This window comes from Dermacentor albipictus, chromosome 6 (assembly GCF_038994185.2).
Source record: "Dermacentor albipictus isolate Rhodes 1998 colony chromosome 6, USDA_Dalb.pri_finalv2, whole genome shotgun sequence".
Taxonomy (NCBI): domain Eukaryota; kingdom Metazoa; phylum Arthropoda; class Arachnida; order Ixodida; family Ixodidae; genus Dermacentor; species Dermacentor albipictus.
The window spans coordinates 70,335,311-70,479,489 of NC_091826.1; the positions used below are offsets into that span (position 1 = coordinate 70,335,311).

The 144,179-nt window shown below is 47.1% G+C and overlaps 4 protein-coding genes across 7 annotated transcripts in view; 2 read left to right on the forward strand and 2 right to left on the reverse strand.

Moving 5' to 3' along the window:
- Positions 1 to 4,872, forward strand: part of Mtpalpha (monolysocardiolipin acyltransferase Mtpalpha) — a 20,559-nt gene extending 15,687 nt beyond the window's left edge. For both annotated transcript variants that reach the window (XM_065442531.2, XM_065442532.2), the window contains 5 exons: positions 589 to 798; positions 1,863 to 2,058; positions 3,402 to 3,513; positions 3,637 to 3,727; positions 4,394 to 4,872. In XM_065442531.2, coding sequence (XP_065298603.1) covers positions 589 to 798; positions 1,863 to 2,058; positions 3,402 to 3,513; positions 3,637 to 3,727; positions 4,394 to 4,603 — 819 coding nt within the window. In that variant the 3' untranslated portion in view covers positions 4,604 to 4,872. The remainder of the gene's footprint in view (positions 1 to 588; positions 799 to 1,862; positions 2,059 to 3,401; positions 3,514 to 3,636; positions 3,728 to 4,393) is intronic.
- LOC135910486 (probable ATP-dependent RNA helicase DHX34) overlaps positions 1 to 35,964 on the reverse strand; it is a 40,698-nt gene extending 4,734 nt beyond the window's left edge. Inside the window, exons 1-18 of one of the 2 annotated variants that reach the window (XM_065442529.2) lie at positions 35,496 to 35,964; positions 35,005 to 35,096; positions 32,570 to 33,339; positions 30,314 to 30,595; positions 26,357 to 26,561; positions 25,359 to 25,573; positions 23,018 to 23,212; positions 21,639 to 21,827; positions 19,822 to 20,049; positions 19,180 to 19,326; positions 17,198 to 17,343; positions 15,039 to 15,149; positions 12,117 to 12,238; positions 11,272 to 11,433; positions 8,270 to 8,378; positions 6,922 to 7,064; positions 5,864 to 6,022; positions 1,961 to 2,097 (exon numbers count right to left, since the gene is read on the reverse strand). In XM_065442529.2, the coding sequence (XP_065298601.2) occupies positions 2,090 to 2,097; positions 5,864 to 6,022; positions 6,922 to 7,064; positions 8,270 to 8,378; positions 11,272 to 11,433; positions 12,117 to 12,238; positions 15,039 to 15,149; positions 17,198 to 17,343; positions 19,180 to 19,326; positions 19,822 to 20,049; positions 21,639 to 21,827; positions 23,018 to 23,212; positions 25,359 to 25,573; positions 26,357 to 26,561; positions 30,314 to 30,595; positions 32,570 to 33,339; positions 35,005 to 35,096; positions 35,496 to 35,878 (3,666 nt within the window). In that variant the 5' untranslated portion in view covers positions 35,879 to 35,964 and the 3' untranslated portion in view covers positions 1,961 to 2,089. Of the gene's footprint in view, positions 1 to 1,960; positions 2,098 to 5,863; positions 6,023 to 6,921; positions 7,065 to 8,269; positions 8,379 to 11,271; positions 11,434 to 12,116; positions 12,239 to 15,038; positions 15,150 to 17,197; positions 17,344 to 19,179; positions 19,327 to 19,821; positions 20,050 to 21,638; positions 21,828 to 23,017; positions 23,213 to 25,358; positions 25,574 to 26,356; positions 26,562 to 30,313; positions 30,596 to 32,569; positions 33,340 to 35,004; positions 35,097 to 35,495 lie in introns of those variants that run through there. The other variant, XM_065442528.2, reaches the window with a different exon arrangement.
- A 5,632-nt stretch (positions 35,965 to 41,596) lies between these two features.
- On the reverse strand, positions 41,597 to 106,639 carry LOC135910485 (sodium-dependent proline transporter-like). Of its 2 annotated transcripts, XM_065442523.2 has the most exons (17): positions 106,295 to 106,639; positions 91,560 to 91,625; positions 77,413 to 77,508; positions 66,499 to 66,685; positions 65,189 to 65,320; positions 64,389 to 64,564; positions 62,927 to 63,105; positions 61,567 to 61,699; positions 59,867 to 60,001; positions 58,708 to 58,811; positions 56,980 to 57,104; positions 56,386 to 56,498; positions 53,991 to 54,119; positions 52,694 to 52,793; positions 47,664 to 47,764; positions 45,836 to 45,994; positions 41,597 to 44,328 (listed from the first exon to the last, which is right to left on the reverse strand). In XM_065442523.2, exons 1-17 carry the CDS (start codon positions 106,313 to 106,315, stop codon positions 44,197 to 44,199), a joined length of 2,088 nt encoding a protein of 695 aa, XP_065298595.2. In that variant the 5' UTR covers positions 106,316 to 106,639; the 3' UTR covers positions 41,597 to 44,196. The 2 variants fall into 2 exon arrangements, with proteins under 2 accessions (XP_065298595.2, XP_065298597.2); XM_065442525.2 differs by lacking the exon at positions 91,560 to 91,625 and having other exon boundaries at positions 106,295 to 106,635.
- Positions 69,796 to 73,944, forward strand: LOC135910484 (neprilysin-2-like). Its single transcript, XM_065442522.2, has 4 exons — positions 69,796 to 70,016; positions 70,604 to 70,937; positions 71,606 to 73,062; positions 73,433 to 73,944. The coding sequence occupies exons 1-4, from the start codon at positions 69,883 to 69,885 to the stop codon at positions 73,878 to 73,880; spliced, it is 2,373 nt and encodes a 790-aa protein (XP_065298594.2). The 5' UTR covers positions 69,796 to 69,882; the 3' UTR covers positions 73,881 to 73,944.
- Positions 106,640 to 144,179: the final 37,540 nt, after the last annotated feature.

The window sequence follows — 144,179 nt, forward strand, 5'->3', positions numbered from 1 at the left end:
GAATATTGGACCTGCTCGGTGTTGAATGCTCGCAACGCATGCTGCTTCAATAGCTTTCGCTTGGGATTGACTGCCAGGTGGCTGGCGGAGAGGTTGAAGAGACTTCGCGCACTGGCTCCAAGACAACCGGAAGTAGACGACACGATCTCCCATCATGACGCAGAGCCATTGCAGGCGAAGCTTAGCCCCGATCACTCGGCGAACGAGTTGAGGCAAAAATGCATGGCTACGGAGGAGGGTAACTTGTAATAGTCCGTAGCCCTCTTAATGTGAGACGCTTCAAGCAAATTGTGCGAATAATTTACTGTAGCTGTACCCCACGTGTCTACAAAATTTGTCTGAACCATCTCAGGGACTCTTTAACAGATTGCAGCTTAGTAAATTGCAGTTTGTTTTTATACGCAGCCACCGTTCGATTGGCTGCTTTTATTCCACTTTTGTAAATACGAAATGTTTATCGCAAGAAGCTTTTAGTGCTGTGTGCAGGTGTTTAGCAAATTGGAACAGGATCTGGTGAAAACGAGTCATGCAGAAAAGCATGCCAGCTTGCGTCGTCGCCATTCACCGTTTGGTTTCAACGTCATCCAGGTGGTGGGCATGCACTACTTCTCCCCCGTCGACAAGATGCAGCTCCTGGAGGTCATCACCCACGAGAAGACGTCGCAGGACACTGCAGCCACTGCCGTCGCCGTGGGGCTCAAACAGGGCAAGGTGGTGATCACGGTCAAGGATGCACCGGGCTTCTACACGACGCGTATCCTGGCGGCAATGTTGGCTGAAGCCATCAGGCTTCTGCAGGTGGGAACACTATTGTGAACCGTTCACCACTTTCCGGTTTCAAAAAAAAACAGACTGCTGCATGTACGGTTAAAACTCTGTATAACGAACACGGATATATGATGAAGTAAGTCTAAAATTTGGTTGGCCATGATTTTTATTTTTCAGTGAATATTCTACTGCTATAACGAAACCAAAAAAGGCGAGGTCCCAGGTAGTATCAGTTACAGTGAAGTGAATATTTATCTGCTCAGCAGCTCAAGATATGTGAAATACTCGGCAAGACCAGTTGAAATGGCACATTTAGATGTGCAAGTGCATTTTGGCTTGCAGCAAGCCACACATCGTCACATTGATTACATAGTTACATACCAACCTAGCTGCCTACATGTCGTCAAAGCTGACAGGAGAACCTTTGCTGGCCCCATCACAGACATCACACTCTGCACTTAGTCAGCTTTGCCGCAATACAGCTGTGTTATGCGGTAAAGTGTACAAACGCCGTAAAGGTGGTTTTGGTTTTGTATTGATTGCACCGCACAGGCCAATTTTCATGGCAATATTCCAGAAAAAAGAATAAAGATGCACATTAGAATCGGCTACGTACTGTAATTGGACATTCTAGGCTACGGTTATTGCTTGAAGATCTTGATAGGGCAGGCCAAAGACGTCCGTAACACATTCACTGACCCCTAAGCTCTGCCGAGACATATGCTACCACTAAAGGGTTCACTATTGGGGTCACTGTAGAGGTCAGATGCATGTGTGCTGACTGGTCAATTTCAGGATTGAAATAATGAAGGTTTGGCGCCTTAAAAATGCATGGGTGCCGCCCAGGACTTCCGGTGCGGATCGACTTAACCGAGGTTTACTATATAACTACCTAACAAATATATTTTGGAGTTCAATGCAACTTTATTATAACTAGGTTCGACTATTCACTGTCATCAGTGCCGCAATGGCGACAGCACAGAAGTAAGATGGTGGTAGACCTTGCAAACACATCCATTCAAACAATTCTGTTTGACGTCTCTGGCACTTCACCTCGCTCTTCAGAAGTGCATGTTTGTGTGAAACGCATGCAGGAGGGAGTCACGGTCAAGGAGCTGGACTCTGTGACCAAGAAGTTTGGCTTCCCAGTTGGTGCGGCTACGCTGGTCGACGAAGTGGGCATCGACGTGGCCGAGCACATTGCCGAGTACCTGAGCAAAGAGTTTGGCACCCGATTCCAAGGTGGCAACCCGCAGATCCTCAAGGACATGGTTGCAGCGGGATTCCTGGGTTAGTCTCCGAGAGTGTGTCCAGTGCTTTTTCATCCATCTGCGGAGGGATGGGAGGAGATTGAGGGTGTGAGGAGTACTGCTGGCAAAGGTGCACAGGAGGAACCATTTTGTTGGGGACTGTGTTCAAAACAGGCACATCAGCACAGACTTTTCTAAAAATAATTTATTTTTAGAGATAACTCTCGCACCTATTTCTGCGGAAGGTTCAAGTGTGGTTCAACTCACTGGTTGCATGCCATGAATGGGTTTTCGAAGAGCTGCAGCTCTAACATTAAGTATAAACCCCATGCAAGTGATCTTGCGTGTGATAGTGACAAGCGAAGCGAAGGCTGTCGAATTCGCTCATCGCCTACAATTCGTACTTCACACAAACAATTACATTTAGCGACGTCTCCTCAGTTTTGCCGGTATTAGGGCAGTAAATACATGCCGAAACTGGTGTGACGTGTGCTTCATTAATTTAAGTTGACGTGTCTTACTGTAAAGAGCAGCATAATATGTTTCTGAAGGTCTTGCAGTAGGTTCTTATCCTTGCACGTATCAAAATTTAGTCATTTGCTTGTTCCATGTGACAATCGGTAGTAGTAGACTGATGTACATCTAGTTCTGGCTTCGCGCCATTGGCTAGTCGTTTGTAGCACTTCCAGGACTGAGCGACATAAACGAGCAATCAGTTTGCGCGGTGGCCCGTTTCGTTGCTCATCGCCATCGCACACAAAATCGTTTTCATGGGGTTTGGGCTTTACGTGGCTTATGCTGGCGACTATTGGCCATTGTGCTTTACATTGTGTGCCACTTTTTTTTTTTTTTACCCATACTTATGAGTCTTGTGCCTTGTGTTGTATTGTCTGCAGTTTTGGTTCAATATCGAGGCCTTGATAAAGCACAGCCATCCTATTGAGAGAATCGCTCGCCTGTGCATTGGGCATGCCAAACTTCTTGCATAGAACTAAACAGCTAAACGTGTGCCTGCTGATGTACACTCACGAACAAATAATAAATCAAGGACACAATCTCGCACTGCTATTTATCTGGTTACCAAAGATGGTATCAACCTCACACTAAGTGTACAAGCCGAAATCATGCTTCTATTAAACATATTGGTAAAAGCAGGAATGAAGGAACACATTCTAGTTAGCATTAACTTGTTCATATTTATTGCCCACAATAGTTCTTTGTTTATAGGGAAATGTAGCCTGGAAGGTATCATTGCAGTTATACTGCAGATGATTTCATAACAAATAACATGAAACACAAGTGTATGAAATCTAGACCACAAGGGGTTTACCGTACTGTAGCCTCAGTTTCGTATTTTAACTGGTTGCTGCTGCTGCCCTGCAGGACGCAAGTCGGGCAAGGGCTGCTACATCTACAAGCCTGGTGTCAAGGATCGGCCTATCAACGCTGAGGCAGAAAGCATGCTCAAGAAGTACTCCCTGCCAAAGAAGCTCGAGTAAGAACATGCTGCTGTACCCATTATCTCTGCACTCCCTGTAGATTTGTGGCATCTCTCCATTTTTCCATTTTACAAGCTAATGCTAGCACTGATTTACGAATCTTTGCCTTTCCGCTGCAGCAACACAGTGGAGGAGCTCCAGTTTCGGCTAGCAAGTCGGTTCATCAACGAAGCTGTCCTCTGCCTGCAGGAAGGTGTTCTAGCCAATCCAGTAAGTCTGTGTGTTTGGCAACCATGGTAAAATATTGAAGCTACGGTGTAGTTATGCCAACTGCTGCTGAAATTTCAAAGCTCAGATGCCAGAATTCAAACTTTATGCACAGATGCCTTTAATGAGCATACAATGTAGTATTCCTGTACAACATTGCATAGGTCTGGTTAGTGATAATTTAATGGGATGTGTTGACTGCAGACAAAACAACATGAAGAAAGACACATCTCATTGCCTAGCTGCTGTTGCTGTTTATCTTCTGTATGTTGATTTGTCTGCTCGCAACGTCTTCCATTATGATGAGCATATAACAGACTCCCTTCAAGGTTATCTAGTACAAACTTAGTGGTTCAAATGCTAACCTGCGAAAGCAGATCAGTGGGGGCATCAAAAAATGTAGTATCGACATAAGGGGCCCTAACGTCTGGCCTTTGCTGTAGGACCTCGCTTCAGTGGGGGCGAAATGCAGATTTGCTTAGATATATGTGCACATTAAAATACCTCAGGTGTTCAAAATTAATCTGGAGCACTTCACTATGATGCATCACTTAACCCCTGTGTTGCTTTTGGATCTTGAACCCTGTGAATCAAACAAACATGGTGTTACTGAACAACAATCACTTCTGAAACTAATGTCACTCCTGTCTGTTCTTTCCTGCCGTACAGGTTGAAGGCGACATTGGCGCTGTGTTTGGCCTGGGCTTTCCACCATTCTTGGGTGGCCCATTCCACTTCATCGACACGTACGGCGCAGACAGGCTCGTCCAGTGGATGGACAAGTTCACGCAAACATTTGGACCAGAGTTTCAGCCTTGTCAACTTCTAAGGGACCACGCCAACGACACTGCCAAGAAGTTCCACGCAAGGAACAAGTAGACGTTCACCTCATCACCTAGCACCGCCGTCAGACGGTCACCGCTACTACTAGTTTTGATTGTGTACTTGGTGATTTGCTTAGAGGACTGCCGCATGGGATGTAAATATGAATTGTAGGGGAAGCATGTCTTTTTATGTTGACGTTTTGAGAATGACTGTTTCTCTTCTGTCATGTTGTGTCCTTTTATACGGGGCGCCTGGCCAATAAAAACACACACACACATCAACTGTTAACGAAAGTCTGATGTGCTGCTTACTTTTTCTTTCAAGTTTGTGTATCTACAAGAACTGTACACAATGGCTTCACACCATGGATGCCAGCTAGTCCAAGTTTAAACAGTTTAGCAAAACAGCAACGCTGCAATGTAGAGAGGCAGAAAATAGCTTTGTTTCACATTCAACGAGCACCACAAAACTTCACAAGAAGCCTCCTTAGTGATGATCCGTAGGTCAATACAGTAGAATCTTTCATTCGAACTCCAAGGGAACTGGAAATTTATTACAACAAAACGGAGTTCGGACTAAGGAGAGCCCCTTCAAATACAGCGCCTGATAAATTGTACGGTACAGCACACAAAACCAAAACCGTCATTACACATTGAAAGTCTTTCCTCTATCAAATCGTCCTGAAAGAAGCCTATGTTCCATATAAAGTGCAAGTCCAAGGCTAATCCTATGCACATAGCCAAGAAAGTGGACAGGAGGGTAGCCATTGCAGTAGCTTTAATGGTAAAGCACTGCCACGCGCTGCCTGTTGTGATCTCCCAATTAGCGAGGCAGTCGCATCCCCCTTCATTCCGATTGCAACGTGTCGCACGAGACAGATTGTCTGTGCCAGCCAATATATCGCGAAATGAAAACACGTACAGAGCTGCGCTAAAATTGCACATTAGGGAGTATCGTAAACGTCGGTGAATTTTTTTCATACAACTATAGTCAGCATACTCAGACTTCTGAAATTACTCACATTACAGGGCAACCTCATTTGAAAACTGCAGGGCCAGTATAACATAAGGATTCCTCTTACTTGATTCTATTCCTTTCCTATCACCAGCCTCTCATGGCTGGCTAATCCCCATGATAACGTAGGTGGAGCACTGTTCAGACTACTTATGAAGCATGGAAAGAAAAAGTATTTAAATAGAATTGTTACATTTTCTCGGCTCAGGTTGCTGAAGTACTTACGATCTCATGCTTCCCAAGCCTTTACTCAGCTAAAGATTTTTTTTTTTACCAGAAAACTCGCGAGTTACATCATACCTTGCGACGTAGACTGGTGTGTCTTTCTGTGCTGGAATATCTCTGGCAGCGTCAGCCGCAGCTCCCTGTTGCACTCCTTGCAGAAGTAGGCCTTTTTCAAAGGATCATTCTGCTCCTCGCCTGCTACCTCCTCTTCCGCCTGGGGGCAGCTTTCAGCATCTTGTAAGGCAAAGAGACACACTTCAGGTGTCTAATTTTGGTGGCTCTGAGCAGTCATAACAACAAAAATTAAAGTACTGGCAAATTTTAATGCAAAGTGCTAAGAACTTCCCTGCTTTTAGGAACTTAAGAACTCCTGTGGATGTATTCTGGAAAAATATTTTTATTCAAATTTCTATAGTATGTGGCACTTTAGGATCAGCTGAAGGGCCACTAAATTAGTCTTGCATCAGTATGTTCTCCCTTCTCATGGAAAAGGCTTAGTTCCTAGCAGAGAAAATAAATGCCAAAGTTCCCTCTATAGGGATTCCTTTTTGTGACGAAACTTCAGCCCTAGTAGATAAATGCCAACGTTGTAGATTTCAAAGTAGTATTTATTAATACATGGTCCATTTTGGCACTGAAAAAATTATCTGAACTTTTTCTTTAAAATACAATGCAGTATTTCTTCACAAATAAGCAGCTAAATAGAGCTGAGTAGATTCTGTAAAAATCTGCGCATACTGTGCTTTATTATTACTGACCAACTCGGCTGTCCTTAGCGACCAGCTGCCAATGTCATCTAGTATCATTCACCTCACTGCTCATTTACGACTGTCTCATGTGCTGCGGCACAGCACAGTGCATGGCAACGTTTCTAAAGAGCCTCTTTACTGTCAGCAACAAGACAAAGCTCTTTAAGAAAAGGGGGTGGGAGTTTTGAGCATCACAAGTATGGGAAAGTGTTTCAAGACATGGGCAGAAGGTGGACTGAGTCGGCGCTGAGTGCAACGGAGACAGGATAATTCCAGAACATTGCCTCAGTTTTGGTCTTCTGCTGCCGATAAAGTTTATCTAGATTGCTGGGAAACTAAGCTGCTCGGATAACTTCTGCATGGCCGAGAGTCAGCTGGTCATACCTTTGGTGATTAGGTTATCCTTGTCACAAGAGTCCAAGTGAAGAACAGCATCCATAACTGCGAACGGAAGCTCCGTGTCGCATAGGGGGCACTTGCATGTTTTGTTCATGAGCGCCTCCTCAGGCATGCTGATTTCTTCAAGGCTGTCATAAAGGGTAGTCAAACAGGATCAAAGTGGTTCAACAATGCTGGTCATGCTATAAACTTCAGAACATGTGTGACAGCCATACACAATCTGTGTTATGTATGACCACTGAGCATGAACTACAGGGTTTGGAGTGGTATCAATATCAAAGTTTCATTTTAAGGCTTTGCAAACTCCTTGCAATCACAGACATTGCGCAAGCTGCCAAACACATTGTTCATGAATGCTTTTCTGAAGTGGTTGTTGGCACCTATCTAGCATTAACAAGCGTGATCTGCAGGACATTTGTGGCATTGAGTGTTCTCTTCATCGTTCGCTTTCATTTTTAACTCTTCTTTCGCATTTTGCTTCTGCACAAAGCACTTCAGCATGGTATGGCTCCTGAAGACCATGTTTGGCTATGTTTGCTTTGGTGGTTGCTATGGCGACCGCTGGTATTACGCAACTATGATGCATGCTATCCGATGCTTACCCTTTCAGATGTCGCTGTAAAAAATGTTATTGCAATTATAATGCAAACTAGAACCGTAGTGTTCCTGTGATGCGCTGTCCCGAAGACGTGCATGCGGTAGACCAACAGCATTTGCACATATAAGACTGTGCAGGCATGCATCATAGTACCAGTAGGTTGAGCACTCGGACCAATCTGCGCACTCATATCATTTCCCATTAATTTGGTCCCTCTTCTTGGCAGACGTTCACCCTCTCCTGTCTGTACGCGTCTACATTCTCTATGACCCTGAGGTATGGGCTTTCCTGCACAGCTCACTCGTTGTATTGGTTGGGCTTGCCATGTACAAATGAGTCAAAGGAGGAAAACTACAAATCTCACGTTATATTTGTAGCATGGTCCCAAATATGATGCAAATTGCTGTGTTAAGCTAGCTAACTTCCTGAAAAAAAATACTGCTCTGAAAGGCTGTCTTTCCAGCGCAAGTGAGTCGTATGGTGGCTGAGTGTGTGATGTATCGATGGGTCAAAGAGGGAAAAAGAAAATAATAATCTCATTACATTTGTAGCATGGTTCCTAATAAAATGTGGAGTACTTTGTTAAGGTGGCGATTTCACAAAAAGAAAACAAATTGCCCCTTTATATTCTTGCTAATATCGTATATTCCCCAAAACACTTAAAACTCAGCTCAGCAGTGCACAGGGGTTTGACAACAATCAGCGCAACCAAAAAAATAGTAGCATGAATCGTACCACCCAAAGGTGAAGTAGCTGCTGATGAAAACTCCTCCTTTTCTCGGATTCACTTTAAAGCGATCTTCAGACAGGTGGTCCTCATTTTCTTGTGCTAGTGCACGGAATGCTGCAACGAAGAAGGCTGCTTTCAAGCTACTGTGGCTGGTGCAGATTGACAGTGCTAGCATACGCACAGGCAGTACGCACTACGAAGAGACTGAAGTGACTTACCTGGCTGCGATTTAAATTGAAAACGCCGACCTTTCTCACTGCGTACCAGAGACACTGCATTTTAACTAAATTAAATCAAATTATGGGGCTTAATGATTAAGAAACTGCGTCATGTGTTAGGAGATGCCGTTGAAGAGGGGGGAGCTCCAGGTTCATTTAGATTTATTTATTTATTTATTTATTTGTGTGGTTTAATGGTGCGAAGGCCAGTTGCGGCCAATGAGTGCCAAGCAAGTAGAATTATACTGACCACCTAGGATTCTTCGACGTGCACCTTAATCTAAGTAGATGAGTGCCCTTCACTTTCCCTGCACCCATTGGAATGCTGATGCCATGGCCAAAAATTTAACTCGTGACCTGGTGCTCGATAGCATCTGTACTTGAACGAACATTTCATTTTGATGAGCCTTCAGAGAACCCACAGCATACAACTATGCCCAGTTTCAAAAGATAAGCAGGAACGCTTTTCTAGAATAATAATGCTTGGCAATACCTTTGTGAGAGAGAAAACATGGTGTGGTGCCTTACTGCTAGGTGTGTTTGAGTAGCAAAATCTTACAGGTTTTGCTACTCTGTGAGTGGGACTTCACTTGAAGGCCATTCATTTGTAGCCAACACACTTGAGCCTTAGCAGTAAGCTAGACCACCACTTTGTTGTCGATGTAATTTTAAAATGTTTAACCAGCATGCGAGACAAGCAAAGCAGAAGCATTTGTGACAAGAAATGGCGTTAGAGCACATGCACTTTGATCTACTGTCACACAACAGGGCTGATTTTGTACACATTCAAGATATGCTGTAATAGACAAAAGTCCGTTGCCAGAAACAGTTCAGTCGTACCTTAACTTATATGATGAAGTCGCATTCGAAGCAAACTTTTGTTTGTTATATCCAATATTCTTCAGAGCATAATTGTTGTTATATCTGATTTTCGTCTGAAAAACTGGCACCAACTTATCTGCTAAGGGCTTTGCAACAGAATTAAAAATGTAAACTATGACAAAACAAAAACAAAACAAATTGGTGGTCTCAGTAGCTGAAGCTCATATTCTTTTGTGTCTAATGATTTTAACGTAAAATGGAGCACACTTAAGGTTCCTTTTGCAGGTGTTGCAGCTTTTTACCAGATATTTAGCTACGTGCAAACAAAAATTTGCTTTGCTATAACTGATAGTGTGTCAGGTCCTCCATTTTCGGATGTCTCACAGCAATAGAATACGCATTTAAGTAGAGCATGGCCAACTAAGCTTTATATTGCTTCATTAAAGATGATAATTCATTAATATTTCTTTTCATTTATTCATACTGTTAGCACCAGTAGGGCTATTACAAGGTTGGAAAGGAAAAAAATAACATTCTAAAACAAGGCAATCCCATTACACAAACAGCAAGGCACGAACAACATGACTAGAAAGATAAATAATCACGGGAGAATCAAATCACTTCATACTAACACAAAGAAAACAAGGATACCATGACACTATCAATGCCCTAGAACACCACAACATTTAGATTTTTCAAAAATGAGTTTACACATTGAGACACATTATATTCATTTTTGTTATATTGAGGTTGAAGTGTAATTGTTATTCAGTTGAACCCACTTATAAGTATACTGGTTTTGACAAATACCAATATATTGGATATATCAATGAGCAGTCAAACGTTTGTATGTGCTCCATAGAAAAATAAACTGCTTATTACTATTCTCCCACGCCCCATTTTCTGTTATAACAACTAAATTTGGCTAAAAATAAAAAAAGGGCGTTCCTCAGCCACAACCACCTTTGTCACACACCCTGCACGGCACGCCTTTGTCGAAATGCCACTTTGTCACACTCTCCTCTGTGCTGTGAACGCTGCACATCACACCTTTGTGGCATCGCATTACTGGCCTCATGTACTCTCTCTCCCATCTCCCTTTCACCTCTCGCTGACGTCAGAGGGGTGGAAGGGAGACGGGAGAGGAGCTGTGAAGGTGTTGTGTGGGTTGCATGACACAGAGGCAGATGTGGTGAAGTGGCAAGTTTTTTTTTCTTTTCTTTCTTTTCCTGAATTTCAGGCTCCTGCTCTCTTTGGCACAGACATCCAGTAGCCAGATTTAATTATTATAGCCAGTAATGCAGTGCAGGAACGTTGTAGTAAGCAGTTTATTGTACAAGAGAATACAGACAGAAGTTCACAGTGCCAAGGCTGCTCATTGTAACAACTGAGTATTTCTAAACCCAGTAATGCTATAAGTGGGTTCCACTGTACTTCTTTCTGTCTAATTGAAATGTTTAAGTGTTTGTCCCTTCTGCTTTTTTTCACACAACATGGTTATAAGAATTAGGTATCGGTTATAATAATGGGATTTTCTTGGCACTTGAGTATTACCATAAGTGGGTTGACTGTATGAGGTATTGTATTTTTCAGCGGTCTGTAGTACATCAAAACAAACTTTCATGAGAACGCTTCGTCCTTTGGTAAGGCGCCGGTGCAGATCAGTGGGGTCAGAATTAACCGAAGCGGCCTGCTCTCGACTTCGAACAAAATGAGTCTTCCTTTCACAGCGATGTATGGTTTCTCACCTAGACTTTTCATTGAATTCAAATTAAGCTAAAAGTCGTTAACCGAGGTCAAATTGATAGGCGTCGACTTATATGCTTCTTTGGGCTTCCTTTTTTCTATACATATATTTTTGTTGCTACAGCTGAAATCTGTATGCTTCAAAATAATCGTCCTGAAGTACAGCTACAGGTCCTTTCACGATGTGTGGGGCTTGTCTGCCGTTCGTCTGGCTTCCCTACCTTGAGCACCAGCGTAGAGATGCTTCACGTCGGCAGGCAGCAGACGCTTCACCGTGTAGGCTATCTCCGTCTTCAGCACGGCGTCATATCTCTTTCGCAACCGCTTCTGCAGGTGCCTCACCTTTGAGCTGGGCTCTTTTTTTTCCTCGGAAGACAATGTTTCTGCAAGTGAAGAAGTGACAACTGGGGACAATTTTCTCGCATGCATTAAAATATATCATGAACTCGTATGTCGTACGAGAAAGCGAACCAACGGATAAGTTTGCAGGCTTACAGCAAAAGCTTGACGAGATTATGATACACTGGTTACGATACACATCTTAGTTTTCGATGGTACTTTGTCACAATGAGGCTCAACTGTACCTCCACAAGCAACATAAAAGAAAACACCCAAATTGCTTTCAGGGGGGCCTAGTGGCTACACAAACATGCCCCCCAGGAAAGTATTCAATGATACTAATTGTTCAACAGAAAAGCTACTCGTAAAGTATTAACATGCGAGATTCCAACAGAACTGAAAGTCAAGTGAATTGGTAATGACTCAGTGTTTAACTATAATGTGCACAAATGACGCAGGATGTATGCAGATTTAACAAACAAGTGACGACTTGCAACTCGCCAAATAACATGAGTTGAGAGTCAGCTCTTGTTTGTTAACTCTGCTATTGTCTTGTGTCTTTCGCGCGCCGTTACAGCAAAACAATTTCGGATTCGAATCCATGAATCACAAGTAATCATGGCTTAAACTCGCAAATTCGCTGTCCCCTCTCGCACTGCTCACAACTTCACAGCTAATGCGGCACAAGCTCCTGCAACATGGTACACAGGATTTAAATTGACTGTACCTTCGAGCATGTAGGCAACCAGTCTCTCATAAAGGCTTCGTGCAGCGAGGACCTTAAGCAGAAGTTGCAGAGCTTCATCCGGATCAGGAAAGGTAACTTCAACAAATTCGTCAAACACCAACCTTGCAATGATGAAAAAAGGTAAACAGCAGGCACACAGGTTACAATGCCATCAACTTACAAAATCGGCAGAGAAATGCATTTGTTGTAAAAACAAGTGCATTATCAAAAATTTATCTTTTAGAGGAGAAGTTGGGCATACTTGAAGTTTCCCAAGTCAAATACATGAGGAATGCGGAAATGTTTGATTTCTCACATTCTTCCTGAAAGCATACCTCATTCTTGTGCAGCCCTTAAAGACATTTTCTTTTGTGTAAATTCATATTGCATTTGCATACACTTTTCAGTACACTAACTGTTTCATGCAGTACATATTGCTGCATAGGCCGTATAAGATGCAATAAACTGTATGCAACTGTTGAATAAAATTCTAGCTTTTATAAAACATTTGTAAAGGCAAGTTTTCAATTTCCAGGTTCCTTCTGGGGAAAACAATTTTTAGTACAGTAGTATCTCGTTGATATGACAATATGATCCCATGACGTATGACTTTCCTGTGCCAATTTTTGCAATTGAAACCACAAGAAAGATCCAATACAGTTACATTTTTTTACCAGTTCATAGGTACATGGAAAGCGCAATATTTCGCCACCAACATTCACTACATGACCAATCTGCATTAGTATGAGATGTTTTCCAGCTACTGGACCCCCGTAAACAAGAAAAAGGCACGAGATGTTCACGGTTAAGAACAGTAGCCATCAGCCGCAACAGCTTTCCCACAATGCTCGCCCACCCATCACGCAGGGAAATGACCTTGTACACTCAGTTTCCTATTCAGGTATCAGCAAATCTCCTCTTGGGTTACTGCACACAACATACACAGCTATCGCCACCAATGCTACCGCAATAAGCATCTTCACCTATCTGCTTCACAGTGTGTGGGGCATAGTGTCAATGAAAGCATACTGCACACATTTAACAGGCGATGACCCAAATGCACCGCCGTTCCCTGATGCAGGCGGCACGAAGTGAGTGTCACGATTCGCGCTGGTGGCATCGCAGGCAGCACATTCTGGCGTTGCCCAACAGTTCCGATTTCGTATCGCTTTTCCTTTGCCACCCTAAAACACTATGCAATAGGAAAACAATAACACGTGTCTCGAGACTTCCTGCTAAAATGTCCCACTTCCAGGAGCTGCTGACCCAGGCCAAATTTAAGAAGTGCGAACTTAAGTTTACGGAAGCTGCGAAAATGACAATGCGCATCTCTGGCTGCTCGTGCTTGGCGCGAGTCAGTGTCTCGTGCTGCAACTATTCATGCAAAGCTTTGCATTACGTAGATTTCAACTGCAGTTGAGTCTGTCAATTTCTTTCAATGAGTGTGGATCGTACCTTTTCCCACTTAGTACATTTTTCATCACATTTTTTTTCCAATATGTATGAAGGAGGATTTACTGTACTATGCCCCGGACGGGCAAATACGAATTATGAGCGCTGTCAAGAAAGTAAGTTCTGATCAAATCTTAAGTGAGGCACAAGCATCAGAAAAAAATAATGTTTAGATTGTTGTTTTCCAGATGTTTACCATCCTTGCATAAGGAATTTGTCATGGCAAAGCACCAAGACAAGCACAGTGCTGACTTGCAACTCCTTAAAAGCCCACAGGCACCACCTAACAGCAGCATCATACGAAAAGAAACAGTAAAGGACACTACATCAACTACTCCACCCCCCACCACGACACACACACACACACACAGGCGCATGCATGCACCTGATAATATCAGGACAGGATACTAACGTCGCCAAATGCAGATAATAAGCTTCAGCTCCATGTGTGAGTGCAAGAACTACTCTTTGTTCTAAATACCCATCTGTCAAAACTGCTCTTTCCAAGATGAGTCCACATATGACCGATGTAACGTGAGCAACGCAGACTGTGCTTGCCTGCTGTCACTCATTAATGTTGAACTGAAAGAAACTATACGGCAAGCAAATGAAAAAAAATAAAATAAGTCAGCGATTCAGAGTTTCATCACTTTTTCCCAGCTTTAGGATATCAGCCGCTTCCTGCATCATGAGACTGCCACAACTTCTGCCAAGGCACCGTTTTGTCAGCGACACTTCGATCTAGGCAGAGGAGACTGGCTTCATTCCCTGGCAATTGTTTAGCATGACACTGACATACAAAACTTAGTGCTGTGCTACGACAAATAAAAAAAAATGGATAATTCAGACCTGAAAAAACAAGTCTATGCATCACTCCATCTGACAAAACACTGTTTTTCTGATGTTTGCACCTTATTTCAAAATTAACTGCAGCTTACTTTCCTGGCGCTCCTTCTAGGATTCCATTCTATGCAACACGAAGGATTCAGCTGCAAAAGTCTGTAAAGATGCAGCAATTTTATGTGAGCAAGAAAATAAAAAGCACACATGCACTAAAAACAAAGTAAAACTGCAAAGAACAATAAAAGCACACACCCACCTGAAAATTACAAGCTTTTTATCTATCATCTGCTATTTCCGTGCCTATTAAAGGTATGGAAAATTTTGCATGTTTTTTAATACTTTCTTCCAGAACCACAAAGCTAACAGATATCTCACCTACGAGAGTAAGGACTTGTCTACCCCTCCAAGTGAACTGCAGGGTTGGGTCTTCAAAGAGAACTAACTTATGCGGGTTCCTTAGTGAAGTGACTGCATTAGGTGCATGAGAAGTAAGAATTGTCCTGCAATTTTTTTTATATGTAAAACTGTAATAAAAGAGCACGATTTGCACCAAGAACTCGGGAATAAACCTTATCAACAAAAGTGCAATGCCGCCTGCATCTCCTCTTAAAGCTACTTAACACGTACCTTGACATTGTCATGCTGGAATCTATGGCAGAAGAGACCAACAACAACATCTGGACACACTGCACCCTTAAGCAGTTCAGCAAGTAGGGCTTGGTTGTTTCCAGTAAAGACCTACGAGTTAAGAGCCAGAAAATTGAAAAATTTAGCACACTAGGATGCACGGCAGATGGAAAAAAAAAAAAGGTCACAGGCCTGCGCAGCTCCAGAGGAGCTCCATTTTCGGCACCAGGCACTACAGGGCCTTTGCGGCAAAGTCTCTTAGCGTCGTTTTCACGAGAACAATATTAACTGTCTGACCGGCATCGATGGTGACCTGCGGCTTGTCCTTCTCTCTGCACAGCGGTCTGCTGAGCCCCATATTTCCTGATTGCAGCCGCGCGTAGCTCTACGATTCGCTTCTTCAGCAGCGGTTTGTGCCTTGCGAGGAGGCGCCACAACATGTACCGAAGAGTAAACACAGGTACTAAGACTATGTGGCGCGCATGTCACATCCCTTGGCCCGTGGCATGGTATGTTGCTGCTGATGGTGGTGATGATAATGATGGTATCCCCTTCGAAACAGGTTGGTGACAAATAGTCAGCTAGCCCGCTTCAGTTTACCAGGTCCAGCTACGTGCAACTTGTAACTGCTATATGCAACTGCTACATGTTGAGACACCTGTTAGAATATAACAGAACTGCAATGCAAAGTTTGTACGTATCAATGCCATGCCACATCGCATGTCAAATGGCACAGTGCAATGCTAATGATGATGATGATGATAACTTAATGGCATTCCCTTTGAAACAGGACGGTGACACACAGTCACCCAGCCTGCTTGAATTAATCAGGTAGGCCATACACGTTTTTCATTACATCAATATTTATACATCTCCATAACCTTTTTCTTTTTCAAGACTTCCATATCTACCTTGTGCTGATACCTATGCAACTGCTACATGGCGTGCCAGTTGGTGTAATAATATGCAACTGCAATGCAAAGGGCGCACATACAGATGCTATGCGGCATGCATGTCACATTGCAAGGCAGGTAGTACGGTACAATGCTAATGATGAGGATGATTTATAGGCATCCCTTTTGAAACGTGGCTATGACATAGTCGCCTAGCCAGCTTGATTAGACAAGTGGCCCGATACAATGCTAATGATAATGATGATCATTATTATTTATTGGCATCGCCTTTGAAATGCTGCGGTGACATGGTCACCTAGCCAGCTTGATTCAATCAGGTACACAATATATATTTTTTCTAGAATTTTTGTATACATCTCCGTAAACTTCATTTTCTTCCTCAAACATTCTTTAACAGCCTTATACCGCTACCTGTGCACCTGTTACATGGGGTCCTACCTGGTGCAATAGTATGCAACTGCAATGCAAAATGTGCATGTATCGATGCTACATGGTGCGCACGTCACATTGCATGTCTCCTTGCGTGCTAGGACGTGTTTATAGAGCATTTTTCGACTGCATGCCAGCAAGCGCTGGATTGGCTCAGTGGTGGAGTAGCTGACTCCCATTCAGGAGGCCTGGGTTCAATCCCAGTGAGAACTGTTCTTTTTTTTTTTTCTCATTCCGGGTGAGAGCTGTGAGAGGTGAGAACCCTCATTCCAAGTTCAACACACCAAAGTCACGCCATGCTCACGCACAACTTTCTGCAACAATGGAAGGAAAGCAAAGCAGGCGAAGCACCTGCATGATAGCACCTCTGAAAATATTCCCGACTTACTGACTTCGTTACATGTATTGAGGTTTAATTGCATCTGCGTAATACATTTCTTGCCTACTATATTGTATTTTCTTGGCCTCATGAAAAACATACGAGGTGCTACTGTATGTACAAAGCCCACAATTCTATGCCAATCATGCCATAAGCTCACTGCACCTCTTATAATTTTTTTTTTCTCTGACGCATTCATCTCCAAGATGTCTTCTCATGCTATGGAAGGCATTTTGGTGCACCAAATATAACATCATGATAACATTTTGAAAACCAGCACACATACACAAAAAAGCGCGCAGAAAAAAGAAAGAAGGAAAGAGAGAAAAGAAAAAATACAGTGAAAGGCTGAGCGAGACTGAAGTGTAGGAGAGGACGGTGAAGAACGCTTCAGGCTTCTTGAACAGTGGCAAAGCTTGGGGCACTCGTCAACTTACATGAACGCTACTACTTGGTGCTTTGCACTGACGGGCAGGTTACTCCTGAAGTTGGGGACTACCAAGACATCCATGTCGTCCAGGCGCAGCACCTCCGCATGCAGTGCAAGGACGCTGTTGGGATGGAGGACCACAAACCCTTTGCCCTGCACGCATCATAGTGGCCTTGCTTCAGCAAACTTGATGAAGTAGAAGAAGAAGAAGATGATGATGATGATGATTCAAACAATTTTAACGTGCCAAAGCAACACCGGGATTATGAGAAACAGCATAGTGGAGGACTTCAGATTAATGTTGACTACTTGGGGTTCTTTAACGTACACCCAAAACGTCGGGCATAAGGGTTTCTGCTTTCTGGCTCCATTGAAATGCGGCTGTGGCAAAGAATCGAACCGAAAGCCTTGTACTCGGAACGTCATAGCCACTTCGGCAGGTAGAAAACTTCAAGAATGCGGTGACAAAGCAGAAAATGAAACTGCAAGTTGATGCTAAAAAGAATTTAGTCTTGTTTCCCTTGATTATTCTTTCTCATTGCATTGTCCAGGTATTGACTTTGGTAACCTTGATGCCTTGAGGACAGCACACAAACGTTTGTCGACTGGTTGCCTGCTGCCCAGATCACAACCCTCCTTCATTTGCTCAACAGCTAGGAAGAGAAAATTAAAATTAAATTATGGGGTTTAACGTGCCAAAACCTCTCTCTGATAATGAAGCACGCCGTAGTGGAGTACTCCGGAAATGTCGACCACCTGGGGTGCTTTAACGTGCACCTAAATCTAAGTACATGGGTGTTTTTGCATTTTGCCCCCATCAATATGCAGCCACCACAACCGGGATTCGATCCCGCGACCTCTTGCTCAGCAGCCCAACATTATAGCCACTGAGCAACCACGGCGGGTCAGTAAGAGAACATCAGAATCAACTGCAGTAAGCCCTCGTTAAAGCGAAGTCACCGGGACAAGAACAACACTTCGTTATCAGCAGTGTTTCCTTAAAACCTGACGGGCACTATAGATTTATAGAAGGACAAGGAACATACTCCAGCAGCCCAGGAGCTTGTATGTGTACACCAAAGCAGATCCACTCTCGAAGGTAAGGACATGACAAAAAAGAAAACCTGCTGATGTCCCTGAGCAGGTGGCTCGTCTGTCGGTGATCACTGTGTCTTATAGTTAGACCCAAGGAGCTGCAGCCATGTGTCGGCGCGACTACTGCAGCACTCTTTCCCTCTCCAGGAGGATACGGAGGAATGCAAAGAGTGACGATGCAGGCCCCAGTGTGTGGATTTCTGGCTTCCCTCTTTGTACTGATCGTATTCCGGCACCACCGCACATTGAATATTTCTGTCTATAGCATATGCACTATGCTTGGGAACCCGGAAAACTTCAAGTAGAGTGATATTTCTGATGAAGTGATTTCGTTATGACAAAGGCTTACCGTAAAATGTTCCTACAAAGACGTCGCCCTTGGGTACCCCAGATAAAAGATCACCACTGCGCACTGCACTTCGAGTAGGCAGAGGCAAAATCCAGCATATGCTAGTATGCGGGCTTTAAACAAAGGGCGAGCAACATGCCAGGAGAGCTAGTGCGTTTTCTGATAGGCCAGCCAGAGAACATTAACGAGTTTCTTTGCCTCCGCAGCTGGGCTATGCGATTGCATCTGAGTGCGTTTGACATGCTTGATGTGCCAATTAAATGCGAGTGCTGCTGACCTGATATTAAAAACCCACTGTTGTTTATTTGCAGCACACTTTCTTTTCTTTCTTTCAGCGTTTATGTACGTTACCAACAGTTTCAATTCTTTCATTTGCTAAATGCGTAAATACACAAATACAAATAACTGATTAATTAATCGACTGAAAGGTTACAATAATTTGGTTTAACTTTCTTAATCAGTGTCCAGCTTTATCAAATGTATACCCACATGTGCTGCAGGAGAAGCTGTATAAATTAAGAGAAAAGAAAAGGGCTTCAACTCACCTTGGTGTGGAAAAGTTGGTCCGAGTCTCGTTTGTACGAATTGTGGTCATCCGAGATGGCAATCTGAGGGTACACGCCAGAGCACAAGATCAGTTTCATCAGGCTTAGGTCGTGGAAGCCGAAACTGCGGCTGCGACGAAGGAACTCCTGTGAGAGTAGAGAAGAATACGTTGACACACTGTCTGCGATAAAATTTTGCAAGAAATTGTGTCCAGCACAATGACGAGGACATGTAGGTATACGGGAATGGTAATTGCAAGAATATTGTATTATAGTATAAGGAAAGTTTACTCGTTATCTGACATTACTTAGCAAACGTAAAAAACATAATCAATTCTGGTGTTTCGCATGTCAAAGCCACAAGCTAATCATGAGGCACGCTGTAGTGGGGGACTATGGATTAGTGTTGACACCCTTCGGTTATTTAATGTGCACCTAAATCTAAGTACATGAGTGTTTTTGTATTTCGTCCCATCGCAATGGGGCCAATAGAAAGCAGAAAAGGATAAGCAGGAAATGCATGATAAGAACATACAAAAAGAGGTGCAGTCATGTGGCGCAATCAATTACAATTAAAAAGGACAGGAACAATACCTCATGTGAACAAAGCATAATTTGTGATAGGAGCATTGCTGCATATACCTGAACTAAGGTAGGATCCTGCTGCAGCCTGAACTCAACATCCTTGATGTCGACTTGCTCGTCTTCCTCGTCCTCGTCGCCCCAGTGCCCGACACGGAGCACGCGCTTCTTTCGTGGCGCCTTCTGCAGCTGCCGCCGCAGATCCCTCAGCTGCCTCATCTCGCCATGGCGCTGGATTCGGGCAACACTGTCCACGACCTCAACTTCACTCTCCATCAGGCCCACCTCCTGGGAGTCACGTCATCAAGAGTAAGGAACCACAATAAAAATCAAATCATGGGGCTTAACATTTCAAAGTAGCACACGCACCTTGAAAGACACCACAGCAAGGGACTCTCAATTAAATTTTATAATTGGGGTTTTCTAAGGTGCAACTGAATCTATTAGATACATCGGTGCTTTTGCATTCTGCACCCATTGGAATGTGACCACTGCGAGTGGGAGTTGAACTCACAACTTCATTTTCAGCAGCTGAACGCCACAGTGACCGAGCAACAAAGGCAGACAAGAACAGTGATGAGTTTATTAGTATGCTAGTGCAAACAAGATTGAAACTACTGACACACTGTCGGCGAGGCATAGTCCTTATGGAGAAGTGCAGAGCTATACAGAAAGAAAGGGCTAGTACAAACAGCGGTGACACTGAAACGCTTGGCGCTGCAAGTGAAGAAACATACAGACAATGACGGTTCTGGCCTCTCCCTCATTTTTAGTCATGAAGGTAATTCACAGAAAAGTTGCGAGGAAGTTGCGAGGAAGTTGCGAGGAAGTTGCAAGCCAGATTGGTCTAGTGAACTGTTCAGGACCATCTGTTCAGGATTGCCAAGTTCTTGAGAGATGGGTACAAGCCAGCACCACCCCCCCAGCAACTGGCCGTCAAAGTTTACCTCGACATCGGACAACTGACCCGTCTTGGATGGTGACAGGCGAGGTGACAACTCTTCTGAACCACTTTACAAGGGAAGAGTAGGAAATACCCAGAAATGTCACCACCAATGCATTTATTAATATGAATGCTAATATATGAATATATAATATAATAATATGAATGCAACTATGCCAACATGGCCAGTAGAAAGCTCTGTTTATTGCAGTGTTGAAGCACCACTTATAAAAGCTTCCTGACATGGTGGCTCACGGCAGTGGAACAAGCGCATACAAGAACAGGAGTTCCTGGCTTCTTTATCCCCTAAGGAGGCTGCAGTGAGCATTCTGAAGCTTCAGGTGAAGCACCACGAAGAGCCTGTCGGCAGCAACGTCAGGGGACTGGGTTATAATGAAAAAGCCCACCTGCCAAGAATATCTTTTGGTGACCATCACAATAAAGATAACTTTTCAAACTGATTTGTGAACTGAAACTGATAAACTCGACTGAAAAGTGATCATTACTAAAAGAGAAACAGTCTTTCACAAACTGATAAAAAAAGTGTCTTGGCAAATTTGGCACATGATAATAAGGCTACAACTTGGTGCATATTTGGTACGATAAGCATCTACTGCATATCCTGCCGTATCGCCGCAGTCTTAATAAGCAAAAGGCCAGTCTGAAGGAGCATTCACCGAGAGACATCTGAGAGCACACACCACCTAAAGCTTTTTCAAAGGCAGTCCATTTCCTGAGACAACATTCAAGCAGCATGGACTTGACTGTTCTCTGCATTAAGGTTGTTGTGAAGAAATTATTACAGTTATGCTTCCCTCAGTGCCAGAGTCAGTATGTTATTTTAAAATGTTCATTCTTATGAATGACCAATGCGATGTGCATTCAGTCAGTGGTAATTCACTGGAGCTGCTGTATATAAACCATTCAGCCTTACCTGAAGCAGCTGCTTGAACTGGCTTCGCAGCTTGGTCATCTCGTAAAAACGCTGCTCTTCCAGGCCCAGACGGCGACACCATTTTCTTGTGTCTTCGCCATAGCTCGACTTGGCTGAAAGCCATTCGTGGTACGCATTCAGCAGCGTAAATGGGTCACCGTGGTCAGAGTCCACGCTCTTGCGTGCTGCCTGCGTTGCAAGAGAATGACAAACAGTCAGCTTAGGTGAACAGGTGGTGTCCAATACTGAGCAGAAGAAAGGTTAGAGTTGAAATTATTTAAATTTAAACTTATTCCATTCCTCTTAAAATGAAACAACAAATTTTGTAAGAGTAGCAGCAAGTATTTTAAGCCAGCAACTTTACAAGAGGGTGTGACAGCCCAGGTCACACAATTTCCATTTGGACACCACTGTGTAGCATTTATCACATATAATTTTACGCCCATAGCCACACAACATTATGCAGATAGTCAGTACAGAGGGTACAGATGCAGTACAGTAGACAGAGGGCATGCCTTCGCCACGAACTTGACCAACTGGACGAACAAGCGCTATCCGAAAAAAGAATTCTACAACATCGAAACGACCTACTGTCACAGGAGAAGGCCGTGCAAGCGCTATTACGCTTTTTGCGATCTACCGGCCTGTGTGAACGACTTTAACTGGAACGCCTTTTGTGTGTGTGCCTCCATGTGTGCGTGTTTTTTTTGCTTTTTTTTTGCGTTTTCCTCTCTGTCATCTTTGTAACCCCTATCCCCCATCCCCAGTGTAGGGTAGCAAATCGGAGACTCATATCTGGTTAACCTCCCTGCCTTTCCTCTTCATTCTCTCTCTTGTACTCGCAGATAGTCACAGAAGTGAGCGGTATTGTAAAGTGCACTCATCTCAAGCTGTGCTTTTGCAAGGAACCTTCCCTTGAAGGAACCAAACACCCATGCTCCAAGGAACACTTCTGCATTAGCGTCACAGCTTCGTATGTGAACATATTCAGACTGCTGCACAAAACCGTAAGGGTTAAAAACACCACCACTTCTTGTTAGCCTAGAGTCTTCAGCAGACGAACTCACCTCCACAACATCCCATAATTAGAATTATCTTGCCAGCACTTATCAAGCACATCAAGGACATGATGACCGAGGACTAACAATTCTCTTGCCAGCACTCATACAGTGCATTAAGAACACAATTGCTGAAGACTATTGGGGACATTTTTATGAGTGCCAGATTTGGCAGAAATATGAGACTGCCATTCTTACACTTATGCTTTGACTAGACAAACCTACATTAATGTGATGTACACATGCAGTTCACTTTGAATAAAACTACTGCATAAAACATCCAGATCGCTGATAAGTGTACAAGACAGTAATGACACTCACCGAAGCGTCAAGGTCTCGAAACGACCTCTGCGTGAATGGGGACTGGATGCTAAGGGCAGCGGCGAGTGACAGTATGGGGTCGACCAGTCGAAAGACGCAGCCGAGAATGAGGACTTTCCCAATGGTGACGTCCACAGGAAGCTGCGCCAGAATCCGGCCTGTTGGCGTCAGGTCTTCGTCCGCAGTGAGGGCACCCTTTAATATGGCCAACCACAGTTAGCAACAAGAGTTGAAGAATGGGTAAGTTGGTAACGTTGCACCTTGAATGTTCACAGCGAACACACAGTTGGGTAATGGCACCGGCAGAGTGAAAGAGCACTGACTTGAAACTAGTCTTATTTTCATGAAAAACTGAATATATACACTGGCAAAAGAGATGAGAACAAAGCAAAGGTCCAATATTTAAGGCAAGTGTGGGCACGTGCTTCAATCATGACAGCTGATATATAACAGTCCCTTGCTTTGTTTACTTCTTTTGTGTTAATGTGGGTATTCAGTTTTCATGAAATTAAAACTAGTTGGAAGTCAGCGCTCTTTCACTCTGCCTGCCCCCTTTACTGACTGCGTTGTGAACGTATTCAAAATGTACAGTCACAGTACTAACAACTTCTTCTTTGGTCTAGTGTGTGCACTACATAACACTCTACATTGCACAGACAAACCGCACTAAATTAGAAAACACAGCACTGTGTCTTGACAAAACAAGGCATTCAGGGATGAGGACTTGAAATGATCAACCGTGACCAAACAAGAAGAGCCTGAGCCTGGACAATATGATTTAGAAAGGGCACTTGTGAGAAAGAATCCCCTCACTGAAACATTCAATGCAAAAACTGAACCGTAGGGCTTAACGTCCCAAAACTGCACAGGGGTTTACGACATACCCTGCAGTGGACTGCTCCGGATTAATTTTGACCACCTGGGGTTCCTTAAGGTGCACCTTAGTCTACTAACACAAGTGGCTTTTGCAATTCGCCCCCATCAAAATGCAGCCACCGTAGCCAGGTATTGAACCCATGACCGGGTGCTCACTTGCTGAATGTCATAGATCCGGGCCATCGCAATGGGAGTGGCAAATACTGGTATCCCGGAAAACACTCGACATGCCCAGTTGTGGCCATCGGAAGTGATAATGGCAAGATGGCAACGCTGTGCTAAAACACTCTATTGGCTTCCATAACAATGAAAGCTTGATCCACAGGCCTTCATTTCCAGTTTAACCTGCTGTGAGTTCTTGAATAGGAGCGAGGCATTTATTTAAAGCATGTTTAACCCTATACCAAAGCCAATTATAAAAAAAAGCAATCTTACTGTGATTGCATTTTTGTTATTACACGGTTAATTCGATGCAGTTAAGCACAAGGGAAGCCAGAACTGCCTCAATATAAATATGTCCCACTTATGCACAGCCTCTAAAGTAAAAGGATAAATGAATGGATTTATGCTGATCCCTATGCCTGGGCAGCAAAGAACAACCTAGCAGAGGCCCATAGTGGGAACAAAATGGGGGGCCCTGGAAATCACGTACAAGAGCTTTTTGGGGTGCACAAAATCCATAAAATGCAGCATTTTTTAGACATCTGCAAGAAAGGCTTATTGGCATTGAGGACAGCTGCCAATGGAAAGCACTACGCAGTTCTAGCCAGGCAGGAGCTCCCATCTCTGAGCTAGAAGCAGCAAAACGGTTCATCCTCTTACATTTCAATATTCCTGCAACAGCAGCAGAGGAATGTCGTCTTCCAAGTTCTACAAATGCCAAGACAGTCATGACAGGGTAACATCACTGAGTTTCCAATAAAAATCGTTACACAGGGCGCTACGATTGTTCCGCCACCATGGTAATCCTGGTTAGTGCATCGATTCATCTAATGTTCACACTTGTGGCTTCAGACATTCTCGTGAAGTTAGTTATTATGCTTTATCTTTCTAAATTTCCAAGAAATCGTATTTTTCTAAATGCAAGACGGTAATAAGCCTCTGTTCACATGCATAATCATTGCAAATTGGTGGAGTTGTATGTAATATAATATCTTGTTGAAAATGACATTTCGCAGTCACGAAGTTGTTTTATGCCAGACATAGTCATTAACATGCAGCTTCTCTATTATTATTCTTCGACAAGAACACCCATGTAACGTGAAAATGTCTCTAACGCATTGCGGTTTGACAAAGTATCACAAGATGTCGCTACAAGCATTGTTGCTTCTGTTCACACCTGTGATGTCCCGGTGTTCTGTGAAGCTCAATACATTTACAAACAAGCTAAAACTCTCTATTCATTTCCTTTTGTCCTTGTCTCATTATTGCTTTTTCCATCGAGGTTATGTGCATTTCTACTTGCTTGTTCCTTGAGTGTCTGGACTGCCTCCTCTATGCTCTCCGAGGGTGGCGGCTCCAGGAAGGGAAACTTCCGTACATCTGGCAGTCCGAGTGCCACAAGCTGGAGCAGCAGCGAATTGAGGGGCACGCGCTGAATCTCCGGTGTTGAGTATGCGGCCAGCGCCTCGTACTCGGCCTCAGAGTAGAGCCGGAAACACACGCCAGGCCCCGTTCTGCCTACGGTGACAAGCCAACGAGAACACAATACTAGTAAGCAGAAATCGTGGGCCAATGATGCTAACAGCAAGCACACAGTGTAGAAGTGTCAAAGAGTGGTCTAGCTGGCACATGTCGAAAAGCTGGAACCAGTAGATTAACCACAGCATAAAAGCAGAAGGACAGAATGTCACAGCAATTGACTAACGACGACATTAATATACTGCAGGTTAGATATTTTTAAACCTTCTCTCCCACAGCCACGTCATGTCACAAATAAGACACGTCTCCCACTCCGCGGGCCAGTGCAATGAGTTGATACACCAATTGTCACAAGCAGTTAGTAACTTTCATGTTTCCAATGTGGCCTCTGAGATAGCATCAATGCAGGCTGGTGCGATCTACATCATGCAGATGGCATTCACTGGGATTCTCCGTCCACAAAGTTCCTGCCCGCAGAATGTCAGTTGCACTGCACCACGTGTCCTGACCTACATCTCCTCAGTATCACCTGATGCCTGCTGCGAGAAACGGCAGCTCCCCGTCATGTGCGACTTTACATTGTTTTGGCCGTGCTGGCAGGGAGGTTCCTCTCCTGAAGAAGTCATCTTGCTCTGTGGTTTATATGCCGAGTGTGCAAGCGACACAACAATGAAGCTCGCATCTCTCAAATGCAGTACATGGCAGCTTTCAGGTAAGGTGCACATAGATTATAATTATTAGAGCGCCTTCGGCGTTTCCACTCGAATGATTCTTGCACAAAGTAGTCCACAGCCACACAATACCAAGGGGAACATGCCTCACCTGCACGACCTTTGCGCTGTTCAGCGCTGGCACGGCTGATCCAGAACTCCTTGAGCTTTTGCATGTGGCTGGCTGAGTCGTAACTCATCTCCTTCACTTTCCCGGAGTCCACGACAAACCGAACGCCATCAATGGTCACGGATGTCTCGGCAATGTTGGTTGACAGAATGCACTTTCGTACCTTTTCTGGTGCGTAGTCGAAAACCTGAAACAGTGAAAGAATGTTACTTATTTTTGCAATGAACTACAGGGTTTATATATTCAGAGTCCAACATGTAAAAATGTGCCGCTGTGTTTTGGCAACCTATGTTCACAAATGGCATAATGAGAAGTGTAATAGCAGGTAAAATATTAGCCCTAGCATGCACAGTAGCTTACAGAAACATCGGATGTAAAGAGCTCATTAATAAAAAACCAGCTCAAATGGTTCATTCTTGTCCGAATTCTCAAACTGAGGCAAAAATACAAGAGCGGCAATGAATAAACACACAGCTCTACAAGACTATGAAAGTAGAAGCCACTATAATTTAACTTGTTCATTAATTGCCCATAACAAGTCCTACATTTTGCCATTGTATGGATACAGCTTCTAATATAAAAAATGAAGAGAGTGGACAAGGCGACCTAACAAAGAAAATTCCTGTTCAAATTCCATCAATCACTGTTACCGTGAACAGAGGGCTATACTTGCATTGAAAAGTGTTATCTGTTGCAAAAGTACCCTGGGTAAAGCACTCACAACCAGTTCAGACATAAACCTAGGTGGCAGCACTGCGACCACTTGTACTGCGCTGCTCTGATAGTCAAGAGAGTCTCAACTTCTACAGCCTATGCACAACAAAGAAAAGCTCCGTGGCAAAATACGTTTTGTAATCAGTTCTTATTGCCAAGCGATCTCATCATCATCATCATTATCATCATCAGCCTGGTTATGCCCACTGCAGGGCAAAGGCCTCTCTCATACTTCTCCAACTACCCCGGTCATGTACTAATTGTGGCCATATTGACCCTGCAAACTTCTTAATCTCATCCGCCCACCTAACTTTCTGCCGCCCACTGCTACGCTTTCCTTCCCTTGGAATCCATTCCGTAACTCTTAATGACCATCGGTTATCTTCCTTCCTAATTACATGTCCTGCCCATGCCCATTTCTTTTTCTTGATTTCAACTAAGATATCATTAACTCGCGTTTGTGATATCTTAGTTGAAAGCAAGAAACCGATCTCATAATGGCCTCAAAAAGCTATCTTTCATCAAATGGGACAGGTACATGCGTACAGCAACATCTCCATGTACGTGGACAAAGTGACCAGAAAATTGTTTTCCCCGGAACCGACATCCTACAGAGAGCAATGCACGAACAAGGTTGCAGTGGATTCCCTGGCACATACGTCTCGAAACAATATGAATTGTTTGAAGAGAATTCTACCCACTGCATATGTCCGCAGCCTACGTGCCACAGCACATAGGAAAAAGAGAGGTGATACACGACAGCATCGACGTTGCCCAACTCTTGTCCACAACCCTTTCACCCCCTTTATCATCCCTGTCTATCAACCATACAAGGAAAACAAGCTTACCAGCCCAAATGAAACCCTCACCTTCTCTTATCAAGATCTTCTATAAAGCTGCACTTTGGGGCGAGACTGCGCAAACATCTTACTTTCTAACTGTTTGGTCTCGTTCTTGCTTTGGCCAGCGCTGCACTTTTGTCAACAGTCGTCAGCACAGTAAGGCGGCAGTGTGAATTGAACACCACCTACTCAGTGATGCAGGCGGCAAAGCAAAGGTTCAGACAGTGAGTGCTTGTGTGATTTTGCCCTTTGTTGTGTTCTCCAGGGTAGCGCACCCCACCGCTGCCGTCCAGTTGTTGTGACGCCTGTAACTTCATTCTCTACTTCTTACCCTTCACCAATCATTGAATAAACAGTGCAAGTTTTTCACCAGAAATTGTCTCGTCCCTGCCTGGTTGCTATGGTCTTCCAGATGCCTGCCCACCAACAACGCCACGCTACTCAATGGTAACGCCGGTCGAGGCTGAAGAAACAGGCATTGCAACATCTTGCGGCCATCCATCGGTTAACTGCGGTTAACTGATGAAGGAGCCGAGCTGGCCCCAAAACTTCTCAAGTTTAGATAAATCCAATTTTTTGTTTGAAGACGTTATCGACTTGATAAACAACTTTGTTTGTGAAAAGAACACAAAGATAAAGATGTAATACTGCATTGCAGTTTATTATGTTGATTTTTCATCCTGGATTACAGTACCAGAACAGTACCAAGGCATTTGAAATGTAAAGTCAACCTCAAAAGTTTACAGATTGTGAGATTAACAAAAAAAAAAAACGATACTGTAGCCAGTAAAACCACACAACGCTGTGTTGTTCACTTCTGATAGCACAGTCTGGAAGTCTGAATTCGAGGCTGCATACTGAGACTGCATAAATATTCAGCTTTTCCTCAGATTTCACAGTTCACAAGCTTTTGGAGTTTGCCACATACTGTGCCAATACATGAGGAAAAACTAGACACACATTTCAAGGTGCCAATTTTTCTTGTTCTTGAACTGAAGCCAAGGAAGTTCTATGATCAAGATTCTTCAATACCAATGCTGCCTATTAAATGCCAACTGCAGCAACATTTCACTTTGGTTACATGTATAATAAATTAATATTATGTACCACTATAAAGCAATCTTAGCAAAGCCACAGGGCTGGTACTAGGATAGTTTTCTTGTTAGCAACCTTTAACCCTTTCAGTGTCGTTTTCTTTCAGAGGTGACACACCCCCAGCTTTGAGTTTTTCCTTGGATATTAGAAAACGAACACAACGGTTCTTTTCTTCGGTTATTCAGAAGGGTTAAAACGACACAAATATTGGCAAATGCTTCCTTAGCATGGTCCCCACATTCTTTTCTGACCTCAGTGACATGGTGGGGCAGAAACACGAAAATGTACCGGTACATCAGTGACAATGAAAGGGTTAAACAGCACCTAGACGGAAAACATATGCATCTGGTGGTTACCGCTATAACGCAAGTGCCAGCATGCCACCTCCAAAATTTTTCACTGCGTTTTCTCGAAGGTCATGCCAAGGAGCCACACACTCTAGGTCATGCATCACTTCTGGCGAGCGATAATGGCAGCATTTTTGACAGTTTGGGCATCAAAAACTTGTATTCTTGATAGTTTATTGTGACACTTCCGCTTGTATTTCAAACGTCAAATTTTGCACGGATGGATGGTGCCAAATTTGTGTGTCCGGGCACATACCCAGTGGACAGCAATGTCAGCTCAGCAACGTTGTAACCAGTCCATAGCTAGCAGCACAAGCTAGCAGACAACATGGATCACCCACTGGCAGCAGGCTGTAGCCTGCTACCTCTCTGAGCACAGAGGGTCCTTTATAACCATGATATCTTAAACTAGGCTTATTACGCGGTCCAAAATTTTCTAGCAGTTGGCCTTTAAATAGCCCTGACCGAGATTCTGATTGACACATTTGGAAGATCCATTGTTTGAAAACAGATAATGAGTTTTCTTTAAATTGGTGCAGAGTGAATTTCACTGGGACCTTGGTCATCGGTGAAGACACAGCAATCCCACACGTGGTGGCTATAACTTTGAACACTGTTGGCAACAAAATAATTAAACTATGTATGTGGATATGCTATACTTATATCTGAATCAACTATGCCACAGAAGACTTCAATAATCAAAAGCAAGTTGACCACGAAACATGTGGAGTTCCGGTTTTATATGACCGTACTGCTTGCGTAGCTTTGAAAGCATTGCTTTCTTGGTATGAAACAGACCATAGAACCTAGGGCTGCATCCTGCTGTTATGTGTAAATGTTGCCCACGGTGAGAAAGACAAAAGTTGCTCTCTTATTGTTGTGAAAAAAAAAATACAGACAAACAACAACAACAAAAGACAGGGATAAAGAAAGAAGCAAACCTTGTCCTGTTCAGCCAGCGAAAGTGTACTGTGCAAGGGGAGGATGACCCAGTGGCCATTTTGGTTGGCATACTCTTCTGCTGCCTCTTGTACGGCCGAGATCTCGCTCATGCCACTCAAGAATACCAGCAGGTCACCCCGCTCGTTGCTGGGGTACTTGTTGTCGATGAGGCTCAGCAACTTGACATAGGGAGCAGGATTGAGACGGCCCGTACGAGAACGTTTTTCCTCCACAGTGACGGGGTGGTACTGTATCTGAATTGGGAACAGCCGTCCAGGCACCTGCATTTAAATATTGACATGTTCATCCCTCCAGTGAAGCACAAAATTAGTGTCACTCATGTAGAAGAACACTTTAGGCTAAAGTACTGGGTGAAATAATAAAGATAGCAATTAGTAGTCGTAGTAGTTGTAGTAGTAAGCCGAAAGATCATAAAAGTTCAGAAGGGCAACACTCGTGGGAACATGGCTGAATACAAGGTTCTGATCATAACCACAGACAGAAGCAGATATTTCCAGCATTTGAATTCTTTGTACAGAGCGCATGCTCAAATCTGTACATTTTATTGATTTTATATGCTTATATTTTGTTGTGGGCTACAGTAAAGCGTAAATTCTTGAATTTCAACACAGTAACACCGCAAGTTGCAGTCTCTTAAATGTTTTTTAGTGTTGTCTAGCACATTCCTTGCAACTCAAAAGCATGAAGACAAAGCCAACACGCAAGATCTCATGACATGGAAAGCATGACACCATGTTGCAATGTGAACTGAAACTGGAACAATGAGCCTACATTGGTGACTGCTCTCTTTTAGACCCATTTTATGAAAAGTCAAGCACAGTGTTTGCTTTATTTGTACGTCTCTTCTTGATAAGCTAGTCTCATTCATGGAGCATAGAGGGTTAAAAACATGTTAAAAGGCACGAAAGAAAGCTTGCAACATCTCCGTGTTTCTCTTTACTGATGTAAATTTTTATGTCAGATAACACACCTGCCATTTAAGTAAAATATTCCGTGACAATTAATGTGAACTATGACAAACAAGAAAGATTTCCCAAAATATGCAAGGGCCCTTTCACTGATATTGTTGCTTTGATGCGGTGAAGGGACTTGTGTAGTGTATTTGCAAGAAAGATCACTTTTGATGGGTATATCCCAAGAATAGTGGTCAAACTAAATGGTATATCATAGCTTCAAACATCAGCATAGTCAATCCTGGCACGAGGACAAAATAATAATTATTGATTAAGTTGATGTCCAGATTTTCACAAGCAAGGCTTTAGCAACGCTGCTGGCAACAATACAGTGAATAAAGAAAAGGAAGCTATTTTTTGCATCTTGTTAAGCAACTGTCTACAAATAACGACAGTTACTGAACCATGCAGCATCCAGGGCAAGTATAATGTAGCAATTATTTCCGCTCAACTTTATGTTACAATTATAATTCACTGCTCACGGCCAGCTGATGTCAATGATAGCATGGACAGAGTGCCCCTCCGGCCACTGACGAAGCACGACAAGAAATGACATAGGCACAGAACCATTACATTACCCAGACCATTACCCAAACATGGCTTATGGTAACAAAAGTAACATGTAACAGTAAGCAGGCATAATATGTCTACGAGCCATAACTGCTGGAGAATATTCTAGTAAATTTGTAAAAGGTTGCCACTTAACTTGCAGCTGTTTGAACTTTCTATGTGAAGAAAGTGCTTGAATCACATCCACAGGTGTTTGTTTGCGTGGTGGGAGCCTCCATAGATGCTTTCACAAGATGTGCTAAACAAACATTTGCTTGAACATTCTTCTCGACTATATTTGCTACACCACTGTGAAATCTGTGTGCTTGTAGAAAGAACCAACCGGCTTGAACTGCAAATATTGCCTATGTATTCTCTCTCAAGTTACTTTACTGTACGCCCTTGGACTACACAAGCTTCTTCAATAAGTAAGATTTTATAATGGGCAGCAGACTTGATAATTTGAGTGACTGAATGAATACAGCCTTGCCGTTTTCCTGAAGTGTTCATCTTCATTGAAAACTTGCTGCGTAGAGTCTCATTTTCTGAAGATATTTCATGGCACGTTGACATGTTTTTTGCCATAGTATTACACACAATACATGTTTTCAGCCTTCCCTCACTACAGCCATTTGGGGGCTTACAAGTGGTATGCTTTGAAGTTGTCAAAACCGACTAGACAATATTAAAACACTGCGGTTCCAACTGAACCAGCAAAAGAACATCACTAACCTGTACAACAGGACAGTTGTAGAAATACTGGGAGAAAAGCTGGATATTAATGGTCGCAGACATCAGGATAATCTTCAAGTCTTTCCTGTGCTGCATAAGGCACTTCACAACGCCCAAGAGAAAGTCACATGTGAGATGTCGCTCGTGAATTTCATCAAGGATGATGACATTGTATTCCTTCAGCATGGGGTCACTGGCAATCTGTCGTAGCAGCAGTCCCTCTGTCAGGAACAGCATCTTTGTGTGCTTGCTACGGCGCTTCTCGAACCGAATCTGGTACCCAATGTGGGTTCCATACTCGTTCAATGTCTCATAGGCGACACGCTTGCACAGGGAGATTGCAGCAATCCTTCGTGGCTGTGTGCATACGATGCCTTCTAGTCCTCCGCTGAGTAGGTACTGCGGTATCTGCGTAGATTTCCCACAGCCGGTGTCGCCAGCGATCAGCACAACACTGTTCTCCGACACCACTTTCAGGATGGTGTCCTTGTACTGAGCGATGGGGAGGTTCTTTTGGAATTCACGCAGTTTCTTGAGCTTCTGAAACTTTTGCCTTTGCAGGAAGTCAAGATAGAGGTGGAAAACATTTCGCACTTCGGCCACTTCCTCTTCGGTAAGCGACTGTGACGTGTCACTGCTGTCAATGTGAACACCGGCATCGAGCATGAGGACTCTGGGCTCCTCGGGGAACATGGAAAAGTTCACTTTGTGGAGAGGATCGTAAATGGCAGGTAGGCCCAGTGACGGGTCAGCACACTCCGATGGGTCAGCTGTAGGGAAGGATAACAAGTCACTTACAAGCAATACAAACAAACTTTGTCAAAAGAAATGAAACCACATGGAATATGATCACTGTGGGGTCCTGGCTGTATGGTACCTGTGGCTGCATGGTACCTGTGCAACTTCCAGAGCTAAAGAACTTTGGAGGAGAAAGATGAGAGTTTTCTGCTCTCTCAAGGGCTCTCAAGTGCTGTGTGTGCATCAGAAAGCTCGCTAGATGTTCTGGAGTCAGCTGTGGTCACATTTACCTCGGTTTTGTTTCTCTCAATACAGAATGTACAACACAAAAGCTGTGACCCCACATCATGATTACAAATGATAAGAGCTAATGGCCAAAAGCTGAACTAACTCACGGTGATAATGACACAAAACTAAATTACCCTTACATCGTGTCGTCAAGACTTCGCATTTTCAAAAAATAACTACGAGATCAATGTCTGCCGACACTGTGGTCTGTGGAACCCTAGTCCGTGCCTAGGGGCAATGAGGCAGGTCAAGCTGCAAAAGGGTCCGTGTAGACCACTACAGAGATGCATCATTGGTAAACACTGTCTGTCAAAAGAATGACCGAAATGCCTGGTGATGCATAAGCGACAAGCTGAGCGAAGTGGCATTTTCTATGCTCTTTGATTCAGTTCAAATATAAAGCAAAACATGCGATCGATGTTGAACCTATGTTGAAATGCAACCTGCCTTTAACAAAACCTGACATGAGCACTCTGTTTTCTGACCTAAAATGTAACTTTTCTTATGATTACAAACAGCAAGAGAGAGTGCATAAATCATCTGGAAAGTAATTAAAGGCAAAAAGATTGCAAGGGAAGCCTCAGCCTCGAGCCAACAGGAAGTTTTATAAATAGCGCACTCAAGCATCTTAGCATACACGAAGCCACACAAACTGCTAGCATTGTTTTAAATTTAAAAAAAATTATAGTGTTTTATTCTCTCTTGTATGCACAACAGTCTGCATCCCCTTGCTTTGGGTGCGCTAAACCTAAAGCTCTGTATTGTTGAAAAAAGGTACTTGTCTTCAAGGCTCAGGCAAGGATAAGTCCCCTTGATGAAGCAATGGCTCCACTCCAGGTTTAGGATTCACTTGTTTTCCCACTCTGGTACGCAACCGTATCAAGCCCAAATATAACATGCTTTGAAATATGATGTCTCCAGCTTGACGTCTAGTTTACTGTGTCTTATATTTTGTAAGTTAAACATGCTCGACGAGGTCATTGATTAACCTATGAGAGCGTCAAGAGGTCTGTCACAGCTGAAAGCTAGATAATTAGTGTTCTAGATCAACAACATGACCTTCTAAGAACAATTACATGATTAATATGACCATCATTGTTGCTATGAAGTGCATAGTGTTGACAATTGCAGTAAAACAACAATAAATTAACAGCAATATCAACACATAAAAAGTGTTCTGGTTTCACTTCCAACCTAGGGTTTCAGCAATGCATTCAGACCCAAATGTGAAACCATACTGGCACCACAACCAAATGTAGGAGAAGAGTAAGAAAAGTCACCGATGCATTTCCCTGCACATTGTTTATAATTGAAACTGAATTTAATGCAAGCGTGACAGATTACACACTTAGGAGGAGGGAAACAGACCACAATGCATGACTAGGCCCTTTCTCCCATGAAACACATACATTTCGAAGTCCCAGCTTCAATTGCGGTTTTCTGCTTTCGCTCTTCATACTTCTTCAGGAATGTCCAAAAGTTGTCATATTGCTTAGAATGCCTGTGCAAAATGAAAAGTCAACTTTTATTCATACCAACTGAATGCATAATCTCTGTTGCATAGACACACTGCGACATAAATCCCACAAAAAAACCATAGAATTTTATCTTGGTTTAATATCACGCTAGAGAGCTTGAAATAATAGACAGGTACTTCCCTGAGAAAACTGCAGCAAATATTGCTCTTCCTGGGAAAAATGGTTAGCGTCAAACTTTGCTCACGACAAAGGCGCCCTACTTCACTACACTCCTTGCAATTCCGCATAAATCAAGGAGTAGACGTAAACCAAGCTCCCACAGTTAGTTTTAGTGACACATTTACTGGTGTCTATTAGTGTAGAAGTTTGACAGGATCAGAGCGCGCTGAAAATAAACTAACTTTTTAAGTCCGCCGACTTACCTTTTGATAGGGCTGTTGTCACCAAAGAATATTCGCGTGAGGTCATGGCGAAATTGCGACAGATTCTTGCATTCTGAAGTTCCACTGTTTGGTTTCGGTGGGACCCGGTCGCTATCTCTTGGCCCACCGTCCCGTTGTCCGTGCTTCCTCGGCGAACTGTCGCGATCATTTTGGCAGTCACTATCACGCTTTGGTGAGCTGTATCGTCGCCTATGCTTCCTGTGGCTACTGTCGCGATCACCGTGATCTTCACTGTCACACCTCGATGAGCTGTGCCGTCGCCTGTGCTTGCTGCGTTCGCTGTCGCGGTCACCGTGGTCGTCACTGAGCTTGCGTTTGTGACTTGATTCGTGACGGTCACTCCTGTCGCGTTCTCTACCCATTTCGACTGTTCTTTTCGTTCTTTACAGTGAGAGCGCGGAGAACGAAACCGATGCGATGTGCAGCCATGTGGGCATGTTTACGTTGTTCTTGCGTGTCGATGTTGGCGCGGCTTCTCTTCGATGGAGCTCACAGAAACTTTGAGCTTGAAGCAAGTTGTTTTATCATTATGATTTATCAAAATAATGGCTCCGTAGATGCAATCAATTAAGCGTGCACCTGAAGTAAGGGGTTTTGTTTTACTTTCATAGCTTTACGAAGACGAGTGGCGACTTTGGCGCCACTTTTAAATGTTGTGCAGTGGTGTGTCGCAAACATGCTTTCACCTGAAGCCCAATGCCCCCTCTTGGTAAGTCATATTCATTCTCTTTCTATTCGTCAAACATTTACAGCGGAGATTTTTATTTACAAAATACACACAAACGCAGCGAGTGCAGTTCTCCATAACTTAAACGTGAGGCACACAAGCCGACACATAATTTTGCTGGACCGATGAAGGTTTGTTTACCGAAGGTGAAATGTTAAAAAAAAAAAACAAGTCGAGATATCGAAAGCTAGTTGAACGATAGTCAAATGGTGCCAAAGAGAACGAACGCCGAAGAGCGAGTGGATAGAAGTGCAGCGATGCCACCTGACCCTTTAGCTGGTGCGTAGCAGGAAAAGCAGAAATTCAGACGCAGTTTTACAACTGTAAGACAGTGACATACAGTCGTGCAAAGTTTCGAAGAGGTCCTCGACACTGACATATTCACGTTTTGAATGAACTGGAAAACTGCGTAATTTTCCCTTCAAATTGCCTAAGGTGTCCTTCTAGACTGTGTCAATCAAACAATCAATCAATCAAAAAGTAAACTATATTATATGATTAGGAAAAGATAATGCAGATAAATTTGGACCGATAGCCTGACCGGTCCAATACAAAAATGATTAGCAATCTTTTACAAACTTACGGGTCATAAATACAGATAATTGCTATGCATAAGTACTACTCAGTAATCAGCTATTTTTACACCATGAACAACCCCATAATAATCTACATCATCAACAACAACAAAAAAAGAAAACAGATGAACTATGGGCAGTCCACAAGATGAAAAGCACATCACGAAAAGGCGTTTTCATGTGGTCATCTTTCCTTGGTCCCTCGTAAATAATTATCTCCACCCTCGCGGATACATGATTGAATTTCTTCAGTGACGTTCATGGTACTTGAATATGTGTTAATGAAAAGAAGTGATAAATAAATTTACCGACGATTACGATACTCACTACTGCGAAACTAATGCGAAATTTGAGCGCAGCTCTATACGTGTTTTCACTTCGCGTGTCAATATTTCGTGTTATGATTATATAGGTATTATATAGGATTATATAGGTGATTATATAGGTATAGGTTTATATTAGTAAGAGAGTGCTGTAAGTAGCGCGCTTTGTTTCCATAACCTATTCTTACACCGTGGTTTCCATACAGACGACGCGCGCTACCCTGGCGCCGTGTCGTAGCCATCGCCGCCGCACAGCCCGTCTTGCGCGGCACTGCGCTTTGCTTGCGCTTTTGTTCCACCGACGACGAGAGCGGCCCTTCGTGGCGGGGAAATCGTGCCACCGGTGTCAATGGCGACAACACCCAAGGGAGCGTCACAGATCGTAGCCACTGGCCAACGCCCCTTGCAGGAGCAGAGGTCCGAGTCACACACGCTGGTACCATAGAATAAAGGCTGGTACCGCGGACGGACCTAAGGAGCTGGCGCCGCGGACGAGCGTAGCCCTTTTCCACCTCACGCCACCCTGGGTACCCCCTCGGAAGCGCAATGAGATCGCCCACGCGGCTGCGGATGCCGTGGCCGCCGGCAACTCAGCGCATGCGCAGGCCGTTTCCGCACACGTTGCAGCAAACATACGTCTACTGAGTAAATATTGCACGGTTTCACACGCGCACAAAGACGAACAGGTGTCGCTCGGTGAGTTCGAGCTGACACAGGCGGGATGAAGAGCGCCGACAGCGGAGAGTGCGTACTTGCGCTTGTATTGGCGGCGAGGAGTTACGGAGTCGCCCTCTATCGGAAGCGCCTCGCTGGCGTAGTATGAGGGATCACGTGGCGCGCTCCTCATAGGTTTTGCTGTCAGCGCTCACTGAAAACACCACGCGCGAGCTCTCCCGGACATTGCTGTAAGTACTTTCGAAACGAGAGAAGTTTCTTACTGTCTAAATAATAATCTTGGTCAAACTGAAAGCACACAATCGTTTACAGCCGCTATCTCTTCACCGAATACGTACAGTGAACGCCACTGCGCGCGGTCGCCGCAATGGAGTCTCCCGAACCGGCTTCTTGCGTGAAAGGTAGGTAAACGCTGAGAGCAAACTATGTGAAATATGTTCTTATAGTGTTTGTATAACTAAATGGAGCGTAATAGAACGAAGCCTCAATGCAGCGATCGCGCAGAATCGCAGCGACCGACTGCGCGTCTGCATGCTTGTCCGCGCACTGTTTCGCTTTCTGCGCGCGCGCGTTTTCGCACCGTGCCGTGAGCTTAAGGCCGCAGAATATGAGCATTTGACAGTATACAAGCAACCATTGTTGCGTGGGCGCTATCAGAGCTGTTCAAAAATAATTTCATTGTAGAGACTTCGACGCCTACGGGACTGTGATGTGCCGTCGCGACGATTCAATCTTTTTTTCTTCTAAATTCTTTAACTTTCAATACTATTTCTCGAGTTGCGTCGCACTGTATGTTTATCGGCATTCTCAGCGTGCAATTTCCCGCTGCTCCTTTTTTGTAATCCAGTGCATTAATTCATAACACAAACATGACCATATGCCATGCTTTCTTTAAATGTGCTTCTTACCGCTGCCTTTCCACTCCACTGAACTTGCCAGTATCTATAGCATCGACAAGTTCATAGACCAAACCGTCATGACATTAGTCGGGCAGCGGACTCGGGGCGAGCGTCTCAGTGCGCGTTTTCAGAACATCGCAGACCGGGTGCCGTAGCAGAAATCTCCCTCGCGTCTGTGCTTGCTGCATACCCGAGTTGTAGCCGATGACTATTTGCCGGTTTTATGTTTGGCGAGCCAAGCTTCACGCAGCTTCTTGTCCTGCGGCTACGTGTGAATAAGGCTGACACCGGCCTCCGTTACGTGCGTCCGGCCCTGCGGCACCGAGCAGTAGCCTACCATGTTGCGCGCCTTCAAAGGCAGCCACTACCTATTGTAGTGCTTTCAAGCGTTGTAAAGGAGACACTCGAAGCGTGAAAATTTCGCCACTAAATGAAAACCGCAGCGTACGAGGAAATTTAAGCTCGTTTTCAGCTCGCTTCGGCGCGCCCGAAGCAGCCGACGCGGCCGCTGTGTCCACGTGATCCCTCCTAGCACGTCACGCCGACGGTGGCGCCAGCTTTTCCAGTGGTGGAGCTCGAGGCCAATACCCCAAAGCGACCGCTTCGCGCTGCCGCTGGCTGCACCGTTTCAAGTGCGCCGAGTATCGGAAACTGATGATTACGCGACCTCCAACATTAGGCGCGGGAAGAGAACGCGCATGAATCCACCGGCCTTCTCGGCTGGCCCTTGGCCTTGCCACCCATCGCGAACGACCTTCAGTGTATGCGACGCAATGGCCGCAGGGAGCCCCTGCGTTTCACTCAAAGGGGGCGGGAAACATGATGTTGATGACGCCTATTGACACACGTTTTGGAACGGACTGACGACAAATAGTCACCTCTAGGCTGGTTTAATTAACCAGGTATTATATATATGCATAGCAGTCCAGCATACTGCTTATCACTCTTTGATCTTTTATCTGTTTATTAAAACAGTAATAATAATAATATATGGGGTTTTACGTGCCAAAACCACTTTCTGATTATGAGGCACGCCGTAGTGGGGGACTCCGGAAATTTTGACCACCTGGGGTTCTTTAACGTGCACCTAAATCTAAGTACACGGGTGTTTTCGCATTTCGCCCCCATCGAAATGCGGCCGCCGTGGCCGGGATTCGATCCCGCGACCTCGTGCTCAGCAGCCTAACACCATAGCCACTGAGCAACCACGGCGGGTGTTTATTAAAACAGTTATCTAGATATTGTACAGTTACCTATGCTTGTAACGGCTCCAGTTCTATCAATTTTCTCGCGTTATTGCTTACCTCTTCTTGATATTTTCTCTATTCAATAAAACCTCTTGTCTATTGTACTGTTACCTATGCAACGACTGATGCTCTATCAATCTCACCCCTGCTTTTTTTTTTCGCCGATATTGTAAACGTCTTTTGCTTATCTAGACTGCCGACCAGTTAATGCTTCCGTCCATTTTGAATCCCAGCGCTTCTGGAAGGCGAACATTTGCAACGCGTATATCGCTGGGTGAATATCTTAACATTCCATTATACGATGTTCCGAGCCCTTTCCAGACTTTTGCTGCAGCAGACACAAGCCTTATCCCTTTGCGAACATTTGCTCCGGTATGTCTTTGTTCTCAGGCAACCATGAGGCGGGCCTCAAATAGCAAAGCACTGTCCTTTGTGTTATCGTACAGATTATCCCTCCCGATTTCTTTCTTGCCGCATTTGTAAATATCCATGACCTTTTTTTTTGTTTCCATCATGTGCGTATACAATTTACATTCTGTGTTTCTCTCACTTTATTATTGGTCTGTCGACACTTTCAATAACCCTGTACTCAGTCGCCAACTTTCTTGACGCCTTCCTCCATTCTGTGTCCACGGTTTTGGGGTAGAGATATTTGTCAACGTTAGACACCCACTTCTTCTCATCTGAATTCTAGAGTCTGTATTCGATACTAATTTTGCCCTCTGCTTCGCTGACTTCAAAAGAAGCCTAAACAGCTTGCGCTGCCTGATTTGTAGTTTTACTGTGGGCCCCCAAAGCCAACCGGTCCACCGACCTTTGGTTAACTTCCAACACCGACAAGATATGCGATTACAGATGATGATGTTTATTGGCATCCCTACTTGACTATTTGTCACCTAGCCTGCTTGGGCTAATCGGGTCTTACTGCAACTATCATCGTCTAACATTTTGACAATCTGATCTCCATCTTTACTTTTGTCATAAAACCTTTATATCTATATTGTTCCGTTACATGGGCTTGCAAGGACTCCGATTCTATCGATGCCTTCTCTGCATTTTTTGTCATTTGGATGCTAATCGCATTACCATCGGCAGTCCTCGTGAGATATGTTTTCTGGCGAATTCTTAATTTCCTTTTGCACAGTTTGCAGCTGGGCGGGCAGGCTTGGCACTAAGTGCAGCATTACAGTTTGTATATTTGCCGAAAAAAATTCAGGATGTAACGCAACAGCTATAGTTTTACTTATGCTATAGCGTCGAATTTTAGTTCAAATTTGCAAACGCAAATATTCGTGTAATATTATGGTAGAAATGAAGCTAGTCGGCATGAAAAGCGCGCAAGACGGGATATATAGACGAGAGGCACAAGTTGCGTCCTGTGCCTTGCCGTCTACTTTGTTGTTTGTGTGCATGTTTATTTCTTCCTGTGAGGTTAGCTCGTAATTAAAGATCCTCTCTCGTATTGTTTGTTCTGCGTTTGTCTGCATAAATAAATAACAGGAAACATTAAAACGACCCGTAAGATTCAAAGCTGATATAGGTTTAATTCGTTTTATATCGATGTCTTCAGTCCTGTTTTTCCTAGACACCTCGTTGATATAACTCAAGAAAAGAAAAAAACACACACACACAAGTTTATTTAAAAACACTCCAGATTTATTTACTTCGAAAATTCATTCAAAAAGGGCAATCAAGCACCAGTAATAAATACGTAAATACACACGCTTATCTTACACCTATTTACACACAGCATATTCTCGATTCATAGCTGCTAAATCGCATGGACCTGCATGCGAAAGGACATTGTTAAATCTAAAAACAACGCATATGGGTTGGCGAAATGCCGTGCACTGTCGACACAACGACGAAGTCGTGTTAGTTTTCACGGAATCGCGTTTGTTTTGCTACAAGCGAAACAATCGCTTTGTGGTTATTTCATTTTCGCACTATGGCGATACGGGTACACAGAACGCCGATATAAACGCTGTAGCGGGTTTCAATTTACAACATTTTCGATGCGATCCAACGCAACTAAAGTAGCCGTCTGGTTTAGTTTTGAGCACGACAAGGTTTTTTTATGCATTAACATCCACATACGGCAGCGCGGACAAACAGCAGCGCAGTGGATAGCTTTGCAGGGTCGACGTCTGATAGGTTATCGTGAATGATGACGTGTTCATCGAAAAGCGACTTCGCTAATGAATGAGGTAAAATATCACTAAGGAACTAAAAACATATTCTGAATTCACGTAGCTATAAAACAAACACGAGCGCACAGAAAACACACTAGGAGGTGAAGCACAGGTGAGCAATACAAGTGACCACTACAATGACCACTATACAATGACCATTACAATGACCACTACAATGATCACTACAATGATCACTACAAGCGCTGACACCGGCTTGAGCGCGGCAAACACAGACTAGGACAGAACGGTCAAGGGTGGACAAGGCATTACAAGTCCTCGCCGTTTGTGCAACGCCCCATGCGCATAAAACATCACACCTAAGTACACTAAATGACATGGATGAATGAAATAAAAAAAATACTTGGAAGGAAATGATTTGTGATCACGAGGCAAGTCGCTGCAGAATTAAGTAATGCGGGTCAGCGACCTCTCGTATGCTCGCACAGAACGCGTAAAAACGTGACTACATGACTCACGGTGGGCACTTGTTTGAGCGTAACGAGAAACGACGAGAACCGACTGAGCGGGAGAACTTATGAAATTTTTTGAGCGGGCTCCTGACATAGGGCGCCGGTTAGAAAGCATCCGATAAGAAGCTCGTTGCCACTGCGCAGGCGCAGAACCGCCTCCGAGGCTTGTACGCCCGCGCAGGGGTGCCCTACATACCAGCACCGCATTTGCTACCTGCAAAATACCTGTTATTTATAGTTAAGCCTAACCGGTCAGTCGGCCCAACGAACGTCGTAACTATAAGATTAAGTTGCAGAAAGGGTTCCGCGAAAATGCGTTCGCAGAAGAGCTTTGCGGCGTTAAGCTTCATAGGAAAGGAACTTTCACATAAGGCACGTTTCACGGAACAGTGTTTTACGGGGAGGGAGCTTACGGGTAAAAAGTATCACTGTAAAAAACGTGCATCGAACAATAGCTCTATTTAAAAATTGTGTGTGCGCGCATTCAGTGCTGCGAAATCATTTGCGCCCTGTCCCCTTTCAGGTTTTTGTCTTTACTCAGCGTCTCCTGTCGCGCTGTGAAACCGTGACGACAGCAAAGACGCCCATATGCTATATTCGGCTGCCGAATGCAATGCGAGAAGCGGTATGCAGTCACCTCGGAGAGTCAGGTACACGAAAAAAAAAGGACGGAATTACCACGTGACATCCCTCTTTCTTTTTCTTCTTTCTAGCCTGCTTACCCGTAGGTGACCTCACGGAGGTACCCTATAGCAAAACCTTAGCAAAACACGTTCACTTCCACTCTGTAAACTATGTACAAAAAAGCCCTCAACGGCCACATTGAAGCACGCGCGCATAGAGTTCTGTTATAAAATCACACAGTCAGGCGTCTCGGCGCGCAAGAACGCGAAAGTCTGTCGATAAAATCGGCGCGAAAACCGGTGTGGGCAACAATGTTACAGTTCGTGATGGTCCCACATCTTGCGAACACACTCGCACTTTGATAAATTTTACACCCCTTAGGGTGTAACTTTGTCGCACAGCAGCAGCCGTCATCAACAATGTTCATTTCTCGTGTACATCTTGCGATAGCTATTGGCCGTCATCAATATTGCCAGTGCATTTGCTTATACTTTAACGCCATGCGCTCGCTACTTTCCTGCCAGGAACGCTGCTGGACGCCAGCAGGTCCATACGGGTTCCTGACAGTAAAGTGCTAAACGCGCTGCGGTAAGCAAAGCAAACGCAATTTCTTGTTCACACGCTTCCGATCGCCATCAACCGTGATCTATCTTGTGCGCGTGCATTCCCGTGTGCTTCAATGATGTGCGCCCGGTACGTTTCGGCCAGGAAGGCTGCTGAACGCGTATAACACGCCGATGGGCGTTCCTGGCAGTAATGTACAATAAGGAAAGAAATATGGCGCAAGGGTGATGATGATCGTTGCTCTGCGACAAAACCATGCCCTAAGAGGGGGGGAGGGGCACAGCTTTCGAAACAACGTCGCTTGCTTGAGCCTATTTGCATGCCAGAGCCAGCGGGGCCGGAGTTGGCGCCACTGGACACGGAGGGAGATTCTTTGGTTCAGCGTCAGTAGTGGTAGGCGTCGCGGCTCTGGAAGCCGAGGTTCGTAACGCCGCCCCCCTGGCCGCGGTAGAGCTGCATCTCGATGGGGTCTCCCGGGCCCCACTTGCGGTCTGGCTGGAAGGCCTTTCTGGGATTCTGTGAGCGGAAAGGGCGAACACGAGAAGACAGTTGAAGACATGATACGCTCAAACCTGAATATGAGGGACCCGAAAGTAACGCGCACACAGAAAATACCCCCTCCCCTCCGGGACCGACGTCAGCGTGAAACAGATATATGCTCATAACGAAAAAAAATCGGATATAACGAAATTAGTTTTTGACTCGGATATGATTTCTATAAGGAGGTCCGACTGGGCATAACATTTGAAGAGTGAACTATTACCATCCGCGCCACATATGTTCCAAGATAATCGTGCATAGAGCTAGTTGGTCAATATATACGCTTCCTGATTGCAGAGTGCCAGCCTTCTCGTCTCAACAGACGTTGACGCGGCAGGCTTTAAAACTCATACTTAGCTTTTCAACGACGGTATAGCCTTATGCGACGGACTGTGACCGAACGCTTGCGTAATATTTCCTATTTCGTTCTTTCATTATTATTTCGCACGCTTGTGCCCTTTCCTCGTGCAGGGTATACCAAACAAGGTAAGTTATCTCGCTAATCTCTCCAGCTGTCATTTTGCTCTCTTCTATATGTGCCTGCTTCGAACAAAGGCGATGGCGCAGAACAGGCGAAGAACTTGTACGGGGCAAGCGTCGAGGATTCAGCGTTGTTTATGCATGTGCACAGCGTTATGGCTTGCCTTGCGCTTTCGCCCTTGTTTGTTCATCTGCGGTGTTCACAACACGCTCACTTGTGATCAAGGCTAGTGACAGAATTAGAGTATAAAAGAAAAAGCCAGCTTCTCAACCATTATACTTAGATACCACAAAAAAATGTATGAACGCAGTGTAGTGTCGGTTTGCGGTGCTAAGTTCGGCGCGCGCTGTTTCGAAAGGGCTTGATGTTAGATTTTGTAAAATTATTATTATGTAAGAGTTACTGCTACTTTTACTTCTTAGTTGGCATGTTACTGAGGCCCTTGCTCGCGTTTTATGTGTAATTCTTCGAAACCTGTGGGCTTGGCATGGAGCAATTGACTAACGATGTTGGGTGCGTGACAAATCGGAAAAACAAAACGCCGCACCGAACGCCGGCAGAGTGCTGCAAGCTGTCCGAGCGTTGTGTGCAGCATTCGTGGAAAATCTAAAGCGTTTCCATTCGTGTTATTTCACGGAATAAGCTTCCAGGATGCTACACACATTAAAAGGACACACACAACAAAACTCGATCGTGTCATCATTTTTTAAGATAAAGAGGGTCACAGGCCTCCTTTGTTGCAGACTGCACCATGCATGCAGGTTTTTTTGTTTACGAGACAACAAAAGAGCATGAACACGACAACTGATTTTTTTTCGCTATGCACAATGTCGTCACATTTAGTGCCAGCGAACGCTTCTATCAATTTTCTTTTATCAACCAAGAAGTTCAACGTCGCAGCGCTTATCGAAAAAGAAAAATCCCTCTGAGCATTTCGGAAGGCACGGCACGAGAGTTGTAAGCTTACGGTGACGAAAAGCCCATTGTCACGGGAGCGCATACCTTCCAGTTCTTGAGCAACACGATGACGCCCCAGATGGGGATCTGCGCCATGGACAGCAGGGCCAGAAACCAACCAACGCCGTCGGCCCACGACGGGTATGTCACGACATCGTCGTAGGTGATGGGCTTGTGCTGGGCTAGACCGTAGATGAATAGGAACTGCGGGGGGGGGGGGGAGATATAAGAGGAGAAAGAAGGAATGAGAAATATGCGCGGTAAGTTATGCAGAAGCACAGTGCGAAACAGGTAAGCAGCCTACAGAGTAGGTGGTTCCCAGCTAAGTCCGCTGGTTATTAAACAGCGCGGGTTGCAGAATAGTGACCTTACATGTATTCCGAATTTCGACAACTGAAATCTGAAAATCGGTAAAGCCCGATTCCCACTCGTCTAAATTACCGTAATCAAGATCTTTACGCTAAATAAATCTTTGCGCTATGAGCCTCTGCACCGTGAATCTGAACACCGCGAATCTGAACGCCGCGAATCTTAACGCCGTCAATCTTAACGCCGTCAATCTTAACGCCGTCAATCTTAACGCCGTCAATCTTAACGCCGTCAATCTTAACGCCGTCAATCTTAACGCCGTCAATCTTAACGCCGTCAATCTTAACGCCGTCAATCTTAACGCCGTCAATCTTAACGCCGTCAATCTTAACGCCGTCAATCTTAACGCCGTCAATCTTAACGCCGTCAATCTTAACGCCGTCAATCTTAACGCCGTCAATCTTAACGCCGTCAATCTTAACGCCGTCAATCTTAACGCCGTCAATCTTAACGCCGTCAATCTTAACGCCGTCAATCTTAACGCCGTCAATCTTAACGCCGTCAATCTTAACGCCGTCAATCTTAACGCCGTCAATCTTAACGCCGTCAATCTTAACGCCGCGAATCTTAACGCCGCGAATCTTAACGCCGCGAATCTTAACGCCGTCAATCTTAACGCCGTCAATCTTAACGCCGTCAATCTTAACGCCGCGAATCTTAACGCCGCGAATCTTAACGCCGCGAATCTTAACGCCGCGAATCTTAACGCCGCGAATCTTAACGCCGCGAATCTTAACGCCGCGAATCTTAACGCCGCGAATCTTAACGCCGCGAATCTTAACGCCGTCAATCTTAACGCCGTCAATCTTAACGCCGTCAATCTTAACGCCGTCAACCTTAACGCCGTCAATCTTAACGCCGTCAATCTTAACGCCGTCAATCTTAACGCCGTCAATCTTAACGCCGTCAATCTTAACGCCGTCAATCTTAACGCCGCGAATCTTAACGCCGCGAATCTTAACGCCGCGAATCTTAACGCCGCGAATCTTAACGCCGCGAATCTTAACGCCGCGAATCTTAACGCCGCGAATCTTAACGCCGTCAATCTTAACGCCGTCAATCTTAACGCCGTCAATCTTAACGCCGTCAATCTTAACGCCGTCAATCTTAACGCCGTCAATCTTAACGCCGTCAATCTTAACGCCGTCAATCTTAACGCCGTCAATCTTAACGCCGTCAATCTTAACGCCGTCAATCTTAACGCCGTCAATCTTAACGCCGTCAATCTTAACGCCGTCAATCTTAACGCCGTCAATCTTAACGCCGTCAATCTTAACGCCGTCAATCTTAACGCCGCGAATCTTAACGCCGCGAATCTTAACGCCGTCAATCTTAACGCCGTCAATCTTAACGCCGTCAATCTTAACGCCGCGAATCTTAACGCCGTCAATCTTAACGCCGTCAATCTTAACGCCGCGAATCTTAACGCCGTCAATCTTACTACATATCAGTGAGTTTGCACCAGCTGTCCGTGAACGAAGGGAGCAGGCCATATGAAACTCACCCCTAGGATGCAAGGCGAGATGACGAGCCAGCTGGCCTTCCAGTACCAGCCGATGTCGTGTCCTAGCATGAGCTTCAGGTCGGCACAGAAGCGGTTCATACCTGAACAACAAAAAGAGGTCAAGAGGTCAATGTTTCGAAGTTGCGTCCACGAGCTGGTATATCTTATTGTGCCTCGTGTCACATTCTCAGTAAGGCGCACTAGCGTGATTTGTGTCCACTTGATGACGTGGGATATCCTTCAGTTGTTATTGCAACAGCGTGCGACAACTAATTTCTATGATTCCTTATTCTTTGTTTAAAGTGACTATCTGAGAAGTGTCTGTGAGCACTATAGAACTGCAGTTTTCTACTTTTCTACAATACATACGTCAGACAATGAGGAATGTGAATGTTATGTTATTTATTTCATTTAATGTATATTTATTTATGCATTTAATTTAAATTGACAGCCTCGTGTTTGACTGCGAACTGCTAAATGGCTGAAATGTCTTACTTCACCATCACTCTTCAGTCATTTAACAGTTTATCGTTGTGGAGAAATCGGCAACGTATTGCGCTAGTTGCCAACGTTTAATAAATAAATAAATAAATAAATAAATTTGATGCATATATGCCTTGCTGTTCTTCCTCCACCCTGCCTTGAGATTCGTTTTAGCGAAAGAACAGCAGCAGCTGACGTTGCACACCCACGTCAAGTGTTCCCATATGCGTTAACAAATAACAGCGCGGTATGGTTTTCGATAACCGAAACAATTCCACGCAATTTCAAGTCGCCTATTGTAGACGCATGGGAGGTCGAAAATAGGAGGCATAATTGCAAGTGGGGCCGGCACCAGACATTCTGGCGGTAGCATGGTGATGATCACGTGTCGCGCGCGGAGCAATAATGGCTGCATGCGCGCGTTTACATTTCGGGCGAAGGCTTCCTCTCTCTCTCTCTCTTCCAGGTCTATTCGCGGTGTCTGCTCCCTAATCACGGCCGCCAGGGCGTCAATCTCAGTCTACAGCTTGGCCTGTCGAAGACGGTGAACGCAACGCATCGCGATGCCAGTCGTAATTGACGAACAGACAAATTAGCCTAACAGCAGCTGCAAATGGGAAGAACGCGTGACAGCTTATGCGAACGCTTATGTGCTCGCCACGGAACTTGGCACAATATCGCTGCAGTAGCCGCTGTGGCACTAATCCATGAATATATACCGTCCCCATATCCGCTGCGCAGCGTTAATCCGTCTCAAAGGATTGTTGGGATTCTACGCATGTTATGTGCCGAAGCTGCATTAGCTACAGGCCCAGCTTTGGCACACTAGTATATATATATATATATATTCCAATCCGTTTTGCTGGCAGAAGGACAAATTGCAATATTATTCCCTACTCCCTCTGATGGCCTTTCGATAACCACGTAATAGAGAGCTTTAGATTAGGGCATGCAAGCCGCTTGCATGCCCTAATCTAAATATCTCCAATGTCCCTTACTGACTGATCCTGTCCAAATACATGCTTTAAAAAAAATCTATCGCATTACTCTTTTTTTAACCCTAAACCATTTTCCCCCAACACAGCTCTCGGATCGAAGCCGCCTTCGTCGTTTCGCTTCAGTCCCCCGCTTAAGTTCCCGACGACTGAGGCACGGCTATCGGGTTTCCAAGCATCCGTTCGACTGACTTACTACGTCCACACTGGTGCGGGACGGCGAAAGAATGAATCGGATTCGCGACTCACTTGTGAACGAGAGAGAGAGAGAGAGAGAGCCTTGCCGAGTGCCGACTCTGTTCGTGCGCATGGTTACGCGAGGCCCCACTATGGCGCATAGTACGCGTTGTCGATTCACGTCCACGCGATACTTCCGCAGTTGTAACCGTATACGCCCGGATGCAGCTCCGTATGCATATATAGGAGGTTTCACGTTCCGCCTGTCGTGAGGGGATGCGTGTACCTTCATGTGTTATATGCGTGCGTGCGTGCGTGCGTGCGTGTGTGTGTATGTATGTGTGTATGTGTGTATGTATGTATGTATGTATGTATGTGTGTATGTGTGTATGTATGTATGTATGTATGTATGTATGTATGTATGTATGTATGTATGTACGTACGTACGTACGTACGTATGTATGCACATACGTACGTACGTACGTACATACATACATACATACATACGTACGTACGTACGTATGTATGTATGTGTGCGTGTGCGTGCGCGTACGGTCGGTATAGAGAACCCAGTGTATGCATGGGGTAAGGCGCGCCGCTATAAGGAAAGCAATGGACCCGGAGTGCCGGAGTGTAGAAGACTGCTGGAAGTGTCGGTTGCGTAAAAGCAGGTAAAGTGCAAAGAAAAAAAGAAAAGAATTCTTCGGGAAATAACATATTTTCCGATTTGGTTTATTAGCACAAACCACTGATCTTAAATATCCACATGTAACGTCCAGGAAAGCTAAATATAAGAGTTTAGTGGCATATAGCGACCCCATTGTTCCAAATTAGATATTCAGAAATTGCTCCCGTACATCCACATTGATTCTGTAAACTCTTGATAGGTCTTTTTAAATTTATGTGACGCGATAAAGTACGATCGCCCACCGCACATTTTTTTTTCCTACCTGTCATTTTCAGCAGACAATATTTCTGGTAAACATTTCATAGGAATTCAAACGCTGGTCAAAGTACGCGCCTGTATAAATGCGAGCCGCGAAGATGCTTCGCGTCGCGAGAAACTCTGACTGCGAACGTCATCGCACGTGCAATGTGGGAGGCCCAAGTTTCGCTAGACAATCCAAAGGTATACACTTCGAATCAAAGGTCTTGCGACAGGAAGTTTGCCCGCCGTGGTGGCTCAGTAGCGATGGCGCTGTGCTGTTCAAACGTACCGTATTTTCGCGATTCAAGGCACCCCCCCCCCTCTGTTTTCGCGAAAGAATTGGGAAAAAAGTTTGCATGCGAATTTAAGCATCCCCCCCCCCCCCCTATTTGTTAGGAAGCGCGCGTGGCCAAGGCCGCAGGGCGCTCGCTCACTCTGTCATCTAGCCGGAGCTGTCGGAGTCCCGAGGTGGCACGGCCAGTGGCGTAGCTAGCTCGTCTGGCACCCGGGGCCCATAGGTCTTCTGTCACCCCCCCCCCCCCCCCCCGGTGTAGCTGGCGGAAAGAGGAGTGTCTTCAGACGTATATGACACCCCCCCTATGGACCCGTGCACCAGGGGCCCACGGCCCCCCGGCCCCCCCTGTTGCTACGCCACTGGGCACGGCGTCCGCGGCGCGAGTACGCCGTACAGCCTGACTGTATACGGATGTATGGCAAAAGCTACCGAAAGCATCCCCATCAACCATCGCAAAGAGGATTTCGGACGCTTGGAAGCGGGTACAAGTGGACGTTGTGGTCAAATAATTTAAGAACTGCTCGATCACAAACCACTTCGACGGAACGGAAGACTACCTGCTGTGGGATACCGAGAGCGGCGGTTCAAGCGGTGCGACGAACTCGAGTGGCAGTGATAGTGACTGAGCATCCGACACACGCGGTGGGTTCACTGCGTGCATCGATTTTTCTTTCGGATGTTTGCGAAATAAAATGTTATTTCTCGCACCCGTGTCGTCGTGATGTCGCAGCGAAAAGAGGGAGGGGGGCGGGGTCATTCTAGGTTTTTCGAATCTAAGCACCCCCCCTCACTTTGGGCATCGCGATCGTGAAAAAAAGGGGGTGCTTAGAATCGAGTAAATACGGTATTTACTTAAGAGGAAGCTTTAGCTCGGGCCCAACTCCGACGCGGCCTATTCAAATACATGTAAAACGCCCAAACTCTTTTCTGAAATAACCCCTGGGCCGATTTTAATGAAATTTGTTGCATTTGAGAGAGAAAGGCAAATCCTAGTGACTGCTGAAAACGGAATTTCGATTTAGGGCCTGAATGTCTCTAAAAGAATTTTTGAAAATTCGAAAGTTTGAAAAATATAGAAGCACGAAGTTTACAGATTCATAGCTATGCATAAAAAACAGATATCGCGATTCTGTAAACGGAATACATTAGATAATTGAAAGCGGACAAGTTCGATATCTTACGTGAATTTGTTACGTTGTTTACAAGAGTTCTGCAAAAGCTGCCTTTTCATATTACCAAATTTTTTGATAGTCATGTGTAACATATGAATTTTGTCCGCTTTAGACGTACTATTACATTCAATTTACAGAATTGCCACATTATTTTTATTGCTGAGTTAGAGAGTTCTAAACTCGATAGTTTCGTTTTGCGAAAATTTGCGATTTCTGCCAATTCTTTTAATTAACAAAACTGACGACCTCGATTTAAAAAAAAATTCGAAAGTAACAGTCACTAGATTTTAAGTTTTTCTTTTAAATGCACAAACCTCGTCAAATTTGGTGCAGTAGTTGCCGAGAAAAACGAATTCTCCTTTTACATGTATCTATAGATAGAAGCACCCGAGCTTTAGGCGGCGTTGCGTTGGTGAGCACGAGATCGCGGGTTCGAATACCGGCTCCGGCGGCCGCTCTTGAATGCTTCATTAAAACTTCTTTCTGGGCGAGTTGGTGCATACTTCATTTGAATTTTGTTACAGCGCTAACACATGCAACCACAAAGTAACAAGACACAGCGCCTGTGACTCGTCCTTGTTACTTTGTGGTTGCATGTGTTAGCACTTAATGCATGGGAGCGAAATGCGAAAGCGCTCGTGTATGTACTCCGACTTAGGCGCCCGTTAAAGAGCCCCGAGGTGGGGAGAACGAATCCCGAGCCTTGCACTATAAGGCGTTCCTCATAGGCCATTGCGCGGTTTGGGAACGCGCAAAGTCGCACGTCCTAACTATCCCGGAGCCTAGTTTGGGGAACGCCACCATCACACAGCGGTGCGGTCTTGAACCCAAGGGATCACTTATCCCCGTGCTGCTTATCTTCTGCGATCACACGAGAAACAGCGTATTCACCATGACGTGGCCGATGGCCATGTTGGCCAACAGTGGTGTTCGTCAGTGGTACCATCAAAGGGCGTTTCTTTTTTTTTTTTTGCACTTACCGTAGAACCACATGAGCCCGACGATTTCACAGATGGCGATGAACAGAACGGCGCCGCCTCCGGCGTAGGTGTCCATCAGATTCAGGACGTATTGACCGCCCTACAAGTGAGAGTAAAGGAAAAAATTGCAGGATTGCAGGTATACAGTGTGTCACGATAAAAATACAAGCTACATGCAGGTACCTACACCGGTCAAGGCTGTGATAATGAGTGGCCTTATTTCGCATTCCCAGTCTATCTATACCCCGAAGTGACAAAACTGAGCCCATGTGATGCTTCTTTGTTGTAAATGTTCAGCTAGCAAGAGGCAACTGACGCGGCCAAAGTTCGTGACGTCATAGGGAGCCAGTGTGGGAAGTTGAGGTAGGCGCTGAACTTCCAACACCAGCATTTCATGACGTCACGGAAGAGCACCACCCGTCCTTTCTTTTTGTTTGTTTCTGTATCCTCTCTGGATTACCAATCATCCTATCACGGTAAGACTGCATGCCCTGTTGGTGTCTATCTTAATAGTTATCTTTAATATCATTTGAATGTAGCCCCTTTAGTGGAGCTTAAGTGGAAACTTTAGCTCGGGACCAACTCACACGCGGCCTATTCAAATACATGTAAAACGCAAAAACGTTTTTCTGACATAACCTGTCAACCGATTTTTATGAAATTTGTTGCACTTGAGAGAGAAAGTTAAATTCTAGCGACTGTAGGAAGCGGAATTTCTATTTAGGGCTTGAATTTTGTTAAACGCGTTTTCAAAAATTCTAAAGTTCGAAAAAAGTGGAAGCACGAAATTTACAGATAAATAGCTCTGCATCAAGAACAGATATCGCGGTTCTTTAAACGGCATCCATTAGGTCATTCAAAGCGGACAAATTCTGTAAGTTAATTTATATCTTACGTGAATTAGTTACGTTCTGTACAAGGGTTCTGCAAAAGCTGTATTCCCATATTATATTTTTTATATTAATGTGTAACATATAAATTTTGTCCGCTTTAGATGTACTATTAGATGCAATTAACATAATTGTGAGATTTTTTATTGCTGGGTTACGGAGTTGTTAACTTGATAGCATCGTTTTTTGAAAATTTGCGATTTTTGGCAATCTTTGATGAAAAACTGACGACGTAAATCAAAAATTCGGAACCAAAAGTCACTAGAGTTTAAGTTTTTTCTTTAAATGCAACAAACCCCGTCAAATTTGATGCAGTGGTTGCCGAGAAAAACGAATGTTCTTTTTACATGTATTTAGATAGGAGCGCCGGAGCTAAAGCAACAGGAGAGATGAGGGCAGAATGGTACCTGTGTGACGCACGGCAGACCGAGGAGAAAGCAGAGTAGGCAGATTCCGAAGGTGAGAGGGATCTTGTACCGCCTGGACCTGGGGAACTCGTCGTAGAATGCGGTCAGGAAGGTCTCCAGCAGTGCAAACTGAAAAGTGGAAAAGAATGTCGCGTGAGGCGATGATGAAGGCAGTTCGAAAAGTAATTTTATTGCGACGCCAAATACACGCCAATATTCTACGCGTGTTATGGCGCCGCCTCCGCCGTGCTGTCACGACATCGACGGCGCTTGCGCCGCTCGCGCTTGGAGGGTTAGAATAAGGTCTCCGCAGATGCGCAGTGCGTTCAACTACAAGGAGAGACAAGGAGAGACAGACAGCGAGAGAGACAGAGACAGAGAGAGAGAGACAGAGACAGAGAGAGACAGAGAGAGAGAGAGACAGAGAGAGAGAGACAGAGACAGAGAGAGAGAGACAGAGAGAGAGACAGACAGACAGAGACAGAGAGAGAGACAGACAGACAGACAGACAGAGAGAGAGAGAGAGAGAGAGAGACAGACAGACAGACAGACAGACAGACAGACAGATAGACAGGGAGAGAGAGAGAGAGACAGACAGACAGAGAGACAGACAGACAGGGAGAGAGAGAGAGACAGACAGACAGGGAGAGAGAGAGGGACAGACAGACAGACAGACAGACAGACAGACAGACAGACAGACAGACAGACAGACAGACAGACAGGGAGAGAGAGAGAGAGGGACAGACAGACAGGGAGAGAGAGGGACAGACAGACAGGGAGAGAGAGAGAGGGGGGACAGAGAGACAGACTGACAGACAGACAGACAGACAGACAGACAGACAGACAGGGGGAGAGAGAGGGACAGACAGACAGGGAGAGAGAGAGAGGGACAGACAGACAGACAGACAGACAGACAGACAGACAGACAGACAGGGGGAGAGAGAGGGACAGACAGACAGGGAGAGAGAGAGAGAGGGACAGACAGACAGGGAGAGAGAGAGAGGGACAGACAGACAGGGAGAGAGAGGGACAGACAGACAGACAGACAGACAGACAGACAGACAGACAGACAGACAGACAGACAGGGGGAGAGAGAGGGACAGACAGACAGGGAGAGAGAGAGAGGGGGGACAGACAGACAGACAGACAGACAGGGGGAGAGAGAGGGACAGACAGACAGGGAGAGAGAGAGAGAGAGAGGGGGACAGACAGACAGACAGACAGACAGGAAACCGAAGAAGCCGAATGGAACGCACTGCCACTCTCCGCGTGTCAGTCGTCTCTGCAGTGAAGCCAGGACAGCGTTATTCTGCCTTCCATTGCTGCAGACTGAGCGTTGGGCGCACACACAGTGTTCTTGCTGAGCAGCTATGTGCATAGCACACCGTGGTGTGTACGCTATATACTTCGAGTGCAACGGACATTGAACGTCAAGCTAAAACGCTATGACATTAATGCTATCCCTCTTTTTTTTCTATAATTTCAGAGATAGCTTACGCTCTCTCGAGCTTAAGAAGATGACACAGTTTGGAATTTGAAGCTTTAAAACGGACTCTCGAGCCCTATACTGAAATACATTGTAAAAAGGCTACAGCGCGCTGGGGAACCATGCCAACCTACATTGACGAAAATTCTTCCATTAAGAGTGCGAAGCTATAGTGATCCCGAGTGGTTTGAAAATGCGTGTGAAAACGCAAATGAACAACTGGATTCCGAACCAGCTTAATTAGGACAAGCTCGTTTCCGGTTCATTCGAACTTCCGTGAAACGCGGAAGCGAACGACGCACGGGAGTCACATTAACGAGGAAGGAACTGTCGCAAAGTCGCCCACGTTTGACGTCCGCGACTTTTGTGCGCAGTGTTGGCGGAAGCCACGATGAGATGGCGCCAACGAACAGGTCGTGCTAGAGTTGCTGCATATGCTCTGCATATGCTTTGGTAGCAAATACAGATAGCTCTATAGGTCGTGCCTCTCTCCGCACGCCTATTCCTGTCCTACATGTGCCTGAAACGCGAACGAGTGTTTATCCGTTCGTATAATCGCTCACATTTTGTCTTCTTCAATTCCTTATAGTTCAAGCGAGAACGTGTCGTCCCTATATTCGACACTGAGTAAATGCGTGCTGTCCATCTCCTCTCGGCAACCGTATTAAAAGAAAGCGCATGTGTACATGACGTGAGCGACACCGTTCGGCAAGGTCCCGTAGCCGGCTACCTTAAAGCGATTCCAGTAGCACCGTGGCTGTCAAGGTCACACCATGCACACGAAATACTACAGTAGTGTGAGCAAGACAGAAGTTCGCAGGAAGATGGAGGCCCGAAGTGACCGCGACTGTGGCAGAACTTTGTCCGAACACTGTTGTTCATCCCGGTAACACAAGTGACGTCACTCACCTCACTGTCCAATCCAAGCAGGAACAGCATGAAGAAGAAGAGGAAGGACCACAGCTGGGGAACGACGAGCCGGGACAGGGCCTCCGGGTAGGCCACGAACGCCAGACCTTGGCCTACGTGGAATGCGTCGAAGCGCGTCATTGCTGTGCCACTTTGATCGCAAAGAGGCGACGTCCTAAAGGGTATTGTAGAGGCACCTCAACATAGTTTCGCTAAAGACACAATAACCAGTAACGCGTCGACTTGTTTTGAAGGTTATTGTAAATGATACTGTGTTCGCGAACTAAAAATTTTGACAGCGTGTTCATTTGGGCTCGGCGACCCAGGCTACAGCAAGAGAACCGCAGGACACAATGGTCTGTCCTGCGTGCTTTCTTCTTTTTCTTTCTCTGCTGTGTCCTGCGTCGCGTTGTTTAAAGCTGTTTCTTTATAAAAATTTTCAGTCTTCGAATTGGCGGAATCGAAGAACAGGATGCTAACGCAAGTGCGAAGAGTTCGCGAGGCAATTGTTTTCGCTAATTGTATACGCCCGTCACGAAAATTAGGTATTCGATCGCCAAAGGAAGGTTTAGGAAATTCGCAAGGACAGCGTACCGGCCTTCGCGACGTCCTTGATGTCGATGCCGAGCTCGGTAGACATATTGCCGAGCACAGAGAAGATGACAATGCCGCCGATGATGCTGGTGATGAAGTCCATCGAGCTCACGAATAGAGCATCTCTGCAAGTAGGAGGAGGAATAAGAAAAGGTCGATTGTTACGAAAGCATCATCATCATGAGACTACTAACACGTCGACTGGAGGACCGAAAGGCTCCTCAGGAATTTCCAATTACCTCTACCTGGGGTCAGCCGAACACATCTGTATGCCTGAAAATTTCCTTAATCTCCATCACACCACGTAATCTTATCGCATCCTCCATTGCATTTCGTTTCCCTTGGCTGCGATTTTTAACACACAGACTACCGGTTATCTGCTCTAAACAAATTGACTGACTTGTCCAACTTCACGTACTTAATCTAATTTACAGTATCAGCTACCCGCGTTGACTCTTTAATCGATAATGTTGCCTTCCTGTTTATGACGCATATCACACATATACACCTGAGTATCACGCATATAATTTCCTTGTCTATTGCTCCTTGCTCGATCCTTAACTTCTCAACTTTTTTTGTCCATGTGTCTGCGCCATAGATTAGTACTGGTAGAGTGTATGGATAATATACTTTTCTTTTCAAGCTTATGAAAAAGGCGATATTATAGCTTTTGGCCTGTCCTAAACAGTTTACGGAATACCAGCGACGTCGACGGCGGAAGCAGCGTTAGTATCGCCATCTTACGACACTTTCTCTAAACACAATGTGTTAGAAACGTTTTCGTGCTGCGTCATTGTTCTCGCAGAAAGGGATAAAAGAAACGAGGAAGTACACTGTAGGCTAACGATTGTTGTGCGCCGAAGCCTTTGCGCCAGATAAGTAGAGCGCGTTCGTTCCAGTTGAAGTCATCAACAGTGGTATAGGGCAGTGGATGCCGCTGAAGCCAACGTTTCGACGAGAAAAAATTTCTTGGGCGGGGTACTGACGAAGTCCCCTAGTCGTAACGTTGGCTCCGGCGACGTCTCGTGTTCGAGGATTGTTGATGCCTTCAAGCCTCCATTTTCCTCGCACACCCGCAGTCTCGTTTAGCTTTGTGGTTGTGGTCGGCGTCACCAGATGTCGCCACCAGCGCTGTTGCGCATGTCCGTCTCTCCGGTGTTCCCGTATTTCGTAAACTGCAACACGTACGTTTTACGTACGGCTAAAACTTCCTATCAACGCCTCGTTCCGACGCGCTAAAGCCGCCCGTGGCCAGCAAGCCCGAGGCTGTCTTGATCTGTTATCCAGAAGGCCACCGGGTTGCCCGGAGATAAATATTGCGCATTCTGCTAGTGCTTTTTTCAAACAGTGGACTTTCAGACATGTGGTGACATACTACGTACGCTTAAAGGGGCTCTACATGTGGAGTAATTCCCGGCTTTGAGCGTCAGGTTAAAGCCTATATAATCATCAACACTCACCCTCGCCATATCACCACCATCATCACCGCCGCCGACGCTACCATCACCAGGCGGCGGCGGCGGCGGCGGCGGTGATATAATTTCAGAGCACAGCATGCAGTCAACACCAATGGGGATGTCGTACCAGCGACACCAACTCGATTTCTCTCCATGCCTTTATTTATAATATAGTGCGTGGTTGAAATCAACTATATCCTTTTAATCCGACTTCGTATCTGCTGCAGTTCGTTTTCTAAATGGACGAAGCCGCACCAGACAGTGTACTGACCTGTGCACCGCGTTGCTGAACTTGTTATACGAGCCGAACATGATGATGCCTCCCCAAGAGATGCCGAGTGAATAGAAGAGCTGCTCTGCTGCCGCGCGCCAGATCTAAGAGAACATAACATGAAATGAAAGAAAGGTCAGATCACGTGGCAGTCCCAAGTAAAAAGAATCCGAATTTACAACGTCGCCATCCGGTCCCCCACCGCAAGCTGCTAATTTCAGCGTCACTGGATCATACGCCGAAGGTTTCTGTCAGACTGAGGTCGACAGGGTTGCCGAAAATGAGCGACTTAAGAAATAGTCGAAGTTGCTTGGATGGTGACAGTTCAGGCGTTTTTCGTGCGCACCTAACCTCCAGCCTCGTTCGTTGTTTAACGCTACATCATTGCTTTTCTAACGTATGTGACCTTGATAGTTGCTTTTTACTCGAACTTCTTAAGTTCGTCGCCTTACGCAGTAACTCTAAGATTTCAATTCCCGCTCGTCTACTGACTAGGGGCATTTTCTGAGCATATCATGTCGAGTTCTGCCATGTTCGCTTTTCGAGCCAATCAAGCAGACAGGATGGCGAAGTAGCACAGTGTTCAGTAGTACTCACATCACATTTCCTACTTCTTTTTTTTCGCGGTAAATGCAGGTCCCGGGCTTAGAAACTTCAGAAAAAAGATAAATACTGGCAAGCCTCATAGTACCCTGATTAACTTACTATAGTAACTTCTATTATGAACCAGTTTCGGTTTCGTTTTTCTAGAAGGTGTATGTGTCGTGACGTCATGACATGGAAGGTCACGTGGGAGCTAGACACCGCGATCTTTTGGCTCTGGCTCCAGCTCGCTCATTGGTCTGTCGTGCTGCTACACCGGGTCGCCCAATGAGTAGAAGTATAGCAGCCTACCGAGTGAGCTGGAACGAGTGTCAAAACACCGCGGTTTCGTGCTCCCACGTGACCTACTGCATCATTACGTCACGACACATACACCTCCTAGGAAATGAAACCGAAACTGGTTCGTAATAAAAGTTATTATGATAAGTTAATCGGGGCTTTCCAAGGCTTGCCAGTGCTTTTTAATAGGCTTTTGAAGTCCGGGAATCACAGTTATTAAAACAAAAAGTGAGAAGTCGGAAATGTAATAACGGCACAAAATACGCAGGTCACTCACGTCGATCTCCAGGAGCCTGTGCCACTCGGGAATGATAAAGTACTTGATTCCTTCCACAGCTCCTGGGAGGGTGACTCCCTTGACGAGCAGAATGATCAGCACGAGGTAAGGAAAGGTCGCTGTGAAGTATACAACCTGGAATGAAAAGAATGTTGGGACTTTGGTTACCATCCTCTGTCGCGCCATACTATAGTGCCCCATCGACGATCTCAAGACCCTTAGGTGTCTAAAATCTTTCGTTTTTTAATGCTGTTACGTATGAAGTTGGTCTATTTAATTAATTTAAACTGCGACACATATGTTAGCAGAGAACGCAGTTTTGCAGATCTGATGGAGATTTGTTGATCGTGATATATCATTAGAAATTTAACTATTAGTAACAAATGCCACTGAAAACATTAATAGGCACACTCTAGGTAGAATGATTTCAGTTTACTTCGAAAATGGGCTTTTTGCCTGTAACTGTAACTGCTAGCATGGACAGCGTGAGTAGGCGTTCGACAAGCGAATGATTTGCGAGAACACACTACGCTGCAAGGTGGTATTAAGCGTTATTATACCATGAACTATGTCCATGCGACACAGATTGAACTTAAAGTTTAAAGCATTGAGCATCTAATGTCAGTTTTCGTGCACTTGTTATATATATATATATATATATATATATATATATATATAGTCGCCATATATGCGACTGAAGAGACGCATATATGGCGGAAAAACCGAGAAAGACAACGTTTCGTAATGAAGTTAAGGTCTACGTGCGGCTGGCGAAAACGCCCGAGTTTGCGAACGTGGATGTGTGTAGTGTGGCATGATCAAATTATGCCATCATCATCACCATCATCATCAGCCTATTTAACTCCCCCTCCCCCCACGCACGCTCAAACCATTAATTAGTTGCGAGGAGCTGTGGGAGACTGCCCTGCGCAGCTCCGATCCCACCCTACAGGACCGAGTCCTGAGGTGGGCTGAGGAGGTAGCGGAGGGCTACCACGACTGGGAGACGGACTTCTAGCCACATAGTGTGGTGATGGACGCCTGCTGGGACTGGAGTACTTAGACCTCCCTCTCTCTCTCCCGGCCCCTCCCCTTTCTTAAAAGGGGAATAAAGTTCATTCATTCATTCATTCATTCATTCATTCATTCATTCATTCATTCATTCATTCATTCATTCATGTCCACTGCAGGACAAAGGCCACCTCCCAGCGATCTCCAATTACGTACTTCCTTAGTATGCACTTCCTTTAAGAATGCTTAGCTTTATTGATTCCTTGCTCGCGCTCGCAGACATAGGACATATGAAATTTCATATTCTGATCTTATTGCCCGGAGATGAAAAATAACACCCTGCCTAAGCTCGTTACTATGAACACTGCGTGAAATTGTGATGCTTTACGATTTGCCGGCAGATGGACGAAGGACCACATTATGCACCCTGGATGTGCATAATGAAGCTCGGTGCTCGCAAGCAACTTGGCAAGCTCTATTGTGGAACTGCGCAAAGACCGTGTGACCCACTGACGCTCCTTAACCACATGTAGTTTTCCAAAAGAAAAAAAATACGGTGTAAAAAAAACTGACGTCTAACCCATCCTAACATAAACCTAACCAGATAACTCAACTCGCCATCCTCGGAGAGTTTCCATGACCTATGGGCAAGCAGTTGGCCTTCCACACAAAAAGATCTTGTCGCGTACCTTTCCGGTGGACTTGACTCCCTTCATGAGACAGAGGAAGACGACGACCCAGCTGGCCAACAGGCAGAGGCTCAGGTCCCAGCGAATGACGCCAAGGTCGTCGATGCCGCTTGTGATGTTTAGGACGTAACGCCTGCGGAGGCAAGGAGGATCGTTGTAGCACACTACTCTGTTGTACACTTGCATGTGGCTTTTGGCCGAGTCAATGGGGGAGGTTATGAGCAAATCGGGACGGGCGTCTGGTGCGTAGACTAATTTGGCCGAGAGCCGCGCATCGACAATACGACACCGAGTAATCGCTAATTTTCATCGCAGCATTTCCCTTCCGGTGATAGGAATGAGTCTCAAAGCTTTCTTTTTGTGCGTGTGTGTAGCGGAGAAATGAGAGGGGGCGTTGCTACAACCGTGGATCGAGGAGACGGATGAGAAGCCGCCGATTAATTCACGCGGGCTAGCCGCGGTTGTAATGATAGCTGCTAATGGCATCCCGTTAGAGACAAGGTGGCCACAGACAGTCGCCTATCCTCCGATCACAATCTGTCAGATTTTGCTACATCTATTGTTTCTATATCTATTATATTTTACTGTATATGTTAGAATCTAGCGTTCTCTCTGTCTCTATTTCCCATCACACGTATGTATGAGCGCTATCTACGGGAGCACGCCTCCCCTCTTCTAGATGGACATTGCTGTGAACGCCGCAACTGGGTGCGGCTTCGAGCGGCGGGTGCAAGTGCTGGGCTAGCCGAGATGGCTGGTGGCTGCGGGTCGCACTGTGTTTTCGCGCGCCTAATAGAGTGCGACCGATCTGAAGCCGCAAAAATCGCTGCGAAATAGAGCAAATAAACGTTTTTCATCATCATCATCATCATCATCATCATCATCACACCAGCGTTGTGGCAGCCAGTGTCCACGGTCGTATCGGGTGAGCTTTGTTCGTGTGTGTCTGCGCGCTTCACATCGCGATTGCTAACTTAATTGGCATTCGAACGTTCACTGCAATTTGTACGGCCGATAAGTCTACGAAGTTTCGTGTGGTTGTCTAACAATTTGCTTCACATATATCAACGCTTCAGCTTTAGGGGCGAAACTGCTAATTGTCTTTTTTTTTTTTTGAGGCTCCACTCGTCTCCTGCCGATCTCCTCGTCTGACCCCAGCTTCACTGCGCTTCTGGAAGGTGGACGTTCCTATGGTTCTTGCTAGGCGAATGTCTCGGCATTCCACTGCCATGCGCCGAGTCGTATCCGGGGTTTTCTACGGAACACGCAAGACTCACACTCTTTGAGAATATTTGGCCCTGTATGTTTTTTTGGGTCCTCAAGCAGCGCGCTAAGTGTTAGTAACGCCTCTGACACTTACTCCCAGAACTGCTGACTGGCTGTCTGCGTCGCGTTGGTGCAGTTGTCGTATCTCGAGGTGAAGACGTCGGTCGGAACAACGGCTGTCAGGTTGTTGGCCACAATCTGGACGCCGTTCGTGACGTTCGTGATGTTCATGTACTCTCGCACCAGGTTGCCTTCCACCGACACGCAGCGCTCCTGCGGACATGCGCGCGAAAGAGAGGCGTGTGGGTTCGATTCACTCCGGGAGGTAAGGACATTGCGACACAAGCCGCAAAGAAAAAAAAAAGGAAAATAAGGTTTCGCTTCTGTCAGGACGAAAGAACAGGCGTATTCAGCATGCTTTATTCCACAAAATTTATCCCGACACATATGGCACTAGTTCTTGCAGGCACTGCAATGACATCGCTCGTCTAGACCATATGCTAGACAGAACAAATCAACGAGGACAAGTGGCTCTCCGCTATCAAGAGCCCCGATGCCGGGGCGCAACTATGGGCTGTCCAGAGGGCCCACGATGCGGCGGTCGGATATGGCCTGACTGTCCCAGCGTGGGAGCGGCCCGCAGCGCGCTGAGTCGCGTACCACAGGACCTTACTAAAGTTTTGCATCTATCCATCCATCCTTCTGTCAGGAGCTGTTCCACTTGCATACAAGAACGAAGTAAGCATTGATTGCGTTGCGGAAAAGTAAGGAAAATAGTTTTGGCACCGGAAACGTCCATATCAAGCCGCGCGATGCCTGCGCTGTACTTAGGGCTGAATTTGTGCTGCCGTAATTCCTATTATTAACGCATAGTGCGCTGTAGATAGATATTTGAAGCGTGTAAGCGCTATCATGCTTGTCATTGGTTAGATTTTTTTCTACAATCAACTTTATTCCTGTTTCCCAGCGCTGCAGCCAGTTCTGGTAGAAGAGCCGACGATACAGGGACCAACGGACGCAATCAATCAATCAATCAATCAATCAATCAATCAATCAATCAATCAATCAATCAATCAATCAATCAATCAATCAATCAATCAATCAATCGTGCTTTTTGTCACTGCGACGGCAACCACGAGCAGCGTGTTTCGGTGGCATAAATCAATCAATCAATCAATCAATCAATCAATCAATCAATCAATCAATCAATCAATCAATCAATCAATCAATCAATCCAAGCCATTTGTCACTACGACGGCAACCTCAAGCAGCGTGTTTCAGCGGCGATTATTCCTTGGGCCAAACGCAGCGCGATAAACACGTCGACGCCGGAGATGCGCCAAAGATGCGTTCCTCGTGGTTGTCTCCTTTGCGTTTAAGAGAAACCTTGTACATTTATCAGAGACGCTTTGGCGATTGTGTTACGCCGACTAGACTGCAACTCGCGGCGAACGACTGTCCCGTTCGCGCACTGTCGACCCCGAGTCAAGTGCATATGCGACCAGGAGCGAACGATTTCCCCACAATCGGAGCCCGAGGACCGTCGATCGCCTCACCACGTTGGTGGTGCGCACGTAGCAGGTCTCCGGGTCGGCGCCCCACCACTCGAAGCAGTCCTGCCAGGGAAGCACGGAGCGGAAGCTCTGCGCCATGTAGAACACGGTGTAGGCCAGGATGACGTTGTAGTACACGGCCACGATTAGCGACACGACCACCATGGCTGCTCCCACGCCTGGAATAGGAGAGAGAAGGGAAACGGTTGAGGGAAAGAAGGTGACGACAGAAAAAACGTTTTGCAAGACCTAGATCACTACTCTTCCTTCAAGTGCGAGGCCAATGCATACCGTAGTTAGGAAACGGCCAATCAATCCATCAATCAATCAACTCACCAACCTATAAACAAATCCATCCGAAGTGACTCGGTGGCTATGCTGTTCTGCTGCTGAGGGAAAGGGGAGAGGGCTCGACTTCCTTCGAGGAGGAGATGGGTGTAGGGCGGAGGGAGAAGGAGAGCTGCATTGGCAGCTAATATACAAGAATGCTTGTGTACTTGGATTAAGATTCGGGATGCTAAACTCCATAATTTCACTGTAACGTCCACTCAGCCTATCAATCAATCAATCCATCACACATATATATATATATATATATATATATATATATATATATATATATATATATATATATATATTGATTATCATGTAGTAAGTGAGTCAGTTAGGCAGTCACCGCGTATAGAAACATAAAAAAGTTGTCTTGCTTTTGAGTTTATTAAAAAACTCCAGTGTCTAGGGGCTATGCAAGCGACTATTAAAGAATATCTTCTGGCCCTGGTTTTGTGCGGGCCTGAACTCACCCTTGGCGATGGGCACACACCTCCAGATGGACATCGGACCGAGGCTTGTGAACTGACCGACGGCGACCTCCATGAAGTACATGGGCTTGCCCACAAGCAGCATCAGAATGACGTACGGCAGAAGGAAAGCGCCTGGTGAGAAAAACAAGAATGAAAAACTCTGTAATTTTTGAAGTATCGATACGTACTCAATTATTCTATTAGGAGAGAGATATATTAGGGGTACACTAGATCATTTTATAGCGATAGATTATACCCTTTCAAAATGCGCATTTATATAGTGAGAAAAGATTGCCTGCGGAGCAAATGAAAATGAACTTCCTTTCTCTCTTTTTGCCAATACCGCAGCGCCAATCACGTCATTGGGCAGTTACGGTACTCAGGGTATCTTATAATATCAACTGAATCTTTTCTATGCATTGAAGAAAATCGAGAAAATCCCCAAGTTGAGTTTTGTTTCCAGAATATAGCACACTACATCACGTCATTAAAGAATGAACTAAACTCTAGCTGCCAGATTTTGTCATAGCCCATGACGCCACACAGAGGTGTTGTGAGAATATCACGCCAGCGTCTCCAGCTGCCTTATATTAGCTTTAGCTTGTCCATAAAGGTATTACTTCTTTAATGAATACCGGAAAACCAGAGACGCGGAAGGGCAGATGGCGACTGATGATGAAAGCGATTTCTTGGTATCCCCTTTGATATGGTGCAGTGACATACAGTCACCTAGGCTGCTTGAGTTAATCAGGCATGCTATAAATACTTTTCAATCTTGAATATTTGTATACATCTCCTTAACCTCCCTCCCCGCATGATATGACAAATAATGATCGGATCCATCGGTTTTCTTTCTTCTCGTTCATTACATAGCGAGGGTCTCGAATACGGCAGCATCGATGCCTTGAAGTAGCATGTATAAGTTTATTGACCAGTTGCCATTCCCCAAAGAGTTCACGTATATGTGACGCATGCAGCAGAAAGGATGTTCCACATCCGCCGCCAGGGCTTGGGAGTGGCGGCGCTGGCTAACACTCCCAGGGTTAGTTTTAGTAGATAAACACAGAAATCCCTCAGAAAGTGGACGCAGTAGCTCAATTGGTAAGAGCATCGCACGCGTAATGCGAAGACGTGGGTGCTTGCCCCACCTGCGGTCAGTTTTCTTTTCATCCATTTTCATTTACTTTAATTCAATGAATAAGTACAAGTGATTTCCACTATGCTGTCCTTGGTGTCTCTGTTTGTTGGCTTTTAATGATTATATACATATACTAAACCATGAGCGCAGGTTAGATGAAGGGAGCGCGTACCTCCTCCGTTCTGGTAGGCGAGGAAGGGAAACCTCCAGATGTTGCCGATTCCCACGGACAGCCCGATGCAGGACAGGATGAACTCGGCCTTGCTGCCCCACTGGCCCCTCTCGATGGGCGCCGAAGAGTCGACCTCGTCGGCAACCGGCCTGAGCTCCATGGGCGCGTGGGGGTGAACTGCGCCATTCTGTAGCGCAAGAACAAGAGCAGTGAACATTAGTTCCCCGGCTAAATTGGCTCCGCGGTTTCCACAAGTACAGCGCATACGGCAATTCTTGCGAACGTTGCTCTCTAACTAATAAGATTTTTTTCTTAAACCGCTCTCTCAAAGGCCACGAGGGTTGCAATGTGGGCTTCTTGGTAATGCATTTTCAAGGAGAGTACGGTAGCGCGATTAAAAGACGGGACAAAAGAAGACACATAGGGACACACACAGCGCTGTGTGTGTCCCTATGTGTCTTTTCTTGTCCCGTCTTTTAATCGCGCTACCGTACTCTCTTCTCAAAGACCGTCGTCTCCTGCGGAACGTCTCAGCTGTTGGTGAAATGAAATGTGTTATTTTTTTTTTTTTGGTGGAGGGTTTGAATAGCAATTTTTATGGGCGCACCGAATCGAATACGAATCCAATAGTCCCAGCAGCGAATCGAATCGAACAACGAATATTTTTCAGACAGTCTGCGAATAAAGTACATCACAGTTAATATCAAGCAACTCTCACATCCTGATTCTCACATTTTAAGGTTTGGCATTACGCTCCCGATTATAAAATATGTCTCACTAAAGGCACAAAGGGAGCGCTTGAAACAATTAAGCGGTTTGCTCGCTCTACTACGTTATGCCCACTGTGGACAGAATTAAAGTTATCGCGATTTTGCTTAAAGCTCATGTGTGATCGCGTAAAATCGACGACGAGGAGATCTCGAAAACCATCCGAAAAATAATCGGACTTGCGAAAAGAGGATTGTTCGATTCGTTATTTAGTAATGTTTCGAATATTCCCGCATCCCTACTCTTCTTTCTTTTTCAGACATTACCCGAGTTTTTATCCGGACCATGACCTTAATGCTGCCGTGACAAAGACAAGTCATTTCATCGAAACGTTGCCCCCAGTGGCGTGCCTTGTTCTACCACTGTTCATCTTGACGCTGAGTAAGACTACCGAGGCTTGGGCGCTGGTAAGGCTGCCTTCCAGCCACTTCCGAAATATCTGCAGTTGCGCCTCTGCTCTGGCACTAAACATGATTTCCAAGATGCACGTAAGACTCTCTGGCAGGATGCGCCGCAGAGCTTGCTTCTTGTTTCATATTCATTTACAGAAAGTAATGAGTGTGCACCCAGTTTTTTTTTCTAATTGCTATCTACATCTTCGTCTCATTTGTAGTTTGTTAAAATTCATTGAGATAGCGCGGCGGGTCCATCGTTGTAGTAGAACAGCTGGGCCGGGCGGCTTCGTCCATCGATTCGAAGTAGTGTCTTTTTTTCTTTTGGTTATGAAATACCATTTTTTTGTTATTTCAGCCCTTTCAGCAAGGTGCAGGTTTGTGCTAGTTGATTCGACATGATTAAACTCACAGGAGGAAGGTAGAATTTGGGCAAAAGAAAGTCGACGATTCTTCATTTTTCTCCAAGTTCTCGGTCAGTTATCGCCAGAAGCAAGAGAGAAACTCTAGCGAGACTACCATCTTGTTGCCGGGACTATTGGGATCTCACGGGTCTGGACTTCAAGCCTGATTGGGACTCTTGGTCACGTGCATGCTTACTAGCACGCATCTGTGCATAGCGTCATCCGCTACACTCTTTCCACTATGTAGTCTTTCTACATGGACTTAAGAGCAGTTAAAAAATTAAGTGCTCCTCTTTATTTGCCTTTGTTTAAACGTGTTACCTTGGCAGCTCGCAAACGGGATGCGTACCGACTATATAGGCATTGGTCATTGATGGAGAAGTTCATCGTTCTCATCTCTGCTCGTAGCGCCTGTCATTTTAACTCACGTGTAATGCATAATTTTACCACTTAAAGAACCCCTTGAGCACCGAAAGACAGAAAACAGCGTTGCAACCTCTAATCTTACCCCGTATCTTCACTCGAGAGAGAAACTTACGTTATCCGTTCTTATCTTGAAGAGCCAGAGAGACTGTTCTTCCTTGAACGAGCAATGTCATCGAGCACGTCACACTGATTTGAAGCAGTTAAAGGACGTCAAGGAAAAGAATGCTACGAGACCGTGGCCTCGGGCGTTATGGACACAAAAGGACACGAAAGCGTTGCTGAACTCCTTGACATCTAGTAACGTCTGTAACCGCTTATGCATTAACGACGACCGCGGGAACGCACTCGCGTTCCCCCTTTTTTTTATTCTGGTCTTTCTTTTGCGGCTCTCCCCTTCTTCCGTGTAGGGTAGCCGACGGGTTCAGTCTCCCCTCTCTCTCTCTCTTTCTCTCTCTCTGTGGTCTTCGCGTGAACGCACAACCCTTGACCGCGAATACATAACTGCCATGAAGTCTCCGCAATTTCAGCAGAAAATTTGCGACGAAGGCATGTCTGAGACGACGTTGCGATAAGCTTAACTTTTATGCGCATTCATGATAGGACGCGAGAACTCACATCATCTACATTGCCTCGAGTCATCGCACACAATAAAGTTCTTTCCTCCTCCTTGTATGATGTCGCACCGCTGCCTTCACATTTCGCGTCAGAATTTACGCCCACGTATATATCACTGCAGCGAACTTGAAGGGCACACCTCCCGGTTGATCAGACTCGGACCCCATGGATAAGGCACCGACGACATATCACGAAATAGAAAACTACTACATGCACAAAGGCGTATCTATCCGCTTCCAAACGCAAGCCACACGCGAACACAAGCCTCGACCCTGTGTCGAACCTAAACTAATTCGTTCCCCAGCCCACATTGGCTGGCCATAATTACCAACGGTCAATGAAACCCAATATGTCAAAACTGCACAAATCAAACATTGGCCACCCAAAATCACATTCCTTGGGGGTGCGAGGGCTTACCCCCTCCCAGGTCGCTCCTGCCAGCTTCCTCACAACACACGTGGGAGGGGCTGCTGAGAACGCCAGATCAAAAACTACAAAAAGCCTTTGTTGACTGGGCCGAAAGGGTCGCCGAAAGGGCAGAAAGCCTTCGGGCCGAAAGGGTCGCTCCTTGTGAGGGACCATCCTGGGACTCGGGCCTGCCAGGATCTCATCTGAGCAGAGTTTTAATAAAGTTGTTACCACCACCACCTGAAGCTTGAAGACGAGGATGAAGCAACCAGCAGGCACGAGCGGCGTGTGCCACGCTGCTCGTGGAGCGACCGCCGCTCAGAAGAAGATAGCCGCAGGGGCAGCGTGCTGCCGTCCAACCCGGCTCCATCATGGTCGACGTCCGGTGCACCCCGGGCCGCGCGGCGGCGTTGACCACCGTGATCACCCTCGGCCTGGTCACAGCCGTCGCCCTACACAAGCTCTCCAAGGCGAACCAGGAAGACCCTGCCCAATCCAGAGCATGGTAAGCCTTATTAGCCTGTATACGCAAGGGTCCCTATAGCTCGATACTCGTTGGAAGGACGTCATATAACGATATGCGAAGGCTCGTCGAAACGGGGCAGATACGTGGCTGCTTCAGAATTCGAAGAGTGGGTTCTCATGAATCCAAAAGCGCGACGAGGACCAAGCAAAGTTCACTACTTTCCTCGGTACGTCCTTGTCACGCTGTTGCAAGACCAGGAACGTACAGCCACTTGCCCACTGATTGGCAGTCTTCTGAGCTTGGCAATGTGCGTTGTTAGGCAAGTTGGTACACATCTTTAGTCTTGGATCGCGCATAATATCGACAAGGAGCTCGACAGAGAGAGTGACAGGAAGCAGGGAGCTTGTGAGCTTGGATTTTCTAAGCGTTTGAATGAGGGAGGGCAGGTCTTGTCGCACGTCGTTTTATGCCAGGTATCCCGCTACACAGAAAACGTTGGGGGCAGCGGGGGGGGGGGGGGGGGGATCAATTCTGCAGGAATGCGCCTTTGTTGAAGCGTACTCGATGCCTGCCAGAATAGCCCTCTTGCCACATGCTGGTCTTCTGAAATCTTGCCCGGCGCTCAGGAATCGGACGTCGTCCAAACAGCCGAGGCTTCTAGAGATACGGGGAGCCACAAAGGGCCTCGCCCAACAGCGTACCATCACCGGACGCGCTGCTGCTGCCGCCGCCGCCTCCGCTGCTGCTGCCATGGCGCCGAACATCAGGCGCGACTGGTACCCGCAGTCGCCGGACGTGGCCGGTCGCCACCGGCGATCCAGCCCGAGCCTGGTGTGCAGCCGCGAGGTGTGCGAACGCCAGGACGCCTACGTGCACGCGCGGCTCGACCAGCAGCAGGAGCCGTGCGAGAACTTCTACGCCTTCGTGTGCTCGCGAAGCTGGGCCGTGCGAAACGCCAAGGTACTGCGTCGTATGCATGTCGCGATGCCTCGTAATGGATTGGGCTTCTGGGTAATTTCACCGAGGTGTTTTCGTGGTAATGACACGAAGACACCTCGGTGAAGTCGGCGGGCTGCTGTAAGACTGGAATCGTCGTTGAACAACGTGGTGCTTAGACGGTGCACGTAAAAATTCGTGTTGTTGCCACCGGCGAGTTTCGGGGCCGTTAAACGTCGTCGAGTCCCAGGAGCTTCAAACTTGAATAAACAAATAGAACCATTATAGCCCGTTAAACGTGTACTGGCCATACAATGTCGGAGGCGTTTGCGTATGTGATTATGAGCTCGACGAACTTCATTTCGTTAGGTTGCATATACTAGCAATACAGCGGATTGCGGTCACTGAAGAATTAAAAAGGTTGTGCAATTTCGTAATCCGTAATGGCTACCCGGTACCTGTACTATGTACTTCCGCAATGCCATCAACGTCTGACTGTGCTTGTGACTAATTCTCCGAGTTATTGTTGAGCCCCGAGTTACTCTTTGTTATCCTTACTTTTCTTCAGCCCAAAAGCTGTGAAAAGCTTTTTCTGCCTCTCAAATGAACTGGAGAAAGTTACGTTGCTCGTGCGGTTTCCGACTTTTGTCGCGATTCGATTCACGAGAACTTTCTTCGGTTTTCCTCCACAGCCGGACGACGCTCCCTACCGGTCCCAGACGACAGCAAAGCTCATGTACGACCTGCCGAAGACATTCAAACAGTACTTCCAACTGAAGCAGAAGACCTACTACGAGTTTCCCGGAACCTTCATCAGTCAGGCGCTGTTCTTCATACCCAACTGCACTTCCATCTACAGTCGCAACGGCCTCGGCTGGGATCCCTGGCAGGAACTTCTCGGCAAGCTCGGTCTGCGCGGCTGGCCCTTCCCGAAGGTGTCTCCCGAATGGAACGTATCTGGCATCGCGGGCTTCATCGACGGCTCACTGGGAATCTTTCCCTTCACCGAGGTGAGAGTGGTGAACGAGTACGCCCACGACTACTCCGTGCAGCTGGACGTTCCGAGAACGATACTGCGTCGCCACCAGCTGCGACACACCAACGAGAACCTCTTCAACTACAGCCAGGTGGTGGCCAAGGCGCTGAGCATCCTCAACGTGATGGAGAACGTCGAGCTGCTTGCCGAGAACATAGTCATCCTCGAGATGAGACTGGAAGAGGCCGCGGAGATGAAGACGTTCGTCCCGCCGCTCGCCCGCAAGAGGTCACTGGCGTCCCTGCCCCAGAGCCAGAAGTGGAGCTGGAGGGACTACGTCAACGTCATCTTCCGGTACCCGCTCAACAAAATCGACATCGTGGAAGCGTTAGCTCCCGAGTACCTGACCGACGTGGCGGACATCATGGACAACACGTCTTACACGACGCTGGCCAACTACATGGGCTACCGGACCATGGTCCACCTGTCCCCAATGTTGCCAGACGAGGCAGAGTTTCTCGTACCACTCAGCCGGGACAAGCTCGTCGTGGGCGTCGGGGAACGCTTCCAGGCATGCGTCCACCTGCTGGAAGACCTGTTCCCCTTCGGGATGCGCATGTTCACGCTCATGACGCTGGGCGGCGACAACCCGCTCAAGTACTCGACCGCTCTCGACAACCAGGTGGAGCACATGTTTAACCACACGCAGAACCTCATGGCCAACCTGGTGCAGAACGCTTACTGGCTCAACCCCGTGGAAAGGGTCATCGCCAAGGAGAAGATCCTCAACGTCAACTTCGACTTCATGGGCACCAACGTTCGCGACCTGAGCGTCCCGGCGCTCTACTACGACCCCAAGGCGCCCCCGTTCGACGGCCTCAAGCTGCTGCAGAGCTTCTACGCCATACAGGCGAACACCAAGCGGACGTACTTCGATCCTTGGCACCGCACCATGGACCTGGATAACCGCCATCACGTGAGCAGTCTGCACCCTGACATCGAGTACACACACGGGAAGAACCACCTGTTCATGCCGTACGCCGTGCTGGCATTCCTGAGGGGACTGTCGCAGAGCGTGGAGCCACTGTTCGTGCCGATCGTGGCGCAGTTCCTGCTCAAGGGACTGTTCTTCGCCGTGGACGATAGGGGAGCTTCGGTGGACCACCGAAACAGGTTCGTATACGCTTGGTATCTAACGTTGGTAGAGAACACTTTTCGTGTGGTTATGCTTTCTTATAGCAAATGAATACTTGCTACGAGTGATTCCTCATTTACTTCGCTTGCTTCAGGACGCCGGCTTGTCGGAACTGTTTACAGTCAACTCATCTCTGAACTTTGATCACGTGGGAGTCCTTAACGTGTTCCTAAATTTAAGTGCATGACCATTTATAGCATTTTTCTTCCATGGGAATGCGGCCTGGAATTGCACCTGCGACCCACAGTGCTGAGAAGCACTCCGCAGCTGCGTATTACAGCAGTCTAACCAACGAGTTTGCGAAATCTTATATTTTACTTGAGCGGTTCTCCATTACTTACCACCCAGGATCATCGACTGGTGGAGCAAGGCGACCACCGAGAAGTACTCTCACATCCGGGACTGCTTCTTCAAGCAGTACAGGGAGGAAATGCAGCTCAAGCTGCCGGACGTGGACATCGTGGGCGACCTCGCGGAGAACATCGCCGACAACGCGGTGGTGCCCCCGCTGTACGACTACTACCTCAGCCTGCTGGGCATGGACACCATGACGGCCCGCAGGACCAGGGCGCCTTTCGGCGGCTTCACGCTGGAGCAGATCTTCTTCGTGTACTACGCGCTGAGCCAGTGCGACCACCGGAGCCTGGCCTACGCCAAGCGGCTGCTGGGCTTCGGCGAGACCTCGCCCGAGATCAAGGTCAACATCCCGCTGCGCAACTTTGCCAAGTTCTCGGAGGCCTTCGGCTGCCAGCCGGGCAACGAGATGAGCCCGCAGGACCGCTGCCTCGTGTGGTAGTCTGTAGTGGCTGACCCAGCTGACTCAATAAACCTGTCGCCGTTCGGTTCTGTTTCTCAAAAGATCGATGAAGTTTCCGTTTCAGACACCCTGCACCAGCCGAACGACGCTGGTACTTTTTTTTTTTTGCATGCTGAAATAGGGTTCGAGCGCTGAGGTTCAATGTTTACTGCTCAGCAGTGGTAATTAGGATGTGCCTGAAGTTTTATGCGAAGCATATTACGAGGGCTCAACCCAGCTCCTCAGGCGCGGCGGTGACCATGAAATCACGTGACACCGTGACGTCACCACAGAGGAGAAGTGGCTTTGGCTCAACTCTTGCAAGACGGGCTGGGTGGGAATCGAACCAGGGTCTCCGGAGTGTGGGACGGAGACGCTACCACTGAGCCACGAGTACGATGCTTCAAAGCGGTACAAAAGCGCCTCTAGTGAATGCGGTGTTGCCTTAGAAACGAGCTGTTTCTAAGGCTCAGGCGTGCGACGCTTGCTCAGGCGCACATTTCGTTGCCGCGCCGAACGCTGCGTTGCTCGACGCTCACCGCGTCCAATGCGGGGCGCGTAGTCGCTGGCGGGTCGACGGGAACGCTGTCGCGTTCCACTCTTGAAGGCGAAGCAGGGTAACGCATGAGTTGTTTCTTCGTCTAGCCGAACCAAATATAGCCAAGGAACAGCAGTTCACCAGGCTAAACAGTGGTTCAACAACTAAAATAAAGGCTAGTATGCTTCGCATCCTGGGCTTAACCTTAGCTAAGCCACAGCCATTTTTTTTTGAACAAAAAGAAAAAAAAGTAATATACGAGAACGGGGTTTTCACAAGCATATGTAAGATATGGTAAAACCTAAATGCCGCGCGCATGCTACGTAACTATTTGGCATCCCACCGATTCAAACGGTTTGATTTTAGCAGTCGTCAATTATAAATCGCCATCAAACCATTATGATCATATCAGTGTCGCTGACACCAGCCGTTAGGACTTAGAATCGAAAGAAACGACATTGCAAGCGGTGAAGTGGAGGAACTCCAGGTGATCCAAATTTATCCAGAGTCCCCCACTACGGTGTGCCTCATAACCACGTCGTGGTTTTGGCACGTAAAATCCCAGAATTTCATTTTTAGTACTCGTAAGATCGGGACACTACAACAGAAACACAGCAACAAGAAACACACTGGGCGTGGGGCGATCGCCTAACCACGTTCAGAGACCTCACCCAACCCAAAAACTCGAAAGACTCGAAAGACGCACATTCCCGCCACCGCACGATAAATTGAACAGGATCGAGGCCGTAACTTTACGCTTGCTCCAGACACACACCTACCCTAGCCCCGCTATCTTACACCACTGCTATCCACGTTTATATGCAACAGACGCGTGTACAACATGCGTACAGAGAGCAACGCTGCGACGCATGCTTTGAGAATGTACCCGCAACAACGGTAATCAAACCAGCTCCGTTCGCGACGCGTCCATAATCGCGGCTGTTGCCAGAGTACGGGAAGGCTCGAACTTGCTTCTTCCCGGATGCGGGAGCCGCCGGGGACCTTCTCCGGCGTCGCCGCCGCTGGGAGGGGGCAATCAAAAGTTGAGCTGGCAGACCAGCTCTGGGCCGTCCGGCAAGCCGAAGATGCCGCTCGAGTCCAAGGACTTCGAGCTGTCACCTGAGGCCACCACAGCAAGAACTGCCGGACTATTCTTTAATAAAGTTTTTTTCTTCTTCTACTACTTCATTACTCGTCCGAGTGTTACGCACTATGCTCAGACCAGCCAAAAGCACAAGCTTTGGAGTGCTCCCGCCACCGTGTTCCAAGCACGACCATGCATGCACATGTATTCGCATCACTACTATCAGCGCAGTTTAGCGTTTGCAGGTACCGGGCCCCGGTTGCCTCGCGATAAGCGATCAAAAGTATCGCACTGCAAATGTGAGCCGCACTACACGTGCCAAATCTGCTTCCTCCACTGCTTAGGCCACGAGTTCTGGCTCTGGTGCCAACCGTGGAAAGCTTCGGCGAAAGGCATTTACGATAGAGCTACGGCTACACGTGTGTGATCGGGAAGGCAGGATCATTACGACGCCGAGCCGAAGCTTACTGCCTCGAACATTAGGTGAACGTATGCGAAACGCTGGCCGCGCCTGTATGTAAATACGCCGGTTTATACAGGACCCGTGAAACGCAAAACTATACGATTTCTTGCGTAACTCGCGCACGATACAACGCGCTACAAGCATCCACCATACGGCTATGAACAATCACGTGCACCATGTGCATATACCCACACTGCATCGCACCCACCCCCAAAAAAACTGTCAACAATTGCTACGGAGTTCGACAATTCGCGAGTGTGACGACACGCAGGTTACAAGTGACGCACGAAGCACATTTTGCAGCAACTGAGCGGCAGTTAAAATGAATGCATGTCGCGTTTGTTGTGCGCACCGATGCACACTGCCACGTCGAGGGTTCGAATCCCACTCGTGAACGAATGTTGTCTGCAAAGAGCGCATGTTCGCGTCCACATGTATACACGCGTGGCCACTTCTTACGGTTGTTGCTATAAATCGAGCCCCCTCGTTTCCGTTTATTCATATCGCAGTTATGCAAATGATCTAACAGTTCGCCCTTACGCAATCGACTAACGCCATTCAAATAAAGGTCGTAATTAAATCAGCGAATAACCACCGAACTCTCATCATAATAAGAAACCGCGAACTTGTTGCTAGACTCGTTGGCGACATCAGCCAAAGTCATGTTTCTCCGACAGCTCGACAGGTGGTGCACAAGTCGCCAGCACTCGTTGGCAGTGGAGGAGAACACACTGCCTAACAACAGCTGCTGTGGTGTAAATAGGGCCGCCACACATTAAGTTACTTGCTAGCGATGCTGGCCAACTTTTCTAGACATTACTAGAACGCGCCAATGTCTCCTCCTCTTACCATCGTCTTCACAAACACACGATAGAGGGGGCGCTGTACTAATTCGCCAGAAATGAAACATTTACGCCTACCCATCGATGCTATTCAACACCACATAGAGAACTCAGACGCGGCAACCGGAGTGTCAAACATGCGGCAAAATACCGCAGCCCGCTCCATGTACTTACTGGCCCGCAGAGCACCTCCCTTCACACACTTTTGAATTCGCCCAAACATATCACTTTCCTTTCCCTGTATACACCAGAAAGAGCTGGACCGCTCCGCCGAAAGAACTGCGCCCCACACTAGAGCCTTGCGCTAGTGGCCCACATAGAACACGCCAACAGTTGCGGTGAAATCAACTCACCACCAAGACCGGGCACTCAGCGAGACTCTGACAACGACGACTCGGACGAAGAGTAGTTCGGACATAAAAGTTTCTTGTAAGGAGCGGACATCTCCCCGAAGCTTGGGGGTGTCCTTTTCGCGCTTAATGTTTTCTTTGTATTTTTTCTGTCGACGATACCTGCTCCGGAAGGGAACAGACACGCCCAAGTCGTCTGCTGAACGAGCCGCTCTCGCGCGAAAGCTTGAGAAATGCTCGGAAGGCGTCACTTACCGCGACGGCGCCATTTGTGTGTCCGTTGGCTTCGATGGCTTTCTTCTCATCCTCTTGAAACCCCGGATTGATGAACGTGGGCACGTCCAGCTTCATCTGCGCGTACAAAAAATAAAAAATAAAACACTGTTATTGCAACTTTAGAAAGGTGTGGATAACCGTGACCTCCGAACAGGTAATGCTAGCGAGACGGGTTTATTGCATCAGTTTTAGCACAGAATTGGTGAGCTCCGGCAGGAAATGCGTTCAGAGGGATTTCTGCAATACTCTGCCGTCTAGACGCTGCCAAGGCCGATCGTCTCGCGTCGTTATAGTCCGGATGCTAGATGTCCGGCACAAGATGTTGGCGTGCGCTGTACATATTTTGTTTCCCACGGCTATCACGAAGCGATTAAGTGTGCGTGTGTGTGTGAGTATGGATGTCTGAACGGCCGATTCCGCGTCATGCTTTCCACGTATTAAGTTTGGAGAAACTTGATATTTTACCAGAGTGGTGCGTGATTCACACAGTGTGATGTAGTGAATGTTCCAACCAAGTAGTGCCGTGCACTTCCGGTACTCATGTCAGCAATGACATTTATGTGTGTGCTTGCGACTTCCCTTATATGTATAGCGTGTGCTGTTATTTTCGTTGTATTGTAATTTTTTCCCCGGATGATGTTCGAAAGCTTCGAAATGCCTGACTTCTCATTTTTCTGCATTCAACAACAACTCCGAGCTCGAAATTAGAGACTTTTAGTGCGTCCGCTACTCCGGCAAACGGAGGTGGTTTGGGTGGATTGCCGGATGGTCGGGGGCGTACACGTGAGCGGCCGGAGCGGTGCAGCCGCCTGGTGGCACAAAGCTCAGCCGAACAAACACAGAGCTAAAATTGCAGTAACCCACTATATCCTGCTTCGCTGCTGGTCCAAATTTTCGGCAGCGGTGTAATTGTGAACACGATTACGCCGCTGTCGAAAATTTACGCCAGCAGCTAAGAAGAATATAGTAATTGGCTCTGTGTTTATGTGGTTGAGCTTTGCAACGCCAGCTGGCGCCACCAATCTGGCCGCTCACGTTTACGCCCCCGCTCATACGGCAAACCGCCCGCGCTTGCCGGAATACCGGACGCACTAAAATTGCCTATTAACAAGCTGAGGTTTTCCGGAGCGGCTTCAGCAGTGCCGTCTCGCAGATTTTCGATACACAATGTCAAGCCGAACGGCGGAATCGTATTTTCGTGTTTTAGGGAGCAGGCGTTCCCGTGTTGAGCGTCGGCGTCCTCGGCGTAGCCGAGTGAACGAGCACAGCGAAGGATGAAAGGAGCGAACGCGGAGCGCAGCGGGCGATGAAAGACGGCGATAACGAAGAGAGTGCGAGGAGGAAAGCGGAGGGGTAGGGTAGAGGCGTGAGAAGAAAAGCGTGGTGCCGCTCAAGACAGGCTCCGCAGCGACGACCGCTACGAGATGGCGCCAGGGTAGCGCGCCATCTCTACGTGTAGATATGTGTAGAATAGCTGCACATCAGAAATTTTCAAATATACTACCTAGACAAGAATAAAGCAGAAGAAAAAGCTAATAACAACGCACTACACAGTACCAGAAGTTCGAACCCAAGTCACAGGCCCGCAAATCGTGTCACTATATATGCGGGTAACCACACTCTTGCCTGAACCGCGTTTTGTCACACCATCATTTGAACCTTTATTGTGGCGCTCGTCGAGGTTGAGGGTAGGGCAAAATTACATGCGTTTAGCGGGCACTGCTTCGCCCGCGGAGTAAATTTTGGGTTGATACGACTGCACTTCTGCGCCATGGCGTGTTCGTTCAGGAACAGAGACGACTAGGATGCTACGAAACGTTGAACGTCACACAAAAATAAAAAAGAAAGCAAAACTGTGAGCACGCCCGGAGGAAGAACCTAAAGAAATGCGCGCGCGGCTACGAACACACAAGACAAAATACAAGTACAACGTAGCTGGAAGGACAATGGCTTAGCACGACTCGACAACACAGGTGTGCTCTTGGCGTTATTGAGTGAAGGCAGTGTGCGAAAAGACGCGCCAGAATGTCTCACGCGCGACTCACGAGAACTGTAATCACACACGTGTATCTGAACGAAACCGCCACTCCAAGAAAACAATCGTTTGACATGTAAACATCGTCGTTACCTCGCGTCCTTGGTTTTGACGTAGGTGCATACGGATGCTGTACTTCATGGCACGTTGCTTTCAAGATATGATATGTTGTCACGAGGTGAATCGACATCAACTTTCAATCCCCACGTATACGGAAGAAATATCAAACGTAGACAAATCTTCGTTCAGATATATGTTCGGTTTTGCTGTTCAATTTGATACTCTGTGAACATTTGCTGTTGTGTCACGATTTTCTTTAGGCTTAACCACTTTTGGTTGGTGAGCGCCATTTGTGGCAATCGTTCTTTCTTTCTTTTTACTCGTTTGTGCCATAATGTCGTGCGTCTACACACTACGTATACTACTATAGTGCCGGCGATCAGTTTTGACACTGTCTGCACGTTTCCTAACATGAATACTCAACGTGGCAGTTATCAGGGTGCCAAATCCGCAGCGACAGAGTCACGGCGTCGACAATGGGTGTTCTGCCATGAGCAAATGTACACGGACCATGGGGATTTCGTGTCAGAGCCAGTTTATAGTTCTCCGCTTACATGAACGTAAACTCGAAATTGAGGACTGCAGTCAGAACTCGGCGTCGCGAACTTCCCCGCGCGCTCGTCAATGTGTGTTTGTGCGTCTGAACGCACACACACACACACACACACTTTTGCCATACCTTGATTCACGTACTTTTGCTCACTGCCGTATACGTGTCGTTGCGTGTGTACGTGTGAGATGACCCTCGACGCGGTCTCGCCGTGACGCGACACACCCGTCTTTCAAACTCTCACGAGCGCAGACAGAATGGAGGGAGAGAGAGAGAGAGAGAGAGAGAGAGAGAGAGAGCTCGTAGCCGAGATCGCGTAAAGCGACAAGGTCGTGCCCGCGCAACCTAATGTGACATTGCGACGAACTGCGTGACGCGGCGTTCGCGATCGCTGGACAACCCCGGACGTCCGCGCACGGGGGGGCGTTGACCTCGAACTCGACACGACGGTGCATACCTGCATGACACCGTCGAAAAGAGAACTGCAGAGCCATAGTCGGCGCATTACCGGTCGTGTCGCATCGGATCGGCGGCAGCTGTGCACGAAACGACGCGCACACAGCTTTGTGTTTTCACGTTCGTGTCCCTCTTTTCCCGCGTGCGCTATACCTGTAGACCAACCAGCATGAACAACTAGAATCCCCATCTCGCCACAACGATGGCGGGCCTGTACTACCATTGCGCACACATGCGCACGCGCGGTCATGTGTATATGAAGGCGAATGCATAGGAGACACGCGATATGCGACGGCGCAACCGATAATGACGCGCTTGAAAGAAGGATGCCCCCACTGCTGAAGCCTGTATGTAGGAACCTGATGACCTGTGAGCACAGTCGTTTGTATGCGCCAAGTCGGACGTCGGGTCACATGCGGAACTGTACCCTATTTCATCTGCAGCCGACGCAAAACGCACAGGCTTAGAAAAAGATTGTCCGTCCGATTGTATAGTAAAGCTTTAAGCAAGCTCCCAACAAGTCCCCAACAGATTTCCCCAGGGTTCCAGAAGCACGAGCATCCACCTTGCCGAAGGGTCGTGCGACGGATCAGAAGGTCCGGAAGACTAATTTTGTGTGCACTTTTTTTTAAAGCAGATACACGCACTTGTGATTGGGCTTGTGATCCGGCTTGCTATCCGGCGAATACAAACATCCGTATCTCACAATTTGTAGCAGGTTCCATTAGGTACTAAAATTCAGAGCAACCTTCTCTCGGATGGGTCGCACACCGGATAGCACGCGGAATCGTATGAACCACGCATCTCCCGCTGAAACGTGAAGTCCGGAGACTGCCGTGAAATTTCAGCCTAGAGGCCCCAAATGCCGATTTATTTTGAGACAGAGAAATCAGTGGCATACGTCCTATAAGAGATGGCTACTAGCCATCTTCAGAGTGCTTCCCAAAACGCCAACTTAGTAGTAAGTGGAGGGATCATTAGCTAACCTATACGCAGCTGGCTTGTAGAAATCTGTGGCCACAGATCTTAAAATATTACTACGGTATCCATGTTTACATAGCTTCCCAAGGTGTCAGCTAGACGTAAGTTGAGGGAGCTCTAGCTGAGCTACCAGCTGCTTTGTAGAGATGCAGGGCTGCAGTAAAGCTTTAAAAAAGTGGCTGCTAGCTGTAGGCTCAGCCCAATCGAGCCGGAAGAAAGGCGTCTGCTAGATACTTACGTGTTTTCTGGACACGTATGTATTACTCTAATGTATCACTCTAACCAAACGCATACCTAACTCCATATGCGAACAATTTTACTTGAGCAAGGACCATTCTGTCTGTCATTTCTGTCATTCTGTCTGTCAGTTTGCCTGTCATTGTGCCGGCAAAGCATAATGTTGAAATATGAAAGACGATGACATGACTTCATAGCAAGTCATAAAAGGAAATCAGGCTTGTGAATCTTAAACTTTACTCTCATAGCGCATCCGAGCGAACTCCTGAGCCACCGCATCTTCACGGTTGAAATGAGGGTCACTGGATTACGTTGAATTTCGTGAGAAGGATAATGGATCTCGTCCCATTTATTGGATTTCAGTACACCGCACATGATGGGAATGAGAATCAATGCACATTATGCGTGCTGTGCAGTTGAAGTACTCTCGCCGTATGATTCACGGAGTCGTGTTTTTTTCGCGGCCAGAAAAGCCAGACCGCAGAAACAGAAGAGGGGGGAGTGGGGGGGGAGGGGGGAGGCCGGCACCTCGGGGAGGCAAGAAAGTGAACGGAAGTAGACAGTTGCGTGCTCTCGCAAGTCAACGTGTGCACTTTCTGTGCACCGGGGCAACGCAAAGAGAGCGACAAACGGGGCGGCTCACGAGTAGGCCGGCGACGAGGGGCACAGGATACATCTATGCGCGGCGCAGGAAATCCGCAGAACAGGAGAGACAAGAATGCGCCGTCTCCATTAGGCTCTACACACGTCCTTTGTTTGAGGCCGCGTAGGGCGAAAATAATAACAAAAAAAAACGCGCAGGACGTGCGGCCAGGGGGAAGGGACCTTGCGAAGAGTGCCGTGCGTATATTCGCGTGTTAAAAGCAATGAGCGTGCAGACGACGCCTCTTCGCACGGCGCTACAATGGTCGCGCGCAGTCTCGCGTGGAACAGACGACCCGCGAAGAATACAGTCGTCTGGAAGCCGACTTGTTTTGGATGAGTCAGAGAGAAAGCACGGCGCTAAAGCGTGTTGTCGTCTGGCGTTGTGGCGTTGCACTGTCGACGGCGCGCCGAGCTGTCAGGACGTCAGTAAATTAGAGTATGCAGTACCTGACGCGACTGTGCTGCACGGGAGACAGAAGTTGTTCGTGCCTTCTCCCGACGACGATGCGGGAAAATAAAGTCACATGACTGCTGATACTGTTCTAGAAGTCGTCCGGTACTAGTCATCGAATCTAGAATGTTTCCCAGGTTTTACGCGATTGTATATGGCGTCCGGCCTGCAGCGTAGTTACAAACCTCAGTGAAACCAGGAAAACCGCAATGCTTTTCCTTCGGTTCGATCATAGGCCCCTTGAAGAACAAGCTATACGCCTTTCGTGACGTCACGACAAGCTAGAACTCCTCATTGCGGCAGTTCCGCCAGTAAATAACAAAAGAACAAAAACAAACTATGACGATTATTTTGCTCGCTAATAAAATATCTGGCAAGAAAACACGAAAAAAGTCTGAAAATATTATTTGCCAGCCTATAGATTGGATCGAGAAAAAGAAATGGGCATGGGCAGGAAATGTAATGAGGAGGGAAGATTACCGATGGTCATTAAGGTTTACGGAATGGATCCCAAGGGAAGGGAAGCGTAGCAGAGGGCGGCAGAAAGTTAGGTGGGCGGATGAGATTAAGAAGTTTGCAGGGACGACATGGCCACAATTAGTACATGACCGGGGTTGTTGGAGAAGTATGGGAGAGGCCTTTGCCCTGCAGTGGGCGTAACCAGGCTGATGATGATGATGATGATGATGATGATGATTGGATCGAGCCCTATGTCTCTAAATGCCTGTTACTATTTTGCATGCTAGCCTTTCCTTTCCCTTCTTTTTTTATTCTGTGGAGTCTCCACCATGCCTCTCCGTTGAAGTCATCGTCGCCTCCACGATGTCGTCATCATCCCGCATCCCCGTAATCATCATCATATATACGTCCATCACGAGACCTCGGCCTCTAAGAGCGATCTCCGGTCCGGCAACGCCTGTGCTGCATCAGCCGAATCCACCGGGCTATACACCTACAAAATTTCCTGTATATGTAACTTCCCGACTACGACTATCTACTCTTGGCAACCATTCCGTTGCACTGACATGTACTTCTGGCTATCTGCTCTATACACATTATCTAAGCAGCCTAACATCACCTACTACTCAGCCTCAACTAGAGTGTCAACCACGCGTCTTTGTTCCCTGATCGACACGGTCACCTTCCTCATCTCTCAACGACACCGCACCTCTAATTGTTTTCCAACTCCATCGCTCGCAGCGCCGTCCTTAAGCTTCCCCATCAAATTAGACAGCTTTAGCTTAGGGGACGCAAGCGGCTTGCGTACGCAAGAACTAGGGGCGATGGTACTGCGCATGTGCAGACCCAGACGTAGAGATCTGCGCATGCGCAGTACCGTCGCCCCTAGTTCTTGCGCACGCAAGCCGCTTGCGCCCCCTAAACCAAAGCTCTCTATTAGGGAGTTTTAGTGTTGGGGACGCAAGCGGCTTGCGTACGCAAGAACTAGGGGCGACGTTACTGCGCATGCGCAGACCGCTACGTCTACTTGCGTCCTTGGGTTGTTGGAGCGGCCGAAAACATCGCTGCCCCTAAGAGGTCACGTTACCCACGTGACTCTTGCGGTGTAGGAGAACTTACGAACAGCTAGCGGGTAGATAATGTAATAAATATTTCGCCAAGTGTCGACAGACGTCGTTTTTATATATATTAGAGAGGTTTAGCATGTCCGGTATGCGGATAAACGCAGTTGGGGCGTTAGGGCGAAGCTATAAAGGGGAGCGTCTTGCAGGGTGCATCTACCTGGCGGCGTAAAGCTAAAACTGACAAAATCAGCTAATATTGCTGTAACCAAGTCTATTCTACTTCGCTGCTGGTGTAACTTATCGGCACTGGCTTAATTAACTGTGTTGCTGCCAAAAATTTATACCCGCAGCAAAGTAAAATACACTTGGTTACTTCAATATTAGCTGTTTTTGTCTGTTTGAGCTTTGCGCCACCAGGTGGCAGCACCATGCAGGCCGCTCTAGTTCATGGCTCCGCCCCATCGCCCCAGCCTGCGTTTACCCGTTTACCGGACGCTGTAAACCTCTCTATTAACCGCTTCTAATAAAAAGAGTTTAATGTACTTTACTTCATGTGCTTCATATCATATTTTATGACATGATAATGCAGCAACGATCAGACGTTGGTGGTGCTTCGAGCGCATGCGACCTCATTGCGGTTTGCGTTTGGGGCCGCTAACCTATAACACGTTTCTGCTTGCGTACGCAAACGCAAACGCACCCAAGCGCTTGGGGCCCCAACGCCTTGCGTCCCCAATACTAAAACTCGCTACTAGGCAGTTTTAGTGTTGGGGACGCAAGCGGCTTGCGTACGCAAGAACTAGGGGCGACGTTACTGCGCATGCGCAGACCGCTACGTCTACTTGCGTCCTTGGGTTGTTGGAGCGGCCGAAAACATCGCTGCCCCTAAGAGGTCACGTTACCCACGTGACTCTTGCGGTGTAGGAGAACTTGCGAGCAGCTAGCGGGTAGATAATGTAATAAATCTTTCGCCAAGTGTCGACAGACGTCGTTTTTATATACATTGGAGAGGTTTAGCATGTCCGGTATGCGGATAAACGCAGTTGGGGCGTTAGGGCGGAGCTATAAAAGGGAGCGTCTTGCAGGGTGCATCCACCTGGCGGCGTAGAGCTAAAACTGACAAAATCAGCTAATATTGCTGTAACCAAGTCTATTCTACTTCGCTGCTGGTGTAAGTTATCGGCACTGGCTTAACTGTGTTGCTGCCAAAAATTTATACCCGCAGCAAAGTAAAATACACTTGGTTACTGCAATATGAGCTCTTTTTGTCTGTTTGAGCTTTGCGCCACCAGGTGGCAGCACTATGCAGGCCGCTCTAGTTCATGGCTCCGCCCCAACGCCCCAGCCTACGTTTACCCGATTCCCGGACGCTGTAAACCTCTCTATTAACTGCTTCTAATAAAAAGAGTTTAATGTACTTTACTTCATATGCTTCATATCATATTTTATAACATGATAACGCAGCAACGACCAGACGTTGGTGGTGCTTCGAGCGCATGCGACCTCATTGCGGTTTGCGTTTGGGGCCGCTAACCTATAACACGTTTCTGCTTGCGTACGCAAACGCAAACGCACCCAGGCGCTTGGGGCCCCAACGCCTTGCGTCCCCAATACTAAAACTCTCTACTGTCTCGCCGCATTCTGCGGCAACATTCGACGACACGGAAGATTTACGATCGCTCGAGCGTAATTTGTCTCTGAAAAGGACGAAACAGCCTGAACGAGCGAAGTGCTCTGTACGAAGCAATAGCGAAACGTGGGGCACAAAGAACGAGACATCTTTAACGCCGTGGAACCAACCTATTGAGCGTGGTCAGCGTTGCTCGACAGTCGTTGAAGCAAATTGCTCCCAACCAACCGGGGCAAAAAAAGAAAAGAAAAGAAAGAAAGCTGGGAGCGGCCGCTGGGCATTACAATGAGCCTCCCCGCAACGCCCACTGACTGACCTTGCCTTGGAGTGACCATGCATATTAGACGAGCGTATAAGTATATATATATAGAAACACCCGTCTCCTACCCTGTTGGCGAGTTATTGCGTTCGGGGAAAGCGACGGAGCGCGTGTGCCAGTGCGTCGCAAAGAAAAAGAGAAAATGTAAAAAAAAAGCCTCGATGCAAATGGGCGTCCGAGCGCCTCGCGGGCAGCTGTTGCCACCCTCGGAGCCAAGAATTGCTTTCCACATTCGTTTGTTGCCGTTCGTTCCTTTCAATGCTTTAGTTTGCTGGTTATACGTAGTTGCGACGCGATGAAAAGCGAATGCAAAGTTACTTGCGCACTGGAAGCAACGCTGGGCTGGGTGGCGCCGGAAATGGGGCAAGGCGATGATGGTTCGAGAGAACGGAGGGATCTAGAAGTACGGGACCCGAAGCCAGCGTGCGCTTAGCCCCTTACCTGCAGAGGGACTCAGACATGCTACAGCGTAGTGCGCGCACGCTGTGCATTGTATTATATGTACACATGCCGCAATTAACATCGAATGCACCAAGCGAAGCAGTCTTTGCGAAGTCCACGGGGCTTTGCTAAGCGTGATAGCAGCAGCAGCAGCTCCTGCGGATGCTGTCTTGCTGAAATTCACACATGGTACAGCGGTACAGCCTGCATACAACGAATCGGCTTACAGCCGCCTGTACTACCCTTACAGATGTACCGGTGGCCATTTGTGTTCTGTAGGGAATTACGCAATCAAACGGCAAACCGCGACTAAAAAAAAAAAATTGGAGGACGCTTAAGCTTCGCCTTCAAGAGTGGAACGCGACAGCGTTCCCGTCGACCCGCCAAGGGGTGTAAGACAATGGGCTACGGCGCAGCGACTACGCGCCCCGCATCGGACGCGGTGAGCGTCGAACAACGCAGCGTTCGGCGCGACAACGAAATGTGCGCCTGAGCAAGCGACGCACGCCTGAGCCTTAAAAGCAGCTCGTTTCTAAGGCAACACCGCATTCACTAGAGGCGCTTTTGTACCGCTTTGAAGCATCGTTTGTTGTATGTTCGTGTGAAGCAATGCATGGTTCCTTTAAAGGTTACCTGCGAGAAGTGCTTCCGTACAGAATGTTGCATGTGCGGTTTTCTGTGCAGTATCTCGCCAATATTACTAGGAAAAAACTGTATAAGGACCTAACTGACACTATGCTCCCTGTACCGATTTACCGTATGTCTAACCGTGGAGGCCCAGGAGACGTCCTCAAAAGGGTTAAAAGAATGCCAGTACACCCTTCGGTTAAAACCTTTTTCTTTAATATAAACTACACACTAACACATTATCAGTTAAAAAATGGATGCATAACAGGGGTATTTTTGTCCCGTGGTCAATTAACTGCTTCTTATGCAAGAAACCTGAAACGATAGAGCATGCGTTTCTAGATTGCTGGGATCCCATCTTTTTCTGGGATGTGCTACAAAGGACTTTAAAAAAAGAGTTACCTTTAGATCCACGTGGAATAAGATTCTTACCGGTAGAAACGGAGGCTTTTCCGTATGACGCTATAATGCTCCTGGGCCTCCACAGTTTGTGGAAAGCTAGAGCGCAGTTCAACAATGCTGATGTCAATTCGCGACCTACACGTGATCACTTCATTGAATCTGTAGTACGGTTCAGGGATGTCTATCGGGCACTCCCTGAACAACCAACATGGATTGACATGCTAGATAAACTTGCAGCATTGAAAAAATTTTGATATGTCGTGCCAGCAAAATCCTTGTTGACATATTTTTCCTTTTTCTGTATTGTTTGTGTATGTCGAAGCCGGCAATAAAGAAAAAAAAACTCGTGGCTCAATGGTAACGTCTCCGTCTCACACTCCGGAGACCCTGGTTCGATTCCCACCCAGCCCATCTTGCAAGTTGTTTTTTATTCATGAAGTGCCTGCTGGGATTTATCGCTCACGGCCAACGCCGCCGACGCCGACGACACCTGCTTTCTGCGACACGAGCTCCTTAGCGCTATCGCGTTAGTATAGAGCTAGCAGCTAGGCTACTTCGTTATCCACTTTGGGTACAGCTTCAGCGCGCAAATAAAAAGGGGGGGGGGAGTTCTTTTCTGCGTGTTTGTGTGTGTGTGAGTGCGCGCGCGTGTGTGTGTAAGTGTGCTTTATTCTGTTCTAGAGCTTTTACCAAGAGGTACCGTAATATTATCATTCGCTATAACAAATCTGCACCTTCAAGCGAATGTTTCATTTTGATGCCTTGATGGAACACGGTTATAACGGCGCGTTTTGAGGACGGGATACAGGAAGAATACACAGAGCACAGTCGCCGTGTGCATTCTTTCTGTGGCCCATCCTTAAAACGCGCCGTTTTAGTAACCATGTTCCGTCAAGCTAGAAGGACTGCTCGGTGGCGTTCGATTGGACATGAATGATTTCGCATTCACAGCTCATAAGAAGTGCGTAAGTGTGTTAAGAGTTGTTAAAACGTAGCTTTCTATGCCTCTTCCTCCAGAAGTTTGGCTCATCTGCGGGGTCCACTTCTTTTCGAGAGAAACGTGGACACGGTCCTGCAGACAGTGCAGTTCGTGCGACTCACGCATGTGGGTCACGTGGGGGCCACCTTGGTGTTCTAAATCTAAGTACACGAGCGGTCTTGGGCCGCGGTCGCAGGCGGGAGTCGCGCCCGCGACCTGGTGCTCAGCGGCAGCACGGCTTAGTGCGTCACCGCGGCGGCGTGTTGACGGCAACGCGGTAAGGTGACGAGGCTGAGCGGAACGGGATATAAGCCGGCGAGGTTTTTCGCGGATCGCAAGTACTACGTACTTATTAGTATGAAATACGCCTGCTTGCACAGGATGCACGAAATATGCAATTCGATATCGTCCGGTTCGAAACGGCGCATATTCGTAAACCCGCGGACGCCTTTTTGCGTACACAGACACCTTTTCCTCCACGCACGGATCCATACAAAAAAAAGGAAAGAAAAGAAAAGAATGCGCCGACGCAGGTTCTTTAAGTGTTTAGATACACCGAAAGAAACAGCGGCGAAAGCGCAGCCGATGGACCGAGAAGGTAAACGCCAGCTGCCGGGGCTACCGGAACGTATAGCGTCCCGTCTCGGCGGTTGCTGTGTCAAGCCAGGCGTGATGATCGCATACAGGAGACGCAGGCGTAGCTGTGCTCTCCCCCGGGATGGTGCGATTTCTCCGCCTCCACGTGCCGAGGTCGAGGGAAAGAAAGAAAGAAAGAAAGAAAGAAAGAAAGAAAGAAAGAAAGTAAGAAAGTAAGAAAGAAAGAAAGAAAGAAAGTAAGAAAGTAAGAAAGAAAGAAAGAAAGAGAGAAAGAAAGGAAGAAAGAAAGAAAGCGGCGATGCGTATACCATCTCCACGCGCCCGTGAACAAACAGCGTAGTTCTTTTTCCTATTTTTTCGGAAAGCCTGCGGGAGGTACTGTCACGCGCACTGTGGAAGCGGCCGCACACGTTCGACGGGAATTTGCCCCATGCGCGCCGAACGGGGCCAAGAGCGCGTGCAGGTTCACCGTCGTTACTCGCGAGGTAGAACAGTGTCGCCATAGTGAAAAGGAAAAGACTCGATGCGCACCGGGGGCCCGCATTCCCCCGCACGCACACACACACACACCCGCAGAAAGTTCTTACGCCAGAACTCTGTAAGAGCAAACGCTAGAGTCAAGTGTGATACAGGACATATCAGACGGCCGACCAACGGCAGAAATTAGACTTACGAACGAAATGCTTCGTGAATTCAACCCCAGTTGCCAAAAAAAGAAATGCAACCAAGTGGCTTGACTGTGCGTTACGTTGGATCATTTAGAGCAGCCAAGGAAGAGCGTGGGTGGCAGTTCGCGAGCGCAGAACCAGAAGTCAGCTCGGGGCTTTTCGTACCGATTGACTATAGCTAAACAACGGTACGCTATTTCTATTAAGTAGCTAGTCTTCAGAGGCAGTGCACCCATGTATAGTTTAAATGAAGCAGACGGAAAGCCGACTAGCCATACCGCAATCTTTTGAAGTCAGTGTATGCAAAGCCTTTTTTCAACTTGCCGACGGTGTCTATGCCGCGCACGGCATCGGACCATCCCTATAGAAAGATGCGAGATGTCGAGGTAAAAGTGGATGCGAGCGAAAAGTTCGCAATTTGAATACCCTTAGCGATGGCATAACTTTATAAAGTACAGTGAATCAATTACATTAGACGAACGACAGAAAGCTGAGCTAGTTGGTAAGGATTCATTATGCAAAAAAGAAGCGAGGCGTGCAGACAGGACACAAGAGTAAAGAAGTGGACAACACGAACGCCGTTCGTGTTGTCCCCTTCTCTACTCTTGTGTCCTGTCTGCACGCCTCACTTTTATTTGCATAACGAACATTAGACGAGTAGATCAATTGGCTGTATGCCCTCACAATCATACCGCCGTCGTCATCACGCAGCTTGTATTAAACGCACTGCCATATTTATCTGGCACATTTAGCTGCATGTCCTGCATATGTAGCTGTCCTTGATGAAGCCAAGCTGTAAGTGCCCAGGGCTTCCTACAGAACGCTAGACTTGCGATGAGCAAGAGATGCCCACGCAGCTTTTCGGCCTCGCTTGGATGGGACTTCGAGTGAATCATGAACAAGGAGCGTGTCACAATCCTTCGCCCTTCTCGTCCCAATCAAGGTTGTCGCGTATTCAGGATGCCTACGACCTTCTAAAGAACGCTATTTTTTTTCCCGGCCTAACGACGGTGACACCATTCACCAGCCGTGCGACTAATGCACTATACCGCAAGGTTCAGTCTTGGAATGCAGTGAACGGTATCCGACGTTTCCGCCTTTACTCGCTGACGCTTTTATATTATTTTACTTTTTATTATTTCTTTTATATTATATTATTTTTTGACGCTTTTATATATTATTTTATTTATAGCGACGTCTGAAGCACGACTTCAGGGTTTCTTTTTTTTTTTTTCGTGAGAGCTGCTAGATGAGTTGAACGCGGTGCATCACGTGACACGCTTTAGAAATATTGGATTGCTTTTGTGAAAGGCGTCCTACCCACAATGTATGTGCCGTGGGGTGTACTGGCGTTGGAACGTTTTCCATGACAGTTACATGCAAAATGAATGACCATCGAGCACACCGGGGCGATTATTATTATTATTATTATTATTATTATTATTTATTATTATTATTATTATTATTATTATTATTATTATTATTATTATTATTATTATTATTATTTGTGCTCTGTTTTACTTGCCTCGTGAGACGCGTCAGGGAAGGAGTCGGCTGTCCACGAAGTCGATAGCGAATCAATCCCCGAGCTCTGCGAAAAGGCAAAGCGGCGGACGTTACCAATGACTTCCGTCGAATTGGGAGGACGCTGACGCGTCTGGTACGCCGGTCCAGCGTAACAGAAACAGACAACGAAATGCGCGAAATATTTTTTTGTCGCCATTACCACACCTTAGAGAATGTTAGAATAAAAACTACCGTTACTTAATAACTCTTGGGATCGTACAACCGCGAAGCTGGATCACCATGTAATGCCCGAGTGTAGAAAAAAAAAATGAAGAAAATAAACAATTGAGTTTCCTACAATCATCCCTAGGGGGAAATCTGGCGCGAGTGTCTAGGGGAGCTGCAAGCAAGGTGGCTGACCAGCATGTGAATGATGGTTAAATACAGGAATTTGCATAGACTTCGTACTTCTCGCTACGTACAGCAATTTGATCACTTTCAGCAATATATTGTGTTATACACGGAACCATTCGCAATAATTATGCATGCGAGAGGAAACCTATTGCCAGGCTGCGTTTATAAAACTATGATCACTATGGTTAACTTATAAAGGGACAGCGTCATAGGTTTACGCCACAAGAATACCTGATGCGGCGAAGACAAGACAAATTCATTTGCTATATTCATCATTCCTATTGGAGCTGTACGATCGCAACGCCAGTTTACCTCAGTAATTTTTTTTTTGTAGGGAACTATGCTTAGAGCATGGCCTCCGAGATCTCGTGTTGGGTAGTGTGAGAGAGAGCACGTGCCGCACGTTTTCGGAGGCCATGCTTAAAGGGGCATAAAAGGCGAGAAAATACACCGTTGGTTATGGCTACCATGTTGCCGCTCTAGCTCACCATGAGGTCACATGTTTTGACTGTGCCTGCTCAGGGCCAGTTACCACTCAAGTACGAGAAAATGATTTGAAATTCGTGACGTCACACTGACATCATTGCAGTGACGTTTCGGTTGAACATCTAAGAAATAAAAGCATGCTCTTCATTTTTTCCCAGTAATAACCAACCTTGCCCAGCCAAATGGATGAATATGTAGTTCTGAAGCAGCAATTTATTAGTGCAAATTCATTTATTGTGGCGCTATAGTGCCCCTATAGTAAAAAAAAAAGTAAGTAGGTGTTCGCGTTAAGCTGATGATTTTCGCTTACTCCGTCTCCGCCAATTCATGTCCTAAAATGAAAGCTGCGATTGCCGACAGCCAAGCAGTAATGACAACTTCTAGCGTAATTGAGAGCAAAAATGCCGTTTCGCAGATTACTCGGCTACTCAGTCTGTCATTCTTAATTCCTTTCACAGCCGTCGCACACGACAGGACTAGCAATGGACATTGTGCGAGCCCTTTTTTTTTTCAGTTCTCGTTCTCGACTGGCTAAGCGACATGTAGCTTTCGCCACACTGCACTAAAGATTTGGTAAGACAGAATACGGCTCCGGTAATTATAGGGTTTAGTGATGCAAATGCAGTGTTGCGACCGAGGAGATAGTACGGCGGATCGAAAATAACCACGAGTGTTCCCTTGACATTCCGTCGCGCTCCCGACGCTGAAAAAATAAAAATAAAATAAAGAAAATACGCGAATCGTGTTTGTGCAGGCCACGCACGTGATGGCTGCGCTCTTTCGTCAGGGAGTCTTGTCAAGCACTGTTTACGACCAGCCCCAGAGTCACCGTCAACCCAGACGTCGAACCTGCCCCAGCGTACCGCGACGACTTCGTTCCGTTTTTCCCTGTGGCTATGCGATTTCACTCGGCTCAGAAACGAAGCTGGCTGCATTCGACGTCCTTCCACCGAAACCATTCTTTCCTAGCTTCCACCCTGACAACAGGTATGTTGTCGCATAACTGCGAGTTGGCCTAGTTGGAACAGATTCATCTTAAAACTTTTTGTGCGCAAACAAACAGCGCTCGTCCTTGTGTTTCTTCTATTCTTTGTCCCTGTTTGTTTGCGCACAAAAAGTTTTAAGGCATGCTGTCGCCTCGCTTCGAAGTCCTGCACCGCGAGCGCGAAGAAACACGTATCGCTCCTGTGAGACACGACAAGCAGGGCTTATGACATTCTCGTGAGGGGCTGGCTTGTACGCGAGACGCTTCCAACAAAGAGCGCGTGGAACGAAGCCGAACAAAGAAAAGGCATTAAGTTCGCGAGCGAGCCAGGAGAGGGGGAGGACAGTAAGGGCATCGGCGGCCGTCCTCGATCGACGAAAGAGGCGACGTTGTTAAGGCGCAGACGTCTCGTTAGCGTTGTAATAGTAAATAATCGAACGGAAATGAACGGACTAATTGGCCTGTGTGGAACAAAAGAGTTTGCTGATGTATCCCAAAGTAAGAAAAGAGAGAGAGAGAGAGAGAGAGAGAGAGAGAGACGAAGATTAGCGATGGCGGTCTGAGGCACGTTATGTAACCACCGTGACGTACACTTCGAGTCGGACGAGCCGTGCAACTCGTGTTGCACTGCGCGCATTTACTGAGGCATAAATATGACGGCATGGGTCTCGCACGGCGGGGCAAACCCCAAGAGAAAGAAATTCTCGGACACATCCTGCCTACATTTCGTTTTGCCTCCAAGTCCTTCGCGAGTGGCGGTCGCATTACGTCACGGTTACCCCTGCACCTCCCCCCCCCCCCCCCCCCCACGTCGAGAGCCGACCCCAAAGCACGTGCCGGCAACTATACGAGGTCAAACGAACTGGGGGGGGGGGAGGAGTGAGGGGAAGGGGGACGACAGCCCTCTCCCTTGACCGTGAGCTGGAAAGAGGTGAAGCCGCAGTGCTGCAGGCCGAAACCAAAGGGACCATTAAGGAAAGGGTTAGGCAGGTGGAGAGGAAGGGCAGCATGAAAGGAAGGGTACGGGTGGGGGGGGGAAGGGGTTCTGGAAGCGAAAAATAAAGTTATTAAGAAGCGCGGCTTCCTTGCACGCGCCGACGACGTTCGTGATTTGACCTCACTCTTCCTGCCCCCTTTCAGTGTTGAGCGCCACATGCCCGGTCAAGTGGAAATGCACGCCTCCGGCGACAGCCTCCGGGAAAAACCTGCCCGGCCCTCTCTCCCTGTCTTCTTGCACGGTCCCCCTGCACGCACTGCAGGCCCGGTGCTGGTCCGGGCACCGCGACTCGGCTCTTAACAGGACATTAGTCGAAGCAAGCGCGTCATTCCACTTTCATCGCTGCTTCAGACAAAAAGACGAGGCGCGCTGGGAGGCACGCGAGACGCATCCTCGGGGACCTCACCCCCTCCTCCCCCTCTTTTTTTCCCACAGGAGACCGTGTGACGCAGCGTATAGGAGAACGCCCTCACGTGCTGTTCACACAGGAGGTGAGGACGTTCTCCCATGCCGTGTCAGACGATCGTCATGTCGCAGCACGACGTCTGTGTCCTTGTCACAAACATGAACGGAATGTCTGCAACGTGCTTTGACCGACGCCGCACGTGTTCAAAATTTCTGCACTACTTTTACTGCTTTTTTTTTTCATGTACGTATACGTCGTCTTTTCTAGAAGTAAACCCCTCTTTAACGATAATCTAGCGGTTCGGTCTCTTCTGTCCCTCTCTGCGTCTTTCACCGTTCTGCCGGAAGAATTCACTCTGTCAAGCCGAACCAACCGGCCCAGCTCGTTGCTTTTACGCTCCGAAGCAAGGCAATGTGTCGAGCAGTGCACTTTTTAACCGCAGCAAAACAAGCGGAAATGCCTTTGTGTGCTACGTATTTGTGAACATCTTCGTCGGAGTCGTTTTTTTTTTGGAATGCACGAAGGACACGAAGGACAGCGCCACTCCGGGTGAAGGAGGCCTCACTGTCTTTCTTACGGTGTTTTGGGCTGTTGTACGTACAGTCGACCAAAAAGTTTACGGACCAAGAGACCTGACAAAAAGCGGAATATCTCCGCAGCCTCCAAATGCAGCCTGGTATTCTCATTTCCAGCCTTTACTGGTATATGCGAACAACATTGTGATGTACGGTTTTACTGGCTACTTTTAAAGGCTGCTCGTATATTTAGCATTTTCTGAGACCCCGTGGTCCGTAAACCTTTTTGGTCGACTGTACGCGCTTATCGATTCTTGATGATATGAAGTTTACTGAACTTTCTTTGGACATTTATTTAGTGATTTCTCGCTTCGTCGTGGTGCTTCGCTTTTTATGAATCACTCCAGTCAACCCCACCCTATGGCATCGGCATCATCATCCTGTCTCATTTATGTCCACTGCAGGACTCACTGCCTATCCCAGCGATCTCCAATCACCCTTTCACTGTGCCAGCTCGCCCCATCTTTTGCCTGCAAATTTCCGAATTTCATCACACCATCTAATTCTCTGCCGTCCTTGATTGCGCTTTCCGTCTCTTGACACCCATTCCGTAACGCTAATGCTCCAAGTTAGCTTCCCTGCGTATTACATGGCCTGCCCATCTACATTTGTTTCTTTTAATGTCAGCTAGAATATTGGTTACCCCTGTTTGCTCTCCGCTCCACACCGCTCTCCTCCTGTCCCTTAACGTTACGCATAAGATTTTTCTTTCCATCGCTCTTTGCGCGGTCCTTAACTTTTCCGCAAGCTTCTTTGTTAACCTTCGAGTTTCTGCCCCATGTGCTAGTACCGGTAGGATGCAATGAGTGTACACTTTTGCTTTCAAGGATAGCGGTAAGGTGGCGGTCGTGACTTGGCATACTTGGTATAGTGTCAGTCGCATGCGCGCAACCCTTCTGTGGATCTCCTTCTTGTGATCCGAGTTCCCCATGACTAATTGGCCCAGGACACCTTAAGTAGCGAGCCATGCAGGGTTCCAAAAGCTTCATCTGCTCTCTATGCAGTCGTATAGAGCAGGCCCCCTCTCCTTCCTCTGGGAGTGTCCTCGCCACAAGTTGCAGAGACGATCACTCACAATCGCGACAGCGCGCTTTGATCAGAGACCTTTAACAGGGGACATCATTACAGAGGCCGACACCACAGGCCGTCGCAGCAAAGGGCGACGAGGGCACTCTTGACAACAGACTCGTACAAGCGGCTGTAGCCTGAACTGATGTTTGTAGTGCCACAAGTGCTACTGTGTTGTGCGATGATAGTAAGCCCTATATTTCTCTCTCTGTCTCTACTTTGCTGTCACTTTAACTCCCCCTCCCTCCCTCGCTCCCAAGCGTAAGGCAGCAAACGGGATCTTCCCCTCTGATTAACCTCCCCTGCCTTTCCCCTTTCCTCTTTCTATCTCTTGCCAGCTTCATACACTCCCATTAAAGGACGTATTCTGCATTTCTAAGGCACGCGCCTCATAATGGCGCCGTGGATAAACACGGTGCATGTTTTAGTGAAAAGAGAGCTGTCGCTTCCATAGTTCCTCATGCCCTCGTACCATGGTACTTAGTCTTTTATCACGTGAATACGCGTATACCCCTGCAAATTTCTGAATTGTTAAGTCACTCCGCAAAATTATCTACCGATTTCTTTTTCCGATGTAGCTTCTACGGTCATATTCTCGTTCTCTCTATTTGAGCACCATTTATCGCTCCCGTTTCATGGTCATATCTCGATAAATTGACCCTTCTTCATCCGCATCCACACCCTTTGTCGCCGACTGGTATCTCTTTCTTTGCTTTGAGATGTGTTTCGACACCTGACTACTCAGTCGCACAGTTTCGCCCGTTTTATTTGCGCACCCTTTATCTTTCACGTGTTCGTGTAGCTTTCCTTCGACCTACCGATCCATGCATCTGGTCCACCCACCATCCCTCCCTCTTGTCTAAGAAGGAACGCCGAACCAATTCTGCACTTCGGTCCACTCGGTCGAACGCCAGCACACTTGGTCCCGTGCCCAGCAATTCGATTGTTCATCGCATCCGTGGTGCCTTGACTCGAGTGGATACAATCGATGTGCCGTCAGAAGCCGGCCACGACCGCGGTTGCATGTTTGCTGGGCTCGTGGTCACAGCAACGAAACGGTCCCGGTTGTTTACTTCCTCGATAAGAGGAACTCCGCGATTAGGTTATCGGTTAGCAATTGAGGAGAATTACCGCTGTGCTACTCACGGCAGGCGCTCCAAGGCAACGCGAAGATCTTTGCGGAGTGCCTTTTCGTATGCTACGCGAAGTGCCATGTTAATCAAAAGCGGTCTCAGATAAGATATATGCACAAGTGCGCGTGCAAGACACTGCCGCAGGTTTTTACTCTGGGTGGGACCGAACAGTAGCTGATACCCAGGCATAGAGTTTAGAGGACCGAGGGTGTCAAGGTTAGATATTTTCGCGCTTTTTGTTTCGCTTTTCTTTAGCCTTGGGTACATCTAAATTCCGGGTTTGAGCAAGAGACAATATTGCGAACGATACCCTTCACGGAATAGTCATAGGTCAAGCGAAGGAAAGAGGTGCATTTCAGCTCTAGAGTCAAGGTCACCTGACATTGAAACTTAGTAGAAAAAAACAATATATCTGTTTTAGACGTCTTGAACTTGAGGTGTGCGAACACGCAGGTTTGTAAATAGCTTTAAAGTGCAAAGAACAACAACAACAAAAAGAAAACACGCAAGAAGAGGAAAAGGATCGGACGCATAAATGCGTATTTGTGTGGTCAATGTTTTTCTCTGCCCTGTGTTTTTTTCTTTTTTTTGCGCCCACTTGTAATCATAGCATAGAAACCAACTTTATCTTAGGACAAGTAGAGGCTAGGTGACGTTAATGCAAGTTGTATTGACTCAGGCTATTCTGCTTCCCAAAGCCCCCTGGGTTAATCTTAATGATAAGCAGCTGTGGATTGATTCAAGCAGCGTAGAATTTCTTTAACCTGCATTGAAATCTCAGAACTGAGGTTTAACAGCGCGAATAAGACAAGGAGACGAGGAAACAAAAACCAAGGCGTTAATGAAATCTTAACGCGTGACAGCTGCCATAAAGGCGATGTAAACGTGGTCGCTGCGATAAGGAATTGAACCGGCGACATAGCACGCCGCAGGAGACGCTGCGGTAGGTCTGTAATCAGTCAGAGTGCGAGCGAGTTGTCTTGACTGTCAATTGTAACGTGCAGAACCTCATGGCCGTGCACGAGATTTCAAGGAATGGTTCTGAAATGATTCAAATATCGTGAGTGCCAAGCATGTAAACTATGTCGTTCAATGTTATAGGTGAAATTCACGCAAGGTTCTTAAGAAGGCGCGGCTTTGACTGCTCACACATCTGATAAATAGAGACCTCTGAAAGTTTGCAAGCATAAACAAGATACGATATACTAATCTTCTTCGTGACTACTTAAAATGTGTGATATGCATAACATCGCGAAAAAGCAAGAAACAAGGACAGAGCTAGGAAATTCAGGCATTCCTCTCTTGTTTTATCTCTCCGTTTCTCCCTAATCTCTCATTGCGCTCTTTAACCATGTGCATGGCAAACTAGCCCAAGAAACTATTGGTTTCGATGCTTTCTCGGCTTAACTATAATTCGTTCCCCCGTTCGCGTGAAATGCGAATACAGGGAACGTTGACGCCGCTCAGCGGTAACCTTATCTAACGTATTCTGAACTTTTATTGCGGCGTTATACACCGTCCAAAGCTGGTGTACCATCTCTTTTACACTGGGACATGTGAAATGTATTCCACATGAATACAAGTTATAGTATTTATATATGCCAATCGTGACAGATGAATAACTATCGTGTGACGCGCAATAGACGCGCCGACGCCGAACGGCGCCCGAAATGCGCCGACTACACGTTCCATGTGGTTGCTGCTTTAACATTTAGCTCGGACGTTGCGCCAACGTTAGGACAAACCTCGACGAAGTTGCATACAGCCGCGGCGAGAAAGAAGAAACAAAGAGGGCCCCGAATATACGACTTCTGCTTTTCGCCCGTTTGTTGGGCACATGCACACAACATATGCGCTCGCACGGCGCCTGTACATTAAGAGCAAAAGTAGAAACGCAACGGACGGGCTCTGAACTTGGCACACATTCGCCGACTGACACAGGTGTGTCTCTCTGGTCCAGGTCCCCCTTTTCCACTGCGTAATTAGGCACAATTACGTGGCCAGCGAACGTAGCGCGCGCCCTTGCAGGACGACGGCAAATGACACACCACTGCAAACTGCTTCGTCGAATTCGTCACGCAGCGATGCGCGCAGCCTCTTCCACACGACCGCTCAGCTGTCGCGAATTTCGGGGAGCGGCCATAAGTCGACCAGTGACCCGGCGCACGTAAAGTCAGTGCTCCATTGTTGAAGGTAAACTGCAGAATTATACCGATGGACGTGTCACAATAATGCAGCGTTATTCTCGCAGCTATAGGCCTCGAGCTCTGGTTACGCGGCGCCACTGTACCGGTACATGCAGCGCCACATGCGGCCATCCTAGGAGATTTCAGGTTGGGGGCACTACTGTTTACGGCCGCGCCGCGCACTGCGCTATGGGTGGAGATGGCGTTGACGAGTGATCGGCGTGTGTTGTTTTGCGGCTTTCTAAAGATAGAAAATATCGATGGCTACTTCAAGAAGAGCTGCTTACGCATGGGTGCGAGGTTGTACTATAGCAGGCACGTTTACGCAGTAAGAGAAGAATCGGTGAACGCAAGAGGCCCGTCGGACATCGTCGGCAAATGTGTCGCCCAGATTTTCGAAAAGCGTGGACTACGATGTGCGTCTTGAGGTGAACCAATCCTTTCTTCAAAAAAAATAAATAAATAAGTGCCTCAATATCGCTAACCACTTCATTTTTTTCTTTTTTAGTTGTCAGAAAATTGCAGAAATATTTTGCACGCAAGCTGTACATGCAAAGCTGGCTGCGGAGGCTGGTGCAAGCACGCCGCGGCCATGGCAATATTCGTAAATGAATACGAATATACAACGTGCACGGATGTTCCATGCGCATGGAAGAAACCATCATCGCGTCCCAACGTCGATGTCAAAAAATCAATCAAGGAAGTCTTTTCCCGTACGGGAAGTTCGTTTTTTTACTTTTTGTGTGTGTGTGATGCGACTTTGCCGCTGATTGACGCAATCAGTTTTGCAAGTCGACCTTCGCGAAAACTAATTCTGCAGATGGTGAACCCTGCAGCTCTTTTCTCGCAGTTTGCAGGTGTAAATTGTGCCATTAAGGAGCTTGAGGAGCGCAGGGACATGATCCAGGTGCCGTCGACGGCACATCTAGCAGACGACAGCTTCGACCGAGAGTTGCTAAAATAAAACTAGATAAGGAGGGCAGCATACACAGTGCGCTAAAGGTCACTTCGACCTCTCCTTTTATTCTGAAAAGTGAAAACATGGTCTCAAAGATGCCTATCCCTGAAAAAGATTTCTACAAACAATTCGTCAAAAAAACATTGATCAAATATTGGAGATTGCCGAAATCACCAAGGGCCAGGCTGCCGTAAGGAGGTTTGATTTTTTATTAACATACACTTCTAATTTTAAATACATGTGACTTGTTTTAACTGAGACATGTTTTGTAGCCAGGTGGAAATATTGTTAGAATGTACGCTGGGTGCTGAGCGATGTTGCTTCTCTCGTTTCCCACGAAGTGAGCACTGCATATTCGCGTTTCATTCCTTTTCAGTTGCCACAGCTCTCCCTCTGAGCTGTTAGAAAGCAAGAAGATAACAAGAAGATAACGTGTCTGAATACATAAGGCGCACAGACTGGCATTATAAAGGCAAAAGGCGCAGCCCATCAGAAACAGGTCAAAAGAACACAGACGACACACACATTTGGCGCTTTGCTGTGTGTTGTCTGTGTTCTTTTGTTCTGTTTTTGACGCGCAACTACTTTGCCTCCATCATGATATACCAAGAAGCCCAATGTGCAACATTATACTGGCATTAATCGATAGTGTTTACCTTGCTCGGCGGACAGCTGCGATACACCTCTGTCTTCTTTCAGTCTCATACGATTTCCAAGGAAAACGGTAGAATTTGATCGGCGGCAATTTTCCAGCAGTGTTCCTGTAGCTTTTGTGACAGCCTTAACGCAGCAATACGGCGAATTGCCTTTCCTGGGCCCGGTTTTCACAACCACGCGACGAGGCGCCATGCTCCCCTACGTTGTCAACGCGTCCACTTCGCATTCACCCCCAACCTATAATCGCCGTCACCCGCGACAGAGGGCGCTACATGCACGGCTTGAAGCTGCAGTGCACGAGGCCTATAGGACGTGGGAACTAGTAATTCGGTGCCTTATGCGGTAAGGGCATTCATAAGATGAGGGGTGTCAGGTGGTCTACACAAATATGCATAAGGACTCAACCTTCCGTGTCAGCTCATTTTACCAGCTTTCCTCGCCATACAGACGCATTATGATGCCTTCCCTTTCCTCCGACTCGCTGAGTTGACGTACGAGAGAACACGATTATCGGTGCAGGCTTGACGGTGTAAAAGGACTCCCTCACTTCTTCGTTGCGTGCAGCTACGGCTATTTATTGTCCCGGCGTTAAGCCTGTTTCTTGAAGCCCACCTCGATATTTACATTAGCATTTACACCGCCTGCTTCGGAACTTGCTCATACCCTTCGTACTCGCAGCTTGTTCATCCTTCGTTTGAGAAGTCTAGTTTTTCTGCAACTGACAACTTTCCTGCCAGTGCTAGCAATGAGTGATCTTTTTAACGCGCTCTAAAACGAAGCCTAAGCCGACGACGAACTGGCGACTCCATGTCGAAGTAACTGCTTTTTCTATATTCGACTCCATTTTAGTGAGCTCTCCATATTCCCCCGATGGAGTATGTTAAATCTGTTATCAGCCGGCTCGAATGAAGTACTCCCCTGGAGCGAGTAAAAAAATAACACTCTCTAAATGGAATCAATCAATGGGACAAACTGCCACTCTTGCACAAAAAAAGTTGTCAGCACTCCCATTTGCCCTAAAAATCGGACAGTCTCTTTGGTGCTCCTTGACTATCGTTCGATGCTCACAGAGATTACCTTTATCCTTGGAACGGTTTTTCTGTGCGCTAAAAGATCACTGGCGTTACACGGATCTATTCTGCTGTCGCTGACCTCAACAAAGGCGAATGATTTGCATGTGTTCATACTTGGAACGTCCTACAAGAAGGGCACTGAACTTCCTATACTCTTACCTTGAAAGAAATTTGCATACATTTTACGCTTAAAAATTAGTTTTCTTCTGCTGTTTTGTTTTCCTGTGATAATCCGAAACTTCACACTTTACATAGCCATGTCAATCCAATAACGCACTTTTTCTATTTGCAGAGTGAGTTCCATTCTTGTTTTCCTTTATAACACCTCACACAGACGACCTCCTTCTAAAGAGCTGTATAATCCTTCTTAATGCCTATCTAAAGTTCATATAATTGAGGGTTATTTGTATACTGTCGAATTCCACCATGTTGACACTTTGAGCGAACTGATGTGCGTCAGCGAGAGTATATTTGTTTCGTTGTTTATGTCCATTTGTGTCTTTCTTCCGTCTCTGCATGACGCGGCGCCCGTACACGTGTTGTTTGAACGCCCGCAGCTCGGCTTCACCCGAGCAGAGTGAAGCTGGCCTGGCGCTGTAATTCTTCAACCCGTATTTTGTCGGCAGTCTCGAGCTGTCGAAATCCGAGTTCGTGCGAATCGAACAACTGGCCGCCTCTCTCCACAGATGGTTGAGGTCACCGCACGAGCAGCGCCATATATTTGTACTTTGCCTGCTCGTTGGGCTAGCGATAGTGCACACGCTGCCGCAGTTTCACGCCGTTTCAAGCCTGTTTCACATGCAAGCGAAAATGCTCGCGAGTCCTGCCGCCGCGCCGCATAAATCTGTTTCGAGCGGCGGCGGCGGCACAAGCGGCGGGAGCGCCGAGGTTCGGGCAAGTTGGAATTTCATCGCAGCGGCAGAGCGGCAGCACCGCTTCCGAATGGCCCGCTTCGCCACGTGAACAGAGGTGTACTAGTGCGGGAAAGCCTGCGCTTAGGGCGATGTTTATTTACTTGCTGCACGTAGTACGGGCAACATGCCAAGAGAGCTTTTCAACGAATTGTTAATTGCTAAGCGCAGGATATGTATGTACAAAGTAAAAATTTGAGAGGCAGGGACAAAGCAATGTTTATGTTGGTAGTCGCAAACTACTGAAACTGGCTGAAAATCACGTGTTTTTTGCCAGCAACATTGCTATTCGCAGCGGCGGAAAACGCGCGGCGGCAATGCATGTGAAACGAAACCTCGCGAAAAGCTTCGCAGCGCCAAGCCGCTGTTCACTCGATTCGCTCAATCGCTTGCATGCGAAACAGGCTTTAGAACGCAGATCTCAGGCGTTGTCTCTCGTAACCGAGCGAACGAACACAGCGAAGGATGAAAGCGAACGCGGAACTCAGTGGTAGATGAAAGACGGCGATAGCGAAGAGAGCGCGAGGAGGAAGGAGGTGGGGGAGGGTGCAGCGGAACCACGAGGCGCAAAGCGGAGTAGGAGGGTATGGCGAAAGCGCGTGAAGAAAAGCGTAGTGCCGCGCAAGACGGGATTTGTGGCAACGATGGCTACGAGATGGCGCCAGAGTAGCGCGCGTCGTCTGCGTGCAAACAAAGCGCTGCATGAGCGGAGGTCTGTCCGCGGCGGCTCCTGGGAATCGCGTCCACGCGTCACCCGCGCGCTGCCTCTTGCGATCTACCGATTAGCGAGGCAGTCGCGCTACACATCACTGCGTTTGCAACGTGCCGCCCGAGACAGATCGTCCGCGCCAGCCAATGCATCGCTTAATGAAAACACGTACACAGCTGCGCTCGAATTTCGCATCAGGGAGTATCGTTATCGTCGGCGAAATTTTCGCGAGAAGACGAATCACCATCCCGCCCAGTTAACGGCCTAGCTAAATTTGAGAACTGCGATGCCCGAACCGCTCTCGAACTTAACGTGTTCGAAGCGGAGCGTGTTCAACAAAAGCAACTTCGGCAGGCAATAGGACTAGAGCACGTGATTCGTAATTCAGAGCGGTAATTTATCAATACAGCACCATGGTAAGATGCGTTAACTGCGGTCGCTTTTAACATGAGAGTATGGCTGGGTAGCGTGGAAGCCTGGGCTTGTTGGCGATTCATTGGAAAAAGTGCTGTGTCCTTCTCTTTCTTGCGCTGTGTCCCTTTTCCAATAGCTGGGTGAGCTAGACAAGACAGCTGAACAAGACACGTGTGGCGAAGACGCCGTTGTAGGCCTGGTTTTTAAACGCAACTGGTCGCAGTTTGAAGCGGCCACCGCGCGAAAAAAAAAAAAAAAAGAAACACCCGATATCGTTTTAGCGGAACGAGCTAGCGCTTTTTAGGCGAGTGATACGCACCGTTGAAATCATGCTAATAAATCGACGTCACTGTCGGCCAGCGAGTTATAGGACGAAACAGAACAGAAAGATGCACGAGGCAGCGCATACTAAACGCGCTTGGAAATCCACCTGCTTCTCGATTACAGTCGCACTGCAACACGGGAGGTGTAACGCGCTATTATACTTTCGTTGGCCACGTTCTTTAATACCTGGAAAGGCAGTTTCTTTTTTTTTTTTGTTACGCTACCCAACCGTACTTTCGTCGCTGCGCTTTTCTGGCATTACGCGTGACGGCACGTTAGTTTAGCGGGTACGCCGAAAAAAAAAAAAACCGGCCTTCGAAGCCCTTGTAGAACAGGTTGTTATAACTCGTTGTGGCGACTCGGTCGGCTGGCCTTCGCAGGAATATGTTGCTTGCTCTTTATGATGGTTCGGAGTGTGGGGTGGGGGGATTGGTCATTCGACCTCGCTGCTAATCTTCGGCGCAATGCAAGATGACTTTCTGGGAAGCCCTTAAAAAAAAAAGGAACAAAAAGAACCAGAACACGCAAGCCTTGTTTTTGTTCTCGAAAACGATTTTAGGTATCAAAGAAGAGTTTAGATCAGTTATTGTGCTTCTATTTCCTTTTGCTATTTTCCCGTTCCTTTCGCGTGGTTCAATGACTACGGCGTTCTGCTGGTGCTGCGAGCCAGGTCGCGGGTTCGTCTTCTGGTTGGGGCTTCTGCTGCTTTCCATTAAGACGCGAGTGGAACGCAAAAAAAAAAGTTGCTTGCCCCCTGAGCGCTGGATGGAACATTTTACTCAGGTGATCAAAATAAGTTTGAAGTCTTCAACAATGGCCTAGGCATCAATCTATCCCTTTACTTGGATGAAACGCACTGCTTGTCTCCGAACGCTACTTTAGTGCGACGAATTTAAGTAAATGAATGAACATTTCGAGAAGGAAGGGGGCATCTTGCTTATGTCGAAGCGTAAAATAAATGTGGGAATGTGTATCAGCCGGCTCCTCTGTTAAACATGGAATGAATGTCGACAGCAGCCGCGTTCTTTAGCCACTGTTCTGTTTAGCATTACATCACGAATGTGACGGGAAAGGAAAGAAAGAAAGGATAGCGATAGTATATCCAGCGACAGAATGCGCGGTTCTCTCGAAAGACGGGATTAAGGCGTTGGGCATTCTTTCGTTAGTGCATGTGCGCTAGGGCATGAAAGATTGTTCATTTTGTTGGATGACAAAAACGTTATGGAGGATGAACAGGCAGTTGAAACGAGTGCACCTTTGATTGCTTTGACCTGCTGTCTCTGTAGAGAGGAAATAATGTGTTAATTTTGTTCACTGTATTCTTCATATTCCCGAACCAGTATATCATACCATAGTTGACAAAACAGCTGGTACCGTCTGCTTATTTTCGATCGTCTGCAACGATCGTCCGCCGCTGGTGTTCGTGCAGTTTAAATGCGCTAGATTAACGACGCTTACCTCGTCTGTTCGTTTCACCATGTCGGCGCCTGCGGTCCCACCGAAATCCTTCCTTGTAGCAGCGCTCCGTCTTGTGCCGACGAGGTTCGAGTCGCGAAACCAGAGAAAAAAAAGAAAGTTTTCACCAAACGTTGCCGCGACCACGACGACGCACCACGAAACACGCTCCGCGCTGAAGCAGACGACGCGCGAATGAAAGAGCGGCCATGGAGGCCGCCATCTTTATACGCAGAGGGAGAGGGGGCGGAGAGGGCAACGCGCGCTTCCTGCGGAAACCAGCGAAGCCAGCCAGCTCTGACGCCGCGCGTAAACGTCACGACGACGTCACAGACTTTTCGCCCCTCCCCGAAGCGATGAATGGACGGCGAACAACGCGGCGTCCGACGCTTGAAATAAAGACGACCACAGGAAGAAAGCAGCGGTGAAGCGGCAACAGGAACTCGTTTTTCGTTGCAGCTGCGAGGAGGGGGGCAGGCCGCGATTGCACGTAGCCGGCGTAAGACGAAAGGCTTGTCTCGCAGCGTGTGTTGTGCGTGCGTGTGTGTAGAGTCAAAAGTCGCACGTGTCGCCGGAACCAAAGATTCAGCTAAAAACGAAACGCACGGGTCCCAGAATAAGCAAAAACAACGCGCGCGCGTGTCTGGAGAGTGCCGTTGGTCACCGCTACATTGGCTTTACGCCGAGCTCCGGCAATGTCGCGATGGGTGCGGGGGATTCCCACGGCGGCAAGGGGTGTTATCATTGGTCGCGGCCGTGCCCTGACATCATGTGGCTGGCTCTGCGCGTTCCTGAGCGTACTTTTTTTTGCTTTCAAGGCTAGGATTTACCGGGGAGCACACACGCGCTGGTGGGATAAAACGGTGGCACACCTCGTGCTGAGCGTAGCAACATTTTAAGAACTGTGTAGGGCTACCGGAAGAGTTAGCTTTTGACGTGTGAGAGAGCAATCGGATGCTGACTTTGAAGAGTGAATCCGTTTGCCCGGCCGGCTGCCCTAGCCTATCCAACCTCAGTGAAAGGGTGAAATAGTAGGCACCAAGGTTTCAGGCGTACACGGATCGTTCATAAATGCGTGCGCTCACTTGGGTCTATTTATAGCATCCCACGCATTTAGCCCGTAGTAAGTATACGGCGGGTTGCAGTTGTTATGTGAGCGGCGCCCATGGCACCTGTTTGCGCACAGAACACCGGAGGCCACGGCGGCTTGAAGTTCCTGCACCAGCTACTAGTGATGTCATAGACCATAGAAGCGTTTTTCTTAGGCTAATTATTTATTAACTAAACGTAATTGCACCATATTCAAGGGCCAATGTTGTTTTGTTGTTTGCTTGCTGCCACAGTATGGGAAGTTTGGCTGCTGATGAGCCCGCCATCCCAAAATAATAGCTATAACACACACGCATATTAAGAAACAAAAACTACATGAGATAACAGTATAAACAGAAAAACAAAAATAAATAGGCAGAAGCTTTTCCAATCGCACATAATAAAGATCAATAGACACACCGCATAAATTTACAAAGTTCCTGCTAAAATTTGACAGTCACTTAATTGAGTACCCTTACGTGGTTTGAAGGTGAAAAATGGGGACTTGTCGAAGTTATTACCTGAAATTAGAACTCCACCTTGATCGACATTGTTCGAATTTCTACCAACCTTTTTCCGCCCTAACCCACCTTAATGCACTTTAATCCACCTTAATGAAATTTAATTCACCTTCGTTCATTTTACATCACCGTAAGCATTTCGCAGTGGGAGCCGCAGCAAGCTCAGTGCCTGGAACGTGACGTCATCGTTTGGTCACGTGGGTTTTTGTGCCATAGGATGATAACGCAGGCGGACGCCGGATTTTTCGCTTCATAAGGCTTTCGCTTTCAAAAACTGGAAATCTATGTATGCATAATACAGAGCCAGCGTAGGAGCTGTGAGAAGCACAATTACTCTACTCGTGATTAAATGCATCTGTTAAAAGCAATTTCAAATGGCACGACAAAGTTTGTCACTTAACTGTCGTAACTAAATTTGTGTCACTTAACTGCACTATATTCACAAGGAACGAACGAGACCACTGTAGACGAGAAAATCACGTAAGGCTCTTACGCAATTTGACCTTCATTTTCGATTGTAATTAAGCCATTCAATTTATCCGCTCAAGGGAAGCCGGTGGAGTTACAGATCTTTGTGTTTATCGGGTCTGGACCAGGAACAGAGCAATTTCTTTGCACAAAAGTGGAAGGCATCCGAACGATCACGATGAAGTGACTGTCGGTGTCAGTCGAAATGTGGACAGTCGATGAGGACATGTTCCACATAGGCTTCCTGAGGTGTCACAGTGTATGCACAGTCTGAAGAGTGCCTTTTCCGCATCATCATCATCATCATCATCCTGGTTACGCCCACTCAAGGGCAAAGGCCTCTAGCTCCCACACTTCTCCAACTACCCCGGTAATGTACTAATTGTGGCCATGTTGTCCCTGCAAATTACTTAATCTCATCTGCCCACCTAACTTTCTGCCGCCCCCTACTACGCTTCCCTTCGCTTGGAATCCATTCCGTAACTCTTAATGGCCATCGGTTATCTTCCCTCCTCATTACGTGTCCTGCCCATGCTCGTATGCAAAATAAAAAAAAAAAAACGGGATGTGCGTACACCACATCGAGACGTAAACGATGCAAGAGTGTGCTTAAAACCCGTTCTAATCTCGAAGTTTGGTGAAAAGCGTAAAATCTGTGTAAAAAAAAAAAATACGATTTTTCTCCGCTCATCGAACCACGTGGTTTTTGACAGTCTGCGTCTCAGTCCCCGAAGATGCTCTTTTGGCGCCGCAGCAGCCATTTTCGTCTGCTACTTCGTTTCCCGTTATTCCAATGTGACTTGGGACCCACAGTAAACGGATCTGACGGCCATCATGAAAAGTGAGAGTCAACGCAATCTTGATATTGTAGCGAAGCGAGGAGTTATCACCGTGAAAACAGCATTGTAATAGTGTCTCCGGGGCTGCTTTGCAGTCCGAGTATAGATAAACCAACATTGACTGCACGTGTTTTCGGCTACAAATGCTGCAGTTTGTAAAATGCCAAATAGCACTGCCAATGTGGATGACGTTACTTGAGAGGATGGGAACTCTTCCTTGCTTCACATGGCGGGATGTCGAAACGAAGCACTCAAAATGACATCTGTCGTTGCTGCATCTATGAGGACAAACGTGTGGTTTTTCCTTGCTGTCGACTCGTGTGTAGTAGAGCCAGAAATTCTGTCTCCAATGGATAAGTCGAAGATTTCTTTATCAGGAACGTTCAGTATCGTCAGCTTGGCAGCTTGTGTAGCGTAAGTGCGAGCGAAAAAGAAAAATAAAGAAAGAAAGGGAGGTGGGTGGCGGGAGTTAGTACTAAGTGTACGCATCGAAATTCGTGGCGTCACATGCTGGTGTTGGTAGGGCCGCTGTTTGGACGGGAAAAGGCAAACAATTTGACCTTAATTTTCCCTTGTAATTAAGCCACTCAATTTATGCGCTGAAGGGAAGCCGGTGGAGTTACAGATCTTCGTGTGCTCCACCATAAAACACTGCAGAAGTGTTTCTAAGCAGATGGGGGAGTACGGAATACATTAATATTAGTTTGTGGCAAAAGAGAAGCAGATCCAGATAAAATCAACACAAAACGTGCATTGCTTACATCGCTCGCAAAGGTCATTTCAGGACGTATACCGCAAGCGCTATCTTTTCAACAGTATCTAGGACGCTAAAGAGAAGCAGATGAAAAAAAAAGAGATAAATCTTACGGTGTCGAGAATATATATCTTATCTTCTAAGCGTGATCTATATATAGTTCACGATCTTTCTTTTTTCTCTTCTCAGCCCTTACATGACGGTATGCGCTATCGGGGTGCGAATCATCCTCGTGATCCTACTTTGTCCACTACAGCGTGAGTCTCTGCTAGTGACCTCCACTTACCCCTGTGTTGTGCGTCACCCGATTGCGTCACATTTCCAAAAAAAATCCTAATATAACTACAACTGATCTACCTGCCACCCCGAATTCTTTTCTCTTTACTTTCACTCTAACAGATCAACGGTGATTTGCTCCGCACAATACCTTCTAGACCCCTCTACTTTACGTCGCCTTCTGTAACTTGACCTCAGCTTCACACAGACGGTCGCGCTGCATAGTGTCCAGTGAGAAAAATGCTTCAATAATTATCCGCACAGTGTATATATGTATGATACCGTCTAGGCGGGAACGCTTCTGATATGTTGGCAGCTCGTATTAACGCCATGAAACTGAAACAATTTAAAAGCAACAGGCTGCGTTGCGTGCCTCAGTGCACCAATCGAGCGACGAAGGACGAAGTACGCAAGTCTTCACTCCTTTCCGACAGACGCGCGTCTAGAAAAAAAGTGGGTCATGAAGCTCCCGATCGGCAAGCATGTGACGGCGCCAATGAAGGCTTGTATCGTGCACTTTGTCGGGACCAAATACTCCTTCTGGGGCGGAATCCGTAAGCAAAATGCTAATTGTCGACATCGTTCGCAAAAGCACAAACATTAAGCTTTTACGGCGTGCGCTGTGGCTGTAGCTTACGGGAACGGGACGTTCGAGGCGGCACGAAAAAGATCAAGCAATTAAACGAGTCCCAGCCTATATATGTATGCCCTACGACGTGACAAGGCTGTCGGAACGCCACCGCGACAGTTCATTATCCGCAGTCCCGCTAGAGACAGCCGTGTCTGGTGTCCGAGTACCAGCGGAAGACGAATGGCGCGTTAATTTTGAGGAGCGGTCGATACAAGGTTGTAGTTTTAACAGGCCATATGCGACAATGCGCGTACGTTCGCGGGACTGTTGTGTGTCGAAGAATTCCTCCGGCCTTACCTTTTTAGCGCGGTAGCTTTATGACGGGTTTTTTAATCTTCTAATCTATTGCCCTTGAAGAGCTAAGCAATACCGCTCCTTGTTAGAGAAAAAGAAGCAGCAAATCTCAACTTCTTTTTTTATCCCGGCCATGACGGGCCGCATTTCGATGGAACCGAAATGCAAAAAAAGAAAGAAAAGAAAAAGAAAACCCCCGCATACCGTGCAACAAGCAAGCACACCGTGTTGGATCAACACCACATATATATGGTGCTGGCTGGATAGGCACGATGGTCATTTTATACTTACGCGGGGCGGGAACTGTCATATTCGAGAATGCCATTTATGCATTTACGCGGAGCGCGCAAGGCGTGGCAAGGCGTACGAACAGCGCGCATGAAGAATACAACAAGAAAAGAAAGTCGTGCATATCGATACCCCTGCTCTCGTCAGAAACAAACTCGAATTCCTGTAAGGCTTGCCCCGAACGTGCGGCGTCTGGGCAAACGACACTTGAATAGTAACAGCTGCAGCGCGGCTCGCCTTGACGGAGGCCGCGACAAACGAGATAGCCGGCGTTCAGAGAACACGGGCTCCTTTTTCGTTTTTTTTCCCCACACATTTGAAGCTAATACACCGTGTCTAAAGACACCTGCTTTGCAAAAAAAGTTAGCGTCATCGCTACCTTTTTATTCGGCGTGCTTCGATACGGTCGCGCAGTCGGTGATCCTGATAATCTCTGTGCCCGCTTTCGTGGATCACTTCGTGCGCAAAACAATGCGATGCGAACAGACGTCGCGCCGTTACCGAGGCGTGACGGCGACATTTTCCACGAAACCAGAGCAAAAAAAAAAAAAAAAGAGAGAACGCTAACAAGACGTAGTAACAATGCTTGTGTCTCAGTCGGACGGCGCGGTATTTTGGCTCACGGCGAGTGTCAGATAATCGAGCCGTGCAGAAATAAGCCGAGACGTACAGGTGCGACCTTGTGTGTCGTCCCGCGGTCGCGCCGAACCACAGAACCATTCCAGGTAGCCTATGGTGTCGGCCCGGGTGTGCGCATACATTATAAAAACGACGTATGTACGTTCCCCCTCAAACGTGCTAGAAGCGCACCCAGTACTGACACAACCTTCCTGTGCCCATTCACCCGAAACCCACGCTCCCCGTCCCTCGAACAAGCACAGAGCTACCACCACTTTCAAAAAGCTGTGCGTGATGGCGCACTCCCCCACGACCTCTTTTCTTTTTTTTTTTGAGTGACCATGTTATTAGTACTATGACTTGTGACTGCATTTCACTTCTGCGCATGCCCCCTCTTGTATATATATATACACACACGATGTGGGAACGCAATAAAATAGTATTGGAAGTCAGGGAAGTGTATGTCGTCTCTTGCAGTCCTTGTCCTTCGCGCTCTACGTCATTTTTTATCATGAATTACCAACTAGTTCAAGCAACCACCCTAGTTCGCCGACCGCTCCTGGTGCAGCACAGCAAGAATGTACTGGGCCATATAAAGGAGGCCCCATTTGACCAAAGAGGCCCGACAGGTAGAGCATCGGGTACAGAGAGAGAGAGAGAGAGAGAGAGCAAATGATAAATGAAAGGTCTACGAAGGTTAACCAGGACTGAGCCCGGTCGGCCACCCAACACTGGGGAATTGAAAAAGGGCACCGAAAGGTTAAAAGAAGAAGTGAAAGTCCACTGGGGATATCATTCGGTCACTCTGTCCGGATCACAGACGGTGACTCAATCCGGTAGCTTTCAAATATCGCAGCAGCGCTTTTGTGGCTGTCTGTAGCTGCGATACGCGAGGCCATGGTCCCAAGATCTTGATCAAGGTGAACGGTTTTCTATCTAACCGATTGAGAGCTGCGCAGAGGTCATGTCTTTCATCTTCAAAAGATAGGCAGTAGCACAGTAGATGTTCTACAGTTTCTTCGACACCGCAGGCATCATCGACGGGTAGACCATCGGGCAGCTGTGGTGAGAGAACCAGATTCGAAACTAATTGTCGGGCCAACGTGGCTCGTGGGTACTTGACAGTGCGTATACTTGCCGTTCATCAGTTTACCCGTTTGCCACTGCAACGTGTGTTTCTGTATATGTGTCACTGGTTGTGTGCCGCTCTTCAATGAAGCTCTGAAACCCCAATTTGGATCACTGGGTATGCGAAACTAGGTGTGTGCCACACTTCAGTGGTCCTCCTTGATGTCAGTTTGGGTCACTCAGCATGCTTACCTGGCTATGTTACGTTCCTTACCGACCGTTCACCCAAACTTTGGCCGGGCCAAACCAATTGTTTGACCAACATTGGTCACGGGTATGTGACAGGCACGTACCCAGGATTTTCTTTCGGGGAGGGGCCCAACCCAAGGTAACTCTTTCTATGCAAATGAGGGAGCGAGGTAGCTTTAATAATACAAATGTGAATAATGCCCACCATTCGCCATGAAGACGCGTAAATCCGCAAAATAGAATTGAAATAAGATGTACCTCACAAGTACGCCTGTGAGATACACCTCTCATTTACTTGGAACACAAGGAACCTCATCAAATGGAGTCGCGCATGACAGAAGCGCAGGAAGAATGCTGCCAAGAACAGTAAGCGAAAGTATAAAATAAAGATTTCTGGTAGCGTTTTTTTTAAATTATCTCTGGAACAATTATAGAGAAATGTATATGATTGCGGAACAATCACAGCTCTTCTGGATCCCTCACTTACTGCTCTACCAATTTAAGTGTCAAAACCGACTCGTGTTCTTATTTGGGAAGTTGCGCAACGATGCGTGGTCACCAGTCCCGTAAAACCGCGTAGAGCGCAGGACGTTGTCCGCGTGCGTGGCCAACCCTACTACGTTGCCAGTGACTCTGCATTGCAGCACAAGGCTTGGTTGGGCTACGTCCATTTATGACGCGCAGCTGGGCGTCACAGCGCCTCACTGCACAGCCGGTAGCAGCGACTTCGAAGTCGACACTGGCTCCCATGGATTTGCAACCTTTTGAAAGAGATGGACTGCTTTCACTTGTCGATAAGTTCCACCGTTTGTTTACCGGAAAACTGAACCCAATGCGAAGAACTGACGTCACGGAGCATGTCATAGATACAGGTGATTCGGCTCCAATTCATCAACATCCGTAGCGACATTCCGCCTTCGAAAGGGAAGTGATTAGCGAGCAGGTTGATGAGATGCTTCGTGACGGAGTGATCAGAGAGTCAGACAGTCCTTGGTCGTCTCCCGTGGTTCCAGTAAAGAACCCGAACGGTGGCTGGCGCTTCTGTGTCGATTTCAGAAGAGTCGATGCCGTCACGAAAAGAGACGTGCACCCTTTGCCGAGAATCGGCGACATTCTTGATGTGCTCCGGGAATCCCGCTACTTCACGACATTGGACTTGACATCAGGCTACTGGCAAATTGGAATTATAGTGCAGGACAAGCATAAAACAGCATTTTCATGCGGACGAGCACTCTATGAATTCAATGTCGTCCCTTTCGGACTGTGTAACGCTCCTGCTACGTTTCAGAGAATGATAAACAAAGTGCTAAGTAATTTCCTCTGGAAGGTATGCTTGGCGTACCTTGACGACATAGTTATTTTCTCAAAGACGATGGCAGCACACCTGGACAATCTCGAGAAAGGATTTGTTGCCATAGAAGAAGCTAATTTGCGGCTAATACCTGAGGAGTGTACCTTTGCCCACTAGGAGATTAGGTACCTGGGACACGTGATCACTGGTGACACTATAGCCCCTGATTCACAAAAAATAGCTTTCATCGAGAAATTTCCGACACCAAAAAGTAAAAAGCAGGTACGAGGCTTCCCCGGCATCTGTAACTATTACAGGCGCTTCGCCAAGGACATTGCGCGGATTTCCCGGCCATTAACAACGTTAACTAAGAAAAATGAAACACTTGAATGGAATATGGCATGTGAGGAGGAATGTGGAATGTGGCTTTGAGCGTTAGCTCAAAGCCACATTAACCACGGCACCGGTGCTACGTCAGCTCGAACCGGGCAAAGCAATTTAAATTCACACCGATGCCTGCGATTACGGAATCGGCGCGATGCTCGTTCAGAAGGAGGGCTCCCAGGAACGCGTCGCCGCCTACGCCAGTCACCACCTAAACAAAGCTGAAAGCAACTACAGCACGACAGATAAGGAGTGCCTCGCCGTCGTTTATGCCTGCAGACTGTTTCGGCCTCACATCTTCGGGTGCCACTTCACCGTAGTGACCAACCAGGCTTGTCTGTAGCTTGGCTGATGAGAGTCAGTAATCCAGATGGACGGCTCACGAGATGGTCGTTACTGCTGCAGGAGCATGACATGGCAATGAGGCACCATCCAGGTTTGAAGAACGGGAACGCAGACACGCCTTCCCGACTGCCCCATGATCCTCCGCCGACTAGTGAAGACAACGCACTACCGCTACTCGCGCTGGATTATGTGGACGTCGGTGCAAAGCAGAGGGATTACACTTGGATCAGGCAGATAATGCAGCACTTGGGGAATCCTGGTACGCCCATCGCGAGAACGATGAAAAGAGCCGCGCATTGTTTCCGGCTCATTGATGGAGTGCTGTACCGAAGAGCCAAGGGCTTCGATGAAGACCGCTCGGCGCTTGTTCCCCCAAAAACTTGAGGACTGAGGTTTTAAGACATTGCCACGATGACATTACGGCAGGTCACCTCGGAGTTCGGCGAACTTGGGAGAAGGTGCGGAGCTGCTACTTCTGGCCGAAAATGTTTTCACAGGTAACAAAATATGTAGCGACCATGCCCAGACTGCCAGACGAGAAAACCAGCACCCGGCAAACCCATGGGTTTTCTACAACCTATATACCTCCTGTAGGGAGCCCACTTGAGGGAATCGGCATGGACTTTCTGGGGCCACTTGTGAAGAGCAAACGCGGCAATCGCTATGTACTTGTGATGACGGACTACCACACAAAATGGGTAGAAGCGGTCGCCTGCCCCGCTGCAACGGCCACTGAGGCAGCCCAAGCTTTTGTGGAGCAAGTGGTTCTGCGACACGGAGCACCGGCGAAGATAATCACAGATCGAAGCAGGCATTTTGTTAGCGATTTGATTGAAGAAATATTCCAAGTAATGGGGAGTAACCACATCACAACTACCGCCTACCATCAGCAGGCAAATGGCCTGTGCGACCGCTTCAACCGTACGCTTGCAGACATGCTCAGCATGTATGCTTCTGCAAACCACCGGGGTTGGGACGAACTCCTCCCTTATGTTGTCTTCGGTTACAACTCTTCACAACAGGAGACAACCGGCTTCACCCCGTTTTTCTTGTTGCACGGCCGCGAGCCTACCTTGCCCATTGACGCGAGCCTCAACCTTCAACGCGGTGACGAGGGTGTCATCGACGCATGCGCAGTGGCGCGCAGGCTTCGCAAAGCCCGAGAGCTCGTAGCCAAGCGCGAGAGGGGCCAACAAGCAAAATAACAAGAAAGCTTACGACGCTCGACGACGGGGTGCAGTGTTTCGCCCGGGGCTATTCGTGTACGTGTGGACGCCCTCACGAGCAAGGGGCAAAACAACAAAGCTCCTCTCCACCGCTACCACGGACCGTTTCGCCTCCTTCGGCAAGTAGCGGAGAACAACTGGAAAGTCGTGAACCGCACCGGCAACAAAAGGGACATTGTAAACGTAGAGCGGTTAAAGCTGTGCCGCCCCCGTACATGTCTCGATGACGATGCTGACGACGAGAGTGATGGTGAGTGCGAGTGTTCTGGACGCCGTGACCGCCCGCCAGTGACCCCGGAAGAAAACGTTCAGCTAGCGACACCGAGGTGTACTTTGGTCCGCGGGCACTTTACAGGGAACTGTCGTCCGACACCGAACCGAAGGAACTCTGGACTGGTGACAGCGACACTGAGATTTATTACACCGCAAGTGATGTTGACTGAGTGAACTCAAGACTAGTTAAAACTGTACGTGGCGTTGTGTGTGCCTTCAGATGTGTGTCCCGCAATGCTAGTTAGGGGCATATTTTTGCCGTGTATTGTAGGTTTGAGTCCAGTTTTACTTGTGAGCATCTGCAGCTCAGTCTTTGCATAGGTGCTAGTAGGGTTTTCACATGTGCAAAATATTTTGTTTGTAGATTTATTCGCCTCTTATGCACGTTATAGTGATGTGACCTTTCTTATAACTTTGCGAGATTGCTATGGTGTTTCGAGAGTGCTTTATAGACTTCGCCAGAATGTTTAATTCTGAATGTGTGCGCGCTTATGATTCTACAGCTTCCTGCTTATTAAGAGTGGGGACACTCTTATTTTGTAGGGGGGAAATGTCGCGTAGCTGTCTCCTTTTACGTTTTTTCGTTGCCTGTGCTGTGTGGCGATGTTCCTTCCTTTCTGGTCACTTTTCTCTAAAAATGTATTTTCGCCCACGAGTGGGGAGGCCGGTTGGGGGAATCACACGCGGCACCACCCCCTCCGCCTGAGGGTCCAGTCGGCCGACCGCGTTGTCACCCGCCTTTGTACTGGCGACAGAAGCGGCACCTCCTAATTTCCCAAACTGTTCGGGGATGCTTCTCGACTCTTTTGTTCGCTTTCTCTTTGTAGACGCCGATAGTTCTTCCTTCTAGCTGGCCTAAAGCCCAACGGATGTCTCTGTAGTTTTCTGTGCATCTTTACTTTTCTTTGGGCAATAATTCTTCAGGCAGGCGGCTGTCATCAAGTTCAAACTCGGCAAAGTCCGCCCACAATTGGCTGTGAGGATTTGAATCTGTGCGGCCTGATTGGCTCTGGTCAACGAGGAGTTGGTGTTGGCGTTCTGTTCGATCTCTGGCGGGATGTCGTGACGTTTCCCGAGGGTCCCAGGAGAGTTCGTGCCGGAGACACCAAGGGACGAGGTCGCAGCGAGTGCTGCTGAGATGTCGCAGTTATGAATTGTGCAAGTTCCTAAACGTTTAATTCGATTAACTAGAGTTCAAATAAATGAAATCAGGAAATGTCCACGGATCTCCAGTGTGCTCGCCTCATCTCTCCGGTGCGAAACAAGTAGCGGACAGCCTTCTACGCTACAATATGTATGGGTCCCTTGCTCGAAATAAAGATTGTTACAAGTTAGCGCCTGTGTGTGTCACATCTTCCTTTCGTCTTTGTCTTTTTCACGCGCTATAAGCCCCGCGATGAACTACGAACCGAATCCCTTTCCTGGTCCTTGGATCAGTCTAAACAAAGAAGGTTGAACTAACAAAGCAACAGCGATGCGCGTGATCGTTGAATAGATGGTGACAACTGAACTCATCTCGAGTTAATCGCGTGGGCACCGAATCGATGAGAAAACTCGCCTTCACACCCCAGGAGATGCCGATAACTACCGCCATCCAAGAGGAGTGAACCATTCCACTCTATGAAGATGGAACGGTAGCGATAGCTGACGATAGCCAAAGCTCTCAAACGAAAAGCAAACTGCTTCACCTCAGCCGCGGGTCAGCCCGACGGTAGTGCTATGCCGGACCGACCCACGGCGGAAGTGAAGCAGGCGTTAAGTGCTCTCCATACGTGGGCCCATCTTGAAGATTTCGAAGAGCATGTTACAGGTTCCCGAGCTCACAGGGTCACCTATGTGCCACTGAGCTTGGACACTTTTTGCACTATGACGAGGATCAGCCCATATAATTTTTTCGGTTGACAGATGTCGAAAAAAGTAAAGTTAGTCATATACAGCTCTCGCTGTAAAAAGCAGCAAAATGTTGACCACTGAATAGATTGATTTGTCAGCGCTTTAGGAATGTGTGTGAGGAGTGGTGGTGTTGGTGGGGAAGGGGGGGGCATGCCGCTTGATTTCGCCCCCCCCCCTTAGGTAGGTGCCTGGTATGTGACGTGGCGTATGTGCATTTTTTATCAGTTTACCCATTTCGGGGGCAACTTATGTTACTGGAAATGGGTCACTGGTTTATGTGCCACTCTTCAATAAACCTCTCACAACCCAATTTGGATCACTCGGTACGTGAAATTAGGTATCTGCCACACTTCAATGGACTTCTTTGACATCAATATGGATCACTCGGTATGCTTACCTGGGTATGTTCCGCCCTTTAACCAACATTGTTCTCCAGAACTTCGGTCGGGACAAACATGAGTCACGGTTATATGCGGTATTGCGCGTGCGTGCATTTTACTGGGTCACCCATTTCATGGCAACTTGTGTTACTGGATGTGTCTCATTGGCTGCGTGCCGCTCTTCACCGAACCTCTCACACCCCGAATTGGATCAATGGGTATGTTTAACTGTGCGTGTGACGCTCTTCAGTGAACCTACTTGACACTATTTTTGGTCAGTGAGTATGCCTCTGGGTAAGTTGGCTCACCAGGGCCAGCTGATGGCCTCTGCTACTACAAGCTTCGGGAACTCGAAGAGGCACTATTGATCCGCAAGCAGCATCACATGTTCGACAAGGAAGATGAAGACTCTACGCGGTGAAGCAAAAATTCATTTCACACCAGAAAAACTGAAGTAAAGTTTACCCGGTTACGCTGTCGAACATCATTATTAAACTTTTATCGTCACAGGCCTGGTCTGGCACCCTTCCCTCCGTGCCCATTCTGCGCAGTAGATGAAACCATCGGCCATTTCTTTTTTGTTATTCTGCCACCACTTTTTCTCTTTAAGGAAAAACATTTTAGAACCAACGTTCACGTGACTTGGTTTAAATTTCTCTATTTAAAATATTCTTTGTCTACGAGCCTCCTCTCTTGGCAACTACGACAGGGATGTCTGCTCAGCCGCGGAGGAATTCATTGTTGATTCAAGACGTTTTTCTTAAGTTCTGCAAACATTCTTTTTATCTGTTTCCACAGGACACTTTTACCGGTCTTTGTACTACCAAGACCTTTCTAATACCATCCAAATCTTGGCCAATCCCCGCAGTGGGTACGTGCCATAGAAGAAGGAAATCCAATCCAATCCAAAAATAAACACCTTGCAGTTGAACATGTCGTACGATCCGCTCTCTGTCTTGTTAGTTTCCCCATCACAAGAAGCTGTCACGTATAATCACTAATTAAACGCCTATCGTAAGAAAAGATGCTTGTCGCATTACCATCCCCAATCATCTCCGAAGGATGAATGCGTCGCTAACCTTTTTTAACTTTCATTGTTTCTTTTTTTGTACCAATTAATTATGTACTATGACTTAAAATATATTACATAGTACAACCACATCCATACGATATTTTTTTTCTTGAGTGGCGAATAAGTTCTTGTAGCAATTTCATCCACCCTTTGTAGCAATTGCTATCAATGGGTGGATGTCTGATTTTTCCTTTTATTAAGTTCTTATAATCTTTGTATAGTAAAGTTATCACTCAACTGGTGCTCCTAATGAGATATTTTTGTCTGATTATGTCATCACAGTTCTCCAATTTGAAGATGATTTTAATGTTAAGTATCATTCAACCACTGTAAAATAATCTGCACACTTTTGCTTTTGTGTCGTCGCTTTCCCGTAATCTCCATGCTATAGCCTATTCATCGCCGAAATAATAATGCAAAGAAGGTTCCAATTACAACCGTTTTTCTACGGGACCTTCTTATCACCAGTAATGAAATATATTAATGAACTTCTTCAAAAGGTACATTCCTGATTGCATAGGCAAAATGAAGCTTCTCTATGAAGTTAACATAGTTCACAAATTTTTTAATGTTTATTCATAAGAGCCACGAGATCGTTACTGCAAATTGCGTGAGAAGAGAAAAATTAATTAAATTATGGGGTTTTACGTGTAATAATCGCTACCTGATTATGAGGCACGCTGTAATAGGGGACCCCGCATTAACTTTGACTCCTTTGGGTTGTTTAAAATGCGCCTAAATATAACTACAGAAGCGTTTTTCTTGCATTCAGCCCCCATCGAAATGGAACTGCCGGGGACGGGAATCAAAACAGCGACCTCATGCTTAGCCGCGCAAGCGTGAGAGGGAAGTTTACATAATTCATTTCTAATAATATAAATGCAAAGGCATTGTTACCCAGTGCTTATTATGGCATAAATAATCCTTATATTATTATACAAGTAAAGGGTTAAGACGCGCTCTATATACAGGGTGTTTTCTTTTTAACTGCACCAAATTTTTAAAATGCGAAAAATATAAATCACTTTAGCGTTATATGTTTACCATTCGAATGTACAGATTGGCAGCCTCTAGATATGGAGAAATTTCCGCAATTACGTGCGTAATTAGCCAAGTTATGGTAATTAACTTTCGTATTATCCACAATATGTGGCTACAGCAAAAGAGTAAATTGGGGCCCGTCCTCGACACTACCTACTCCAGCGATCAAATTTTGAATTCCCCTTGGAAAGCTCTTTGAAACGGAAACTGACTGGCAAAAGAGCGCCTGTGTTGTCGATGTCGCCCCCCTCCCCGCCTTTCGTCACGTCTCCGAGGTCACCGCCGGTTCGGCCCCTTGAGCAGCTTGCGTTATCGCCTTGCTGTCTGCGACTTTGGCCTAGCGCTTCATGCAAGCGGGCTACCAAATTTGCTTCGTCATTCCGTTGAGCGCCACGTTGCCGCTGTGGAGCCGACCCCACAAACTCTTTGGGCTTTCAGATGCTGCAGGCACGGCGTCGTATCAGTCTCTAGCGTTGACCATATGGTGTTCCTTTCTCTTCTTTTGCCCTTCGCTCGGTGAGTTACGTTCCCATCTGTTTTAGTTTACGCCTTTTTATTTGCGCAACTCGCACGCGCGCGGTTGAGACAGCTTTCCCAGAGAAAGTGAATTTTGACTATAAACGTCGTTCTCATACAAAAAAGCCTGAAACGGCATTTCGTCGGCGGAAGTGGACACGTGGCGCCCGACGGAATGACGAAGTAAATTTGGCGGCCCGCCGTCATTGAAGCGCTAGCCAACGCCGCAGACAGCAAGGCGATAACGAAATCTGCTCGCGGGCCGGACCGGGCCGGCGGTGACTTCGGAGACGTGACGAAAGGGGGCGGTGACATGGACCGACACAGGTGCTCTTTTGTCAGTCAGTTTCCGTTTCAAAGAGCCTTCCAAGGGGAACTAATTGTTCGCATAGCTGGCACATGAACACCATTCGCTATTCGAAATTTGATCGTTGGGATAGGTATTGTCGAGCGCGAGCCCCAATTTACTCATTTGCTGTAGCCACCTATTGTTGATAATGAGAAAGTTAATTGCAGTAACTTCGTTAATTGCACTATTAGGCAAAGTTATACCCTTTGGGGTGTATCTCTGCCACACAACGATAATCGTCATCTGCCTTGCTTGTGTTTTCTTTCTTGAAAACGCCGCGCCCGCCACTTTCCTGTCGGGAGTGCTATGTCACGCTGATAACGCGCATGCCGTTCGTTACTGGGAAGTACTGGGCTCGGCGCGTTAAAGAAAGGAAATTCGGACAAGACAGATGACGATTGTCGTTGTGTGGCAAAAGCGTGTAATTTTGGCTTAATAGTGTACGTACGTAATTGCGGAAATTGCTCCATATCTAGGGGCTGCCAGTCCGTACACTCACATGCTAAACATATCGTTACCGTGATTTACAACTTTTGAATTAAGAAAATTTGGTGCAGCCAAAAAAAGAACCTAGAAATGCTGCAAAAGCGTCAGCATCAGCGATAAAAGAAACTGCGTGCTCATTATCCGCGATACGTGGTCTGCTCAGCGTTACGTAAGATTGCCGCCGCATAGGTCATTGCGGTAAACAATATCCGATAACGTTTCGCGGTGCCACTCACACAAGAAAAGGAAATGTTTGCAACAAGATAGAACCGCAGCCGACATCGAGACGTGCCAGATATCCCCCACCCGCCCCCCCTATCGTGAGCTTCGCCATTTTGTCTGCTCTGATTTGACTAGCGGGGCTGTTACGTGCTCTCTGATCGGCTCAAAACGCTGAAAAAGGCCGAATTCACGGCGTAATGTTGCAACGTTGCGTCTAGTAGAGCTCTGTCGAAAGTTGAGGTTCGAACCGAGACCTCTGAGATCGGGCCGCGCGCGCCTACTTGCGGCCCATCCCCGGATCGCGGAGGCCATGTACGAATCAATGTTCATTGATGCTTCTCTGCATTTCTCTCTCTCTCTCTCTCTCTCTATATATATATATATATATATATATATATATATATATATATATAAACGAGAAGAAAGGGGGTTAACCGAGGGACCCGATATTTATTATTCGTGTAATGAGAAGCCAACAAACACTGACACCAAGTACAACATAGGGGAAATTGCATGTGCTTAATAAATGAAATAAAGTAATGATAAATTAATGGAAATTAAAGTGGATGAAAAAGCAACTTGCCGCAGGTGGGAACCGAACCCACAACCTTCGCATGTCGCGTGCGATGCTCTACCAATTGAGCTACCGCGGCGGCGTTTCCCCATCCACTTTCTTGGGTATTTATGTGTACTAGTAGAACCCTGGGAGTGTTAGCCAGCGCCCCCACACACAGACCTTGGCGGCGGACGTGGAAAGTCTTTTTGGCCGCAGGCGTCACGAGAACGTTATCTTTTCGGGTGAAAGCAACTGGTCAATAAATCCACATATGCTACCTGAAGGCAACAATGTTGCCGGATTCGAGACCCTCGTTATGTAATAAACGAGAAGAAAGGGGGTTAACCGAGGGACCCGATATTAATTAGTCGTATAATGAGAAGCCAACAAACACTGACACCAAGTACAACATAGGGGAAATTGCATGTGCTTAATAAATGAAATAAAGTAATGATAAATTAATGGAAATTAAAGTGGATGAAGAAGCAACTTGCCGCAGGTGGGAACCGAACCCACAACCTTCGCATGTCGCGTGCGATGCTCTACCAATTGAGCTACCGCGGCGGCGTTTCCCCATCCACTTTCTTGGGTATTTATGTGTACTAGTAGAACCCTGGGAGTGTTAGCCAGCGCCCCCACACACAGACCTTGGCGGCGGACGTGGAACGTCTTTTTTGCCGGAGGCGTCACGAGAACGTGATCAACGTGATCAACGTGATCAGGCAACTGGTCAATAAACCCACATATGCTACCTGAAGGCATCAATGTTGCCGGATTCGAGACCCTCGTTATGTAATAAACGAGAAGAAAGGGGGTTAACCGAGGGACCCGATATTTATTAGTCGTATAATGAGAAGCCAACAAACACTGACACCAAGTACAACATAGGGGAAATTGCATGTGCTTAATAAATGAAATAAAGTAATGATAAATTAATGGAAATTTAAGTGGATGAAAAAGCAACTTGCCGCAGGTGGGAACCGAACCCACAACCTTCGCATGTCCCGTGCGATGCTCTACCAGGGTTCTACTAGTACACATAAATGCCCAAGAAAGTGGATGGGGAAACGCCGCCGCGGTAGCTCAATTGGTAGAGCATCGCACGCGACATGCGAAGGTTGTGGGTTCGGTTCCCACCTGCGGCAAGTTGCTTTTTCATCCACTTTAATTTCCATTAATTTATCATTACTTTATTTCATTTATTAAGCACATGCAATTTCCCCTATGTTGTGCTTGGTGTCAGTGTTTGTTGGCTTCTCATTATACGACTATATATATATATATATATATATATATATATATATTTTTTTTTCACTTACGCCACGACGATAGCGGCAAAATGCTACACTATAGTCTCGCGCTACTGTGCCCGTCGCAATTACGAGATTGCAGCAACGTAAAATAAGTCAAACGAAGCCGGCGGCAAGAATATCTAGAATCATTTCGTTTAATTATACTGCCAGCCATAGCGCGCTGTTGCACGAGCGGACGCCGAACATATGTAGCACACTTGCCAAAACTCGTACAGCACCATACCGATACAAGCTGCTCGTACACGCCTTGTAGAATTCTTGGTTAAAACAAGACCTAAAAATGTCAAATAAAACCGAATAATATCAGCACTTAAGGGCAAACGATACGGGCGATTCCTCAGGACTACAACACTCTGCCAAGCAGCAGTAAATTATTCAACGAAGAAAGGTATAGAAAAGCCAATTTTTTTTCTTTAATAATGACGTAGGCTAGACGTAACCTTTAAAAATGTTAGCATAAATTTTTTTTAGGAAAGTATCCAGTACAGAGGAACAAACTAAAGGCGGCATGAAGGACGTCGTTGTTCTTGGATGCGTAGCGTTCGCGTGCCGCCATGATTCGATTCTTTCTGCATCTGATAAACGGCGCGAAACAGCACATATTACAGGTATGCAGCAATAAGGCGCTATCAAATTGGCTCTGAATAGCTGCTTGGAAAATTTGTGCAAAACTACACGCATTCTAGCCTCTTCGGTCACGGATTACGACACAGTGACAATAATTGTGTTGAAGATGCATTATTTTATTTTAGGGTGCTACAGACTCCATTTAAAGAAATTCAAGACTGCACAAGTAGGGGGAATTCGTAAATACAGGACGGCTAAAGAAGCGTGAACTGGACACACACACACACACACACACACACACACACAAACACACACACAAACACACACACACACACACACACACACACACACACACACACACACACACACACACACACACACACACACACACACACACACACGTGTGTGTGTGTGCGCGCTTTTTTATGTATATGTCCTGTTATCTTGTTATCTGTATATGTCTTGTTTAGTCGTCCTTACGGAATACCAGCGTGTCCGAACTGCAACTCTGGTAGTAAATGCAGAGTAATTAAAGTTCGATTCAGCGCACAGCCAGTCACGTGGCACCTTCTTTTCATAAACAGGCGCGAATCACAAGGTCAAATAACACGCACAAGTTAATTATTGGGTGCAGGCATTACGAGGAAGGAAAAAAAAAACGATTGCTTGACCATTGCTCACGGAATACGGCGCGCCCAACATCCCGTCAAACGTGGTATAGGCAAATGTGAATGAAGTGGTCGTGCTCAAGTGTAATGGAGCTCTCCGGAATGATTCTGACCGTCTGGGATTCTCGAACGTGCGCCAAATGCACTGTGCATGGTACACAAGCGTTCTTTTTTTCGTTTTTTTTTCACTGCGCCCCAATCCGAATATGGCCGCTGCCGACGGAATTGAACCCGCTACCTCTCGTCCTCAGCAGCGCAAGCAACGGGGCAGCCACTGAGCCACCGGCCACGAGTTGTATAGCACGCAAGGGAAACTGTAGTCACACTGAGTGAGCAGAATGATCAGTTTGCCCGCATGCCAATCTTCGTGGTTTCTGCCCCATTGCGATAGCAATCAATTCAGGCCATCAGCGCCACTGTTATCGTTGTGTCCCACTGCCGACGGTGCATTTGCAACTCGCGCGGAAAAGGATCGAGGGTCTCTAAAACAATACGCGGAGGGCGTTTGGCTGCAAAAATAATAATAATATTTGGGGTTTTACGTGCCAAAACCACTTTCTGATTATGAGGCACGCCGTAGTGGAGGACTCCGGAAATTTTGACCACCTGGGGTTCTTTAACGTGCACCTAAATCTAAGCACACGGGTGTTTTCGCATTTCGCCCCCATCGAAATGCGGCCGCCGTGGCCGGGATTCGATCCCGCGACCTCGTGCTCAGCAGCCGAACACCATAGCCACTGAGCAACCACGGCGGGTGCTGCAAAAAGCAAACACCAAAACAAATCCAAGGTGACGCACCGCCAGTCTGCATTCCGTTGCTGGCGCGAACACTATGCGCACACCACTATACAACCACACTAGCGTTCCTGCTGAACTATACTATGCGCGTACGTCGCTCTGAGCAATTGACTAACGCCCGCGCTTCGCCGTCAATCTCATCTCGTACACCGGCGATGTGTGACCCCGGCATGCAACGCCGTCGACGCCATGCTGGATCCACATCGCGCCAGCGTCGTGAGACGCCCGGGATAGCCGACGGGGCGCTGTTTGTTCTACACAGCAGGAGTTGCCTCGCTTGCTGTATGCGTCACTGCAACAATAACGTGGACGTCGGTCGTGGCAGTCCAAACACAACGCTAAAAGCATTGCTATCACTATCGACTTTCACCCTTCAGGCGAGGCCAACGTTACTAGACTAGCTTCAGTTGTAAAACTCTCCGCCCGCGCGCTTACAGCCGGTGTCGCCACTTCTGTGACAGCCGCCAGATGGCAGCGCCGTTCCATCGGGCTCCACTGCAGACGCCTCGCTGGCCTCGCCGCAGCCTTCAGCCCGTGCGGACGGGCAGTTTACGCGTGTTTCACGCTCGCTGGCGTTCTCCCTTGTCCGAATTAGTGATATCATGAGAAAGCGGTATCCACCTACAGGAATAAGATTTATCGGGCCAGTTGGTTCATACTGTAATAAGGGTAAACTGCACGAAAGAAAGAAACGCATACAGCGAAGCGCGGAAGCTGTGTTTTTTCCTGCCGTCTTAACGTTTCGCGCAGTTTAGGCTCAGAAGCCTGAACATTTGGCCAAAGTGTGTGATTTGGATGATCTTCATCCCCACCGAGGCTTCTCGCCACGCCAAAGAAGCGCAACAAAAAGAAAGATGAGGTCAGTCTTTGAACACACAAGCCACACACACACACACAAAAATATCATCTGCTCTTCCACTCCGTGAAGATGGTTAACCAGCGAAGCTGAAACGTGCGGCCCGTGTTTATCACTGGGTTAATCTAGAGGATTCATTAAAGTATTTCTGAATTATGCGGTAACACACACAATCGGCTGCGACGGAGAGAACGACGTCACTGACGATATGCCCGTAGTCCGCCGTTGTCGCTTGCGTTCGATGTCTAGAGTTTGCTCGGAGGCGTGATTAGCTGCCTTCGCCCGATTTACGATTATTCAAAATTAAGTTTCTTCAGAAATTAAATCTATCCGTTACGTAAGACAATGAGTGGCTCATACTGCCTTAAGCAATGGCCCCTCCCACCGTAAACGCGGCCTCCCCATTACGATGACAGAAGTGACATTCTACGCTGGAATGATGAACGGCAACGCAGCCAGCTGTGGAAGACGACGATGCACGAAGGAGCAGTGGCACGAGCGCGTGTGCCGGTCGGCACAAGGAATAGCCGAATTCATGGCCGTGGTGCTAGCATTACGCAAATTAGGACCATCAATTACGTCAGCCGTGATAGTTACTGATTCTTTATCATTGTGCTCATCCCTTACTGCTTCTAGTGATTCTCGCGTGATGAGGACATTTCAATCATTGGTACCTGGTTACTTGAGAAGCGTGCGTTTGATTTGGGTGCCCGGCCATAAAGGACTAATCATTAATGAAATTGCAGACTCTCTAGCCAAGGCATCGATAAGTGGCCCGATTCTTCCTTGCTGCCCTTTGACTGCTTGTGTAACTGCAGCTAGATTTCGCAGGAGTATCATTATACAGTCAGTATCAGGCTCCGAAATTACTAACTCTGTGGAGTACGGACATCTCCTGCACCCTTGGAACAGAGATTTTTGCCGAACACGGAAAATTGAAGTGTCCATCACGAAGCTGCGCTGCCATATACCTGCATTGAACGTCTACCTCCACAGGTCTGGTCTGGTCCTATCACCACTATGCTCATTCTGTGGCGAAGCGGAGACAATCGACCATTTCTTGTTGTCTTGCAGACGTTTTTCTATTATAAGAAAACGACTACTCGAAATCCTGCTTCGCTTTATTGGTCTGACTTTATCAGTGCCTGTGATCCTATCTTTTGGAGCCTCCATTGTTGGGTTCAGCAACAGAAATGTTTGCTTGGCGATCCAAAATTACCTCATTGAAACTAATCGATTTCCATGTTAGATTGATCGTTCTCCCTCCCAACCATAGCTTTCTTTTATTTCTTATATTTTATTAATTATTATTATTATTATTATTATTGTTATCTTATACCCGGTTTTCATCTGATTATTTCTTTTTTTCTCCAAACACAAAACGTTTACTTTCAAACTCACACGCCCAAATTGTTAACTCCCTTGTTATCATTATTATTTTAGGCACCTAATTAAACCGCCCGATTCTTGGCCAATCCCCCACTGTGGGTATCTGCCACGGCCACTCAGGACAACAACAACAACAACAACAGAATCGCTCTGTTCCACGCCGAGCGAAGCGTCGCATTGCTGGCGGCACAGAAAAAGCAGCGCGCCGAACTGTCGACATCGTTCCGATAGCCGCCTATGCAGCCAGGTGCGCAGCACGTCGGCATCGTCTGCTTATATTCTCAACAAACTCGGCGAAAGCTACAGTTTCGCGGATTACATGCTTGCTAAAATTCGCCTTCAACAACGAACCACACAATACGCTGCACCGCGCGCTTAGTCCGGCCCGCCCACGTAGCCGGCTAGTGAGGAAGTGAAGCCGGGCGCGACTGCAGCGCCACGAAGGCGCGGGCGGGTGGCGGTTCCGCGCAACGGCGCCGAGTTTTAAAACTGAAGCTAGTCTAGTAACGTTGGGCGAGGCTTCCTTTTTTCTTATTTCTTTTTTTTTCACTTGCCGCTACTTGACGGAACCGGCAAAAAACAAATTCCAGGTAAAAATAGGTGCGCGCTATCTGTAATAGACTGAACCGAAGGTCAAGTGCACGTCAACTTTCTTTTTGTTCCTTTTCAGGACGTGTAAACATTGCTTACATTCGTCAAACTTCCTACAGTGGAATTTTGCCGATAGTATCCGTGCGGCCGAAACCTTTCGTCCGGGAAGCGATCGACTTCCAACCCCGGCGTCGCCGATTATCAGCGTCGCCGACGTGAAGATATATCCGGCAGACGAGGTTCGAAGCAGTGATCAAGAAGTTATATTTTCAGCAGTCTATATATAGCCGAAACGCACGCAGACAGGGATTCGCGGAAAAACGGGTTTTAACGAGAAATCCGGTCTCGCGGCTTTAAACGCGCCACGTCAGTGATCGACAATTTGTAGGCACTTCTGCCCGAACCAGCGGTGATAAAGGCGCTTCACGGCCGAATACTACCGTCTCGGCTGAGCGCTACGAGAGGATTGCTTTTAGATTTGCGGAACGCTCTTTTAAGTAAGCCTTTCGGCAGGCGAGAGAAGTGGTATACCTAACCACTTTCTCTGTTATTCCTTTTTTTTTTTTTGCTAGCGAATCGCGCGAGCGTTTCGAGGAAGCCACGTTTCAAACGTGCTCTTTAGTTTCGCCAACGCCTGCTTAGTATTTGCCGCGAGTCTCTTCGTTTTGCACTGACAGCTAGCTGCGATCGGCTTTCAACTTGTCTGGATATAAACGGAGTCGTTGAGGCCTATCGTAACAGTAAAGTGCGCAGGTTTTCTTAAAATAAAACCGCTGCCGTGTCTCTCTGCCTGCCTGCCTTATCTATCAGCACGCGTACGTACATACATACATACATACATACATACATACATACATACATACATACATACATACATACATACATACATACATACATACATACATACATACATACATACATACATACATACATACATACATACATACATACATACATACATACATACATTTATTTATTCATTTATTCAAAAGAACCTTACAGGCCCTATAGAAGGGCATAAAGTAAGGGGGGCACATTAAACAGTAAAAGTTATAAAAAGTACAAATTTCCAATAGGAACAGTGCTATCAAAAGATTAACATGTTACACAATATTGAAGGCAATAGGAATACAAAGCAATATATGAAGGCACACGAACACTTGTTACTGTTAACAGAGCAAAGGAATACCGTTTATGAAAATGATATACAACATGGCAAAAAATGCACGATCACTTACACTAGATTGGTCACTCGTGAACGGTATTAGATGGGAAAAGCATGAGTAACTGAGAGCGGAACGTGTCGAGATTAGATATGGAGGCTATGTTATCAGGGAGGTCATTCCAGAGACGGATGGCACGTGGTAGTGCCGATGAATTAAATGCATTAGTTTTACCGTATATGCGCATGAAACTAAACTGATTATGTAATCTGCGTGAAAAAGAGTGGGGTATTTGTAATTGCAACCGGGTTCGTTTATTAGTGTAAATATATTTGTGGAATAAGCACAGAAGAGCGATGTTGCGGCGGATATCTAATGGCGGCAACAGTAGGTCTAGTTTAATTTTTGTAATGCTCGAGTTTATATTGTAGTTACGCGATATGAACCAGGCTGCTCTGTTTTGTATCATTTCCGTCATATTTATTAGGTAATTTTGATGAGGGGACCAAATTGGGGAGGCGAATTCTAACTGTGGCAAAATGAATGTTTGGAAAGCGAGTTTTCGAATGTTTGGCGGGGCATTTCGCAAATTGCGTCGTAGATAGCCTAGAGAACGTGATGCTTTGGCGCATGTAGAAGTGATGTGTGGGGCCCATGAAAGGTTCTCTGTAAGAACAACACCAAGGTACTTATATGATGAAGTGTGAGAAAGCATAGTTTTATTAAGATGATACGAATATTTAGAATTTACACATTTTCGGCTGAAGCACGTACATCACCTCGCACTTTGTAAAGTTTAGTATGGTATGAAGAACTTTATTTAGGTCCTGAGGGATCAGTCTGGGACTGATGCGGGCCACTCCCACGTCGGTACAGAGAGGCCGAGCCCCTCTGCTATCACACGGGCCCTCTGGACAGCCCTGAGCTGGTCCGCCAGCACTTCACTGTGCAGCATTCGCTGCCACCACTGTTCACCTCGAGAACCATCACCGGCCAACGCCAAGCAGCGCCACAGCATGTGTTGTAAATCGAGCAAACCCCCACACTTACTACAATAGACTGAAACCCCGCAGTCCGGATTAATTTTATTCATGATGAAAGGGTTAGGGTACGTCCGTGTCTGCAGAAGCCTTAATGTAACCGCCTGCGGCCTATTTAATTTAGGATGTGGCAACGGGAATGCCCTGCGCCCTAAGTAATAGTGCTTGGTGATTTCGTTGTAGGTTAGCAGTTCGTCCCTGTACTCAGGAGCGGGAGATCCAGCCCCTTCAGGGAGTACACGGCACACTAATCCTCGTGCCTCCCTGTGCGCCACCTCGTTGAGGTTACGCGGGGCTCCCTCCACTGTCCCCATGTGCGCCGGGAACCAAGTAACGGTATGCGAAGTGATATCCCTACCCTGCAGCAGTCTGTTAGCCGGTTCCGCAACAAGTCCTCTCGAGAAGGCTCGCGAGTCGCTAAACACCAAAACTCTTCTAGAATCAATTAGTGCTAGAGCAATAGCCACCTGTTCAGCAACCCCCGGATCTTTGGTATAAATGGAAGCAGCATTTCTAACGCTCCCTTTGCCATCTACTACCACCACCGAATAAGCATTTTTACCATTAATCCATGCGGCGTCAACAAACGCAGACTCCTCCTCCTGATCCTTTGCCTCTCGTAACAAAGCCTTAGCTCTCGCGACCCGCCTCCCTACATTGTGCACGGGGTGCACATTCCGCGGAAATGGACGAACCATGATATATGCCCTAAGGTTCACGTTCAACTCGTGTAGGGGCGCCCTATCGTGCGACACAGCCACCGATTCTTCCATTGACTCTAATATATACCTACCCGGTGGTGTACCTAGCAACCGCTCCCTCTGTGTGGAACGTTGAGCCTCAGCAATTTCATCTAAAGTATTATGCAAACCCAGTCGTAACAACATATCGTTTGACGTAGTCATAGGCAGACCAAGCGCAGCCTTGATGGATTTTCTGATTAATGCATCCAATTTATTTTTCTCCCCCCTATTCCAATTTAGCATAGCTGCCACATACGAGAAATGACACATAATAAATGCGTGAACTAAGCGCATTGCACCTTCTTCTCCTAAACCCCTATGCCTATTAGAGATCCTTCTTATAAGTCTTATGGCCTCCTCCGTTTTCTTGGTAATACGCTGAATGGTTCTAATGTTCGATCCGTTCGCTTCAAGTACAAAACCCAGGACCCTGATTGCTTCAACTTTGGGTATCACCGACCCTTCCCTAGTATGAATTCTAATGCAAGGCTCAACGTCCGGTACCCAACCCCTCGGCCTACGACCTAGCTTCTTAGATTTGAAGATCAACAACTCCGACTTTTTAGAGGAGCACTTGAGCCCCATGAGACCCAGATACTCCTCCGTAAGCGTTACCACCTGCTGCAGCCTAGCCTCAAGCTCTCCATCACTACCACCGACACTCCATATAGTAATGTCATCCGCGTAGATAGAATAGCCAATATCCTGGACAGTGTCCAGTCTATTAGCCAACTTTGACATCGCCAGATTGAATAACATAGGCGAGAGTACGGATCCCTGCGGAGTACCACAGCAACCCAATTTAACGACTTCCGATTTTATCTCCCCAAACCTGAGACATGTCTTTCTATCCGTAAAGAAAGCCTTGACAAAATTGAAAAGCCGCTGCCCCAAATTCAAGTCCGATAGCACCTGTATAATGAAAGAATGTCGGATTTTATCGAAAGCTTTTTCCACATCAAGTCCAATTAGTGCCTTAGTATCCCTTGTTCGCCGGTCAAGGATCTGATGCTTAATCCTGATCATAGCATCCTGAGTCGAGAGGCCGGGCCGAAATCCTATCATCGAGTGCGGAAAGACCCCATTGCCCTCAACATAACGCGTTAGCCTATTTAAAATGGCATGCTCAGCGACTTTTCCCAAACACGACGTCAGGGAAATGGGTCTGAGATTTTCAAGCCCTATGGCCTTCCCCGGTTTGGGTATCAGAACAGTAGTTGCCAGTTTCCACTCTTCCGGGAAAGAGCCTTCCTTCCATAGGCAATTGATCTGCCGCGTAAGGAACTCAATTGACCCATCGTCTAAATTCCGCAGCATTTTATTCGTAATGCCATCCGGCCCTGATGCCGATCGACCATTAAGATTCTGCAGCGCTATCCTTATATCACTTTCAGTAAATTCCGCGTCCATAGCTGCATTTTCGTCTCCACTATATTCCAAAACCACATCAGGTGTATCGTGCCAGGTCTCCAACGGAAGGTATCTCTGAGCCAAATCCTTTAGCAACTCCTGCTCCGTGGAGTCCCGACACGCCTGATGGACCAGCTTACCTATCACAGTCCTCTGATTAGACTTAGTGTTTGTCTCATCTAGTAAATGTCTGAGCAAACTCCAGGCGCCTCCCCTCTTAATGCGACCATCAATAGAATTGCACACTTCATCCCATTGCTGCTTGCACAGTACCCGACAATGGTCTTCAATTTTCTGATTAACCACTGCTATACGCTTTCTAAGCCTTCTATTTAATCTCTGACCCTTCCATCTCGCTAACATCGACTGCTTTGCTTCCAACAAATGTGCCAGGCGACTATCCATGTGTTCCGTGTCAATATCGACGCCTCAACGTCACTTTTAAGCTGACTAGTCCACTGTTCCAAGGTCAACTCATTTCCCTCATCATCGATTCTCTGCGCTCTTCTTTTCCTAAATGTATCCCAGTCAACTATCCTGAATGTGCGCTCCTTTTTATTAGCCACTACCAAAGTAATCATAAGAATGTAATGATCGCTACCAAAATCTGTATTAGAATTGGACCAGGACGAATCCACCACCCCCGAACAAAAGTGAGATCAGGTGTCGAATCTCTACATGTCGACGTGCCACATCTGGTGGGATACGAGGGGTCTGTAATCAGAGTTAAATTCAAGTCTAGTGCCTGCTGCCATAGTCTCTCCCCCTTAATAGTGCTATAAGCATACTTCCACACATGATATGGTGCATTGAAGTCCCCTCCAATAAGCAACGGTGCATCCTTAGCCAGATTGGTTGCCTTGGTCAAGAGAGATTTGAAACTCTGCTTCGTGTCCCGGGGGCTACTGTACAGGTTTAGCAGGTAAACGCTCCTCTGACATGACCTTTGCCGACCTAAGATTACTTCCACCATAATATATTCAATCTTGCAATCTGCCATGTGAAGATCATGTCTAATATACGCCAACCTCCTATTAATGAGAGTAGCGAGTCCTCTGCCCTCTTCATTATCCTTAACTTCCGTTTTGAAATTCGTTAAGGTCACGTTAGACGTCAGTGTTTCCTGTAACATGATAACTTGAGGCTTGACACCATGCGTTCTAACAAACTGCTGCAGAGACGCCTTCTTATGATTGAACCCCCTACAATTCCACTGCCAAATACTAAATGAACTATTTAAAAGAGCCATCTTGACCACGGAAATTTGGTGAACTAGTTTTGAGCTCAAGTCCACTCGGCGACTTACCCTGCTGGGCTAGCGGCCGAGTGCACTCCCGCTCCATAACAGGGACCACTGTCTCGTTTAGATATATTTCAATTTTGCCTAATCTCTGATCCGTGATACTTTCCTGTTCTTCTATCCGCTCCAGTCTACTAATGATCTGATTTACACTTTCTTGCAATGTCGCCATCATTGCTTTAAGCTCGGAACCGACTTTGCCCTGAATCCGCACGGTCGAGGATAAGGCCCTCTTTTTCGGAGCAGGCGTCTCTTCGTCCGCCATGTTCTGTTCCGCGACCTCCACAGACCTGGGTACCTCAACCGAGTCATCATGTTTCCTAGTCTGTCTTAAGCTATCGCTGTTACCGGAAGGTAAGCCGTTCCTAAGTTCAGCTATCTCTTTGATAAGCCCGTCAATGGCTGCTTTTAAACTACGATTCTCTCTCTCCAATTGCGCAATCCTATCCCTATCGTTATTACCATCCACATGCTCCTGGCGCTGCTCGCGCGCTCGGCCGGCGCTGATGCCACCCTTGACCTTGTCAGCCCAGGTGGTCTGGCTCCCAGCTGCGCCGCCGCCGCCACCAGCTGCAGGAAAGCGCACCCGCGCCTCCATAGAAACGGATCGGCTCCTGGTCGTACGAGTCCCAGAAGATGGCCGCTGCCTCGACCTGGAGCGGCTCCTAGAGCGCGAGCGTCCCTTAGAGCGTTGGCGGGCGCTCACCAGCTGCACCATCTCGGCTGCCTCCTGTTCCGCCGTTAGCTCCGCCCTGGCTCTCTCCTGTCGTCGAACACGCACGACGTAGGGAAGCTGGTATCGTTGTCTACATTGTTTATCCGCGGTCAGGTGTCGTCCGCCACAAAGCTTGCAACAAGGCACACAGTTGTGATCCTCTTCAGGGTTCCGAGCCCCGCATCCTCGGCATTCAAAACAATCGGGCGCTGGGCAGACATCCGCCCGATGTCCAAGCTTGCCACACACATAACATACATCCAACTGCTTTCGATACAGGAAGCACCGTACCAGAGTTGGCCCATATCTGACGAAATTGGGCACCTTTAAACTGTCGAAAACAATGATGACGGATCCTGTGTTTTTGATTCGTTTGACCGCCATAGCCAGCGGATTGCGATCGTTAACAATGTTCCGCTCAAGTGTCGCGGGGCCATCCATAATGTCTACATTGCGAATGACCCCCTTACACGTAGTGTGTGGGGCCGTCTCGTACGCACTGACTTCAAAATCCTTGTCTGCCACTCTGATTGACTTGAGTCTCACATATCGTTCAGCGTTGCTCCTTTCTGGCGTACTAGCCACCAAGATATTTTGCATAAAGTTCGGGCAAATAACATCTTCCCGAACCTGTTCAATACCGAGGCCTGCCGCCTCTACGATTGCCTTGCCCACCGCTGTAGAGCTAACTTTCTCCAAATTCAGTCCACCCCGTGGGCGAATGACTATTTTGATGTGTTCTTGTGGCATCGGTGGCATGCGCGACGCCTTCACAATGCGATTCTTGATTGCCGAGCCTCCGCGCCGTTCACCTGCGCCCCGTCGTTCAGGCATCTCACTTGGCGAACCGCCATCACCCAATTCATGCCTCGTCGTAGTTCTAGATTTTCGGTTGGACACTGTCCGCCATCCCAGGTCTTCAGTAAAGTCCTCCGCCGGGAGCATGTCCCCTTCAACGTGCATTGCTGCCATGCCGCGCTAGGTCTACCAGACGCTAGCTCTCGGCCAGCGTGGCATGAGCACAAAAGTTCCAATGAAGTCCAAAAAAGGGGTGGCCCACCTCAAAATCAGGTATCCGCTGAATCTTCTCTTCTTCACGGATCCGATGATATCAAATTTACACCACTAGGTGACCAAAAAAGGCTCGGAAGCTTCGAAAAAGACGGACTCATAAAAGCCCACAAGCCGCCTTCGAACTTCGTCGTCCTCAGTCTTCTGTAAAGTTTAGTGTCATGAGCCATTTGTTACACCAGTTAGCGATGAGGTTAAGGTCTGCTTGAAGTGCCAAGTGATCGTCAGTCGTGTGAATAGGACGGTAGATTATGCAGTCATCGGCAAAAAGGCTCATGCAGGAAGTAATCTGGGTGGGTAAGTCGTTAATGTAGATTAAGAAGAGTAAGGGGCCGAGGACGCTGCCTTGTGGCACACCAGAGCTATCAGAAGAAGGCGGGGAAGAGAAATTGTTAACAACAGTAAACTGTTTTCGAAAAGAAAGAAAATTACGAATCCAGGATAATGTTAAAGAATCATGTCGTAAGGCAGATAATTTAGAAATTAGGCGACAGTGGGGCACTCGGTCAAAAGCTTTAGAAAAGTCAAGAAAGATACAGTCAGTTTGAAGGTTGCAGTCCATGTTAAAGTGCAAGTCAGTCGTTAGTTCGAACAATTGCGTGTCACAAGAAAATCCCTTCCTAAAACCATGCTGATTAGAAAAAAAGAAATTGTGAGCTTCTAGGTGCCTGTACACGTGGGAAGTGATTATGTGCTCGAGCATTTTGCAACATATGCAGGTTAAAGATATGGGCCGATAGTTGTCAGGTGTATGAACATCTCCAGATTTGTGAATTGGTATTATTTTTCCTATTAAACAATCGGTGGGTAACTTTCCAGATGCTAGGGATTGTTGAAAAATATGGCATAAGATCTTGCTTGAGGCAGCGATGGTGTTCTTTAAAATCTTAGAATTAATGTTGTCAATACCGGCGGAAGTAGATATTTTGAGGTTAATAATGAGTAATGTAACGCCTTCAACAGTGATATCGATTGGTTCCATGTATGCGGCATCAAGCTCAGGAAAAGTTGGAACATTGGAAACGTCCTCCTGAGTGAAAACAGATGAAAAAAACGTGTTGAATACGGTGGGGCAATCGGCGCTAGAAATAGGTATGTTTTCTGTTCCGTGCAAAGTTATGGTGTTAGTATCTCTTGTCGGGGATATGGTTTGCCAAAATTTTTTAGGATTGGAAGTTAGCAGCGATGGTAGGTCTTGAGAGTAATATTTATCTTTGGCAGAAGATATCGCTGAGCAGTAATTGTTTAAACTGTCTTTGTATGCCTGCCAAGCCTCAGCAGTGCGTACGCGTTTAGCCCTGTTATAAGAACGCTTCTTTCTATTCTTTAGCTTGCGAAGAGACTTGTTGAACCAAGGTCTGGATTTGTCGTTAGTTATGGAGATTATCGGGACGTAACGGTCTACTAATGCTGTTAATTTGTCCCTGAAGAGCACCCAGTTGTCGTTTACGGATCGACAATGAAATGAAGGTAGTAGCACTTGGCAAAAAAATTCTTCTAGTTGGGAGTTAATCTCATCGTAATTTGCTCTGTTATAATCGCGAATTTGTTTAGTTGTTGTGCCAGACACGGGCTTCGGGATGCTAACAGCTAGTTGGATGAGGTTATGATCACTAAAGCCGCTCATATTTGAAATGGAAGTAATGGTGTCAGGAGCGTTTGTGAAAAGCAAGTCCAAGATATTGGAAGAGCGTGTAGGGGCCTTCACTATTTGGAACAGGTTAAAATCTAACGTTAGATTGATTAGTTCCAGAGACGCGTGACATGAAGATGACATATGTTCCCAGTCGATAAGCGGAAAATTGAAATCACCAAGAAGATAAACGTGGTTGGATGGACACAGCTGGAGCGCTTTAGTGGCACTGTCCCGCAAGTCATTCAAAAAGGAATGGTTGCAATCTGGGGCCCGGTAACAGGCGCCAATAAGTACAGCACTGGAGGACACATACATACATACATACATACATACATACATACATACATACATACATACATACATACATACATACATACATACATACATACATACATACATACATACATACATACACACACGCATACACATACATACATACATACATACATACATACATACATACATACATACATACATACATACATACATACATACATACATACATACATACATACATACATACATACATACATACATACATACATACATACATACATACATACATACATACATACATACATACATACATACTACAACGCGCCAGAGTTGCGGAGCGGCAACTACGGAGTTGAAACGCTTCAGGAGTCATTCCACACTTTCAAATAGACGGAATGGAATGATGGCACCGGTCAGGCAACTGGAATAGAATGGGAATGTAATGAAAGCCCCAGATTTCGGAATGGCATTGGAATGGAAGGAGCACGTGGTACTGACGCCCCAGATGTTTATTCTAGGCGAGACTACAAAAACGGGTAGCTTCTTCAGTAGCGCCACTCGGCTTCCCGGCACGCGGTGAGGCTGTTCCGCGTGTTGCCCATCTCCCCTCTTTCTTTTCTCTTGCCAATCCCTCTTAGTTCTTGACGCACATCTTGAACACAGGATGCGAAACAGTTTAAACGGAAAACGCTCCTATTTCTGCCTGTATTTCGGCATTTACTTCTGTAAAAAAAAAGACAATATGGTGGCAGTTTCACATGTCACATTTTTTAAGCGTTCTAGAAATTGTGCAGCTACACGCGGCGAACTCAGAGCACACAGTTAGCAGCTGAATTATTATACATTAAAATGACAAAGTAAACTGTGCGGGGCGCGATAGAAACAATGCTTATAGCAAAATACAATTGCTATTCCTTACAACAGGAAACAGTCACATTTAATAAATGATCTGGGAAAAAAGCTACACAGAAATCCCGAGAACTCTGTACTAATGCGTAAGCATTGTTTTGCTCGGCTGTGACTTCGTTTTTGCTTAGTTTTGTTTACTTGCTTTTTCTATAGCTTATGCGCGTCTAGCAATGGTGTTGCCGATGGCAAAGAATGCTTAGGCTTTGGTAGGCAATTGTCGGATTTTCTTGCCGCATCCGGCCCCTTTAACGAAAACGTACCCATTGAGCCGGAACTCCGGGCCCGAGCCGCTATTCGACGGAGCAGAGAGGTCAGAAGGTCAAACACCAACTGCCGCAGTAGCGCCTGAGGGTAGAGTGCAATGCCGCGACGCCACGTCACCCTCGCTGTCACTCTCTAAAGCCTGCGTCATGCACGCGTTCCTTCTCCACGCAAGCTGTCGGCTGCCTTCCGGCTGTCGCTCGATAAAGCCCAACGAAAACGCGCCAAGCGTCTCAAGTCACTCGCTGGCCCGCGAGGTGTTAGGGACGCTCAGGAGCGTTTGATTGGACATTGGGCCACCCCAAAATCCCCTCAAGTTTGCCCACCCCTTCAATTTCAAGTTGGACCATGGCACCCCTAATCTTAAGCTCACCCGCCCCAAGTCTTAAGTTAGCTTACCCCCTAATTTAAGTTGGCCCACCCCACGTTTCAAGTTGGCTCACCCCCAAATTTTCAAGTTGGTCCATCCCGAAATTTCAAGTTGGCCCGCACCCAAACTTCAGTTGGCCCACCACCAAATTTCAGGTTCACTCAAACTCAAATTTCAAGTTCACACACCCCCAAATTTCAATAAGCTTCCCTGTGGATCTTCTAAGGGGTCTTATGTATTCTTCCTTATCGCTTAAAAGCTACCAGTCATATACATTTACACTAACATAACGATTAAATGTTAGCTTTGCAAAGTACGCATTTTGTGACGTTACAAGGCCTTACACTTTTTACGTAACGGTACTGGGGTACTCGCCAAAGAATGCTTACGCATTAAAAAGAAAAAAAAATATTGGGCGAACGGGTCTCAGTACACCTCGGGCGTACTTAAAGTATGAAGAGCAATATTAGGCTCGCACGAAGGCGCATTGAAAACACATTGACTCCTAAGCTTGTACGTTCAAATAGATAATTAAACGGATTTGCACTGCCAGTAGATTCAGGCTCGCGCCACGTATGCAAGTGCCTGAAAGCGTACACCACGCACGCTGTTCCGTCAGCACTTCTCTGCTTCAGCCCATTCTTTTTTATTTAATTATGGGGTTTTACGTGCCAAAACCACTTTCTGATTACGAGGCACGCCGTAGTGGGTGACTCCGGAAATTTCGACCACCTGGGGTTCCTTAACGTGCACCTAAATTTAAGCGCACGGGTGTTTTTGCATTTCGCCCCCATTTAAATGCGGCCGCCGTGACCGGGATTCGATCCCGCGACCTCGTGCTCAGCAGCCCAACACCATATATCCACTCAGCAACCACGGCGGGTAGCCCATTCTTTTGAACGGCCGATCCAGCTGTTCCGAGCGCTGACGTTTACCTTGTTCGGCTAAGAGCTGCGGAAAAAAAAAAGGGCTCAAGTGGCGACCGCAGGACAGCCGACGCCCAGCGGTTACTACAACACGGTGTTCTACACATTCTTCTGACGACCCGGAACCCTTGAAGCCTTAGAATGTTCAAGGGCATTTCAATGACGGCAACGTTTAGTCGTCGAGAATGATTCTATTTACCGAGGGCGTGCTTGACCTATCCGACAGAGCGTTGCCACTTCAACGACACGATCGACGCCGGTGACAATTGAACGTGACGTGCTGTTGAAGCGTTCTTGCACAAGAAGCCTGCAAACCTGCGAGTTCCTCGTTGCGGATGTCGTCTGTTTGCCGAGAGAGACACTCCACAGCACACCAGTGCACCCTCATAGCTGACCCCGGCCGTCCAAGGCTGTGCCAGACGTGGCGACACACGCGGTCCGTGATTGCGAAGATAGCACAGCGAACAAAGCGAGGAGTTACGTCGGCAGCTCTCTCGGACAAAGAGAAAAGAAAAGAAGAGAAAACAAAAAAGAGAGAGGTGGGTGGGCATGGGGTGCCATGGGAGAGTCGTCAACGCCCCCCCCCCCCCCCCCCCTTACCCCCCATCCTTCCCAACTTGTCGATTTCTGTGTGGCAGCGAGGGTTGCCGGCACCGAAAACCAAGCGCGAGGTTCCTCTGAATGCGCGGGTGGCCGCGATCAGCGATTGCGCAACATTGCGAGAATATAATCGCTATCGTGACGAGTGCACTGCTGGTGGCGAGTGGCGCAGCTTGTCGTACGAGCTTCTACCCCCCAAACCTTCCGTAGCAAAGCCTGACCTCCTCGCCCGTCGTACCACGTCTCGGAGAATCGAGTTTCTGGATTCTACGAGGTTCTTTGGAGGAGAGCCCTTAACAATCGAAATCGGGAGGCCTTCTAAATGCCGTCCGTAAGGGACAGACAACTGATTACAAACGAGAGAGAATTCTCAGAACTGCCGGCAAGCTATAGTTACACGCGTTGGCTTGTGTGCAATAACTTCCGTACGCCACTACTCGAATTACTATGTGAGGGGGGCCTTCGTGCTTTCATTTGCGTACCCCTATATGCAAGGCACGCTGTTCGAATAAGAATTGCAAGAGAAAAAGAGATGTGCAGATCCAATGTACATGTTGAAATCTATGTGAAGCGACCAATCTTTAGTGAGGCGGCAATTAAATGCTATATACAGCTAACAGCGATGCGTGCAACTTTGTTAACTGTCATCCTATGAATGTAATCTCACGCAATATGTTTATGTTTATCCATCACATAGCATAAAGGTCGCAGCTTTATTCTCACGGATAAACTACCCCGCTCACCACTATCGATGCCGAAATGCCAACACCAAATCGCGCGGATGCACGGTGGGAGACGGATGTTGTTGCTGGCCACACCGTAACTCTCACGCTCGAGTGGCTGACAGCTGAACTGCGGACATTGCAGCCATAGAACTGGCGGAGAGAACACATAGCTGGAACGAAAGAGGAGCAGATCGGGAAATGCTGCACTTGCACCCGATGTATACAACGCTCCCGACTAGGTTAGATTGTGCAACTGAGGTTAAGTGTAGGCAACTCTGACTGGGCTGTTTTACAATCACGTTTCAACTATATATCTCGAATCAATGTGTCGCAGCATAACGGTAATAATCGTGAGGCACGGGATGCTGAGCGAGACCGTTTCGGAAAGCGGCCACACTGAGGGAGGCGAAGGTGAAATCACTTCTTCACGTGCTATGTCCACAACTGGGCTTCCCGAAGGTAGTGCATCAAAATCAATATCGCCGATTAAAATGATAATATTTACCACACGTCGCAAATGCATCTTGAAGCACTTCTGGTTGGACCCATGCTGCAAGTTTGGCCAACAAGTGTAAATTATTTCAGTATTTCACATCGCACGCGTAATGCGAAGGCGTGGGATTGTTCCCCGTGCACCTGCGGCAAGTTGTTTTTTCATCTACTTTCATTGCCATCATTTTTAATTTCCTTAATTCAATTAGTAAGTACAAGTAATTTCCCCTGTGTTGTCCTTGGCGTCTTTGTTTGTTGGCTTATGGGCCAAGACAGCATCACATCATCACCCTTAACGCTATAAAGGTATTTTCTTTGTACACGACATCAAGCTCACACTACACCTCTGACGAAACAAGACGTAGTTGAAAACTGCGTATTAATACTGGCCATCTGTTGTGCACTTAAATATCTGACAGAGAAGTTAGACTGCGATATTAGCTGCGAAAGTTTATTTCATGCAGTTTTCGCGTCGTCTGTCGGGAGGAGAGGGCATCTTTAGAGGATAACCACCCTTTATGCACTTATAAAGGGTGCTAAGATGTTTGGTGTGTGTAGGCCTCTCAAACATATATGCACTTGTGCACCAACCAGCCTTTCCATGCAGGCATCCGCTTCCATAGGAATCGTAACGCGTCATATGGGCGTATTGAACAGCTCTGATACAGTGTTTGGCAAAACACCGCCAACTGTTCTGTTATCGCCTGGGGACAAAACGGTGAAAACCCACGGCGTGATGGCTCGGTTTAAGTAAACAGCACGAGTATGTAAGGGGCATTGTGCTTTGTGGGAGAGGCTCTGCGACAACGCCCCTCCCTGCCTATCAGTCTTTTATCTCTCGAGGAGGAGAGAGGGTGAAGGCAGAGAGGCACTATCCCTTCTAATTCGCGCTGAAGCAAACAGGCGCAGGTTCTCAAACGTCGATGAATTATAAATTATG

Bases quoted from the DNA above. Each gene is read 5' to 3' on its own strand.
- LOC135910485 (XM_065442523.2), bottom strand. From the start codon at position 106,315: ATGGTGAAACGAACAGACGAG. The intron at 64,565-65,188 runs GTGAGTTCAGGC...CTCCTATTCCAG, and splicing joins GTGTGTGCCCATCGCCAAGG to GCGTGGGAGCAGCCATGGTG. The intron at 44,329-45,835 runs GTATGCGCTCCC...TTCCGCTCACAG, and splicing joins TGTTGCTCAAGAACTGGAAG to AATCCCAGAAAGGCCTTCCA.
- LOC135910484 (XM_065442522.2), top strand. From the start codon at position 69,883: ATGGTCGACGTCCGGTGCACCCCGGGCCGCGCGGCGGCGTTGACCACC. The intron at 70,017-70,603 runs GTAAGCCTTATT...CCCGGCGCTCAG, and splicing joins CCTGCCCAATCCAGAGCATG to GAATCGGACGTCGTCCAAAC. The intron at 70,938-71,605 runs GTACTGCGTCGT...TTTCCTCCACAG, and splicing joins GGGCCGTGCGAAACGCCAAG to CCGGACGACGCTCCCTACCG.